This window comes from Callospermophilus lateralis, chromosome 13 (genome assembly GCF_048772815.1).
Source record: "Callospermophilus lateralis isolate mCalLat2 chromosome 13, mCalLat2.hap1, whole genome shotgun sequence".
Lineage (NCBI taxonomy): Eukaryota > Metazoa > Chordata > Mammalia > Rodentia > Sciuridae > Callospermophilus > Callospermophilus lateralis.
Genome location: NC_135317.1, coordinates 47606982 through 47751160, shown reverse-complemented (window position 1 = coordinate 47751160; position 144179 = coordinate 47606982). Strand labels below are relative to the sequence as shown.

Genomic DNA, 144179 nt, shown 5'->3' with positions numbered 1-144179 from the left:
ATTTCTTTTCTTTTTAAACCTCCATCTGGTAAGTTTACTGGATTACTTATTTAAATGTGTTTAATTCTCTACATAGCAAGTTTCATAGAGATGTACCTCTCTCTATATATATGTAATATATATGTGATATGTACATATTACATATATATGATATTCAATGTTCCCTTCATTTTTCTTCAAGTTTTTTTCCTCAAAAACATGGACCAACTAAGTGCATAGTGCAGCAACCCTACAATTTTTTTGTTGTTGTACTTGGGATTGAATACAGGGGAGCTTAACTATTGAGCCACATCCCCAGCTCTTTTTATTTCATTAATTAATTAATTTATACAGGGTTTCGCTAAATTATTCAGGTCCTTGCTAAATTGCCGAAGCTGGCTTTGAACTCACAATCCTCCTGCTTCTGCCTCCCAAGTTGCTTCTATTCAGGGCTGGTGCCACCTGCCTGGCAAAAGACCTATGATTTTTTTTAAAGAAAATATTTTAAAATTATCCTTAAACATAAAGGAAAAAATTATTATATGGTTATACTTAAGACAGTCTAAGAATCAAGATTTAGAGCAAATTAGACTGCTTATATATTTCCATATTTTTTACCCTTTTCTCTACCAGGTTAAAAAAAATATGTATATATGGTCACCAGGCACAGTAGTGCACTCCCGTAATCCCAGTGGCTTGGGAGGCTAAGGCAGGAGGATTGCAAGTTCTTAGTAACTTAGTGAGACCCTGTCTCAAAATTAAAAAAAAAAATTAATAAAAAGGGCTGGGGATGTGTCTCAGTAGTTAAGCAACCCTGGGTACAATCCCGAGTACCAAAAAAAAAAAAAAATTATGACAGTATAATTTGGTTAACATAAGCTAACAAGGGGAGCACTGGTGGGAAAACAAGATAGAGAAGGGAAAGAGGCTTGAAGATGTTAAGTGAGTAAGAGAGAAGAAGGGATGGCTTTGAAGTTCCTTTGTAGTAACAGTTTACATTGCTTTTCCTAGTTCACTACCTCTGAGTTCAACTTTCTGTGTCTATGATAGATTGGGCCCTACAGTGTTCATAGTGATCATTTTGATGTGATTTATTGAGAAGCAGTTCTGTACACAAGTATTTTCTTTTCTAATAAGTCTGGCTTGCTTCCAGGGCCACTTTTTACTGTCACCAGTCACAAATCAAGCTGATGGTTAAGACAGCACACTGTATTTTAATAAGGTAAAGATCAAGAAAACCTGTTCCTAGCTGTTATCTTAGACAAATCATTTAATTCTTGTGCTTCAGTTCTCTCATTATTATAATGAAGAGATTGAACTAGATATCATTCAGTTTAAAATTCTGTCTATATGTACTTAATAGTTACCCTTTCTTGGTAAGGCATGTATTTGTTAGTAGTTATTTCCATCACTTGGAGCTAAGATAACGAAAATAATGCACAACAGTGAGTACATTAAAAAATACTAACCGATAGTAGTGGAAAGAGAAGTAAAATATACTTGTTAGAAATTGATACTTCCATTTTGAAGTAGTCTTATAAGAATACTTAACATTATAGATTCATTTAGACCCAATTCAGAATTAATAAATTTTATTTCAACTCTGCCATTATTTTTGTTATTTATGAGTCATTTATGAAATGAGTATCCACAATAAGCTAACATCTTCAGATCATTTTTTCTGATAGACAATTCCTATAAAATTTATGAAAATTGTTATATAATGTTTATTAATAAATAAGACAGTGTATTTTAACTATGATAAGAGAAATACCAAATAGTAAACACATATATATTATTTTTTCAGAAAGATTTAAAGATAATTTATTTTTATTTAGATCATATTTGTGAATTGGAAATAACAGATCAGATCTCTGTAGGCTTGTGGGTTCAAATTTTGGACAAAGCATACTGGCAAGTTAATCAGAGATCAAGTTGTACCTGAAAACAGCTACAAGAAAAGACAGCAGTGAAGTGGGACCTATCTGCTCTGTGGAGCCTGAGACAAGCTCAAAGTATTGAGTCAACAGATAATGAACCACAGGGGGCTGTGGTTCTGTTTTCATAGTATTTAACAAATGACTCTCAGCAAACATCTGGGACAAATGATCCACTAACATATCCCCCCACATCTAAACACAGCAATTACTCATAGAATAAAAACACGAATCTGCTGTCTAAAGAAAGCAAAAGATTTGCTAGAGTTCTAGGCACCCAAAATAAAGCCTTTCAAATATTTAGTCAGTCCTTACAGATAATGGTGAAGGAAACTCATGAAAACTAGTTTAATCAACCCAATCATACATAAATTTAAATTAACAACCAAAGCTCACACATATTTTGATAAAACTAACAGGACATGTGAGAAGGAGCAAGGTCAACTAACAAAATCCCAGAGGGAAGAGCTAATTCGGCATACTTTTAAATATTCTAAGTATTGTCCTTGAATAGATTTTAGTATATATTAAATCTCAAAACCATGAACAAGATAATAAGAAAACAAACAACATAAAATAAGAGAATTATTAGAAAATAAGAAGGGGGTTGCCAAATTTAAAAAATGAAAAGACTAAAAGTTAAAATCAAGAAAATGTCCTAGGGCTGGGGTTATAGCTCAGTGGTAGAGTGCTTGCTGTGTGTGTGTGTGTGTGTGTGTGTGTGTGTGTGTGTGTGTGATTTGCCCTGGGTTCGATTCTCAGCACTACATAAGATAAAATAAAGGTATTAAAAAAAAATCTTAAAAAGAAAGGAAATTTTCCACACATCTTTTTTTATTTCAAAGATAGAAAAATGACCTATAAATTAAGAGTTATATAGGACTGTGATTCAAGAGAATTAATAAAGTTCCAGGAAGAAAAAAAATAGGGGTAAAAGAAGAGTAGTCATATGTATTACCTTTAAAATATACAATAAATCAGCATAAAAATAATGTTACACTTATTTTAATACAAAAAAAAATCCTTGCCTTGGTCTGTTTTATACTGCATAACAGAATTCCAAAATGGGGTAATTTATAATGAACAGGAAATTATTGGCTCATGATTCCAGAGGCTGCAAGTCTAAGATCAAGGGGCTAGTATCTGACAAGGGCTTTCTGGCTTCATCTCCCCTTAACAGAAGGGCAAGGAAAGGGCAAGAAAAAGTAGGAGAGTAGATTTGCAGCCTCAAGCCCCTTTATAATAGGCATTAATCCATTTGTAACAGTCTCCATCAGACTGTACCTCCAAACATTGTTGCATTAGGGATAAAGTTTCCAACTTAATGGTTCTTTGGGGGACACATTCAATCCACAGCAACCTCCCATTTCATGTAGGTTTTCTAAAGCCCTGTAGCAAAATTTTCTGTTTGAACAACAATAATAGTAGGTATCTACTCTTTAATAATGGTGTTTCACTTTGCTGTACAACAAATCACCCCCAAAATATAGTTGGTTAAAGCAGCAAGCAATCATTTGCTTCTAATTCTGTGAGTCAGCGATTTGGATGGTCTGTATTCTACATGGGGTCAGTTGAGCTCACTCTGTAAGTATGGGCCTCATTTGGAGAGGCTGGATTGACTGGGATGGATCTTTCATCCCCTTGGAAACTAGTAGGAGTGGCTGAGTCCACAGCAGCGTATGCATGCGTGTTTATCAAGCCTCTGTTTACATTGTATTTGCTAAGGTCCCCTTACAGATAGCGTGAATTGATAGCCTTTTTTTTTTTTTTTTTTTTTATCAGCAAGATAGTAGGATAACTGCCAAAATGAAAAAGGAAGAGGGACAAATGAGCAGGAGCAACTCAAGGAGTTCTGGAGTTAGGTGGGGTTCATTCTTTCATTACCAAACTTATTGAGGACCTAGTGACCTGTGGAACTCACAATCTGTTTCTGGGAGTTCTTGGAATCATGTCTTTTATTCTCTTCCATTCTAGATAAATTTCAGTGTCACCATTTAGGATGTATAAACAAGTTTGCTCCAGTCAAAGCCAATCGTTGGGTGCAAATTATGAACAAAGGAGGCAAAAAAAAAAAAAAAGTTACTTAAAGCCATTTAACTTATGTTCCCACACAGAACTGACTTTTAAATGGTTTCCGGTTTTCATTCTAGCTTACTTATTCCACTGCCAGACCAACACCAGAGCCATTTATTTATTTAGTTAGCTTAGATATATACCCTGCCTGCTACTGTGAAGAACTAAAGCAGCTGTGATATTTCTTCTTTCCAGTTCCCTTGAGTATTAATAAAGTACATTCCTTTCCAATTGGGCCCTAAGTCTGACCTTTCAGTCTAAGTAAAGAGTGCATTCTTGACAGCCAAATAAACCCCTACCCACTTTAATTCTGATTTTTATTTTCAAATTTTCCTTAACTCCAGTTCCCTTTTTCTAGAAATTTAGAGCCAGACTTATCTCCCTTACACTGTTCCTGCTTTAAAGCCCTTACACCCATGCAAAAAAGAAAGCATGCTTGCTCTAAAGGTTAAAAAGGACTTTGATTCCTGTTCTCAAGTTTCACCGGCCCATCTCACTATCACAAAGCTAATGTTATGGTTTTCTTAGAAACCATTGTTTTCTGTGTTAAACTTTGCAATCAGCCTACTATACCCAATTACCAGGATATGTTCCCAAATCCATTGCTAACTTTTCAAGTAGAATTTGCAAAGCCTACAGATCTCCTTTTAAAAATCTTGTTATTTCTAATAAATAGCCCAATTTTTTATCAAAAATATCTCCAGGGGCTGGGGATGTGGCTCAAGCGGTAGTGTGCTCTCCTGGCATGCGTGCGGCCCGGGTTCGATCCTCAGCACCACATACAAATAAAGATGTTGTGTCCGCCAATAACTAAAAATTAAATATTAAAATTCTTTCTCTCTCTCTCCCTCTCTCGCTCTCTCTTTTAAAAAAATAAAGTAAAATAAATAAATAAAAATAAAGGCATTGTGTTGTGTCCATCTACACCCCAAAAATAAATAAATATTAAAAAAAAGATCTCCAAATATAGGATTGTTTATTTTGGTGCTGTTCTGTTTTTCAAAGAAACTACCTGCTATAAAATGAAACCTAAATTTTTGACTATTTTTATTCTTCCTTAAGTCTTTGTCCTGATAGTCATTTCCTTTTTTAAAATTTCCATGATTGCTATTTCTGATAGAAAGAAAATATCTTTTTGATTCACAGAATGGAGCAAAACTTGGCCATGGTTTAGACATTGTTTCACAGGGAAAGGGAATTAAAAGGGTGACTGCTAAAAAAAAAAAAAAAAAAAAGGAAAAGAAAAAATATTTTTTTGAGAATACATGAAGTTGGAAGATTTTATCATAATCTGATTTTTTTCTATCTAACTCCTTTTAATTTTTAACTTTATCAAAATCTTGAGTTATATGCAAATATCTAGGAGCATGTTACTCCTAGACTCTGCATATTTGTCTAATACAACTACCATTTTCAAAATAGACTATAATTTCCAGCTGTATGGACTTTTCAGGACTTTAGTAACCAGTGATTATGTTAATATAAGCTGTTGGTCAAGAGTAGTTCTTTTTGCTTAAGCTCATCCAAGAAAAATTTGAAAATGAAATAGCTAAACCTAAGATCCTGTTTCAGCCAAGCAAAAGGAAGAATGTAATAGATGGTCACAAAGTATTTCTCAACAGATGAGCTTTGCTGAACTTCCTGGTGGGCCCTAGGTGGGCCTTTGAGGTGGGGAACTCTGTTTTTTTTACTGGGTTCTGCTATAGGAGTTGCTTCCTTTTCTTTTGGAGATGTTTGGGTTACTAAAGCAAAAAAAAAGGGGCGGGGGGGACAGGTTCTTGGTCACTGTTGCCTGTGTCCACCAAGCTTCTGCCCAAACCCACCCTTGCTACTGCTGCCAGCACCACCTTCTGGAAGTACTGATTTGATTATTAGGGAAGCTGTATGTGGCAGGAATTGGTTCTGGTTTTCTGGGATCTGAATCAACCTTCAATCCCTATAAGGGGCTTGGAATAGTGTTTGCTTCTGGTTGGAGAGAAGAGAAGGGAACTGATCCAAGCAATGGTGAAGAGAAGGATGATCAGAGACATGTTAGCAAAAGCAGTGAGGGAGAAACGGCCAAAGACTTACCATCCATGTTTCTTACCACTTTCTTCTGTTCTTTTCTTCCACATTGTTTGTTCATCTCTGTTTTTTTTCCCTGTGCACCACTTCTTTTTATTACCTACTCACAATTTTTTGTTTCTTATTATGCCACTTTAGTATAATCAATCACATTCTTTGTAAAGACATGCCTCTACTCAATTTTTGTTTCTTTGATAAATATTGAGAATATAAGAGATAAGCGGTATTTCTAAGTTAATATATTAATTGTGTATTTAATTTACAATTTACTTTAGCATATGTAACTGAATAAATAAATTTGATTAAGACATTTGAGTTTTTAATTTCCTAATTATCCACAAAGAGCCTGAATTGCCAGTGAGATGATGGAAGGCCAATTAGAGTGTGAAAAGTTACTGTTGTTTGGCTGTCCTGTTTGGTATCCCAATCTCTTTTTTGGAGAACACTTTATTGTTTGTAATTTGGGGAGGAGTGGCTGCCCTCCCTTAAGGGAACTTGGGGTGTGGGGTGAGGAAGTAGCAAGGTTGGGGAATCGAGCCTGAGATTTAGATTTGGATAGTTAGACACTCTTTTGAATTTTGGATCCGTGAAGTGCTGTTATGAAAACACACCAATAAAAGGTTGTTACTGTCATATGAATTTCGCTGAGAACTTCTCTCCTGACCCTTGAGAACAACTTGTTTCTTGTTCTTTGTCCAGACTCAGTTTCTCCAACTTTCTAGATTTCTCTAAACTCTTGCAATCAATTCTATTTCATTTGATACAACCAGAGCTGATTTTTGTTGTTTGCAACAACAATAATGTGCAAATTCCCACTTCTGATTCCCTTACAAAAAAAATAAATGTAAAAAAAACCAAAACAATATCCTGGTAAAATTGCCAAGAATGCTCTGTGATGATGACTGCACAGTGTTCTCTTAAGTGCCCATAGGATCATTAATTGCTCTTGGTACTTTACGGAAATATTTAATGTTTTGAATCAGATTTACATCTGAGAAAAATTTTGGAAAATTCAGGAAAAAATTAGAAAATAAAAACAAAAATGGTTTCACTGAATAAATGCAACTATTGTGAAAATTATTTACAAAACTATTTCAAAATCAGTATAAGCAAATTTTTTTATTTATCAATTCATTTCTCTATCTGACCATGAATCCGAAGATTCTTCTTGGCTACTTGGTATTTTTCCATTTGTAGCCAGTTCTGTATGCAACAGATTTTTATCTATATTGTGATCTGTTAATTCAACCACAGAAACCTCACATTTCTTTTGGTTAGTTCAGTCTGCAGGAGAAAAAAATCATAAATGTGCTCAGGCTGTATTATTTTTCACATCTCATTATTAGTGAATAATAAACACCTAATCTACCCAGTGTGATTAGGGAGATTTTGAAGCTAAAAAAGTCCTAGATTTACATTGTAGTTCCTCCCTTCTACTAGTTGTGTAACCTGAGGCATTTTATGAGATCCTTAGGCTTCTTAGATTCCCTGTTTGCACAAAGGGGATAAGAATATCTGCCTTTAAAGGCAATGTGAAGATTAAAGATAAGATGTGAAAAAAGAACACTTAGCCCAATGACTAAGCCATCCATTGTATGTGGAACTTCTACTACCCATATGTCATCTATATCAAATAGGCAGTAAATTAGCCAATATTAAATATAAGAGGAAGGATAACACCCACTTTCATAGTCCTCCCCCTTATCTTAAATCAGTAGTTCCTAGCTTTCATTTTTTCTCACTACCCTTTTAGGATAAAGAAAGCTATAGACCTTCTCCCTAGAAAAACAAACATCACAAAGAAGCCCAAATTTTGGAATAAAATTTTATGGGAGCCCCAGATATCTCAAAGCCATCCCATGGACTTCAAATTAAGTACTCCATTTTTTAAATAAAGTGACTTCCATTTAAGTGGCTGGTGTAAGAGGCAGTGTTCACAAATACTCTGTATTACCCTGTAATTGAGATGGACTATTGAAGTAGTTCTGGCCAGAGGACTTGTGAGGGGAAGAACATACGATACCCTAAAGTCCAAAACTGTAGAGGGCAGACGAAAGTTCCTCCATTTTCTCTTTCCAATCTGCAGAGTTGGAAGCCAAGACATTTTTTATTACTTTTTTAAATTTTTATTTATTTTTTAGTTGTAGATGAACACAATGCCTTTCTTTTATTTATTTATTTATTTATTTATTTATTTATTTATTTATTTATTTTCCTTGCAAAAACCCTCAGCTCACCCGAGGGCCAGTGAGATTTATTGTTTTTCTTTTCTTTTCTTTTTTTTTTTTGTCCTTTTCCATCTTTCCCCAAGTGGCTTTTCCTTGCAAAATGCCTGACATAATACCAGAGGGGAACCTCGGAGTAGGCCTCCCCAACCAAGGGGCAGCTCAGGGATTTAAAAACAAGCTGAAGGGGGGGGTGGCAGGGCACAGTTTGGATGGGACAGGCAAGAGACAGCACAAAGGACATGGCTTCTTAGGTAGAGATCAGATTTGTTTTCTGCAGGAAGAAGCTGTGCCAGATGGCAAGGGGGTCAGGATCCTGGGTTTGGAAGGGGTGAACAGAGAGACCCCCAACCCTGGGTTGCACCCATATTTCCCAGAGAAGTAGCAATACAGGATGAGGTTCTGCCCTCTTAGGCTCTGAGGGATGGGAGAATAAGCCTGATGTGCTGCCTCAGGGATAGGGAAGAGGTGCTGGCAGAGTGAGGGTTAAGGCTGGTGCCTGGCCTCTGGCACGGTGGGCCTTCTGCCTCCGCCTGCCACAGGGACAAAGGGGTACGGTGGGCAGGCAGCGCATAGGCCTGCCTCTGGCAGGGCAGCGGGAGGCAGGAGCAGGCTCCCTATGGGCTCAAGACATAGGCCCAGTACATCCGCCCACCTACCTGCCCAAGCCATACTCTATCCCCACTGCAGCTGGACGGCTGGAGCTGTGAGTGTGGGAGGGGTGAAGGGAGGCAGGGAAAGAGTGGGCTGCTGGGCCCCTGCGACCCCCATGCCCATCCTGAGTTCCGGCCCAGGGCTCTGGATCCCAGGTCCTGGATGCCCTGGCCACACTGCTGGCCTCAGGCACTGACTGTAGCCATGGGCAGCAAAGGCCAGGGAAGCCCTCAGCTCTTGGGAAGGTGGGAGAGAAGGAAGAGAAACCCAGTGCAGCATACATGGGGGTGGGGAGACAGAGCCTTTGTTTCAAAGGAAGGTGCATGGTGGGGCATCTTTTCAAGGTACCTAGAGGCAGCAGCAGAGCAGCCCCCCACCCCCACCCAAGTCACAGGTCCTGCATGAACTCCCTTGGGGGCCCTGACAGAACTGGGGCTCGGGGCAGCAGGCAGATGGGCCAGAGGGAGGTGGGGAGCCCAGGACACCCCAAAGCCACAGACTCAAGTGCCCCTGGAGAGGCAGAGGGAGGCACCTCTTGCTTCCCTCCAGGGGCATCATCTGGAGAAGGTGCCCCTTCCTGTTCTACCCCAAGTGCCCCTCCTAGCAACAGCCACCACCAGCTGGCTTCACAGGGGTGCTGTCAATCTTGAGGTTGGGCCGTTCGCCCCCTGAGGCTGCGCCTGGCCCCATCCGCTTTTTGATCTCAGCAGCCATGGTCATGAACGCCTGCTCCACATTGGTGGCATTCTTGGCACTTGTCTCCAGGAAGGGGATGCCCAGGGAGTCTGCAAACTCCTTAGCTGTGGTGTTGTCCACCACCTTTTTGGTGGTGAGGTCACTCTTGTTGCCCACGAGGAGTTTATTGACATTCTCACTGGCATAGCGGTCAATCTCCTGTAGCCACTGCTTCACGTTGGCATAGGATTCCTGGTCAGTGACGTCATACACCACGATGATGCCATGAGCCCCCCCCCCCATAGTAGCTGGAAGTGATGGTCCGGAATCGTTCCTGACCGGCGGTGTCCCAAATCTGAAGTTTGATGGTTTTGCCATCCAGCTCAATGGTTCGGATCTTGAAGTCCACTCCCATGGTGCTGATGTAGCTCTCTGTGTATGTGTCATCAGCAAACCGCAGGAGCAGGCATGACTTGCCCACGCCCGAGTCACCAATCAAAAGTAGCTTAAACAGGTAGTCATATTCGGGGTTCATGGCGGCGGCCCGCTCGGTCGCTCCCAGTCAGCTCTGCTCCGCCTCCCGTTCCAAGATGGTGGCCGCTCCACCTTATTTATTTATTTTTATGCTGAGGATCGAACGTGCTAGGCAAGTGCTCTACCAATGAGCTACAACTCCAGCTCCTCAAAGAACTGCAAGATGACAAAATTGTAAGATGTAAGTATTTCTAGTCCCACAATGGAAGGAGAGCCACCAAGAATGGTCACTTGACACACTGGATTATGTTGAGGTAGAGGAATAAGTCTTTGTTGGGTTAAATCACTGAGAAGTCTGTGTGCTAAAGCAGATAGCATTCATTAACCTCATTAATACATTCCTTATATAGATACATAATCACAAATAACTTGGATTAATCTGGACCATGTCCATATTAAATCAACTCTGTATATTAATAACAGGTTTGTAAATGCTTGTTCAAAGGTCTTTCACATATCTCACTGCAGTTTTACAACTTTGTGAGGTCAGAGGACAAGAATAATAACACATCTTTTATGGCATGAATTAAAGCTAAAAAAGTATATGTACCTTGCTCAAGCATAGTAATGAAGATCAGAGCTTCTTTTACTATGTTATATTTCTTATGGAAGATGTCTTAGAACCTTTCTACAGCATTTTTTTGTTTGGTACCAGGGATTGAACTCAGCAGCACTCAACCACTGAGCCACATCCCCAACACTATTTTGTATTTTATTTAGAGACAGGATCTCACTGAGTTGCTTAGTACCTTGCTTTTGCTGAGGATAGCTTTGAACTTGCGATCCTCCTGCCTCAGCCTCCTGAGTTGCTGGGATTACAGGTGTGTGCCACCATGCCTGGCTTTCTGCAGCTTTTTAAATTGGATCTATCCAACCCTGTATTCTAAACTTATTCTACAAAAGATTTGAGGTAGTTGTATTTCAACTAGATCCTGTATATTAATGGGTTTAACTAAAGTAGATGCTATATGTTGAATGTATAATAATTTGATGGAATTATCTTTCGTTAAATTTACTTGATAAACTGATGTAGTGGTGCACACCTCTAATCTTCCACACTTGGGAGGTTGGGGCAGAGGATCACAAGTTAGAGACCAGCCTGGGAAATTTAGTGAGATAGTGTCTTAAAATAAAAAAATAAAAAAGGACTAGGGATGTGGCTCACTGGTATTATTATTATTATTGTTATCATCATCATCATTATTATTGATACTGGGGATTGAATCCTGGGTGCTTAACTACTGAGCTACACCTCAGCCCCCTTTTTATTATTTCTTCTAATTAGTTATACATGACAGCAGAATGCATTTCAATTCATTGTAAACAAATGGAGTACAACTTTTCATTTCTCTGGTGGTACATGATGCAGAGTCACACCATTCATGCAATCATACATGTGCATAAATAATTTATGTACATACATGTACATAAATTCCATCCATTTAACTGCAAATGCCATAATTTCAATCTTCTTTAAGACCCTCAGCCCCTTTCCCACCCTCAGACCCCCTCCTCTCCCCTCACTCCTCTCTGCCCAATCCACAGTTCCTCCATTCTTCTCTTGCCACTGCCCCCCCCCCACACACACACATTATGGATCAGCATCCACTTATCAGAGAAAACAATTGGCCTTTGGTTTTTTGGGGATTGGCTTATTTTGCTTAGCATGATATTCTCCAATTTCATCCATTTACCTGCAAATGCCATAATTTCATTCTTCTTTAAGACCCTAAGCCCCTTTTTATTTTTTATTTTGAGACAAGAGTCTCACTAAGTTGCTGAGGCTGGTCTCAAACTTGCAATCCTCCTGCCTCAGCCTCCTGAGTATCTGGGATTATAGATGTCTACCACTGTGCCTGACTAATTAATTCATTTAATTTAATAGAAAGGGCTGGGGAGATAGCTCAGTGGCAGAGCTCTTGCCTAGATGCAGGAAGCTGTGGATTCAATCCTGAGTGTTGGAGAAAAAAAAAAAAAAATCCTACTGGATGGCTTCAACAAAAATACCACATATATTTAATAAAATATAAATTTGTATTTTATATTTCTTTTTGTCAAAACCAAAATATTTTCTTCAAAACAAGTGATAGTTGTATTTTAAAAACACAAAATTCACTCCTTTGTTATTCTGAGATGTATAATATAAAAAAGAATATAAACATATGTAAAGTTTAATGAAAAATTACAGAATAAATGAAATTACCATTCAGGTCAACAAATAAAACATTATAACCCTCCAAAAGCAATCTTCCCCAATACAAAATATACTTTTTATTAACTCAACACTCAATCTTTTGGATTCATCAGAACACAAACTACTCACAACACTGATTTTTTTTCCCCACAATTGAATTAGACATAAGAACTGAAAATGAATACTGATTTGTATTAGCAAAACTTCTTTGGCAGGTTTGAATTAGCAAGCTATTTATTTTAAATAACCTATTTCTATTTATCAAGGCATGCTGTTCTTTCAAAGGAAATGAACATCATATTGAAGTTGTCCTCAGCAAAAGAAATTAGAGTTGTTGTTGTTGTTATTATTGTTATTTATTTTTCAATATTTTTGTGGTGCTGGGAATTGAACCCAAGGCCTTGTGCATGCAAGACAAGCACTCTACAGACTGAGCTACATTTCCATCCCCTGTTGTTGTTATTATTATTATTATTTGTTATGGTTTGAATGTGAGGTTTCTCCCAAAATCTCACCAGTGAGAAAACTGGAGAAGGCTCAGAGTAGAAATGTTTGGTTGAAAGAGTCTTAATTCAATCAGTGGATTGATTCCCTCATAGGGATTAACTAAGTGATAACTGAAGCGGTAGGGTATAGCTGGAGGAGTTGGGAATTGGGGCATTACTTTGGGGTATATATTTCTGTTTGGCAAGTGGAGACCTCTCTTGTTGCTTCTTGGTCACCATTGAGTTGCTTCCCTCTGCCACACTCTCCCACCATGATTTTTGCCTGACCTTGAGCCCCAAGGAGTGGAGCCTGGGGCTCAAGGTCTTCCCCCTCCTCCTCTCCTTTTCCTCCTCCTTCTCCTCCTCCTCCCCCTTCTTCTTCTTCTTCTCCTTCTTCTTCCTCTTCTTTGTATTTTTATTTTTTGGTACTATAGATGTATATCTAGCCCTTATAAAATTATTATGTTTTTATTTCGAGACAGGGTCTTGCTAAGTTGCTATGAGTCTCACTAAGTTGCTGAGACTGGCCTCAAACTTGCCATCCTCTTGCCTCAGCCTCCTGAGTAGCTGGGATTAAAAGTGTGTACCACTATGCCCAGCAATATGGTGTATTTTTTAAAGGAGATAAATTTTCAATGTATTTGAGAGCTTAATAATTTGAATTAGGTTCAATGAGTAACAGAAAATCCAAAATTACAGTGATGTAACAAAATAGCCCATTAGTTTATCCCTGACATTAAAAAAAATCTGGAATTAGTCTTTCTAGAGCTGATATTCCATTCCATGGTGCTAAGAAACCAGGTTCCCACTCGTTACTCTATCATTCTTAGCATATAGCTTCTGCTTTGTCGTCCAAGATGGCTCTTCAAGCACTAGTCATCATATTCACATTTTCTGATCACAAAAAAGAAAGTAGAATAGCCTTTTCCCTTTAAGCATATTCCCTGGCAATTCCATGTACTAATTCTGCTTATATCCTCTTGGACAGACATGGATACATCAAGTTACAGGAGAAGTGGAGAAGTACATTTTTTTTTTTCAGCACAGAGGTAGGACCACTAAAAACCAAGTATTCTACTAAGAAGGAAAAGGAGAAAAGACACTAGGAGAAAACCTCTTTGTGAAAGGGCTTTTTTTTTCTATTTGTGGTATTCTACAGGTAAATTCATTCCCTATATAAACAGGTCAAAATTCTTTCAAAGGCAAAAAAAAATTTCATATAGAAAAGCACTAAAACTTCATTTTAGAATTTTGCAAACAAAATTTAACTTTTAAAAGTATTAATTTAAAATGTCCTGGTTTTTACTAATATAGCTGATGAATATTCCTTTCTCCAGAGGTATACTTCACGATGAAATAAAGTATGAAAACCAGACAGAAAACAACATTTCAAAAGGAAAGAATTCAGTACCACCACATACCACCTGGCAGGAAGACAATACTAATATAAATTTGGAGCCCAGCCAATAGAGTCATAAGCCCCTGCTGGGCTGGCTGCAAGGACACATGCAGCTTACATGTGCCCAGCAGACTCCTGGCTTCAAAGCTCTAAATGCAGCTGCCTAAAAGTATATAATATATTCCAAGGTTGGACTTAAAAGAATATTCTCGGATTGAGGTTGTGGCTCAGTGTTAGAGCAGTTGCTTAGCACGTGTGAGGCACTGGGTTTGATCCTCAGCACCACATAAAAATAAATAAATAAAGTTATTATGTCCATCTACTGTTAAAATATTTTTTAATCCTTGCAAAAGTCATGTATTCTAAAATGATAACAGCATTTGATTAATTAGAAATACTGGAGATTTTAATGGAATTATTACATTTCCTCTAACTCTGCATGAAAAACTGGGTACCTGGTAATTCTGTCCTAAGTTGGATTAACTATAGCCTATATAATTCCCTTGGTCTGACTACCAGGAATTCAAAGTATGAACAAAATATCTAAATATGCATGTTTGGAAGGTTTTGCAGTGGATTCTATCTGATGGAGCTTTAAAGTCTATAAAGAGAGAATGTTAACAAAGGTAATGGTTGCTAGCAGCAGGAGCCAGGAAAACCCTACTTTAACAAGACTTAATTGCAGCAAGTATTAGACCTCAAAGATTCTACACCACACTCTATGAACAAATTTTGTTACAGCAAAGATATGTAAAAGTTAGCAGAAGGAAAGGGCCCCAAGAAACCACTTTCAGGCTTTTATTTTGCTTTGGTTTAAACACAGATAATAGCTAAGGAATAATTAAGATGACTTTAATAAGCAATTAGAAGCTGGAGAGTTTCCTGCAGTCCACCTAATAACACTATTCACTGGCAAAACAATAGCAAGAATAAGAAAGTTAGGGCTGGAGATATAGCTCAGTGGCAGAGCACTTGCCTAGAGTGCATAGGGCCCTGGGTTAGATCCCCAACAAGAGGAGGAGGGTAACCTAATGTGAAGGGGCAACAATTCTCACTCATTAATTTGTACCTACCCTGATAATTTGCCCTTCTGCTACTATTTGATGCTGGGAAAGTTGCATGCTGCTCAGAGACTAAATCAAGGATGAAGTCTTCCTCAATGAATGTGGCATTTGGAACAGAAGACAGCATATAGGAAACCAGAGAGGAAAAAGCAAGAGTTATCACACCTAGAAAGGAAAATTAAAGAATGCTTTCATATCTTAACTATTTTTAAAGATAGTATTAAAGAAAAAGTTGCCAGTTTATGTAAGTCCCAATATTATAAAAAAGTCAACAAAGATTGGTTCACAAGAAAGGGTGACTAATTGCAGTATCTTGGTAAAAAGTAGATAAAATTATAAAATTTTTTTTCAATATAAGAATCATCTTTCGTGAGTTAGGGGTGTAGCTCAGTGGTAGAGTATGTGCTTAGCATGCACAAAGCTGTGGTTTCAATCCAAAAAGAAAATTAAAGGGGGAAAAAAGAAAGAAAAAAAGGAAAAAAGGAAAAGAACGCCTTCTATTAACAAAAACAATTTTAAAAGTTGCTTATGTCGACTTAAGGTTTTGTACATCACCAAGTACTCTTTGCAAAAAAAGAAGCTTGCAGAGGAAATTTTGTATTGCACAGCAAAATGATCCAGATAAACCAGAAGTCTGAATAGGTAGGGCCTGAGCAACTGCCAACACCGTAACTCTCTGGTCATGTGCAGTTGCATCATGCATTAGTTGGATAACTGGTATTCTGTTTGGGGACAACTTCCTAGCACAACATGGCCTCAGAGCTTCCTTTTTGGCCCCAGCCTGCTTTCCTGTACTATTAACAGCATTGCAAAAGAAAAGCCTAAATGGGGACCCAGAAAAAATATTTAATCAGTCTAATTCTTAACATGTGCATAGCATGAGTATGATGTGCAAATTACATTAACTATTGTGGTTTCCTGAGTGGCACCGGTTAGTGTTTTAGGTGTTATCTCTGCAATATCTGGTTATACATTTTACAGTGTGACATATAGTCAGATTATATTTTAAGCAATGTGACTAATAATTCCTCACAGTGTTTTCTTAAATTGTGGATATATACATACATATACATATGTATATATATAATATATGTGTGTGTGTGTGTGTGTGTATATCATAAAGTTTACACTAAAACCATTTTAATCGTACAGTTCAGTGGCATTATGTAAGTTACTATTGTTGTGAAAACATCTCTATCATTCATCTCCATAACGTTTCTCGTCATACCAAACTGAAATTTTGTACCCATTAAACAAGAACTCCTAATTCCTTCCCTCCTCTGGCAACCACCATTCTACTCTTGTCTTTATTGACACTGACTACTTAAAGTACAAGTGGAATCATACAATGTTTTTCTTTCTCTGCCTGGATTGTTTTACTTAGAATAATGTTTTCAAAGTTCATCCATACTGTAGTATGTGTCAAAAAAATTTTCTTAATGCTGAATAATATTCTATTATATGTATCTATCACATTTTATTTATTCATTTATCCATCCATAGACATTTGGATTGCTTCCACCTTTTGACTATTGTGAATAATATACTGCTATGAACATGGATATACAGATATCTTTCAAGTTCCTGCTTTCTTTTAGGTATATACCCAGAAGTGGAATTGCTGGATCACATGATAATTCTATTTTAAATTTTTTGAAGAACTGTTTTCCATAGTGGTGGTCCATTTTACAATTCTCACCAGCAGAGCACAAGGGTTCCAGTTTCTTCACAATCTCACCATCATTAATTTTCTGTTTTTTTTAAACTTGTTTTTTAAAAATGTTTTTATTTGTTCTTTTTAGGTATATATGACACTAGAGTGTATTTTGACATACCATACATACATGGAGCATAACTTCCCATTCTTGTGGTGGTACATGATGTGGACTTACACTGGGTGTGTATTCATATATGAACATTGGAAAGTTATGTCTGATTCATTCTACTGACTTTCCTACTCCCATCCCCAATTTTCAGGGTTTTTGTTGTCTTCAAGAGCCACCTTGATGAGTGTGAAGTCATATCTCATTGTGGTTTTGATTGGTATTTCTTTGATGATTAGTGATGCTGATCATCTCATCATGTGTTTATCAGCCCTTTGTTGTTCATCTTTGGAGAAATGTCTACTTGAATCCTTTGCCCATTTTTTAATTGGGTTGCTCTTTTGTTGTTGAGTAATAGAGAGTTCTTTATATATTCCAGCCACCAATCCCTTATCAAATATATGATCACATCATGTTTCCAGGGGGGAAAGAAGTCTGTAATGTTGACTCAGACACTGTAGGAGACACATGGGGATAAACAAAAGTTTTGTGGAAGTGACTGAAACATGGCAAACAAATTTCATTAGGAAAGAAACAAGTAGAAACTAGATAACCTCCACAAATGCCAAAACAAAGGTTTTTGACCTTTCATTCATAGGCAGAGTTGCCCCCTCACTGTTTACCATTGTTAGTTTGGAAGTCAAAGTTCACCTGAAGTTCTCTTCATTTCTCTTCATTTTTTGAGATCCCCCCAACAACTACATCAAAGACCCATCCCAGTCAGATGAATGATTTGCTAAGCGTAGAGCAATGCTTCTTAGGCTTCCCTCACTTAATAATTTTTGCCATATTCAAATATTTAATATGTTTATGATACTTTTATTTAAATAAACTCAATTTTGAAAATTAAATTTATTTTTAGAGGAAACTTTAAAATCCGTATTGTAAATGTAAAACCAGAAACAAGGCACAGTAGATTACAAACATCAGTTACTCCTTTGTCATTTAGGACATCCATCTGTTGGCCCCAGATAAGCAAGCCCTCTCCTCAATGGGAAGAAGCCTCATTACATCTGAGGTACTGTTCAATGGACAATTCATATTTGTGCACAGGTTTGTGCCTAGGGAGTGCAGATGGGCTGATCTCTTATATTCTTCCACACCAAATGTTCATTCCAGCTCAAATGTTTTTCCAGACTACTTTGGGAAACATTGCTCTGGCCTAGAGGACCCTTCTTGAGATTTTATTCTTGTAGGAAAAGCCCTAGATTCCCACAGCGTATGCTCTGTGTATGTGAAAGAAATGGAAAGGGAGATAGAGGTGTAACTGACCCAGCTGTCAGTTCTCTGAAGATAATTGTTTAATTCAGTATTTCACAAACTGTGTGGTCTCAGGACCTTTTACCTTCTTAAAAATTATTGAGGATGACAAGGAGCAGAATAAAAGCATTTATTAAGCATCAGCTATAACCTTTATGCTTTGGATATATCATAGTGATTCCTACCCTTGTGGAGCTTACATTAGTGGACAGGAGATAGACAGTAAACATAGAAAGTAAATTATATAGCATGCTGGCGGGTGGTGAGTCTTATAGGTAAAACAAAAACAGAACAGAGAAAGGGGAACGACTGGTACAGGTGGAAGGGCTGCAGTTTTAAATATGGTGATCAAGGTAGGCACCTGAGCAGGTGAAATTTAAGCAAGGACTTAAAGGAGGTGAGGGAGTTAGTCAAGTGGATATAACAGCTTGTGCAAAAGCCTTAGATTAGTGGCATGCCCAGAATCGCAAGGAGGGAAAATTGGATATGAGGTTGGAAAGGTAAGGGAAACCAGTTTATTAGGGCTTTTGGACCATTGTTATGAATTTAGGCTTCACTGTGTGTGAAATGGGAAGCTATTGAAGAATTCTGAATTAATGAGTAACATGACTTGATGTACATTTTGAAAGTATCACTGTCTGATGATTTGAGTTTAGATTATCGGAAACCACAGTAGAAGCAGAAAGTAGGAAGCAAACTGAGCAGTAGTCCAGGTGGGAGACGATGAGATCAAATTCTGGTTCTATTTTAGAGGTGAAACCAACAGAATTTCTTGATAGAATTGTATGAAAAAGGGATGTCAAGGATGTCTCCAAAATTTTTAGACTTAGCAACAAGAAGAATGAGTTAACACAGTGAAATGAGGATGATGACTTAACAGCTTTAGGGTTAAAGATCAGAAGTTTGTTTTGAATAAAATTTGACACTTTTATTTGACATTCATGTGGAATGTTGAATAGATAGTTATATATAAGAATCAGAATTTCAAGAAAGAAGTCAAGGATATGTATAAATTTGGGAGTTGATAGCAAATAAGTAGATTGAAAGTCATGAAATGATAAGATCCTTAAGATGTACAGATGGAGAAAGACAGACTGAGCCACACCAGTGAGGTTGTTGTAGAGACAGACCAAGCAGGACACCAGATAGGAAAACAGAACACGGGTTTATTTGGTTGCAACCAGGTTCAGAGGGCAAAGCTTTAACGGTAATCAATCAATCCCCCTGAACCCCCAGTTCAGGCAGTTTCAGAACTTTATACCCAGTGTGTAGGGGGAGGGGCTCAGTTCACAATTTTTCACACAAAAGCAGCTCTTTCTTTCATTGTTCTGGGCAAGAGAACCCTTCAAGGACAGCACCTGAGAAGGGGAGAGCTTCTTCTGCCCTTCCTTTCCTCCCACTCTAGGGGTTACCATGGAGCCCAATTAGTAAAATCTTCTCTTCTCTTTGAAATGTAAACATCTCTGTTAAACCCAAGGCCAGAGGCCTTGTTAAAGGGTCTTTGTCTTATCACACTTTGGTTTGCAAACACACTTCCTGCATGAAAACTTTTACAAACTATTATATATATTGTTACTATACTAGATATATTGTTACTATACTTGATAGTCATAAATGTTTGTGAAAAACTAGTAAAGGGGTATTGGAGTGCTGATCTCTTTCAGGCCAAATTTAATTATTGTAAGAGAGCAACAGGAAATAGAAAGTTTAACTACATTGAACTCTTTTGCAGAGATCCTTTTGCTGATAGTCCTAAGGTCAATTATGATGAAGATTTCTGGAGATGCAAAATTAATTTTTTTTTTTTTTTTTTTTTTTTTTTTTTTTTGTGGAGGAGGGGGTGCCACTACAAGGTAGAGAAAACAGTGTGGTGACCTAGAAATTAGGTGAAGAATTTATCAAGGAAGAGGGCGTGATTCATTTTTTCAAATGCTGCTGATAGGTCAAATAATAACAGACTCAAGACCATCCATTAGAACAAGCATATGGAAGCTATTAATGACCTTGACAAGGGCAGTTGTTTTGGTAACAGGAGAGAAAGCCTGGTTGGAGTAGGTTCAAGTAAGAATTAGAAGGAATTCAAAACACCAAGTATAGACTATTATTTGAAGGTGGAGGGAAGCAAAGGGAAAACAAAGAAATGGAACGGTAATTACTAAGAGAAGTGGTGCTGAATTTTTCAGTTTGATTTGAAGATGGGAGAGATAACAATGTTTGAATGAGGGTAAAAATAGTCTAGCATGGAGAAAATGCTGGTTAAAGTTGGAGAAGAGAGAACTTCTGTGTCAGTATTGCGCAGGTGAAAAGAGGTGGGATCTAGTGTAAAGATCAGTAGTTTTTTGTTTTTTTTTTGTTTTTTTCCCTCTAAAAAGCTACATAGTGAATACTTTAGGCTTTGTTAACCACACATGGTCTCTGTTGTTGTATATTTTTTCACCCAACAATTTAAAAATGTAAAGACCATTCTTGGCTCATGGGCCATTCAAAAACAAAGCAGGATTTGGTTCATAGGCTGTAGTTTGCAGACCCCTAATCTAGCAAACAAGCAAAAAGGCTGATTTTAGATGAGAACATGGAAAGCATGTAAAGCTGGTGTATATCAGTAGGCTTGAAAGCATAGAGTTCAGATGTTGATAAGGAGATGAATGTAGGAGCAGGTCTCCTGATCACTTCATTTTTCCTGGGAAATAGAAAAGAGAGTTATCATTAAGGGTAAGATTGGAAGTAAAAACATCTGGGCTATTTGGAGAGGAGAATAAACTAAAATATTCCAAGTAAATGTGAATAGTCTGAATGTTTTTGTCCCCCAAAATACATGTGTTGAAATCTTACTCCCTATGTGATGGTGTAAGAAGGTACAGCCTTTGGGAAGTAAGTAGGTCATGGTGATTAGGTCATGATCCCTTAAGATTGGGATAAGTGTCCTTGTAAAAAAAAGTCTGAAAGAGTTACCTCATCCCTTCTACCATGTGAGGACTCAGTAAGAAGGCACCATCTATAATCTAGAGAGTAGGCCCTCATCAAACACCCAGTCTTCTGGTGCCTTGACCATGAACTTTCTTGCCTTTACAACTATAAGAAATAAATTTCTATTGTTTATAAGCTACCCAGTTTATGTTTTTTTTTTTTTTTTTTTTTTTGTTTTTGTTGTTGTTGTTGTTATAGCAGCCCAAACAGATTAGAACAGGAAGAGTGAATAAACGGGGAGAAAATATAATTTTATTGTTTTGGCAGTATGCTGAGATTTGTGAGGTTTGTGTTTGTGAATTTAGCATGCATTTTTCTTCCAGTCATGTTCAGCTATACAGGAGCAAAAGTGGAAGAGTAAACCCTGGTTAAAATTATGGTTTTGCTGTTTATGATGAATCAGAAGAAGAAAACATGGGGCGAAGATAGAAGGTGGGGTCAGAGAGAGGGATATAGACAATTGAAATAAAGGGCTTCTTAGTTACTAGTAATAAGAAAGTCTCACTATGGAATGACTTCAGGGAGAGTGAAAGAAGTGTCTAAGAAGCTGGAGGTCAGTACTGGAAACATCACAGGTATGCATATTAAAATCACCAAGAAGTGAAGGCAGCCTTGGAGAGACTGACAATGAACCAGCAGTTAAGAACATAGGGATAGATGATGCAATTAGATGGACATCATTACTCTAAGAACATGCATCACTGCACATATGGTGTGATGATACATCATATACAAACAGAGAAATGAAAACTTGTGCTGCAATTGAGTACCATGAATCAAAATGCATTCTGCTGTCATATATACCTAATTAAAATAAAAATTAATTTAAAAAAGAACACAGGGTTAAAAGATAATCAAGAAATAAAGGTAATCTTTGCTGACTTCAGGTTTTATCACACTGAAATCTAGAGTAGCTTTTACCAATTTCTCCTTTTTGAAATTCATTAAGGATTTCTTTGTGGCCAACTTTATGATTAATATTTGAAAACATTCCTTGGGCATAAGAGAAGAATATGAATTCCCTACTTGTGAGATATAAAGTTACATTTAAAGTATTTTTATTAGGTTTTTCATAGTGAATGTGGAGAACTTGGCTTAGAGGTCATTGTATAGACAAAAGATAGGGGCTTGGATAATAGTGAATAATAATATTCCAAGTAAATAGTAGCAACAAAAGGCTGGTAATCAGAACAACAAATAGAGTGAGTTACGTAGGAATCAAATCAATAGGGCCCAAGGAGGAATTGGTGTGTAAAGGAGCAAAGTGACAAGGATGACTTCCAGGTTTCTATAAAAAGGTGGATGATATATAGCAACATCATCAAGAACATAGGCTCTGGGAAGTCAAGATGCTTTAGTTCAAAGTTAGTTTCACTTAACAAGGTGTGTGATTCTCACAAGTTGTTTTACCTTTCAATATACTCACTGCAAAAAGAAGATTAAAAACCTGGAGTTTTGTAAGAATTAAGTGAATAAATGGATGTAGCACTTATTAAGTCCCAACAAATAATAATTCCTCAATGAGTATCTTTAGCCTTTAGTGAATTAGGAGACATTTTAAGATGACCGAGTCTGAAAGGCAAGGTTATGAGCTCAGTTTTGTATGTTTCAGAGATGCATTTGAATCATACATGTGAAGGTGTTAGATAAGTGAGCAGTAGGATATTCAGGCCTGGAACTTAGATAAAAAGATGAGGGTTGTATATATGAACTGCCTCTAGTGAGGAAGACACGCATAGGCAGTAAACTATACACAAAAGCCATGGGAGTGAATGAGTGTATGGAAAGCATACACTCATGTATGAAGTGAAGAGAGTAACTGTATTTTCTTCTTTGAGGTAAAATTCATATAACATGAAATTTACAATTTTAATCATTTTAGTGTACAATTCTGTGATAGCCAGTGTATCTGTGATGTTTGCAACAATAACCACTACCTAAATATAAACATTTTCATCTCTATGAAAAGAAACTCTATACCCATGAAGTAGTAACTCTATCCCTACCTCTCCATGAGCCCTGGCAATCATTAATTATTTTCTGTCTCTATGGATATGATTATTCTAGACATTTCACATAAATAGAATCATTCAATATGTGTCTTAGTATCTGCCATCTTTCACTTATAATGTTTTCAAGGTTGATCCATGTTGCAGAATGTATTAGTACTTTATTCTTATTTATAGCTGAGTAATATTCCATTATATGGATATATCACAATTTGTCCATTCTTCTGTTGATGAACATTCAGGTTTTACTTTTTGGCTCTTGTAAATAATGATACCCTAAACATTATGTACAAGCTTTTGTATAAGTTTTTGTTTGAATGCCTCTTTTCTATTCTTTTGAGTAGATATTAGAAGAACTGGTGGGGGTCATAATTCCACGTTTAAAAGTTTGAGGGACCATCAAACTGTTTTTTTTTTTTTTACATATTTTTGGTTTTTAGTTGTAGTTGGACACAATACCTTTTATTTTTATGTGGTGCTGAGGATGGAACCCAGTGCCCCACACGTGTTAGGCAAGTGTTCTACTGTTGAGCCACAACCCCAGTCCCATCAAACTGTTTTTAATGGCAACCACATCACTTTATATTTCCACTTGCAATTTAAGAAGCGATCAGTGTCTCCACATCCTTGCCAACACTTTGTGATTAATAGCCATCCCAGTGGGTAAGAAGTGGTATCTCATTGTGGTTTTGATTTGCATTTTCCTAGTAACTAAAAATGTTGTACACCTTTTTGATTTTTTTTTGTGTGTATGTATATATATGTATAGATATATATATCATATAATATATTAGATGTAGATGGACACAATACCTTTATTTATTTATTTTTTAAATGTGGTTCTGGGATTGAACCCACTGCCTCACGCATGCTCGGCAAGTGCTCTACCATGGAGCCACAACCCTGGCAACCTTTCTGAGTTCTTGTTGTCCATTTAAATATCATGACCCCAGCACACACCCAGACCCACTGCCAAAAAAAAAAAAAGAAATATCTTCTTTGGAAAAATGTCCATCCAAGTTCTCTCAAGCACTCTACTACTAAGATAAGCTATGTTCTTAGCCCCCTTTGCTCAATTTTAAAGTGGAATGTCCTTTTTTTTTTTTTTCTTTTTGGTGCTGGGAATTGAACCTAGGGCTTTGCACATGCCAAGCACATGCTCTACCACTGAGCTACATCCTCAGCCCTAGTTATTTTTAGACATTTGCAGATATTAATTTTTCTTTGAGAACTGCTTTCTGCATTGTGTAAGTTTTAGTGTGTTGTTTCCTTTTTTCATTCACCTTGAAGTATTTTCTAATTCCTTTCATAATTTCTTCTTTTACCAATTAGTTAAGGGTATGCTAATTCTAGTTTCATTCCAATGTGGTCAGAGAAGATACCTGATATAATTTCAATCTTAAAAAATTATTGAGCTTATTTTGTGGACTAACATGTTTTAGCTAGAAGAATGTTCCATGTAGACTTGAGATATTTTGGAACATCTTTTTTGACTTCCTGTGATTTGAATGTTTGCCCACCAAAATTCAGGTGTTGAAATTTAATGGTAAATGTGATGGTATTAGCAGTGAGGGCTTCAAAAGGTGACTAGGTCATGAGGGCTTCTCCCCTCATGGATGAGATAAGGTGCCTTTATAAAAGGGCTTGATAGAGTCCATCCTTTTTGTTTTTTCTTCCACCATATGATGATACAACATTCTTTCCCTCTGGAGGATGCAGTATAAAATCCATCTTGGAAGCAAAGAGAACCCTCACCAGACATCAAATCTGCCAGTGTCATGATCTTGGACTTCCCAGCCATTAAAACTGTGAGAAAATAAATTTATATTATTTATAAGTTATTTGAGAGCAGTACAAATGGACAAAAACACCACACTTTTGCTTTCAACCCATCAGTATCTTTGGCTCCAAAGTGAGTCTCCTGTAGACAGGAACTAGTCAGAACACTTACAGAAAAAAAAAAAAAAAATTCTGCCAATTTCTCTGCCTGTTAATTGGAGTTTAGTGCATTTACATTTAATATAACCGTGTGTTTTCCATATGTCTTTTTTTTAAATATTGCAGATGGACACAATATATTTATTTTTATGTGGTGCTGAGTTTTGAACTCAGTGCCTCATACATGCTAGGCAGGTGCTATACCACTGAGCCACCATCCCAGCCCATCTTCTTTTTTATCTTTCAATTCCTTCATTATTGCCTTCAGTGTTGCCTTCTTTTATATTAGATATTTTCTATCATACCATTTTGGTTCTCTTCTCCTAATTTTTAGCTATTTTCTTAGCAGTTGCCCTAGGGAATACAATCTTAACTTTTCTAGCTTCTTTTCTCCTACATTTTGTCCTCTCCCTCTAATGTTGCTATCATCACAAATTATATCTTTACATACTGTGTACTCACTGAGGTAGATTTAAAGATTTTTCTTTCTCAATTCACACAGAAAAAGTTTCTAACAAAAAATACACCAATACTGACTATGTAGTTAGTTTTATAAGTGTTCTTTTTTTTTTTTTTTTATTTCTTCAAGTGTCCATTTGAGTTACTGTCTAATGTAAAGAACTTCCTTTAGTATCCCTGCCCTTGTAGGACAGGTTTATTAGTGACACACTCTTTCATTTTTATTTATCTGAGAATGCTTGAATTTCTCCTTTACTTGTGAACAATAGTTTTGCTGGATATAAAATTCTTTCTTTATTATTATTTTTTGCAATGCTTGGGATTGAACCCAGAACCTCACACATGTTAGTTCAGTGCCTACATCCCTTGGCTGTTTCTAGCATATTTATTTATTTTTGGTACTGGGGATTGAACCCAGGGGCACTTTACCACTGAGCTATATACCTAGCCCTTTTTATTTCTTATTTTGAGACACAGCTTCACTAAGTACCTAAGGACCTTGCTAAATTGCAGAGGCTGGCCTTCAACTTCAACCAGGCTCCTGAGTTGCTAGGATTAAAGACATGTGCCACCACACCCAGTTTCTAGCATATTTAAAAAAGCTGATGGAAAGCCTTTCTTTATCTACTATGTCCAGTGTCTATACTTCTTCAGGAAGAGTATCTGTTAATTTCTTTCTTTTCCCTGTGTATGGGCCATACTTTGTTTTCTTTGTTTGCCTTATAATTCCAGAAATTTTTACTATAATATAGTAACTCTTGAAGTCAAATTCTCCTCCCTGGGGTTTGCCATTGCTGCTTATGTGGTAGTTGTTATTTGTTTAGCAAATTTTCTAAACTCTGTAAAATCTGTACTTCTTATTGTGTGTGGCCAGTGAAGTCTGTTCTTTTGGTAAATGGTCAGCTAGTGATTCAACAGAGATTTCCCTAAATTCCTGGAACCAAAAAAAGAAATTTAATACTCCCATCTTTGCCAGTGAGCTTTGTGTATATGTTGGGGCATACCTTTAATATTCAGTTGAACTGTTTTTACAAGTCCACTTTAATTTTCACTTCCCCTTTGAACATAGCCTAAAAGTTAGCCAGAGGTAAAGAGTTTAGGTTTTCTCAGCTCTTTTCTGTACATATGGCCTTTTAGATTTCCAGGTATTTGTGAGTTTTCAGTCTTTATTTCCTAAAGTATCTTATTCTACAGCTTTTCCTCTTAGGCTTTTTGATATATTTATTGTCTGTAATACCTTGTTCCAGATGGCAGCAGTTATTTTGTTTCTAATATTTTTTTAAATATAATTTTTAGTTGTTGATGGCCTTTTATTTCTTTATATGTGGTGCTGAGAATTGAACCCAGTGCCTCACACATGCTAGGCAAGCAGTCTACCACTGAGATCCAGCTCCAGCCCCAGCCCCTGCCTTGTTTTTTTCAGATGTATTCTCATTACAGAGTGGGTGCTTACTAAATAGAAGGATAAATGTAGGTAGATTTGAAGTTTTGGAGACAGGAAGGAATTTCCATTTGATGATTTCAGCTTGGGACTAAGGATTATCTTCTGAGAGTGAAGGAAAAGTAGTAAAGTGAGGGAGATAAGTTTGGAGAGAATGGAAGTGTGGAAAACTTGTTGGAGTGGTTGAGAAGAGTTGAAGAGAGAAATGTAAGATTGCCTGGCTATATGAAGGCAATGTAAGAGAGAAATGTAAGATTGCCTGGCTATTGATTTTGGGGGTCATGTGATTACTGTGTAATCAGTCCGATCTATTATTTTGGTCTTTAGCAGTGTCCCACTGCTCAAATTTACTGAGAAAGTGAATAGTTGGGTTAATCCATATTGAAGTTTTACCAGAGAAAGGCAAAGAATTTAGGATATAGAGCTTACTCTTGGCTAAACTTTAGGACCTGGAAGAACTCTAAAATAAGCAGCCACTTTGGTAAGTCTAGCACTACAGGCAACACATTAGTCAATAAGTATTTTTCATGTGATCTCTTCATTACATTATTTACATTGTTCCTCCCTAGAAGGACATATCATATTCTGATAACATATTGTACTGGAGATTTTTACTCCCCTTCTATAAATAGTAATTTTTGTTACAGTTGTCTTATTTTCCCTCATAATTGAATGAACAACATATACCCACAAAATTGAGAATCTAAAATCTCTCCTTTCAATTATATATTGTAACTGGTTAAAATATAAACTCCATGAAAGCAGAGACCAAGTGATATTGCTTAACACTATGTTCCTGATATACAGAAGCTCAAAAAAACAAAAAACAAAACAAAACTTGAATGAATAATAACCACCAGTAGTAGAACATGTGTGTGACAGGTGCCTTTATTTACTTTATTTCATTTACCTTTCACAAACAGCACTAAACCTTATTAAGGCAAGTTTAGAGGCGAGGAAGCAAAGCCTCTGATAATTTGCTCAAGTCACACTATTAACAAGTTGGTAATGAAGCCAGAGGTCTACATTATGCAATGATTCAACCCCCGCATCCTTGTCCTTGGTTCTGGATATTGAACTCAAGGTCTCATGCATGCTAGGCAAGTGCCCTGCCACTGAGCTATACTCCCAGCCCTGCAATTGCTTCTGTAACCCATACTTTTAATTAGTATACTGTGCTGAACTTGAGAGATGGCAAGGACAAAGGAGAGAAATGAAAGAGCTATGTGAAAATTCAGGAGGTATATCCTTATTTTTTGTGACACTTTTTAGAAATTGCTGCAAAGCTTTTTTAAAGTCCCTTTCACAATCAGAGGCTTGAGGTCTTCACTTTTTGATTCTCCTCCACCAATAGTATCACATTAAAACCATGGTCACTTATAACCTAGGAGCTGATAGCTCTTTCCCTCTACAGGTTAATATATGCTAATCTACTAGTGGAAACGTGGGTCTTTTATTCACTTGCAAACTTGGTATCTCTCATAAGATAGCAATGCAAATCTCTACTTAAAACTTACTATGTATACAAATGTGTGTACACTTTCTAATGTTTTTCAATATTTTGCCTGTATTATGAACAATCCAGCTTTCCCATATCGTAGTTTTGAGAACAGGACTGGATTTATAACTCTTGCTTTTAGAATGTAAGCAGAAATAGAATCAAGTATTTTCTTTTTGAGAATTCTATTTTGCTATTTTCTTTTTGTAGTCAAATATCCATCATTGAACAAGTATTTACCGAATATGGAACTTTCATTCTAGTGGGAAACAACCAACAAACAAAACATAACATAGGGCCTTGGTGGATCATTAGAACTTTTTTCACTAATAAGAAGCCATTAGTCAAAGTTAAGATAGGAATAATATTGACTTTTTAAGGCATCACTTAGCTATGTGAGAGTAGACTATATGGAAACAAGAAAAGTGAGAGATCAGTTAGGAGGAGTTTGGCATGGTCCAGGTGTAAGATGATGGAGATAGTAAATAAAGGTCAGGTTCTGGATATATTTGAAGATAATGCTGGCATGATTTGCTGATGAAGTTGATGTGAAGTGTGAAAGATGATTCCAAAATTTTCAGCCTTACCTAGAGGAATGGGATTGGCATTTAGTGGAATAGGAAGATCTAAGCAGGACTTATTTTGTGGTGTAGAGGGCACAAAATTTGATTTTGGGATACATTAAGTTTATGATGCCTGCTAAACATTCAATGCTTAAGGGACTGGAGATTCAGTGTGGGCTGGAGATTCAGATGTGGATTTCATTCAGCCAGGTTTGTGAATGGTATTGCCTAGGAAGAGAGAACAGAGCAGCACACATTTTAAGATTTAAATCCTAAGGCACTCCAGGACTCAGAGACTGGGAAAATGGGGAGGAACCAGCAAGACTAATCAATAGTCATTTAGGAAGGAACAGATACAAGATAGTATTCTGGCAGGAAGATAGGGAACTTTGGGAATATTGCCACCAGCTGTGTCAAATGCAGACAAGTGAAGTGAGATGAAGACTGAGTAATAAAATCAGATTTAAGAACAGGGAGGATACTGATGATCTTGAGCAGGCTCAGGAGTGTGAGAATAAAGTCCAGTATTGTATGGGTTCAAGAAGGGGTAGTAGAAGTGAAGATAAAGTATTTCTATAAAAAGAGATAAGATTAAAGAGCAATGGATTAATATTTGGAGGGCAATACAGGCCAAAGGTCTTTTTCTCCCCTCAGATGATACCTAGTGCAGGTATGTTTGTAAATTGATAGAAGTGATATAGTTGAAAGGAAAAAAAAATATAAAGGAAGAGGACAATTCTGAGTAAAATGCAACTCAATGCAAAAGTGACAAGTTTGGTCTCTGAGAAGAACTTGTATAGTCTATTTAGTTGCCACAGTGTTGCATCCCAGTCAGAGGCAAAAAGGTTGGCAGGTACAATGAATGCTGAGAATAGTTACTGATTTCTAAAATTTTTTTTTTTTTTTTTTTCAGAGCTAAGAAGATAATGACCTGAGGAAGTATTGGCAGGTTTAAAAGATATGAAACAGCTGGTTAAGAAGCTAGGAGGTGGGTGAGGAACACAAACTAATTTCAAAGTTAGCATGTTTTTGTGGTTTTCCTCCAGCCAAATTCAACTGCTCTGAAGTACTATACTGTAGTTAACTAAGGTTGTAGTTTAGGCAGGTGAGGAGAGGAAAATAATGATTATACTTTTCAAAGGACTTATCTAGACAGTTTTTAAAAATGAGTGTAATATTTGATATGCTCTGTATTAAATACAAATTGTTATTTTTGGTAGTTTAATAAAATCATCAGATAAATACAAGGTTAAGTTTCTGATTATATCTTCATTGTCCAATCAATGTTTGTATTGTGTTTAAAAGATACCTTGTTTAGCTGGGCGTGTTGGCGAATGCCTGTAATCCCAGCAACTTGGAGGCTGAGGCAGGAGGATTGTGAGTTCAAAGCCAGCCTCAGCACCAGTGAGGTGATAGGCTCTCACTGAGTTGCTTATCTCTAAATAAAACACAAAATAGGGGTGGGGATGTGGTTCAGTGGTCGAGTGCCTGACACCAAAAATTAATTTAAAAAATAAAAAGACCTTACTTTAAAATATAGTTGATTCACTAACATGGAACTCAAAGGGCCTAATTGAGACTTAACACATGTGTCTTTTTCCTTAAGGTTTGTTATAGTCTTCTTCACGTGTGCATAAATACCAAACAGCACTCAAGCACTACTTTTGGGCACTACTTTGAGGGTGGAGGGCTTTAAAATAGAGCAAAATCACCAACACAACACACACACACACACACACACACACGAAAAACATGGTCCTAAATATGACAACTGTTTATAGTATGAGAGCTGGAATAAGGCAGTGTTGTCTTAATCTCACTTTGACCACAGGTATCAGGCAAGTTAAATATCACCTCTTTGCTCATGGCAATGAATGCACAAAATATGTACTGATTTTAGTTTTTATTGATTTCTATTTTATTGAATAGGCAATTTGCAAATATGTAACGAGGCTTAATAGGACTTTGTATGGAAAGTACCCCCATAGCTTTGCCCAGTTTGCTGCTTCTGATCAAATGGGATAGGGCTATTTCAACAGATATCTTGTTATTAAATGAAAGTAATATTGTTGCCTGTCTTCAAAGTTTCTGCACAAGACTTACAGATTCCTTTTTGTACTCTTCTAATTTGATGAGGCCTGTGTCTCTCCGCTGGGGATTGGACCTTAGGCCTCTGGAATGCATGTGTTCTACCACTGACCTACATCCCATCACTCCAATCTGATATTTCTGGTCTCAAAAAAAAAAAAAAAAAAAAAAAAAGTTGTTAGAAATTACACATACCCACCCCCCTTCATTTTAGACACTGGCAATTTCTTAGTTATAGCTTAAGTGGGTCTTTAAAGCCAGTAATAATTGTTTGCAGGTGGAGGTGGCAAATAAAGCTATGCTTTCTCAATCACTAGTGATTTCAGGGTCTCCCCCACCCTTCACCAGCATTCCTGCTCTTCATTAATCCTAGCAATAATATAACTTGTTAAATACCAATTTCGGACAATTGTTTTTTGAAGACAAATTTTTTTTTCCTGATTTGTACTATTTTGTCTTTTCTACGTTTTACACTGACTATAATCCTTCATTAAGTCACCGTCCCCTTACAGAGGCCACTCACTGGAATACCGCCACATAAACTGTTTGGTACACTTGACGTTTGGCCTCCCAACCCGTCTACCGCAGGACAAAATGTTAAATTTGTAGCAACTTCACTCAGCACATCCCATGCCTTTATTCACATATTGAATCTCCAAAAGATTGTTCTTTTACCAAAGAACTTCAGTAAAAAAGAGGAACCCTAAGGGAAAAATGAGAACTAACGGGAGGGTGGGGAGGATTCGGCTGGAGATGGAAAATGAAGGTCAGGCATTGGTTTTCAAGTGACCCATCCCCAACGTCTGCGGTCTTTTCCGCCGTTTTGATTCACGGCCAGAGCAGCGCTCCCTCCTTAATTCAGGGCTCTCCAGAGACCTAACAGCCACCCAGGCACTCGGCCTTCTCGCGTTCGGCACAGCACCCTCAAATCCTCCACTTTCGCCATTTCCTGCCTGGAAATCACGCTTTCCTTCAGCTTCCACAGCGCCGCGAGGGGAGCGCACTCCGGCCCAACGCGTGCTAGGCGTCCGGAGAGCTGCAGGCGCCCCCGCCGCGGTTCCGGGTTCCGGGGCCGCGCCTCACCGCGCAGGAGCACGCTTGCCACTTCCCCGAGGGCGATTTCTGCTGCGGCCCACGAGGCCGCTTCCGTGGTAACCGTCCGCCAGTCGCCCAATTAGGGGGTTTTCGACCACCACGTCTGAGCCCGAAGGGGCGGGGGCCGGCGGCCAGAGAGCTCGCCGAAGGGCACACCCCGCCCCCCGCCCCGCGCCGCCGTTGCGCCTCTGGGCGCACGCGCAGCCGCCGCAGCCTCCCTTATTTAGTCCGCGATGGCGTCCCTCGCGCCCCACGGTCCTCCTCCCAAAGGCAGCTCCCACCCTACACAGCCCGGGGCCCCTGGGACCAGCCTCGAGCAGGTCGCCGAGCAGGATTATCCCTAAACTGGAACGGCAGCGACCAGATTTGCGCGTGAGGAAAAGAAGCGGCAACCGGAAAGGCCTGACGGGTCGTGAGGAGGCGAGCCAGGCCTCAGAGGAAGAGGAAGGCCGGAACGAGCCGAGGTTTGTCGAAGGCGGCGTTCCGGAGCCGCGCGGGGTGGGGAGGGAGGCCGAGTGTGGAAGAGGAGGGGCGCGGCGGAAACTGCCGAGGTTTGCCGAAGGCCGCAGCGTCCTAGTTGCCCGGATGTAGTTGGTGGAGCGGCAGCGGCGGCACCGGCGGCGGCGGCGGCGGGAGGAGGAGGAGGAGGAGGAGAAGGACCAGGCAGCAGCGGCGGCGGCGGCGGCGGGGGGAGGAGGGGAGGAGGCGGCGGAGCAGAAGGAGAGGAAGGCGGAGGCAGCAGTCGCTCTCCACAGAGCTGAGCCGGACGCGTCTTCTTACCCCCCTCCCCCCGGTTCGCGCTGCCGCCGTGTAGTTGGCGCCGCTGCCCGGGCTGAGAGTGAGCGTGGTGTCGACCGAGGGAGATGGCCCGGGAGCGCCGGCGCCAGTAACGGGGAGGTGCTGAGAGTCGCCCAGGGCGCGCCTGGCCCTGGTGCCGGGGCTGCCGCCCGCCCGCCGCCGCCTGCGCGCCCGCCCGCCCGCCTTTCGTGGCCGCTCTCCCCCCTCCCCGACACACACTCACAGGCCGGGCATTGATGGTAATGTATGCGAGGAAACAGCAGAGACTCAGTGATGGGTAAATTGTCTTTTCGTTTCGGGCCGGGCCGCAGCGGAGGCGGGGGGCGGCGGTGGCGGGGGGGCTGTTCCTCCTTATCTGGAGCTGGCCGAGCCGCCATTTTTGTTGTTAACCCTGATCCGGATCGGGCTGGGGAGGAGGAGCGGCCGCTCGAGGGGCAGGGAAAGAGTGAGTCGCGGTGAAGGGGACCGAGGGGCCGGGTTCGCAGGGTTTCGCCCTCCCGGGAGTCCCGTGTGAGTACGCGGTGTGCGCGTGTGGGGGCTCCGCGCCGGTACGTTTGGTAGGTCTCCCGCGGGGAGGGGCGGTAAGCGGACCCGTTTTCTTCCTTCGCCTCCCCTCAAACTCTAATGTCGTTGTCTTTCTTTCTGTTTTTCAGCTGTCACGACCGGAGGGGGGACTCGCAGCCTTACCAGGTACCAGCCGAGGCCGGGGTGGAGGGATTGGAAGGGAACGGAGGGGGAAGGGAGGGACTACTCGAGCGCAGGCTTCAGAAGTCGCTACAGGCCCTTCGGTGCAACAAATGCGAAAACTAGCACCGCGGGCCACTTTAGAATTTGGAGTTGAGTTTCATTAGCGCTCACCAACAAGGTATAGTGACTTATTTTGACAGGTGACTGGAGGAAGTTCCGTTTTTAAGGGGAAAAAATCGTTCGCAGCCAGGAAGATCTTACTTGGTTATTTAAGTGAAGAATCCATGCGATGCAGTGATAGGTGACTTCGGAGGCATACTTAATGCGTTGGCATACTTATTTATTGCATTGAAAGTTAATGTAAAGAGATTAAAATTAGATAAAAGGCCAGGGAAAAATAGCTAAGTGATTTACAACTCTCAAAATCAGTTGTAAACTAATTTTCTTTTTTCATTTTAATTGTTTTTGGTGTAAATGATTGCCTTACAAGTGAAAGGTGATGCAGTTGTTTTAGTAAGAATTAAAATCTTTGGGTACTTGGGCAGTTCATTCTATATAGATGGTTCTAGGCATGTAGGTTTCTTTTTTTGTCACTGTCAGTTGTTGAATGTAAAGTTTTACAGTAGACATGGTCCCAGTATGTATGTGTAGGGAAGCTTCATAAATGGTTGATAACTCAAATGACAGTAGAATACTTTGTCTATAATCGTTTTGATAAGAGAACAGGTTCCTAACCTCATAGTTCTGTTATCTGGCATGAGTTAAAGCTCCAGTTTAAAACACTAGGTTCCCCTGCTGTTTAAAAAGATTAAATCCTACTGAATATGTCCCCAAAACACAATTACCCATCATAAAAGACTGGTATATCATGATTGTTTTAGGATACTTAGAATAAAACTGAACCATTATGTTGAGGTATGTTAATAAACATTGTTATGCTTTCTTGAGAATGTTGCTCATATATTAATTAATTTTGAACAATATTTTTATAGCTTCAAATTTTATTTTCCACACCTGGAAGAGTAGGTGAGCAAGGTCTGAGAAAGTGATGCCCTTTAAAAATAAAGGTTTGCAGACTTAGTTGTTTATATGTGTGCCTTTGTAAATCAGTAATAGAGAAGAAATTGGTTATGGTGGTACTGTTTTCCATTTTCTTCTGATTAAACTTTCAAAAAGGGATTTCAGATATTTCAAATTTTTTGAGGAATCAGTGTGCCAAAATACTTGATTTCTTATTTTTAATGTGATAATAGAGGGGATTCCTTTCTTTTTTCTTAAATATGATATCAGGAGTCAAACCAGCTCTTAAGCATTTAGATTTTGATTAGGAAGAATTGAAAATGGACCTTTTAATGTTATTGGTATAAATTCATAAAACAGAATGAAGTAAATACATTTCAATTTGTGATTGAATTAGTTAAGCGAGTTGTTTAAAGTTTCAATTCTTTCTTTTTTTGGGGGGGTGATGTTTTACAGGCACTTAAGTATTCATCGAAGAGTCACCCCAGTAGTGGTGATCACAGACATGAAAAGATGCGAGACGCCGCAGATCCTTCACCACCAAATAAAATGTTGCGGAGATCTGATAGTCCTGAAAACAAATATAGTGACAGCACAGGTCACAATAAGGCCAAAAATGTGCATACTCACAGAGTTAGAGAGAGGGAAGGTGGTGAGTAGCTTTCTTGTTGAAACTTTCACAGATATTTAACAAATCTAAGTGAAACAGTGGACATAGTTACTTCCTCACTTTGGAAATTTTACTATAGGGTTATATGTTCTCATGTTTTGTCTTTTTTTTGTTGTTGTTTAACAAACAAGTTACTATAGAAATAAGATGCTGACAGAGCGTGGTTTCTTGTGTCTGAAAATAGGGAATGCATTTGTGAATAGAGTCTACCAAATGTTAATGATGGTAGAGATACAGGACATTTTTTTCAGGGAAAGAACTTCTAAGTTTTCAAGTGAAGATTTCAGTTCACTTTTAAGAACCTTGTTTGCGCCTTCAGTGTATTTTCTAGGGAGTTCAAAATCTGTTTCCTAATGATAATGATAAATTATAAATTTTAAAAACTTAGATTTAAAATGTTTTGTAATTCAGAAATTTATGTTTGTTTTTTGTTGTAAACATTTAAAATTTATTTTTTGTATTCTCCAGGGTCTTGTTAAATTTCTGTACAGTGTTCATTGAGAGTTAATGCCATTTCTTTGCTCAGTGCTAATACCCTTCAGTTATGACTTCAAGTATTTGTGATGAGTGTTGAGAATAAGTAAATTTTCAGACTGCTCAAAATTTCCTAAAGGAACAGATTTTATTTTTAAAATATATATAAAGGAACAAACTAATTTCATTAAGGTAATTAAAACATCCATGTTTTCTTTCACTGTAAGATCTCATATTGCTGATGGGTTAACTTTAAAATCTTAATTGAAAACTTCCAGGGACACTAAGTGAAGTACTCTGTGGCTTTCTGCCCCTATTAATAAATAGCTTCCTAGTAGGCTTACTTAAAAAATCCTGCATCTTTTTGGTCTTTTTAAATTTTGTCTTTTGGAACAGAACCAGCTTTGCTCAAGTGAGAAACATTGGCCTCCTCTACATAATTTCAGAGTTGAGGAAATTATTAATGGTCAGAAGATTCTTTTGGGATGGAGTAATTTGGATGTTTGGGAGGAAAATAGTTCTCTTGAATATAACTGTAGCTTTGTGCTACTTAGGCAGATAAACCACATTTGTAAGTGAGTAGCAGGTGGGTTTATTAGTGTCAGGTTCTTTGCCAGGATTAAACTTAATGTTTGTAGTTTTGTATGTTTTCCATATCTGTTATGTAGAACTCTTGATAATATTTATCAGCCACTCTTCTATAGTGGATCCTGATAATATTTATCAGCCACTCTTCTATAGTGGATTTTATTTCAAATGGTAGCTCTTGGAAGAAAGGTACTACCTAGTTTTGCTACACTGTGCTGTATTTTGTACAGTTTGGCAGTTGTGACAGAATAGGATTTGGTACATCAACTCCTTGAAAGCATACTCTTAAGTTCTTACATATTCTCAAGTTCTTATTTTAGAGTGACCCAGTTAATCTGTCCATCCCCAGATCCAGCAAGAAGTCAGTTTAGATACCCTAGGAAATGTCTATATAAATGCTTTGCATCAGTTTATAGTGAGCCAAGCCCAATCCTTTCACAGGTGAAATCCAAAACAGTCTATTGCCTATTCATGCAACAAACATTGGGCATCTGGTGTGTGTCAACAATTTTGTGATTCTCTGGGAAGTCAAGATAACATGACCCTGGTCCTTAAACCTGTTCTTAAAGAATGCCTTGACTCTTGAGAGCTAGTGGTTTAGTTGCTTATTTTTTCTCTATTTGTTTCTTCACTTTGATTTTCATTTTCTTACTACATGTGAATTTCAGGTACTTTGTAGCTTTTAATTTTCTTCTTATTTGTGTTTTTGCTGATATTACTTTCACTCCATTTGTAAGAAACTTTCTACTTATTTTTTTAACTAGTCGTTTCCTGAGTTAGACCCTATTTTGTAATTTACTTCTTCACTGCTTATCTTCCTTTTGGAGCCAAATACTAGTTCATTCTTGTCTACCCAATCTTTACTATACCTGGTTGCCATATTCCTTTATATTACCCTAAGGAATAATACCACAAAATACCTGTTCATTCCAGAGGTCAGAGTAAATTTTTTTTTGTTGGTACCAGGGATTAAACTCTGGGAGACTCGACTATTGAACCACATCTCCAGCCCTATTTTGTATTTTATTTAGAGACAGGGTCTCACTGACATTGATGAGGCTGGCTTTGAACTCCTGCTTCAGCCTCCTTATCCTCTGGAATTACAGGCATGCACCACTGTGCCTGACTAGAGTAAATTCTTCATGTTAATTCTGTTTAAGGATATAAAATGGTGATTCTTTCTCATTTAATACTTAGTAATTAAACTTTGGCTTGAGGTAGATATGTATCCCATATTTTTTCTTTTATTGCTAATATATGAAGTGTAATAAACTTTCTGAAGTATGATTTTATTATAGGCATTGTGAATTCCCTTAGATTCTTTAAGTACAAATTTAAATATATGTTAATAAGTGTTCATGTGTGTATACATAGGTGTATATGAATAAATTCAAATCCATTATCAAAAACCAGATGCAAGTAAATGGGATTATTTGTGCTCTTGGGTATGTATAACAACTAAGAACAGTTACTGTTGAACTATTTATTCCAAATTTCTTTTCAGTTTATGAATTTTTAATCAGTTCTTTTCAGTTTATAATTTTTTTAATCAGTGACTTTATTAAAAATATCTAATTTAAAAGCCTATATGCTATGATTTGTAAATTGCATTTAAACAGATAAGGAACTGGTTAAGTGTGTTTTATTAGTTTTCTTTAGGCTTGAGCTTTATTGGCAATAGAATATTTTTTTTTCAGTAATCTTTCTTGATATCTTGGATTTTCTTGAAAATTATCAGTTCAGAAATAAGGCATAAAAGGACTTAAAGATACAATGTGAAAAAGCAGAGACTGAGGATGATTGTTTTTACTACTAAAAATCTTGGTTAAAATAAGACTGCAATTTAGCATTTATAGAGAGATCCTTTTTAGCATTTGTGATCTATTATAATTGCCTTTAATTATGTGAAGATAATTTTCTTGGTGAAACATTTTTTATGTACTTCGTTCTATGTGTAACCAGAAACAAAAATCAATTTGATTTGTTTTTATAGTTTAGATATATTTTTAAAGATGCATCTGTCACCCAGACCTCAAAAAAAAAAAAAAAAAAAAAAAGCACACAGTACAGGTTGCTCTATTTTCATTGGGTTCAAAAAAGAAGGCAGAAGGAAGTCTTGAGAGGTTCCCTAGTTCATTCTTTTGTTTAATTCTTAAAAGTCCAGCTTTAAATATTTTACCAAGTAATTTTAAATTTGGGAATAATTGTACAAACTTCAGCTTCTTAGATACCCCCCATTATCCCTCTCAATCATTGTGAGAAACTTCTTAGAAGGTATATTTGGACCATTTGTTAGAAACATCTTTTGGGAGAGCTGGCTCAATTAGTTAATTGAAGGATATCCTTTTTTTTTTTTTTTTTTAACTTCTTACATGACAATATTGGAGTGCATTACATTCATAATTTTTTTGCATTACAATTATTAATATACCTTTATACCACAGTTTATCAAATCTCTTTGTGTATATGGTATGTTGACACAATTCACATCTTCATACATGAATTCTATATAATGATCGACTCCTTTCATTATCCTTGCTATTCCCCTTCTCCCTCCCTTTCCCTTCCACCCCTAATCCCTATCTATAGAGTTAATTTTCCAACCGTGCTCTCCCTCCCTACCTCACTTTGAGTCACCCCCTTGTATCAGAGAAAACATTTGGCATTTGTTTTATTTGGGATTGGCTAACTTAGCATAATCTTCTCTAATATCCATGATTTCCCTGCAAATGCCATGATCTTATTCTTTTTTAGTGCAGAGTAATATTCCATTGTGTATAAATGCCACATTTCCTTTATGAAGGACATCCTTTACTGATTCCTGAATTTGGCATTTTAGTAAATTTACATGGCTTTTTAAAATTCTGCCTTTTTTTTTTGTAAAAAGGAAAATTGCCTTTAGCCTTGTTTTTGGAAGATTTGGAAGGTTAGAGCTACCTAGTGACATTTTTAAAAAATATTTTTTCTTATTAATTGTCAATGGACCTTTATTTCATTTATTTATATGTGGTGCTGAGGATTGAACTCAGTGTCTCACACGTGCTAGGCCAGCACTCTGCCACTGAGCCACTGCCCCAGTCCCCTAGTGCCATTTTTATCTTGCTTGGCAGCTAGCTTTAATTTGAAAATGTATTTTTTAACAAACTTTATTACAGATTGAACATCCTTAATCTGAAAATCTGAAATCATGTTGAGTGTCATGCAGAAATGCTCAACGTTTCAGATACTGAATTTTCAGATGAGGAATGTCCAACTGGTAGTCTGTATATATTTCAACATGCAGAAAACTTGAGAATTTAAACAGTTTGATTTTAAGCATTTTGGATAACATTTGCATTAATGTTTTCAAGGAATTATTCAGTAAGGACCATTAAGAATAATTTACAGTTTTACGTAGTTTAATGATGTTTGGGTCTTTTCATATTGAAAACAAATTATATGGTTATCTCAAATAAGTACATTTTGAACAAAATGAAATGTGCGTTGTATTAGTAATGTTAGAAAGTATTATAATTTGACAACCTCACATTGACACTGAAGGTAGGTAGGTCAATTTTTACAGATTTATAAATGAGGGAAAATTTGTAAAATTGAACAAAAAGTGACAGTTGAGTTTAGAAATTAGTTCTTTCTGCTCTGGTATATTGTATAAATTGTTAGAGATGAAACAGGTATATTGAAAGTTCACTTGATAGTCTTTACTACAGCACAAATTAAAGGTGCTTTTTTTTGTCCTATTAATACTTTCAACCAACTTTCCTCAGTGGTTGGTTAAATCTTGCCTAATTATAGTACAATATCAGAATCTGCTTGTACACATGGGTACAATGTATGTGTGCATTTTTAGGCCATGTCTTCACAGGGTAGTGTTTCATTTTGGAAAAAGTTTAAATGCATGCCAAAAAATTTGCTAGGAAGAAGTCATCTTTCCTTAAGATAAGTTCTCAGATACTGTTTACAAAGAAACTTGGGAATTTTGCACAGAATTTAGTGCGTGAATTTCAGTTATAACTACTAGTGATAAGCATTTTTCTGTTTAAATAGAAAAATATGGCCTTTATAATTTATTCATGCTTCCTAGTAAGATAGTTAACTAATCAGAAACATTTGAATTGGATTTACATAGGTCAGTTTTAAAAATTATAGGAAACATATTGCATTTCAAGAGAAATAGAATAGGTTAAAAGATTAAAAGTCTTTGTTTCAAATGTTTGGTATTTTAATTTTAGAAAACAGTATATATAATCTAAACATCCAAGCATGTAAATTTGTGATATTTGAATACTTGGTATCAAGTCCTTTGTCTTAGTTTCTTATCACATCATTTCAATATTTTGATATTTTTAGAGTTACTATATATTCTTTATGATTTAATGGTATTTGTTTTATAGTAATAAAAGTATTTTAGAGTGGTTCACTTTGATCCTTTAAGAGGGTCTTATTTGAACCATTTTCTACTTGTGCTTGATGTAAAATTTTTGGTGTAACATACTTAGGATTTTTGGTCCATAATTCACAGAAAGTTATATATTCTAGTTTGTATCTTTGAAGAATCTGTTATGTTTTTCTGTTGAATGGTTTTGGAGTAGTGTGTGATTTTTGCTATGGTACTAGAAAGAATGAATGCTAGGATGGGTTGGTATCTGGCACACTAGATCAAGTCCTGGAGATTATTTAGGGCTTACTATAGCCAATGGTCAGTCTCCTTTTTAAGGCATATATGATGCATTGTAATTTTCAAAGCCCTGGTGTATCGATGAAGTTCTAATTCATGTAAAGTATCCAGTTTACTTTTATTGAAACTGGAAAGCCAATATCTTTACCTAAATTTCTATTTCAAATTGCCTAATTATAGTAGAATATCAAGTGTGTAACTTCTGTGTACATAAAGTACAATCATTTTAGTCCTAGCTACCACCTGCTGCTGGAATTGTGCAGTAGCCCCCCCAAATGGTGGTATTCCTGCTTCTTTTTTTTGCTTCATATGGTTTTCCTACATAGTAGCCATTGATCAATTAAAATGCCAATCAGCTAATGTCAACTCTCAGGCTCATAGCCCTCCAGTGATTCCTTGTTACTTTTCAAGGCTTGTAATACCAGGGTATTACCGTGTAGTTGGGTGTCTAGGTATTTCTTAAGCATCTTCTACCACTCTTTCCCTTGTTTGTACTCTTTTGTTTATCCTTATAGGAAAACTTTGTTCTTGCCTTAGTGGTTCTACACCTTATGCTTCTCCTTTTATGGATAATCTTTTTGTATGTTCTGGTGTGCTCTTTCAATTCAGTAATTTGTTTCCCTTGAATATTACCTGTTCTCAGAGGCCTTCTCTATCTTTTATGATTATTCTGAAATACTCATCCCCATTTTCATTTGTGTTTCCCTTGCTTTGTTTCTTCCTCTTAGTTCACACGATGTTTACTTTTATTTTACTGTAACATTGACATGTATTCCTGAAAGTCACCATGCTATGCAAAATTGCACCACAGGGTTTTTGGGAAATGAGTTTTAGGAGTATTAGTCACTATTACTCAAAAAGTTTTAGTGACAAATTACATTAAAAAAGAGGAACCTCATAAAAATTAAAGCATGATTTTATTTTTATGAACTAATTAAAGATTATTAATACTATAATGAATGACACTTTGATAGAAACCTGAAGTTTTTTTGTGAAAGTATACATCCAGTAGATGTAAAGCTCATGAGTTACTATAAAATAACGGATGGAGGATTATCTGGAAATAAGATGGAAAGTTGTAACACCATGTGAATGGAAAGTCTTATGTTTTATGTGATGAACTGAGCTTTTGGATGTTTGAAGTATGTGTATCTGTGTACTTTGTGAATTCCTGTGCAGCGTGGTTCTGGCTGAATGCAGCTGGTATTTCTCAATAAGGGGGAAATTTATGTTGTTCCCTGATAGATGATTAGTATTTGAACCAATTTTCACTTTTCAAAACATGTTATAACAGAAGTGACTGGACTTAGTTTTTGTTTGCTTGCCTTCTGTGGAATGTAGGCTCTCACCAGAACAGGGAGTAAGTTTATTTTTAAAGTTTTTATCTGCTTTATATTCCTAGAATGGTGCCTAACAACTTGTAACATTTCAATTAATTACTATTATTGAAACTGGAAAGCCAATATCTTTACCTAAAACTAAAAGAATATTCAGATGGTTACCATTTAAGGGAAATGAAATCGCAGTTTCCTGGAAAAGTGCTTCTCAAGTTTGAATGTGTATACCGTTAAAGTGCATATTCTGGTTCAGTTCTGAGGTACAGCCCAAGAGTGCCTTTTTTAATAAGAATCCAGGTGATGTCTGTGCTTCTGGCATTATGTGAGTAACAGGGTTCTAGAGCAGCACTCTCCAGTCCAGTAGAAAGCTTAGTTGCAGATGCAAACCCATATGTGTAGGCTTATTTTAAAAAATAAAGTGAAATCAAGTTTTGGTGTACTTTGTCTAACCTAATATATTAAAAAAAAATTCTCATTGATACTTTATATTCCTTATTTTGTGCAAGGTCTTTGAGGTCTAGTGTGTGTTTTATGTATATAACACATTTCAGCTTGGACTAATAACATTTTGTGTCTGATTGCAACATGTGGTTGGTGGCTGCTGAACTGGACATTGAGGTTCTGGAGAATTGTTATGTTACAATGTGTTACAATGTTTCTATTTCTTATTTTTTTTTTTTTGGTGGTGCTGGGGATCAAACCCAGAAGTTTGTACATGTTAGTAGGCAAGCACTCTACTGCTGAACTACACCTTTAGTCCTAAAGAACTTTTTTATGTGCTTGATTTCTGCCAAGCAAGGTTAGAATTATTAGATCCTTGAGGTATATAGTGCTTCTATTACGAATATTTTTGTTATTACGCATTCATTGGAAAAATAATTAAATGCAGGGGTGTGGGAGTAAAATTGCTTCAAGTTAATCACTATGGCGACATCTTATGCCATAAAATAAGGTTGTATAAATGGTCTTTCCACAATTTTTATAAAGATATTGTTATACTTTTTTTTTTCTGAAGTTTCTCTTTAATATTTGCATAGTGGATTCAGTAGCTACTTAGTGCTGAAACTACCAATCCAAAAGGAGTGATTAGTAATCCTTTTCAGTTCCTGCTCAGGGAGTTTAACCTATTTGTATCCTTAACTAATGAGTGAAGTTTTCAGTCACCTAAACTTTCAGTATTTTAAGGCCAGCTTTTGATACTTGTAGTTATGTGATCTTAAGCATGCTACTTGTTCTCTTTTAAGTTTTTGGGTCCAGTCCTTCAAGATTGTTATAAAGTTAAATTATGTAAAAACACTTAGAGGTTAGTGTGGGCTGTAACAGTAGGCTTACTCTTACTCCTATGAATAATTAAAATTTGTGTCAGATTAGCAGCCCTGTGTCTCAGCTACTTTTTCCGTCTTTAGAATTAGAAAATAAAATATTAGGTAGTTTGGCAGGTGAGAGGCATGTGAGGAAGGCCTTGGGGACATTATTTGGGCACAAATCCCTATCCAGGAGTTGGTAATGTTTTGGGACAGAGGAGTTAAACCAAAAACTGCAAAAGTCCTGAATAAGACTGCTTATTAGGGTTATCTGAGAAGCTTGCTACAGTTCACTTACAGCCCGAATTACCTTGAATTGGAGTAATAGGGGATGGAGCTTAGATAACTATTTGAAAATAAAAATTGGTTTAAATTAGATATTTATAAATTGCATGTCTAGGAAGATTACACACAGCAGGAGAAACTCCGAATTAAATATCATTCAAAACTGGATGTTAGAGGGATTATTTGCCAGTGGTGGTGTGTTTTCTTGAGTTTTACAGAATTTTACCTCGGGCTGGGTATGTGGCTCAAGCGGTAGTGCGGGGTGCTGGGTTTGATCTTAAGCGTCATGTAAAAATAAAATAAAGATGTGTGTCCACCGAAAACTAAAAAATAAATATTAATATTCTCTCAAAAAAAAAAAAGAATTTTACTTACTCTGGAGGCCCTGTTTCAAAACAAAATAAAAGGGTCTGGGAATGTAGCACAGTGGTAGAGTGTCCCTGAGTTCAGTCCCAGTACTGCAAAAAAAAAAAAAAAAAAAAAAAAATTTCTTATCACTTTTTAGAGTCCAGACACTATGATTGATATGTTTTTTAAGTAGCTAACTTAATATCCTGTGTTAGAGATGTTTGATGATCATCAGTGGAGCTGATACCCAGCAGTAGAGGAAGTTTTTAAATTAGTATTAGCAACTGTATATTACTAGAATCTGCAGCCACTACTGTTCTTGAGATAAAATTGTCCTAGGCACTCTAGTCATCATGCTCTCCTGAGACAATTCAGTAGTAGACTTCACTGGTTTTGGGTTTACACAGTAGCCTTTACTCAAACCAGTGTACATATGCTGACTCTTGGTATCAGTGATTAATTTATTTTTTATTATTTTTGAGAGAGAAGAGAATTTTTTAATATTTATTTTTCAGTTTTCGGTGGACACAACATTTTATTTTTATGTGGTGCTGAGGATTGAACCCAGCATCCCGCAAGCGCATTACCGCTTGAGCCATATCCTCAGCCCTGTCACATTTATTTTTAGAAGTATTTACATTTTAAAAGAAACTTTGGATGAATGTGATATAAGTTAGATAGGGTTAGAATTTGTTTAATCTTTGATTACTTCTGAATTTGTATGATTGTCAGAAGATCATGACATAACACCATCTTCTGAAAGATTTTGACCTGTTTTCATTCATAGAACTAGTCTGTTTTGGTATCGCACACACATACAAACCATAAATTTAAAAAAATTACAATGGGATATTTTGATTGTGGTGAAAAGAGAATGCATTTAATAATTGATCCCCAAAACTATTCTTCATCACATAATTTTGCCAAATCTAACTTCGTAGGAGTGTGTGCCTGTTGGTGAATAGATTTTCAGTATAATGGAGAGCTAGAGAAGTTGAAACACGGTGTGCGAGAGGCAACGTTCTATTTATTAAACTTGTGAATTTTCTAAACTTTGCTGCTTTGTACATATTGCATAGGTTTTGATGCAGAATGGTGTTTTTATCTTTTATTTAAGCCTAAAAGTAATTCAGTTCTGTTTGTTCTTTTTTTTTTTTTTTCTTTTAAGCTCATAACTAAATGAATTGGTTTTGTGGATGAGACACAAGTGCTCTGCCACTGGGCTACTCCGCCAGTCCTCTTTATTTTTTGGATATTTGAAAAATTTTTTTGAGGTGGGGGTTTACAAAGGTCTCAGTAGATGAGGCTTTTAATTATGTAGCAAGGTGTTCGTGTTCTCAATTTTTATTGATCTGCCTTTTTCTCACAAGTGAGATAGTTTTGAAATATAGTTGATGTGACTTATTTTTTAATGCACTTTTTGCTTTATGTGTTCTATTTTTTAAGTTCGTACAAAGATTTGTAACTTTTTTGTGGATGATAATGAGACTTTTTGTATGTAAGGAAATGTTGGTTTGTCATACTTGAATCTTTTGGCTAGATTTTAAAAAAAATCCTTGAATTTTTAAATTTTCCTGAAGACACTTCTAAATTGAAGATTACCATTTATTGTTGCAAATGAGAAGTCTGATATCAAACCATATACATGGGGGAATATTCATAAATGGGGATTCTTTATGATGTATATCTCCTATTTACTCACCTGGCAGCTTGAGAACCCTTAGGATATTGTTTTCTTTCTCCTTCCATCTTTACCTCCCATTTTTTCTTTATGTATAACAGGTCTTTTTTCATTATTTCTGCTTTGGGCCTTATTAGTCTGAAACTAGCCCTTCTCTCTTGTTCAGTGTCACTCTATTCCCTGTCCTTCTTTGTTTCTGACTCTTCTCCTATTGGAACTCCTGTTAGATGTGTTTTGGTTCTGTTCTCCTTATTTTTTGCCTGGTAAGTAGTAGGTACTTGGATGGTTTTTGAGCAAAAGAGTTTTACTGTATTCTGAGGAAATTCCTTTTGCATGTGCTTCCAGAACACTTAACTATATTGAAACCTGTATTCATTTCATGTACTTACTGAAAGTATTCTATTTGATGCTTTACTTTTAATTTTTATAGCTTCTTGTAATTTACCAGACTACCTAGGCATTCATTTTAGTTTTTTTTTGTGTGTGTCAGTTATATTTCCCAAGATCTTCTGTTTGGCTTTGATACATCTCTTCTATGTTACTGGATTCCTCAGAAATTTGCTGTTTGTAGTAATCTCTTCATATTTGGGAATGAGATCATAGGGAAAAGCTTACAATGTTTGTGGGCTGAAAATGTTTAATGTCTGAGTTGTTAATTGTGGTAGCTACTAGCTACATCTGCTTTTTGCAGTGTGGCTAGTGCAATTAAGAAACTCATTTTTAAATGTTGTTTAGCCTTTTGCTGGTGGCAAAGAGATTTCTCTTTGTAATTGCTGATAGTATGTATTCTTGGTTACCAAGTCCACTGAAAAGCCTTAAATCCTTTGAAATTATTTTGCTTATTTTTTTTTTAAGAGAGGGAGAGGGGGAGGGAGGGAGGAAGAGAGAGAGAGAGAGAGAGAGAGAGAGAGAGAGAGAGAGAGAGAGAGATTTTTAATATTTTTTAGTTCTCGGCGGACACAACATCTTTGTATGTTGTGCTGAGGATCGAACCCGGGCCGCACGCATGGCAGGCGAGCACGCTACCACTTGAACCACATCCCTAGCCCTATTTTGCTTATTGATGGTTTTTTATTTTTAGTTTTTCATGGTGTTGGTTCTTGTTTGTTTGCTTGCCACTGAGAAGTTAGCATTTCTCCCATTGGAGATCTGTGGTCCATCCTTGCTGCTTCCTTGGGCTCCTGTGTATGTATGTCTGTCTGTCTCTGTCTCTCTCTCTCTCTCTTTCTCTGTACTGAGGATTAATTGAATTTAGAGGCACTTTACCTCTGTGCTATATCCTTAGTCCTTTTTAATTTTTATTTTGATATGGTCTTGATAAATTACTGAGGCTGGCCTTGAATTGGTGGTCCTCCTGAGTCCCAAATTACAGACATGCACACCAAGGCCAGCTGCTACTTCTGAGTTTTCAAACTCTATCTGGGTATAGTCATTATTATCCCAAGATACTACCACTCTGATTTCCGGGTCCACATTCCTTTTTGCTTATTAGGTAACCACCATCTTGATGTTCTGTAGAAAATTTTCCCAAATCTGTGCCTGTGTATTCATGGAAAATTGTCTTAATACCTATTCTTTTTTTCACTGCCATTTTCTTAACTATTGTATCATACTCTTAGAAGATTTGTTTCTTCATTTCCTTGCCTGTTGCAGAGTAAAAATTTTAGATTATAAATTTGAATGCATTGTTCCCTTCATTAACTTTTAGAATCTGAATTTTAGAATTCTTACGTTGTATTGACAGAATTGTCCAACTGATGTGTTTTCCTCTGTACTTCCTGGTGTTCTTATCAGGGAAATCAATGTACATAGAGGACACTTAAAAGAAAAAAACATTGCTGGGTTCATGCCAGAAATGTTAGCATTTCAGACTGGATTTTCTGCGTATGAACTTGGCTTGAAATTTTGAATTTTAAAAAGTCTGATTAACATTGCCAAGAATCCAAACTTCTCACCTCCGCTTCTTTTCCCCAGTCACCCTCTCTTCCTTCTGTAATCTAGTCATGTAAAACGGCCCAGTCTTAGATTATCTTTCTTATGCTTGTCTCTTTGTATGTGCTTTCACAGATAGAACTGTCCCCTTCTACCTCACCTCTCTTTTCTTGGTAAACCTTTTATTCTAAGATTTCATCCTTTCTTGAATCTATTTCGGTTACAGCTCTTTTATAGCGATTTGTAATTATTTATACGTATGGTTCCTGCTACATCATGAATTCGTGAGTAAAATCAACAATTTATTACTCTAGAGTTCTTCTGCCATGTTTAGATTCGAGTTGCTTTTGTATTATTTATTAAAAAAGCAAATAGTTTATTCAGACTTTCAGAAAAAGGCATAAATGATTAGTAAACTTTTAAGAAAATTTTGAATATAATGCTAATTGCAAGCTATTACCAATTACTTATGTAGCTTTCCTTTTTAGACTAGTATTAGATACCTTATCATAATCCTATAGAATATAATTTGAATAATGAAATAACATTTAAAATTATTCAGTTCAAGGGCTGGGGATGTGGCTCAAGTGGTAGTGTGCTTGCCTGGCACGCGTACGGCCCAGGTTCGATCCTCAGCACCACATACAAACAAAGATGTTGTGTCCGCCGAAAACTAAAAAATAAATATTAAAAAAAATTCGCTCTCTCTCTCTTTAAAAAAAAATAAATAAAAATTATTCAGTTCAAGCTTCTTACTAATTTTTTTTACTGTTCCTTTCCTAAATCATCTTTTAAATTCCACTGCAAAAAGTGCAACCGTAGGGGCTGGGATTGTAGTTCGTGTGAGGCACTGTAGCTTGTTTCTCAGCACTACATAATAAAATAAGTAAATAAAATTAAAGGTATTGTGTCCATCTACAACTAAAAAAAAAAAAAAAATTCCACTAGCTAAGGAGCTTAATAGGCCCATTTTTTGTAGTATATTAGAATAATGGAATTTTTAGGGGGATGGTGGATGGTGGTCCGTTTTCCAGATATAACTGTATATTAGAATATTACATATCTTTAAAAATTCATATGTAGTGCTTCATTATTTTTTATTGATGGTTATTGTTCTGATTATTTTGGACTAGTGATTTATTGTGTTGTGATTTTATTTCTAAAGTGACTTAAAGTTAATTGAAAGTCATGATGTATCAGGAAAAAAGAGAGACCACAGCTCTTGAGCTAACTTAGCTCTTGAACTTGTGCATTTTGATAGTAAACTATGACTTTGGAAAGTAAACCCATTGAGATAAAACCTATTCTGATTCTGCGGCAATGGCTCAGTTTTAAAGTCTTGAAGGTTGAATTTGATAATCACATCTTATTTTTATCTGAAACTGTAAATCAGTTGCCTTATTTTCCAGTATTTTCATTGCATGTGGTTTCAATGGTTAAATCTGCCCTCAGTGATTAAAGAATCGCTTATAATGTTTGACTGAAAATGCTATAGGCTCTGAAATGGTTTCTAAGAGTAATAATATTTTGAGGATTGGTATCATTTTAGATTGCTTGTGGTGAATGTTTCCTGGGTACTTTTTTGAAGGTAATATTTTAGTGATGTTCACTTTTCAAAAATAACATTTGACACCTTTCTAATTTTTTTCCTTTTAGTGTTTACTTTGAAGATTGTGTGTGATTTTTTTTTTTTCTTTTTTAAAGCCATCTTCTGGTTTTAAAAAAAAAGTTTTTTTAGGTGCTAGAATGGTAATATCATTTTCCTAATTGATTACATGAGGTGGAAAAACAGGCTTGTTGATTCATAATGAAAATGTTTTTGTTAGACCTCCTTCATGGCATATTAGGTGTGTTGCCCCTCTTTAATCCATTCAATATTATTCATGTTGGTTTTAATGGAGGAAGCCAGAAAATATTTAGAAAGTTTTTGATTTTTGTGCGGTGTTATTTCAGAAGACTTACTGGTTGTCATTTGGGTCTTTAATGTACTTGTCAAAGCATTGTGTTGTGGAACTAGGAAATAAAATATAAAATTTAAAAATGTTGTGTTTGAGTAGCATAAATGAGACTTGTGGAACTAGGAAATAAAATGTAAAACTTAAAAATGTTGCGGTTGAGTAGCATAAATGAGACCCTGGTTCATTTCCCAGCACTACAAAAAGAATAAATAAAAAAAAAATTAATTACATAGCTAGAAGTTTTGTATATTCACTGGATTCTTTGGATTCTAATGCTTATGAGAAAATTCCTTTTGCATTTTGAATGTATGGATTGTATGCTTCTAGAGATTAACTTGATATTTCTCACTTTTAATATCAATTGGAAGAGCATTAGATTAGAGAACATCCAGACCTAAAAACTAGTTTGTTTTGCTAATTATTAGCATTGTGGTTGTGAATAAATCCTGTAACTGCACCGCCCCCCTCATGCCTGCTAAAGATCAAGGCTGAATTTGATAACTTCCAAGGCCCTTTCCAGATAAATGACTTGAGACCAATATATGAATTTTTTTTTTTTTAAATCTGTTACCTTGCTAGCAATCATTCATTGGGAACATTTTCATCAATCAATCAATCCATCAGTCAGTCAGAATGAGATTGTGACTCAGTGATGAAGTGCCTCGGGTCAATCCCTGATGCCAGGAAAGAAAGAAAGTAGAACAGCAAAATAATTCTCTCTGAATTTACTAAGTTTAAAATTGGGAAAAGGGCCGAGTTTTGCAACAGTTCTAAGAGTTTTTGCTGTGTGTTTATATGTGTGTATATATATGTATGTAAACATATACATATATGTGTATCGTACACACAGTAAAAAATATATATATATACTTTCATTTAAACAAGTTTTGTTTGTATAAAAAGTGGTTTAGGTTATAAGTGAATACAGCTTGCAATTTATTACATCATAAGTTGTCTGCCCCAAACTGTTCATTTTCTGCATTGTCAGGAGCTATTCGTTTTGATCCTTGAAATAATTGGATATTAATTGGTCAAATACTTAATTTCTATTTCTGGTGGATTTATTTTAGTACTTTTTTCTTTTTTTTAAATTTCATATTCCAGAAATTCTTGTGAATTATTTGTATTTTAAGTACCTTTTCCCCCCTGGTGCTTATTGAAAAAAATATTAATGGTACCATAGAAAAAGATATATAGTTTTATAGTGCCATTTAAGAATGAAGGAGAAATAACTGCACTTTTTAGGTTTAGTATGTAAGTAGAGTATAACTTTTAATGCCTAAATGTCATTATTTGCTTGTGGGAATTTTTCAAAATACCAATAGCTGGAGTGAGTAAATATTTATAAAGTTGTAGGATTCTGTAGTGGGGAATAGAAGGAGCACTGAGGTTTGATGAAACCTGTTTTGTTTGTGTTTTGATTTTACTTTGCTTAGTTATTGATTTTTAATGTCATTTCCCCCCCCTTATCCTCAGTATTCATTGTGTCTTTTAGATCCTCCTTTTGAAGTAGCTCATGAATCTTGTGTTCCATTTCTAGCTCAGAAGATGATTCTCCTTGGCCTGAATTAAAGAAATGGCGTACTGTTCCCTCCACATTACAACCTGAATCTCCTTTTAAGAAAAGCACATTGGCTTATTCTTTATGTAAAACCTATTTTAGTGCGTCCCTCTTGCCCTGAAGATACAATACAATTCAAGGCGTAGCTGGCTACATATTATTTTTACTTGTCCAGCCTTTGTACCTAACTCAGTTTTTTAAACACATTTTGGGTATCTCATATATGCTATTTCCTTCTCCCAGAATACTGTTTCTCTTTCAGCCCATTTTAACTATTAATTCCTTCCTACTTCCTACTCTTCTGGCTTCAGTGTGGAAGTTACTTTCTCTAACCTCTCAATCACAGCCTAGGCTATTTAGGACATCTGTTTATCACATGTAACACTTTATTATTTTTGGTGATTATATTGTAATGTCTAAAAGTTTTCCTTTCCCAAACTTAGTTTTCTCAGTTTTTCTGCCTTTTGTTAAATAGAAACTACAACCTTCCAGTGGCGAAGGCCAGTAATCTTCCTACTTTTCTACCTTCTGTTTTTTGCCTCTTGACCCTTCAGTGTGTATAGCAGCATTCAGATCAAGTTACTCCTCTTCCCAAAACCTTCTCAGATATCCTTATTATAGTCAACAAGGCCCTGCGCTGTTTGTTACTCCCCTTATTATTTACATCTCTGACCTCTTGTCTTTAGGTTATTCACTTGGTGAGCTTTAACCATCTGATCTTGGCCTGGAGCATTTCTAGAATGTTCCTGCCTCCTAGTCTTTCTTACTGGATATTTCAGATATAGTCTTGTCATTCAGGAATTTTGAAAATATGAAATGTGTGACTAAGAATAATTATCAGAGAGCAATAACAAATTAATTGAAATGGAATAATCAAAGGGTGACATAACCATATTTTTAATTCAGTGCAGGAACAGACTAGTCAAATGTTTGCTTTTTTCTTAATCTTTTCCTTACCAGAGGACTTAGGTATCTTAGAGACTTAAGTACAAATAATTTTGGGGTCTATAGAAGGGTGTGTGTGTGTGTGTTTAATAAAAAAGTGAATACATACTATAAAATGAATTGTCAATGATCCTAAGTTCTGTCAGTTTTTCAGTGCTGTTAGAAACATACTTTCAGTTTACTCATAACAAGAAAATAATTCTGACATTTTTGTGTGATCAGAAACATTATACCGTTTGTTTTTCAAAGTTTAATGTAGGGATTGCTTCCCTTAGAATCACTTGAGGTGTTTAGGAATGCCGCAGGGTCCCACTTAATACCAAATGAATGAGAACCTCCGCACATTTAACAGGCTTGTAAAACTCAGATTGATAATGACATTTCAAACTTTGGTAACCACTTGGTGCTGCTATATGACTGAATTATAATGGAATTTAGGAACTAAGAATTGAATTTTGTGGTATGATTAGTAGTAGGAGGTATGGAGTAGACATATAATTAAGTTAAAAATTTGAAAATATATTTAAATGGGTTTAAAAACTAGTTTGAGGGCTGGGGATGTGGCTCAAGCGGTAGTACGCTCGCCTGGCATGCGTGCAGCCCGAGTTCGATCCTCAGCACCACATACAAACAAAGATGTTGTGTCCGCCGAAAACGAAAAAAAAAAAATAAACATTAAAAAAAAAAAAACAAGAAAACAAACTAGTTTGAGGCCTTGATGGTAAGAAACATGGCCCTTTAAAGTCTGGAGAAGTACAGTCATCTCTGTATTTGGGGGTTGGTTCAAGGACCTTCCCATATATGTGCATCTGCTCATTTCAAGTTCCTTATATAAAATGGCATAAAATTGCATAGTATTTGCATATAACATACATCCTTCCATGTACTTCAGATCATCTCTACATTACTTGTCAGACTTTTCTGCCGTGTTTTCAGTGAAGATGTAGACCACTCTGCCCCAATTTTTTCCATGATTGGTTGGATCCTCAGGTATGGAACTCATGGATCCAGGGGCTGACTGTTGCCTCTTCCTTTTTTTTTTTTCTAAACTGAAATTTTGGATAAGATCCATTTGACATTTCCAGTACCCTTTGATTCAAACAAAGGAAACACATGATTCTGTAAAGATTTCTAGGAACGCCTGCTTTCTAGAGATGTATCTCTTCAAGGCCTTGGTTTCATTAGAATTTTTTACAATGCTTGTGAACTATTTTACATTAGCATTCAGTTTTTAGCATAGATGATTCATGCTATGTTGTGGTATGGAATGCTGTCCCCCCCCCCCCCCAGCAGTCCTTTTACTCAGTAAAAACTTTTCCTCTTTTATCCATTTAATATATTCTAATTTTGAGTGGAGATTGTCTCAGATGTTAGATAATATTAATTTGCATACTAATACGCTTCTGAAAAGGCTAAGCCAGTACTTCTTTTGGGGGGTTTGGGGAGGAGCTGGAAACTTTAGTTTTATTAATTGAATAGTGAGATATTTTTCCCATCTTGTTTAAAAAGCTTAAAGGTTTATAATAACCTGTAGATTTTTTAAATTTTAAAATATTTAATTGAAAAAGATTGCATACATTGAAGGTGTTCACTGTGATGATTTAGTAAGTGTGCACTTTGTTTAGTTTAACAAATTAACAGCATTATTTCCAGAAGGTGGTTTGTCTTATAACTGAAAGTTTGTATGCTTTGACCAACAACTCCTCAACCCAATCCCCAGTCACCATTTTCATTATCTGCTTCAGTAAATTCAATATTAGATTCCATGTATAGGTGAGATCATACAGTATTCATTTTTCTGTGTTATTTGATATAATGACCTACAGGTCATTACTGTAGGTTCAACTTTGTTGAAAATGGCAGGGTATCCTTTGTATGGCTGAATAGTACACCATTATATATACACCAGTTTTTTTTTGTACTGGGGATGGAACCTGGGGGTGCTTTACCACGGAGTTACATCCCCAGACCCTTTTATTTTATCTGTTTACCCATTGATGAATACTACTTGGGTTGTTTCCATATTTTGACTGTTGTGAATAATGCTTCAATGATCATGGGGTGCAGATCTCTTAGAGATGCCAGTTTATTTTCCTTTTGAGATGTATGTATATATACACACTTATATTGAAGTGGGATTATTAGATGGTGTGGTAGTTCCATTTGAATTTTTTGAGGAACTTTCATGCTGTTTTCTATAATGACTGTACCAGCTTATATATTAACTAACAGCGTACAGAGGTTCTTTTTTTTTTTTCTATGCCCTCACCAACATCTGTCTCTTTTTCATCATAGCTATCCATATAGATTATTGTGGCTTTGATTTGCATTTCTCTAGTGTTGAGTGATGCCAGGCATTTTTTCATGTATCTGCTGGCCATTCATAATGTCTTTAGAAAAATGTTTGTTCAGGTTGTTTGCCTGTTTTTTAATTGGAGGGTTTTCTTTTTCTCTTTTTTTTTTTTCTGTTGGTGCATTCCCTATATAATTTGAATATTAACTCTTTATCATATATTGTCTTGGAAGTATTCTTTTCATTGTATAGGTTGCCTTTTCATTTTGTGGTTTCCTTTACTGCATAACTTGTTGGTTTAATATAGTTCCACTTATTTTTGCTATTGTTCCTGCTTTTCTTAATCCACAAAATTAATTGTTTTAAGTAAGAATATGCACTACCTCTTTTTCTTTTTCAGAATGGTTATTTGGCATCTTGTGGTTCAATACACATTTAAAATTGTTTAATGTTGAAATGGCTTTTTAAAAATAAGAACAGGTAATGTAGGTGTTCTGGCTAGGTTTCTTATGTTAGGTCATGCCTGTCTCCCCCCACCCAAAGTCTGTTTGCACTCTTATCACCTGTTTCCCTGAAGTCAGATTGTGCCATGGTTGTGTCGTCATTAAAAGTTCTGCAGAGCTGATTTGAGCATACAACAATTTGACTAGACCACAAACAATTTGGGGACTCCATATTGGAGGTTGTTGAAGGTAAAAGCAGCACAAAGACATTAATTGGCTAAAGGTTGAGTGGTTGCCTTATTTGGACTATCCCTGTGGAAAGTTCAAGACAATATAACTAATACTCAGTTGGCTGCCTGTGATTAGCTGAGCTTAAGTTCAATTTTGCTTGCATAGGAAGCCAGAGTGCTAAAACTGCCTCAATCTAATGGCCTCCAGTTTAATTATTTTGTTATGAGTAGCAATCTGTTTATAAATTTAAAAAAAAAAGTTTTATGCAAGCAAACCAATCTGTGTATTTTCAGAATTATCACATGTCCTGTGTTATTGCACTTTAATATATCAAACTAAAATCATTGTATTAACAAAAAAGCTAATAGAATTGTTTGCTTTATAATCAAAATCTGCACTCAGGAAGTTTCAGGAATAAGGATACTCTGAAAAGATTAGATTATAGTTTGTTTACACTACACTTTTTATTTGATATAATTTGCAAGCGCTGCTTTAGGTACTATTGACAAGTTGGAAGATACCAGAAAATCCTAGAATGACAGATGTGAATATTGTATTTGGTACAAAACAACCCAGCTGAATTTGTTAATAAAAAAAAGTGGAATGTATAAGGTAAAGCTTTAGTGGGATTGTAGTGGTTTCCGAGATACTGATGTAACATAATACAGTACATACAGATGTCTATATTAAGCACCTGTTGTATGCTAGATAACTGTGGGTATTGTAGACAATTCTGCTCTCAAGAAAGTTTATGATTATTTTTTTAAAGAAACAGATGTTCTCTTGGGAAAGACAACAACATGTAATAAAGGAGTTGGAGATAAGTGCTGCTGTATAGGAAAAATTAAGCTGAATAAGGGAAATAAGATGCATGGGAAGTAAGTTGTTATTAAGAAATGAGGAAACTGGGAATTGTGGATGGGGGTGAGGGAAATGTATTCTAAGCGGAGAATGGTAAATGTGTCAAGGTCTTCTGGTCAGAGAATTTTTGAAACAAGATCACCTCCACCAGCATGTTTTAGAGTGAGGAAATGATAAAAGCATTAGGACAAGGACTCCAACCTATCTTGTCTTCCACTTACTAATTCTGAATTAGGGATTGTTAAAATTTTTGGTGTTGTGGTTTTCCTTATTCTCTGTTCCATGTCTTTTGCCCAAGTTGTGGATGTTTCAGTTTTCAAATTCTTAAGATTCGAGAATGTTTTCCTATTGCTGTATATCCATTCAGTGTAGATTCAGAACTTACTTTCAGGGAAGTTTTATTTCATTATATCCTTGAGTGTCCTTCCTGCTTTCTGTTCCTCTTTTTTAAATCGTGTCCCTCCCTTCCAGTTTTGCCTTCGTTGCCTTCATTTTTCAATATCTGGAATCTTTGTGCTTTCATCTTTGTGCTACTGTCCTACATGCTTTATGATATTTCTCTGATCTTTGTTCCTTATGGCTGTTTCAGCAATGTTGATTCTTGTTACTTCTAACATGGTTTTAGTATCTTTGATTTTATCCCTTAAGGTCCGCTTATTTTAGTTTCCCCCTTTATTTTGCACTGTCTTTATGCTTTGTTTCATAGCTTGTTTTTGTTACTCTCTGATTTATGTTGTGCTAATTTGACGGTTGTATAGGTTTTGTGTGGGAGGTTTCTATGTATTTGTCTTGAGTAACGTCATTCTTCTGGGCTTTGTGTGTGTGAATAAATTCTTATTGATTCTGACTATTCACCTGGACACTTAGAATTGTACCCTTAAAGATTGGAGGTTTATAATCTGAGAACTTCATCAGTGAAAGTTGTGTATTTAGAGAAGAATGATAAAGTGAAGTGTTAAGTTTTCTCTTTGAACTTTCACTATATTTGATGAATTCTTTCCAGTGAAATTTCACATCTAGAGGTCCAGGCAAAGGTTTAGACAGGCTTTTCTCTGATTCATGCAGATCTCTACTTCATTAGGCAAAAAGAAAAGCCAATCTGATGGGACAGGTGACCTTTCTTTTCTCTCTTTTGCCTACCACATTTTCAAAATATATAGATTTTAGAGGGATTGGAATTTTAGTACTTCCATGCACTTTGGTATGGATTTTATTGTCTCTTGAAATTATGTGACAGTGTTGGTTGAGTTGTAGCTATTTTCTTCGGTTTTGATTGCATGTCCTTTTAAAAAAATTTTTTTAGTTGTAGCTGGACACAATACCTTTATTTTATTTATTTATTTTGTGTTGCTGAGAATCGAATCCAGGGCCTCCCACATGTTAGGTGAGTGCTCTTTTGCTGAACCACAACCCCAGCCCTGATTGCATGTCCTTTTATGTTTTATTTTGCTTTTTGGAGGGGGGGTGCAGATGAAGTACTAAAAATTGAATCTAGTGGTGCCGAACCACTGAGCTATATCCTCAACCCTTTTTGTGTTTTTGTTTTTTAAGATTGGCAAGTTGCTTAGGGCCTTGGTAAGTTGCTGAGGCTGTTGATTTTAGTTACTTTTAATAGTTACTGTAGGGGCCAAATACAGAAACATGGTGTCAAGCTGTCATCTTAAAGTCTGCTTTTAGTGTATTTTTTAATATAAATTGTGCTGTATGGTTTCCTGTCGATTTTTACTTTAATCATTGAACTAATAATGGCTTTTGAATTTTTTTTTAACTTTTTGCTCTAATTAGTTATATATGACAGCAGAGTGCATTTTAATTCATTGTACACAAATGGAGCACAACTTTTCATTTCTCTGGTTTTACACCATGTAGAGTTGTACCATATGTGCAATCATACAAATACCTAGAGTAATGATGATCATCTCATTCCACCTTTCCTGCCTCTATGCCCCTTCCCTTCGCCCAATCCAGAGTTCCTCCATTCTTCCCATACGCCCAACCCCCTATGGAATAGCACCCACTTAACAGAAAGTTTGGTGTTTGGTTTTTTGGGGTTGACTTAACTTCGCTTAGCATAATGTTCTCCAACTCCATTCATTTACCTGCAAATGCCATAAGTTTGTTCTCTTTTAATGCTGAATAATATACTGTTGTATATATAACAGTTTCTTTATCCATCCATCTGTTGAAGGGCATCTAGGTTGGTACTACAGTTTAGCTATTGTGAATTGAGGTGCTATGAATATTGATGTGGCTGCATTACTATAATATGCTGATCTTTAAGTCCGTTGGGTATAGACTGAGGATTAGGATAGCTGGGTCAAATGGTGGTTCCATCCCAAGTTTTCTAAGGAATCTCCATACTGCTTTACAGATTGGTTGCACCATTTTGCAGTCCCTCCAGCAATGTATGAGTATGCCTTTTTCTCCACATCCTCACCAACACTTGTTATTGCTTGTATTCTTAATAGCTGCCATTCTGACTGGGTGAGATGAAATCTTATTTTTGATTTTCATTTTTCGCATTACTAAAGAAGCTGAATATTTTTTCATATTTGTTGATGGCTTGTATATCTTCTAAGAAGTGTCTGTTCAGTTCCTTAGCCCATTTATTGATTGGATTATTTATTATTTTTTTTGGTGTTAATTTTTTTTTTAGTTCATATATTCTAGAGATTAATGCTCTGATATTCATGTAATAAATATGTTCTCATATTCTGTGGGCTCTGTTTTCATATTATTGTTTGCTGAGAAGCTTTTTAGTTTGAATCTGTCCCCTTTATTGATTCTTGATTTTATTTCTTGTGCTTTAGGAGTGTGGTTAAAGAAGTCAGGACCTAATATGACATGATGAAGATTTGGGCCTACTTTTTCTTCTGTTAGGTGCAGGGTCTCTGGCCTAATTCCTAGGTCCTTGATGCTCTTTTCAGTTGAGCTTGTGTGCATGGTGAGAGATAGTAGTTTAATTTCATTTTGCTGCATATGGATTTCCATGAACTAATGGCTTTTAAAGTCAGTTTGGAAGTTGTCTTTTAAGATAACTTTTTATGATTACTTTGATATTGTTAATTTCTTCTTACCTGAATTTGGAATTCCAGCAGTTAAATAAATGGTGGAACACGTAATTGTCTCTCATATTATATATACATGCACACGTAGAAGACGATAATGTCATTAAAAATGACACAGTTTTTATTGATAAATGAAGATGTCTGGATATTACATAGAAAAAAATCACAAAATATCAGTTTTATCTTTGGGGATAAGTTCTTTATGTAGAAAAAGAGCCTACAGGGATAGAATTGTTTGCTAATGCTTTTTCTGTTCTGATTATTTTGATACCTATTGTGTATTTTTAAAAAATAGTATTGCAATTGAAAAAATTTGTAGAAATAGACTTGAGAATGTTGTTGTTGACAATGTTCTTGCTGTTAAAATACCTGTTGGTAAATTACTATGTAAAAATCATCTCTGTTAGAAGTTGATTATTTTCATGGAAAGGAAATATTTGTCTATTCTTATCACTGTTAAATGCCTTTGTTTAATTCTGTTTGATTTTTCTCACATTCTCTCTGTTGGTACTTACGCACACACTCTTACTTTTTTTTTTTGGCACTGGAGATTGAACTCAAGGGCACTCAGCCACTGAACTCAGGGGAACTCAAACCACTGAGCCACATCTCCAGCCCTTTTTTGTATTTTATTTAGAGACAGGGTCTCACTGAGTTGCTTAGTGCCTGCTGTTGCTTAGGCTAGCTTTGAACTCTTGATCCTCCTGCTTCATCCTCCTGAGCTGCTGGGATTACAGGCATGTGCCACTGTGCCCGACTATTGGTAGCATTTTTTTTTTTTTAAAGATAACATTCAAGAATATGGATAACATCCATATCTTTCCATTGTGTATTTTTCTACTAAGGCATATATAGTAGTGAATTCTCTTAATCCTTATTATATTGCTCTGTTTTCTTTCTTTCCTTCCTTCCTTCCTTCCTTCTTACCTTTCTTTCTTTCCTTTCTCTTTTTCTTTCTCTTCTCTTCTCCTCTCTTCTCTCTTCTCTTCTCCTCTCTTCTCTCTTCTCTTCTCTCTCTTCTCTCCTCTCCTCTCTTCTCTCTCCTCTCTCCTCTTCTCTTCATTTATTTCAGTGCTGCAATAGAACCCACGGCCTTGTGTATGCTAGGCAAGAGCTCTACCTCTGAACTTTGCCCCCAGTCTGATTCTTGTTTTGTCAGAATTTGTAGTTGGTTACTTTAGATTGAATCTATCTATTTCTGGAACAGATCATAGGAATTACTTAATCCTTGAAAATGTGAAACATCTCTTCATTAAACCTTTTCATATGTAATCTGTGCCTGCCTGTAGCTGTTACTGGACTTACCTTATAGTAACTAACATTTACATTTGCCTCTTAATGAGTATCAAGTTGTTTTGAAAAATGTGGTAATGTTTTCTTTCCCCTTTAATATATAAGTATATCACAGTTAGAGAACAACTATAAAAGGTGTCCAGTGTTAAAGTTTTCAGTTAGCTATATCCAAAATGATGACTAAACAGCAAAAGCAGGTGGAGTTTTAAAATAAATGCTTTCTGGTGTGCCCATGTCTCTATTGAGATACACCTAAGCAATATTGAAAATGTAACTTTTCTGTATAATATGTTGCCTTTTTCTCTTTTAATACTTCATATTTTTTTTGGGAAAGCACTGTTCAGTTTGTTACATCTGTAATGGAATAGAGGCTAAAGCAGTTTTTAATCAGTAGCAAGTGATTTATTTTCAGTGGGTATTGCAGGTACTGTTCATCTTAAAACTTTTTTGCCTTGCCATAATAATTATAATTAACTGGTGATGTTGATATGCCTGCATGTAAAACATAGAATTTGTCCCCAATACCCAGAATAAGGGCAGCTCCCTTTTTACTGATGAGTTTGTTTTTAGAATCTACTAACAAATGAAGGCAATATTGTACTCAGTTTATATTCATGAATATATTCAAGGAGTTTTCTTATAGTGGACATGTGAAGTACTTAAACAGGAAAACATAACATTGTAATTTATGCTATAAAGGAAATAGTTGAAATTTTATGGGCATAATATATGCTTTGGTTAAGGAAAGGCTTTTATAGAGGTTAACTAATGTATAAACACCTAAGAATAGCCCACTCAAAAAAGAATTCTGTGGCTTTAGAAAAGTGGGAGAAATTAGGAAGCCATTTCTTTAGGGGAAAAAAAAATTCTCTTTTGTTTCTTGTGTTGTCTTTAAAAATATTCTTTAGCATGCTTTTTCATGATCTCAACATTTTACACAAGCATGAGAAATATACTCAAAAGTGAAGGTGGGTTCTTAAGTAATTTTGAGGGTTCCTTGCTGAGAACATGAGGTTCATTTTTCATTAATTTAGCATTCAGGGCCCCTGAGTAGTCATTGGCTTAACTCGACTTTACACCCTTCACACCCTATTGTCTCTATATAGGAACTTCATATTCTTGTCAAACTACTTTTACTCTTTGTCACCCTCTGTCTTTCTACTTTCATGCTGTTGCTTATCTTATTTCCCTTAATTAATTAAAATTTACTATTTCATTGAATCCAGTTGAAATATCTTCCATTTGATGGTCATAGTTTTTCATACTGTCTTAATGTAATAGCTCAAGTGTGAGATATAAGGAGAGCATAAAATACTTGAAGATTTCTTTATGTTCATTTTCACCCCTTATCATTTTGCTTAATTTAATAGATTCATGAGGTGAAATTACTTGGAGACACCTACAGATATGTCAGGGCTTGCTGTTCTCTTCGTTGTACTGTACTTTAAAAGGCATCACTGATTCCAAATCAATTTTAGAACATTACTAAAAAGAAATCGTTTAGGGCTGGGGTTGTGGCTCAAAGGTAGAGCGCTCACCTACCATGCGTGAGGCACTGGGTTTGATCCTCAACACCACATAAAAATAAATTAAACGTTGTGTCCATCTAGAACTAAAAAATACATATTATTAAAAAAAGGGCATCAGCTTGCAAAAGGCTAATTCTTGGTTTCTCAACTTCATTGCTTGCTCATCTTTTTTAGATTGTAATTTGATAAATTTTCCTAAAACGTTTGACTTTTAAAATACTTTATTCTTTTCTCTCAGCAATACTTTGCTGCTGCTGCTGCTTCATCATCATCAACATCATCATCATCATTTTGTAATGAGGTCTCAACGTGTTCCCTAGGCTGGTCTCCCAACTTGTGCACTAAATGATCTCTGGTGTGGCAGAGAAAAACATTCCTTCTTTAGACTAATCACTTAATTCTTAAAAATAGGAAAACATAAGAATTAATGTAGAATGTAGTCTTCATACATAAAAATAACTGTTCATCAGGGGTGTGTTATGAGGGCTTACTTTAAATTGGGCGGTCAGAAAGGTGTTTTTGAAGATGTGGCATTTTAAGAGACCTAAAGATTAACCAAGAAATGGGCAGAGTAGAAAATAGAGCAGAGGGAATGGACTGTCTGAAAAGTCAGCAGGGATCAAAAGACTTTGTGGTCTTTGTAATCTCGCACATTGTCAAGCAGTATCTTAATTTGACAAGTGTCAATGACCATAGGTTAGATGCCTTCATTTTTATTTAGTTAAATGCAAAATCTGAACTGAAGCCTACATTGCCTGACTTATGTTCACTAAATGAGTGGTTCTCAAATCTGATTAGGCCTGGCTAACCCTTTTAAAAATACTTCACTTTACCATTTCAAAAATTTGAGCTATGACATATTATGAATTTTACCATTTCCTCCAAAAGACCTCCATACCCATTCAGCAGTCCCTCTTCATTTTTTCCTTGAACTCCCAACTTCCCAGTTATTGATCTACTTTGTTTCTGTAGATGTTCCTATAATGGGTATTTTTCATGTAAGTGAATTTGTATGGTCTTTGGTGACTGGCTTCTTTCAAGTGTCTTCTTAAGTTTAGAGTTCGTCTGTTATATCATGTATTAGTAATTAATTTTTTTCCAGCCTCAGGTTAAAGTTTCTTTACTTCAGTAATTCTCAGTCTATAAAGTACACTTAAATTTATCTATGAGAGAATGTTGCATATAGCTGTTCCAGATTTACATAGCCACGTAGCATTTTCTGATCAAATCTGTAGGATTAAGTGTTGAGAAAAGATGAATTAGGTACTGTGTTTAAGTAAGGTAGTCATATAAGGTATCATAGATTGATTTTTAGTAACAGTTTTATTGATGTATAATTCACACAGCATACAAAATAGCCATTTAAAGTGTTCAAGACAGTAGTTTTTAATATACTCAAAGTTACACTGATTCCAAATCAATTTTAGAACATTACTAAAAAGAAATCATATAGCTATCTATCCCTCTCAGTCTCCTATTTGCCCTCAGCTCTAGAAAACTGTATTTTCTGTCTACAGATTTGCCTATTCTGGATGTTTCATATACATGAAATCACACAGTATGTGGCCTTACTGGTTATTTCACTTGTGGATGCTCAAATTCCTTATTGGCATAGTGCTTGCTTTTAATCTATACATGTCTTCCCATATACTTCATATCATCTTCTAGATTACTTTTAATACCTAATACTATGTTAATGCTATATATAAATAGTTATTAACTGTAGGGAATAATGACTTAAAAATAGTCTGTACATGTTCAAATCAGGTACTTTTTTTCCTGAGTGTTTCCCATCAGAAATTTTGTGGTACTGGGGATGGAACCCAGGGGCTCATGCATACTAGGCAAAGTGCTCTGTCACTGAGCTACCCATACCCCCAATCATCCTATCTATAATTGAAGCTATGAATACAGAGGGCCAACTATGTGTTTTCTCATTCTATGGATTATCTTCTCACTTTAAAAAAAAAATTTTTTTTTTGGATTGGACACAATACTTTTATTTGTTTTTATGTAGTGCTGAGGATTGAACTCAGTGCCTCATGTGTGCTAGGCAAGCACTCGACCACTGAGCTATACCCCCAGCCCATCTTCTCACTTTTTGATGGTGTCCTATTAAAGCACAAGTTTTTGACAGTGTTCAGTTATCTGTTTTCTTCCTTTGTTTCTTATATTTTAGGCCTCTGTTTTTCTTAGGAGTTTTATAATTTTAGATTTTACACGTCAGTCTATTTTGAATTCAATTTTGCATAGGTTGTGTAGAAGGGATTCATTCTTTTTCTTGTGGCTCCTCCTCTTTTTAAATATTTTGTAAAATTTCCATTGATAAATGCAAGCTACACATGTAAGTAGGAAAGATGATAGCTCCAAAGAAGATAATGTTTATGAAATTTGCACAAACTGGGTTTGTATCCCTGTGCTAAAAATACTTATGATTCAGGCAGTCTGGCTGGGCACAAAATAACAGAGCTGCCACACAGCCTTGTAGGTTCAAACAGCAACTTTTATTCCCGAACTCTCACCAGCCCCCCCCCCCCCCCCCCCCCCCCCCCGCCCCCACACTTCCTGGGAACACACTGCCTCCACCCGGCTCCTTGGGCCAATTCCCTAGAACTCAAGGGGAACTCCAGAGTAGTCCTTGAGGCAGCAGGATCCGCCCTATTCCCCCAGGAGCTGCCCTAATCCTGGAGCAGGGTCACCTTTCAACCATTCCCTCTAGCAAAATGCCAGGCTTCATTGGACTAAACTGTGGCTCTCAACATCTCCCTGCTTCTGTTTAATTAAACAACACGCATGTGGCTTAGGGACTGTGCCTGTCTTAGGTTGTCCAATACTACATATGGTTCTTACCCGTCATCAGATGAGCTGACCTCAAGGCGTCAGCCTCCTGTCTTAGGTTGGTTCCATTGTAATTGGATCTTACCCGTCTTTGGCTATCAGTCCAGCATACAGCCATACTTGTGGATAGGCCTTTGCACCAGTGGTGGTGGGGGGTGAGGTTCTTTGCTTCACCTCTGTTGGCCCCCAAATTTGGCCTTGGTGCCAGTGGGGGGGTAAGGTTCTTTGCCTCACTTCTGTTGGCCCCCAAATTTTAGACCATCACAAGCAGAAAGGGAGGAGGATGCAGAATGCCATGGCACCAAGCCAAATGACGGTTCTTTTTGGAAAAATCGTACCACTGATGACACCATCAGCAAAGATACCTCAGCAATACCACAATTCGCTGCACCAACAGATAGTTCACAATGCGTGCAAGTGATACATAGTCCAGGCAAGTTCTGCAAACAGTTCAAAGCAGAGGAATCCTTTAATATGTCCATTTCCTCCCTAAGTAAATCGACTCCTTGATTGAGTATCACTTGTTGAGTTATTACTCATTGATGCATCAGTTTATACAGTTTACTGTGATAGCTATCGAAGAAGCTGTAGTTTAGTTTTATCTTTGTCTTCACCGGCACTGGGATGAAGATAGGAATTCTGCCAATGATGGCTAAAAAAAAAATTATGTAACATTCCAGCAGGCACTAAGAAAACAATTTTCTGAAAAATTTACATTATCCTGAACAGAATTATTAAATATAATTAAAAGGAAAGGTGAAAGTAAACAGATCTGTTAACCACCTTTAAAAACAATCCTTAACAGCTGTTTACCTAATTTATTTATTTATTTTAAATTTTTTTTTTAGTTATTGACAGACCTTTATTTTATTCATTTATTTATATGCAGTGCTGAGAATTGAACCCAGTGCCTCACATTTGCAAAGCAAGTGCTCTACCACTGAGCCACAACCCCAACCCCAGTTTACCTAATTTAAATTAAACCATTTAAATCACGTGAATAAATAAAATATATTCTGATCCATTTTTTCATGAGCACTTCTCATATATATGGACATATGCACATACAGACATACAACACATAACATAATAGTAAAGGCCTTGTAGCTTTTCACAGGTGAAATCTCCATTGCAATGTTTAAAAACTCCACAGACAAAAAATAGAACTGATCAGCAAAACATTAGCCTAGGTCTGTATGAGCTCAAAATAAAATAAAACTTCATGTTGTGGGAAAAGGCAATAATAAAAATAGATATTGAAAAAAGCATCCTGGTTACCACCTGGGTTTGACTCTTCTTATGATATCCCATCCTTCTTCCTGTAACTTGCATATGAGTCTGAAGGTATTCCCACAAGTAAGCCCCAAGGTTTCTTACATTTGAAATAGGCCTTAATGGTGTTCATTATTCATTAGCCTCCAGGTGTGGGAGAATCACTGTTGCAGATGTAAGAATAGCCAAACTGGAGTTCTGAATATCAGCTGTTATGGATTTGAGCCAAATCATCTTCTTTTTGGTCTGTAGAAATCGCTTTGGTTAATCTCTCTGGAATCCAAATCGGCTGCTCTTCTCCCTGTGGAAAGTACTATTAAAACATGATTCAGTGTGGCAGTACTATTTTTCAAGCATTATTAATATAATTCATTAAGAGCAATATTTTTGAGTTATCTCTGCCACTTTAATGTTTAGTTCTAACTCCGGTTAACAAAGGAATCTTGGTAACATTTATTTATGATGTATATAGTACAGATGTGTTTTTTGCATTACTGTCAGAGATTTTTTCCAAGTTGTAAACATACTGGTAAAAGTTCCAAACAATTTTAAATGCTATACCTTACAATTTGCATAGCACTTGTGTTTCTAGAAAATTCAGCATACTGTCTTAAGGTAGGAATGGGTTCTAAACTCATCTGATTACAGTTTTTCTGACAGACATAGGATAGTTCTTTGAATGTCCTGTGCACAGTGGACATCCCTATCCGCTTTCTACTTTATGTCAGTGGGTGCCTTCATCTAGAGCATTTGCTGTCCAATGAGCTAGGTACACAATTTAATTTTCTAGTAGGCACTATTTAAAGTCAGTTTTGATTTTGTGTACTATTAATCAAATATATCCAAAGTAATAATGCAGTACGTATGAAAAATGTTACTGAAAGTTTGCATTCTCTTGTATTGAGTCTTTGAATCTGGTGTGTATTTTATACATACAGCAAATCTCAATTCTTAAGCTTTGTTTCAAGTGTTCAGTAGCTATGTGTGACCAGTGGCTACCACTGAATAGAGCACACATCTAAAAGTAACTCCAATAGCTGACTGTCAAATGCAAGTCTATGGTTGACGCATCAAATCTGTTCTCTTCTCTCCCAGAGACATTGTCTTGTTATTGTATTTGTTGCTGCCCAGGCAAGGCACCTAAAGAAAATTCAAGTTTGCTTCTTTATCTTTTCATGACTCTGTGTGTCAAATTGCATTTTCTCCTTTGTCCACTATAACAACAGCTTCAATGCTAAGAGCTTCACTTCCACCTCCATGTCCTCAGCCCCAGCAAGCTGCATTTCTATCCTAATGCTTTTTTGCATTTTTAATATCCCTTGAAGCAGTCTATAACCACATGGAGCTGTTTGCCTGTGCTGCTCAAGTTTTCATTAGTGCTCTGGTTGCATAATGCAGTGGTTTGCTCCTACTCTTTCACAAGACTTACTTTTACTGTGCCATATTGCAGAATTTCAAAGTTTTTCAAAGAAAGCATCATATCAGAAATACCTGTTACAGGTGTGTGGCTTTCTTGGCAAAATCCCCTAAGTAGTCTAGTTAAATTTGTTCTGAAGGATGTAGAATCTGGTCCCTATCTTGGAAACTCCCCTCTCCGAAAATGTATTCTCTTTAACAGTGGATTCAGTTTTCTCTTTAAGTTCTTGGGTTAGTGTTCCTGTTGCTTCTGATGCTGCTGCCGTCGCCCCCGCCGCCCCCCCACCCCCAAAACCCACATATTAGACATTTAGCTAACTGATGTCTTCTGTCAGGCTGATGGAAGACTTTCTATTTTTTCAGAAGAAAAAGCTTACTTATTGGGAACTCATTTGAATTTTCATTGATAATCACTAAGGGAGTAGATTCCTGGATCTTAACCTTGTAAGAGATCATTAAACTTAAAATCTTATGTTCACAGAGCACTTTACCTATTATGTCTGGACACTTAATTTTCCCCCTTTTGTAGATTTAAGCATAGACCATTATGTTAAGACTGTGTGCAAATAAGTATCAGAGAAGCGTATCTAATCTAGGCGGCTTTAATAGATTACTTAGGGGTCATTTTAATCAGTAACATTGACTTTTCTTCCATTCTTGACATTATTTTATGGAAGTTTCCATGAAAATATCAACATGCAGAGTATAAAAGATATTCTAGTAGTCCTTATTATTTCTGAATATTTCTTATTATGGTGCAAAACTAATTTTTAAAAAACTGAGTTATAGCTGAAAAGCACAAAGTTTAGCATAGAGCCAAGATTTTATTGAGAACTTGAGGCAGTAGTTTTTGTTACTAAGCATTGGGGATCCTAAGACCAGTCCCATGTTCAATGATTGTCTGAAGGCTCACAGGACCAAGACAGTAGTCATTGTCATGGCTGTGGCTTAATTATAAAATGAAAAGGGAAAAGGCATATGGGGACAAAGTGGAGGAATATAGATGTAGGCTTCCTAAGTTATCTATCTTCTTGTAGCCTGGGACAAGTGATGCACTTCATTTCTTTCAGCAGCAGATTGTGATGATACTAAATGTTTTCTGTTTTAAAATTCGGATTTGGCTACCTTGTAGGTACCCTCTGCTTAATACACACAAACAGTTTAGACTTCCGTTTATAAAGCAAGTACTTAACAGACTATTTTAGGCACAAACAGCGTAGGTACAAGGAACAATTAAAACTTTACTGAAATCCTGGTCCCCACATGACTGCCAAGGGCCTGTACTATGCAAGCAGGCCTTTTAAAGGGTAGTAGTCTTACATCTGTTCTGTTAATTTTGACTGACAGCTTTGTGTTCATTCATAAAGCGTTTATTGCCTTCTATATTAAAAAGGGGGTTTAGGGTGTTTTACATAAATAGATAACATACAGTAAAACAAGTGGATGAAGAAATCATCAGCCTCTCTCCAGCATCAAGCTTCTTGATAAATTTCCTCCATCCTTACATTTGTCCTTAAGTAACCATTGTATGTATTTAAAGTAATTCTCTTTTTGTCTTTTATGACATCTGTAATTTTGTGGGGTATTTGAATCTGCTTAGAGCTTCCCTTTATGAAGAGTATTCTTATCCAGGATTAAATCATGGCCATTGCCATTTCTCTTGCCATATATTCTTCCACATTTTTATTGTAAGGCAGTTGGTCTTCTTTTGACCTCTAATGGAGAAGACTTGGGAAGCTAAGTATGCCCTTTTTTCCCCCTGAGTTCTAGTTTTATATAGATCTCCTCTTTTATTTTGAGTACCTGAAACCTTACAGTCGTCATCATCTGTCTCAGTTCAGTTTTCCTTTTAGCCATTTATTTTTTTCTAATGAAAGTAATTACTTCTTAACTCCTTTCTACTCTTACCTGCTATGATTCTGACTGCTAATTCATGGCTCACTGGACCATTTAAATACACTCCTCCCACCTTCAGTTGTGTATCATTAACAAGTTTTTTAAAGTTTGGATTTTTATACCCTGGTTTTTTGTAAAATACTAGAGAAACCATCATCCTTGACAGTTGTTGAGATGTGTAGATTATTCATAAGATTCAAGAGTTTGTCTGAAACAATTGTTAAATGGAGTTGGTCCTGTTAGAAGATACTGAGTGTCCCTCTCTTGAGGGACAGCTTGAAAACTTTCATGCTATTTCATTTTAAAAATTGGCAAGACTATTAGTAAGCAAGTTAGAATTATTTATAAGAAATTAAAATATGTAACAACAGTGATAATGGTACCATTTTCAGTCAGTTGAATTTTTATAAATTTCTGTGTATATTGTGTGTTTCTTTTTTTAAAAAATATTTTTTTAGTTGTAGTTGGACAACAACATCTTTATTTTGTTTATTTTTATGTGCTGAAGATCCAACTCAGGGCCTCGCACGTGCTAGGCGAGTGCTCTATTGCTGAGCCACAATCCCAGCCCCTGTGTTTTTCTTCAGTAAATTTTTCTTTTAAAAAAATCTATAAATTGCTAGCAGTGATAGAGATTTTTGTTCATCTAATTGTAAAAAAAAGCATTGTTTCATATATGTAATCAGCTATGTAACATATTTTAAGTGCATATTCATTGTAGGGTTATAAATACTTTATAGCATGAAAAGTGTAAATTATCTCTATTCCTAATGGTCATATGAAGTGTTGATTTAAAGATATAAAATGATCTGTGGTATGATAAAAACCAGATGAAATAAAGTTCTAATTCTCTTTGTTCTTTATTTTTTTTTAAGGGACCAGTTACTCTCCACAAGAAAATTCACACAACCATAGTGCTCTTCATAGTTCAAATTCACATTCTTCTAATCCAAGCAATAATCCAAGCAAAACTTCAGATGCAGTAAGTATTATGTTAATTTCCAAATTAAAAAAAAATGACTGAAATATAAATTCTATGCAGGTCATATTTAGATCTAATGTTTTGTTTTTTAAAAAATGTTTTAATCAAAGTCTATCCCCATCCCCTTTTTTGTACTGAGGATTAAGACTCAAGGGCACTTAACTTTTTGTATTTTATTTAGAGAGAGGGTCTCACTGAGTTTTTTAGGGCCTCACTAAGTTGCTGACACTGCTTCAGACTCCTGAGAAGGTTGACCTTTTCCTAATATATTTACTTGATACTAATTTTATGAGTATTTCTATACAAAATAAAATATTGCCTTATTATCTGAAATATTATCTGAAAACTTCTAGTTAATAATAAAGTGGTTTAACTTAAGATTGCTCTCTTTCCATAATATGTGAATTTATTACAGCATGTGTTTATTACTATCATGTACTATACATACTCTATCAGACTCTTGGGGATAAAAGGTTCCTGTTTTCAGGGGCATAAAACCTGTGAAGAATTTCCATTATTTGCAAAAGTTTAGGAAAATGAAGCAGCTGTTAACTACTTGTGAATTTTTTAGTGTCACAGGTTCAAATGAAATTTCTAATATATTCATTTGATAGAAGATTAGTAAATTTCAATTTACTAGGCTAGATAATATACATAGGACTAAGATAATGTAGCCCATTGTAAAGGAAATTTTTGACCTGTAGTGGAGACAGAGAAGTAAACATTGCAGTGCATGTTTAAGTTGCTTTGGAGAGCACTCAAGACGGGGATTCCTAGCTTCAATTAGGAAGAAACAAGTAATGCTTGCTGACAGGTTAAATATAACTTGACCAGTTGAAGACTCTGGTGTTTTGTCTACAAAGTATAACACTTAGAAAAACACCAATGTGGGGGCATAACAGCATGCTTGGAGATCTGCAAAAGTTTTGTGGAAAAATGACAGGAATTTGGTTATAGAGATGGGGCCAGATCATTAAAAAATGATGTTTCTTACTAAAGAATATGAATTATATACAACAGTGGAGAGCTAGTGAAAGGTAAAGTAACATCTGATTAGCAATTTTAAAAAAATGGCATGTATCAAGGTAGAAAAATACATTATAGGAAAGAAAGAACAGTTAGGAAAAAAGGCTATGGACAACACATTTTGCCTTGGATATTTTGCTGATAACCATACCTTAAGTAGTGTTGAAAGAATTTTGATTCTGCTGTTTTGCCACTTGTTGAAGGGGGTAGTGTAGAACTGAAAACTGGAACCTGTTGGTGCTAGGGTTTCCTCCTGCCTTTCAGTCATCTGTGGTACATCTAACAGGAATTCATCTGTGAAATATAAGTACATTTTGCATTTTTCCATCCTTAACCCTCACAGAGCAGACAATAGAAGGGTGGAATTGTGGCTGAGACAACAGCTTGATATACTTTTGTAGGTACATCAAACTACTTGAGATGAGTCGTGTTTAGTAAGCTGCAAGCTCAAAGATTTTAGAGAATTTCTTGGTTTTCATGAAAAATGGCCTATTAATTTATAAACATTAACATACAGTCCTATTTATCACTGGAAATTTAGATATGGTATTTGTCTTCTGTTATTAGTGGCAGCTCATGTAGATTGTGCTTTTTTTTTTTTTTAATTTTAGGAATAAAACCAAAACCACTTATTCAGGGAAAAACAAATTTTTATTATTTGGGTTATTAACTTGGTGAAATTAGGAAGAATAAATAATGGCATCAGATATGTTTGAAAGATAAACCATTGGGATACTAGAGATTTAACTGTGAGTGGAAACTGAAAGCCATTATCAGAATAGAATGAGCATTTTGTTGTTTTCAGACAGTTCCTCTTTTCTTAGATTTCAACTGTAGGTATGTAAATTACCTTAGAGTTCTTTTAATTTTTGTTTGGTTGTTTGGTTTTTGACATTAATTATCCAGTGGGCATGACAAGAATAATATTTACAAATTGTTTGATTTAATCTTAACTGAGAAATTAGCATTTGAACATTTATGACGATTACTTGTTGACTGATATTTTTGTTCTAAAGATCAAGTTTTTGAGTGACTAGTAAACAAAAATTTTTTACTGAATACTTCAATAACGAACAGCATACGCTGACACAATTATTTTTTTCATATTTCTATGGGTGTGTTGTAACTATACATAATGGTGGGATTTATTGTTACATATTTGTACATGTACCCATTATAACAATATAATTTGGCCAATATTGTTCCTCAATATTTTCCCCTTCTTTTCCTTACCGTATCCCCTGGTCTCTTTTCTTCTACTCTGCTGGTCTCTTTCATAAATTATCCCCTCATACACATGTGTTTTTTTTTTCTTCTCTCTAGCTTCTACATATGAGAGAAAACATGATCCTTGACTTTCTTAACATAATGTTTTTAAGTTCCATCCGTTTTCCTGTAGATGACATAATTTCATTCTTTATGGTTGGGGTAAAATTCCATTGTGTATATACCACAGTTTCTTTAGCCAGCCATACTTTGATGGACACCTAGGCTGATACCATAGTTTGGCTGTTGTGAATTGTGCTGCTATAAACGTGGTTATGCATGTTATCACTATACTATGCTGACCTTAATTCTTTAGGATAAATACTGAGGAATGGTATGGTTGGGTCATATGGTGGTTCCATTTCTAGTTTTTTGAGGCACTGCCATATTGATTTCCATAGTGGTTGTACTAATTTACAGTCTTGCCAACAGTAGTTCCTTTTTCTAAACATCCTCTTCAGCATTTACTATTGTTTGTATGAATAACTGCTATTCTAACTGGTGTGGGATGAAATTTCAGTGTAGTTTTCATTTGTTCTTCCCTGATTGCTAAAGATGTTGAACTTGTTCTCCATAGTTGTCTGTTTAATTTGTTTGACTGTTTATTAATTGGATGGTGTTTTTTTTTTTTTTTTTTGGTGGGGGTGGGGGGTGGGGAGGTGAGTTCTTTTTATGTTCTAGATATAATCTTCTGTCAGAAGAGTATCCAGAAAGCTTTTCATCTATTTTGTAGATTCTGTCTTTACAGTCTTAATTGTTTCCTCTGCTTTGCTATGTAGAACCTATATGATTTCCATTCCTTTTATAATTCTGTGTATTTTTTCCTGAGATTTAGAAATCCTATTGAGAAAGTCAATACCTGTGCCTGTATGTTGGATTTAACACGTTATTTTAATCTGGGTTAAAATATACTATAGCTTAAACAAAATTGGGGTGTTTTTCTCTTTGAGGATTTCAGGCTTTAAATCAATAACAATATTATTAAAAATCATTAATAATATTATTTAGTTACTTACACAGACTTGTTTGTGTGGATGAGTTTTTCTTTTTTTTTGTGAAGTTTAACTGTTGAAAATCGAGGTAAAAATCTTTCTTCCATTATTAGATTAAGATATTATATTCAGGTCCTTCCTCAGTGCTATTGTAAACATTTATGTTTAAGATAAGAGCTTGTCTCATGACAAATCTTGAGGAAAAGCTTGTTGAATGCCTCTTTTCAATTAAAATAATGTCAGGCTTATAGACAGATAATCTGTTTTAGATTCATAATGCTTATTTGATTTCTTTAAGATTTCTGAATTTCTTCACTTAGGAAAAAAAAATTGTTCCTGCTTAAAACCACTCTAATGGAACTTCCCTAAATATCCTCTGCCAGTTTGAAGTTGTGGGAAGTGCTTTAAACTCAATTCTGTGTGACTTTGTATTCATATTCCAGTCCCTCTTTATTAGCAGTTAAGTATTCTGTGTATTTCAGAGTTTTTATGTTTGAGTTTCCTGAGATCTAATCTCTAACTAATCTGACCTAGAAGTATTAAGACATCAGAGAATTCTTAGAATATCATGAAGTTGTTATAGGAAATACCACCATCATTACTACTACTACTACTACTACTACTACTACTATTGTATTACTATTATTATTATTATTTTGGTATTGGGGATTGAACCAACTAAGCCACATTCCCATCGCTTTTCATATTTTATTTAGAGACAGGGTCTCAGTAAGTTGCTAAGAGCCTTGCTGATTTGCTGAGCCTGGCTTTGAACTCACAGTCCTCCTGCCTCAGCCTCCAAAGCTCCTGGGATTACAGGTGTGCATGACCATGCCTGGCTACCTTTAATATTATTTAATGAACTGTTATTAACAATTAATAAGATTAATTTGTGAATTATAAGATTAACATCCATCTTCCCTAGTTTTAGAGCAGTGGTAGTGTGACTGAATTTAGGAGAATAGAAGAGAAAAAGGTGTTCACTTGAGATATTTTGAATTTAGGGAGAGATTTGATATGTGCCTTGTTAACTGTTTCCATTCTCAGTTTTTTTCCCAAGAAACTTACTTATGTTGTTCACTCCTCACCAGTATTTGCCACATTAAAAATCAAAATGTATTAAGAAAACAATTCATTTAAAATATCATAAACACAATGTTAATGTGTATAACATTTTTATGAAAAAATAACTTTTCTTTAAAAAAAAAGACATTGAACCATCTCTTAATGCCTAACAGTAGAAGACAATTAGATTTATTTTGGTAATATTCTGAAAATAGTTTCAGTCTTGCAAAAGATGTCAGGATTCCCAATGTTTCCTGGATGACACTTGGAGAATGCTTATGTTGGCTACCACCTCAAGCCTAATTTAGAAAAGCCTTTTAAGTTTAGTTCTCAATGGTTTGTTTGTTTGGTTGTTTTTTTTTTTTTTTTTTTTTTTTTTGTAAAATAAAGAAGTTAGAAACCTGCCATTGCTCACGAGTATTTTTTAAATTAATTCATTACTTGGAGCATTTTCTTTTTCCTTAACCTATTTGAGTATGGAAATTGGGTAAAGATGAGATAAAGTTACTTGGTCTGTGATTATAATGTAGTACCCTAATACATGTTTTGTTAGGTAAGATATTAGGATTTGACAGTGTAGTTGACCAGAGCTCTTCAGGGTTCTGGTTTGTGAACTTTTTTGATACTGGGGATTGAACTCTGAGGCACTTAACCACTGAGCATCAATCTCTAGCCCTTTTTTGTGTTTTATTTAGAGACTGGGTCTCATTGAGTTCCTTATTGGGGCCTTGGTAAATTGCTGGCTTTGACCCTTCTGCCTCAGCCTCCTGAGCCACCAGAGGACAGTGCCCCTTGATGTGAATTTTTAACTGTCCTTGAGATTGTGCATGAATGTAAATGAACTGTTATTTAGTTTACGCTCCTTATCTCCTTTAGGACAGGTGACAATTTGTAAACTATGGCTTTAAAGAATGCTGGTGTAGAAATACTATTGTATTCTCTTGTTAGTCTTAAATCTGTCTCTGACCAATCCAGTAATTCTATATAAGTCTTCCTGGGCAATATTTATAAAAGGGATCATTTTGTATAACTCAGATGGAGAAAAATTTTTGAGTTTGGCCTTTTGTGATTGGTTTCCTAAAACTTGGTTATAGCTTACTTTTGGAAACTAGGGATCAAGAATTAACTCTTTTGCCTTTCTTTAGAGGTCTGGCAGCACAGGGCTGATGTTAAGGACCTTCCTCATTTGAACTACATACCTGAGAGTATAAATGTATAGCAGAATCACCATTGTCCTCAAAATTAACATAGGTTTTGATATTGATTTAGTGGGAGGAAAAATCAGTTTGGAAATCAGAATTTTTGAGCCTTTCTTGAAACCATCAATCAGTGTTGTGACCTGTGGGTAACTCCTAAATTCTCTAAGCTTGTTTTCTAGTTGGTAAAATTAAAGCTAGATGAAGGCACAACAATAAATGGGTTTTTCCCTCAAACATTAAAATTGTATTGTTCTGTGGGTGGTGAACTGAGGATATGTATAACATTATTTCATTTTAATATCAAGCTGCTCTGAAAAAAAAATTAAGAAATTCAACTAGAAGAGTACTTGAGATTTTGCTAGATTTTTCTGGGATCTTTAGGCACTTAAATGTTATTGGAGTTCCTGGAAACTGGACCTTTTAGATTTTTCTAATTTTATTCTGATTTTACATTGCCTTTAAAACATCTGTAAGAGACTGTATCTGAGAAGTTTTCAAAGACTGGTTTTAGTTATGGGAAAATGAGTGCTAACTGCTGGTCTTATATATTAGACCTGATTTTAGTATATACTTGACCCATCTCATGGATTTTGGGGATTTATAGCTTTTAATTATCTTGTATTTAATATTTCTATGAATTTAGTACCATTTTTCATGAACATAAACACAGGCAGGCTGTTATCTATTGTACTATGTATGATTGCTTCTATTTAGAACTACAGATCTCATGCCATCATCAGTCATTTGAGAAAGGGTTCTTTGCACCCATTATTGGATTTTAGCAGTTAAAATTATGATAAGGGGGAAGTTTTGTATAATGCTTTGATGTTTTGAATTTTTCATTTTTCTTCCTGTGCCTAATAAACTAATATTTATTAATGTTTACTTTTGATCCTTTATAGGGTTTTCTTATATTTAAAGGTTTTCATAGACTAACTCTTTTAAAATACATATGCAGTTAATTAGATTATAGATCAGGGTACAAGTAAATTTTCTCATGTATGCTTTGAAAACCATTGACATTCTTGATATTTTATATCAAGTGATTAATATTAACATTTTCTAATTTTAAAAATGTATTTTTAAGCCTTATGATTCTGCAGATGACTGGTCTGAGCACATTAGCTCGTCTGGGAAAAAATATTACTACAATTGTCGAACAGAAGTTTCACAATGGGAAAAACCAAAAGAATGGCTTGAAAGGTATTTGTTTTAATCTAATTAAGTAATATTATTCTTAATTCTTCAGTTTAATATCTTACCATTAAATATTCTAATTTCAGTTTCCTTACAGTGTCATTCTCCTTAATTTCAGTGATTGGCCCATTGTCATTGTTATTTCCATAATTTCTCTTTCCTTAAAAAAAAAAATTGGGATACATGGGCATATGTTACTGAGGGGAACAGAGGGGCTTGGAAGCAATCGATATACTTAATAAAATACTTATATTATTAATCTGCATGTATGCATCATTCTTATAATTTGTAATAGATTCTTTCATATCCTAATAGGTTTCTTAATCTTATGTAGAATTTGTAGAGTTTTCATTATAGTGTTGATGGTATGAATAATTGGTATAGTTTTGCCATCAGAGAGACATTTGAGTATGCTGTTTGCTCCATCCATTTCACTGTAGGCCATGTTCAATTCTTTTGTTTTCCATTTGTTAACAGTGGCAGCTCATGAGGATTGTGCTTGTTTGTCTTTAAAAGAAAGATCTAATCTTTGAACATTCAGGCCCTCAATGTGATTTTTATGAGTTTATTTTTTATTTTTAGAGAGCAGAGACAAAAAGAAGCAAATAAGGTGGCAGTTAATAGCTTCCCAAAAGATAGGGATTACAGAAGAGAGGTGATGCAAGCAACAGCTACTAGTGGGTTTGCCAGTGGAAGTAAGTATTAATTTTTTTTCTTTGAAACAGGGTAATAATTCATCCCTATTGTTCATTTTATAAGTGTTTATATGTGTTGTCATATACGTGTATAAATTAAGATAAATAGGAACATTTACATGATTTCTTTTTATGTTGACTCTTCTCAACCTCTACTAGTTTGTTTCCTGAATAGGGAACAAAGATAAAGATGCACAGTAGAATAATACATGAATATATTTCCTACTACTGATATTGGCTACAGTGCCGTTGAATTGGTAAACAATAAAATTTTGTTAAAATTAATTTTTAAAAAATTAATTAAAAAAAAAACACATGGTGACCCCTGGCTTTTCGCTGATAAAGAACAACTTTATTATTTTTTGGCTTACAGCTTTACAGGTTTAGTTCATGATTAGCTGAATCCATTGCTTAGAACCTGGGGCAAGGCAGATTGCAAAAGGGCATGGTGGTGTAAACCTCAGTTCATGAAAGCCAGCAAGCAGAAAGGGATTTGAGGCACTAGGGCCAAGATAAAAATTGCTAAGGTATGTCCCCAGGGATCTACCTTCTAGCCATGCCCCACCTACCAACATTATCACCTAGTGCAGTGGTCATTTTAAATTAATCCATCAAAAGGAATGATCCACTGATTAGGTCACAGCCCTCATAATCTAATTATTTCACCAATTAACATTCCTGAGTTGTCTCATGAGCTTTCAGAGGACACCTCATGTCCAGATTATAACAACCCTTGAGAAACTATTTATCTGCACATAGATGTTCCCTAACTTATGCTTCCACACTACTGCAAAGTTAAGAAATCCTATCAATACAAACATTGTTTTTCATTTTCAGTACCAGTGTTCAATAAATTTCATATGCAGTTCAACACATGTTATAAAACAGACTGTGTTAAGTGATTTTTGCCCGACTGTAGGCTAATACAAGTATGCTGAGCATGTACAAGGTAGGCAAGGTTAGTATCTGATTTTTAGTAGGTTTGGTACATCAAGTGTATTTTTGGCATATTTTTAACTTTCAGTTGGTTTATTGGAATGTAACGCCCTTCGTGAGTCTAGAATTATAGACCTGTAGTATAGCTCTGAACTAAGTTTCCACAAAACGATTCCCAGAGTGTTTACTATAGAATACTATTCTAGAACATTTGTTATAAAGTGCTCCTGTCTATAAATCAAATTATGGGCTTACTTTAGTGTTCTTTTGAGGCCAAATTTTGTGCAAGTGGGACAGGTTTTTGATATATTTGTTTTTAATGTATTTTTAAATTGAACATTTTACTAAAGGTTTTATTCTTAATGACTTTCCCTTCCTCAAATAAATGTTGAGATTTTGAGATGAATATTTAAGATGGTGTGTTCTGGGAATCTTAAATTTAAGCGTTTGAATACTATTTCTGTAACTCAAAACTCAAAGTACTGGTGTATTTGGTCTCAGCAAGAGACGTTGAATTTTTGAGGGGAAAATTTAAGATGAACCAGTAATGTGAATTTCTATGGCTGAGTGTTGCAGTCTTTGAAACATCAAAACTTTAAATTTATTAGTGAAATTGTACAGAAAGCAGTGGTACCAAGTACTGAAGATAGGAAGCACATTGTATTTTGAGATGACTTGGGTTCTAGTCACATTTCACTTCTTAAGTAACTGTGACTTTGGGCAAACAATTAAACATGAAACAGAATTGTTGAAGGAAGTAAATAGCACCCAGCTTGTGGGACCCCTGAGCAAATAGAGGATGGGGAAGCAAAGAAGAAGAATGACAGATGAGTATAAAAATAACCTGTTTTAGTTAAAAAAAAAAAAAAAAAAAAGTTTCAGGGATACAGTGTTCTGTTCATGCTAAGTAGTTCCTGGGATTAGGCAGCATTAGATTGGACCAGTTGTCTCTACTTACGCTGATGTTTCCAGTGTTTCCCAAGGAGGAAAAAGAACAAAGCTTTGTATGCCTAGTGTATTCTTTCCAAAATAACCTCTCATTTAAGTCATTCTTCCCTCAGGGTAGAGTAAGAGGAGAAATTAAAGAACCTGGTTTAAGAAAATTAATGGGAGAGGGAATTTTGTGTGTGTATACAGTGTTTTCTTTCAAAGCTTAAAATTTTTTGATCTTCATGATTTCAAAAATTAAGACATGTTTATTAAGAAATTGGGAAGAGAGGTCAAGTTTTTTATCCTATGACCCAGGATCATTTTAAAACTTATACTTTCTTTTTGGGCGCATATATAAATGTAAGTAGAAATTGCATATGTGTGTATTTTACTCTAAAAAAGGGATTATCTGTTACTGGCTTTAATCTGTTTCTTTAATACTATTTTAGGGATTTATTTCCATGTCAACTTGTAATTCTGAATTTGTTTTATTGCCTACACAATATTCCAGCGTTTGGATATACCTTTATAAATAACTCCCATTCATGAATACTTGGGTAGTTTTTAGCCTTTTTCTCCTATAAACAAGATTTTTATATTTGCCCTCTTACCTGAAGCTGAATTCCTACATGTGCAGATTATGGGTAGTGGGACTATGGCTGTGTTGAAATGTAGTTTTGTATCATGTTTTCTTTTTAATAGATCAGCCAAGCTAGAAACATTATGGTAGTAACCAATTGATGTTGTATAACATTGCCTATCCGAAAAATTTTGGCAGTTTTCCTATGGGTTCAGCATATTAGTGTTCATGTAGAGTAATACTTAAAGCTTGTTTCTAATAACTGATAAAAGAAACAAGAAGGGGGTAGGATTGGAAAGATTTTTACATGTTCTTCACAACTTGATATTAAGAATTATATGGATAAAATTTTTAAAATGATTCTATTACTGGATCTTTTTCTAATCCATCTGACGAGGTGATCTCTCTAAGTTTAAAGAAATTTCTGTTGGGATTTGTCATTGCACTATTGATATTTTGGATCAGGTGTTTCATTGTTTTGGATGACTGTCCTTTGTTATAGATTGTTGAGCTTCATACTTATCAGGTGCCATTTGCACATCTCCCCTCCAGTCATGATAATGCACAAATGTCCTAGGGAGTGGGTATGTGCAAATAATCATTTCTTTAACAGTGTTCTCTTTAGAGCTGTAATACAAGGCTTTTGCACCTGTAGTTTCTTAGTTCCTATAATGTTTTTTGTTGTTGTTACTTGAAATATCACTTTTAGTTTTCATTGGTATACATTTACTTGACATATTTTGATGGTAGCTATATAGAACTGAAAGGGAATTTTCTTTGTCAAGAAAATAAAAATTCTAGGCAATCAAGTGGTAGAGGTAGGCCTAGTATTACTCCTTTTCTTTCTATTCTTCAAGAGTTTGTGATAGAATTTCTTCTAGCAAAGAGAATACTAGAATTGTAGTTTTATGTCCATGAAAGTTGATAATTTATTAATGTGCCCATGCACAGATGTTTATTCTGGTGTGATAGTTTAATCTATTTTTTGTTCAATTTTCTAAGGTAACATAGTATATTATAACTTTGGACCCTAAATTTTATACATTAAATCATTGTCAAAAGACCTTGTGTTTTTATATGATTGAAATTATTTTGTTGGGATAGAGCATATAGTAATGTGTGATGATAACTTTAAAATGACTTGTACTTTGAGAGCATTTCTTTGCTGTCTTGGTCTTGAGAATAAGGAGTATGAATTGGAAAAAAAATCAATATTAAAGGGAGAGGCATCCTTCGGTAAAATTGTGATTCCTGTCACATGTTTGAATCTTAGGGTTTTTACTTGGAGGTTAGTTTAATTTTTCCGTTCCATAGATTGGAATATTGTTTAGGTTAGAGACCTTTTCGATTAGTAATAAATGTGGTTAATGTGATTGTTGACATTTTCTTTCCTTCATTCTGTTTTTTGGAAGCATAGTGTAGAATTTAAATTGTTAATAGAGGTTATTTTCAGTACTTCCCTGTGTGTTTATAGTATTTTTGTACTTTTAAATTAAGTATGTTGTTCATGATGCAGATGTAGGACTTCTATTTTCAGGTAGCATGTATCATTTTTATTAACTTACTGTCAGCATTATTAAAAATATTTGTTTACTTATTGCACATTTCATGATGAGCTCAAAAATCTTAAAAAAGTGATGTCATTTAAGCCCTTGCATAAACTACTTCAGAACCCACTACTTTAGTATTCAGAAAAATCAAGCTAATAATAAGCTTAATATTTCTTTGCAGTTGGACCACTGTGGATAACTCAGTCATTTTATTAGCATCTATGATCCATATTTTAAAGGAATGGAACATTTACTTTTTAATTTTTGAAACATTAATTTTTTTTAATAAAATATTTTTAGTAAAATATTATATATCCATGTATTGAATCTTTTTTTCCAAGTGTTTTGTTTGAACTACAGTGTGGTTCTAAGAATCCTAAGAAATTAGTAGCCCACTTGAAACCTGAATATAGATTAATATTTATAGTCAGGTTAAACTCCTCTTCTAGTATTTGAATATTATGTCAGTGGTAAAACTGCACACACTAATTGGGCTTGCAGTTTTATACAGAGATAAATTAGTACAAGTATGTTGCTAAATTAGCTGATGTTAAAGACAGGATTCTAACGTAATCTTTTTTCTTCCCCCTTCTGTCATTCCAACATCTTTTTTCGAACTGTGAACTAAAGTGGAAGACAAGCATTCCAGTGATGCCAGTAGTTTGCTCCCACAGAATATTTTGTCTCAAACAAGCAGACACAATGACAGAGACTACAGACTGCCAAGAGCAGAGACTCACAGTAGTTCTACGCCAGTACAGCACCCCATCAAACCAGTGGTTCATCCAACTGCTACCCCAAGCACTGTTCCTTCTAGTCCATTTTCGCTACAGTCTGATCACCAGCCAAAGAAATCATTTGATGCTAATGGAGCATCTACTTTATCAAAACTGCCTACACCCACATCTTCTGTCCCTGCACAGAAAACAGAAAGAAAAGGTATGCCATTATTACTAGATGCTGCACGTTGAACTCTAGTTTCTGATATTTACATTATTTCCTTTGGCTTAAGTAAGGCTCAAATTCATTTAAGTCTTTCATAATGTTACTGCATAGACTTAGGTCTAGAGTTAGTCATATTTTAGCCTTTAAATTTTTAATATCCAGACTCAACTGTTTTTTGCTTTTGATACCGAGGTCAAATCCTTAATTTGTAATGTTTGGCAATGGTTTAAACAACTTATCGGAGTCAATTGACTGACTGTCCCTTTGTATTTGATATTTTAAAATTTTTATTATAATCTTGTTAGTATAGTTTAGAAATTGTGTCAATTTTTGTGAATAGAAACATTTTGAAACATTTCTCTATAACATGTAATTACTGGTTTCAATTTGTGAATTAGAAAACTTTTGAGTTGTGAGGGCCACAAAATAAGCCCTAATTCAGTTATTAACACTTCCTAAGTTTGAAAAGTATGAGTGAACATTATAACCCAAATTGTATTTATAAGACTAGGTGTTAATAAGCATAGCATGTTCAAAAAAGTCTGAAAAGTTAATGACAGCTGCTTGGGAGATGACACACAAAAGAAATAGCAGTGTGATAAGTATATTTTGCATAGAGCTTTCACAATCCCAAACCTGAACTTTATAGTATATATATGTATTTAAGAATCTAAGAAAATAAAAAGGCAGTGAAGAAACAAATTATGGGTAGTCCCATTAGCAAACTATTTTAAGTGTTGAGAAACTTTTCCATACTTGGTGGGTTTAGGTGAAGATAATTCTTTAAGTCAAATCTATTGCTTGATCCATTGCTTCATATTGATTTGTTGTTGAAGGGTTCAAATAATTGGATTTCTTTTACTTCTAGTTTCCCCTCTTCTTTTTGTGCATATTATTTGAATGTCTCTTGATACTGTGGCATTTGTGTTAGATATTACTAAACCATATGCTTTTATCATACAGTTAAAAAATACATTAAACAGGTTAATGCTTGTTCCAAATACTATAAAACTTCTTAACGATGGTTTGCGCCAAATTTATTGCATACATATCAAATTTACCTGTTGTAGAATAAGTTTGTGAAAAAAACTTGACAAAATATGAATCAATGCATTAATTATTAATTAATTTCTGAAGAATGTTTTGGTTTTTTAGTTACTATAATTTCCTTTATTTGGTCACAGAAAAATTTTGTATAAAAACCCTTGCAGTTTAAAAAAAAAAAGTGACCTAGGCACAGTGGCATCTTCCCATTACGGGGAGGCTGTGAGTGAGAGGATCACTTCAGCCCAGGTATTCACTAGACTACCCTTGGCTAAACATAGCAAGATACTTGTCTCAAAGCAAAATCTCAACCTTGTAAAAGAAGTCTTTATCTCATTTTACCTTTGTATTTAACACTTTTTAGCTCTTCTCTTTTTTGAAATTTTTCTCTTTTATATGATATGGTTTATATGATACTACTCTCCTCCAATTTCCTAATTATTTTCACTTTGCACTTCTTATATTGGTATCATCTACTTTTCTTTTCCCTGTTTTGTACTTTTTTCTTGCTTAAAATGTCTTCTTTTTCCTTGTGACCATCTTGACACCCACATCTTTAATTCTACTTCACAATAATTTTTCTACTTCTTTCTTGGTATTTGTTACATTTTCTCAAATACAGTGTTCAAAATTTTCTCCCTGTTCCATAATTTAGATTGTTAGTACTTGACAGCATTTTCCCCAAAACTTCTCCTTCCTTGTTCTTCAGCATTCTCACTACTTCTACCCATCCTTTCACAAATCTTAAGACTCTTTCTAGATCTCATTTAAGCATATCCTTTCTGCTGTTATTTACCACCAGCATTTTTGAAACTGGGATTGAATGACCTTATTTCGTTCATTTTAGTCTGTCCTTAAAGTGGCATTGTTATAAAATTTAGATTAGATTGAGCCATTTCCTTGCTTAAAAACTTTCTATGTAGTGATTTTATCTTAGCTAAAAGCAATCAGAACTTAGTAAGATTGTAGTAAGTACTGAACAGCCTGGTTGCATTCTCTTACTACCTTGATCTCTAACCATTTCACTCTTGCATCCACTTCATCTGTTGTGAACATGTGTATTTCTTAGAGCATGTTATGTTCTTTCATGTTCTGAGCCTTGTTAAATTGGATTTTTTTTTTTCACTGCATATTGAACTCTGCTGTTTCTTTAGGGTTGAACTCTGATGTCATGATAGTTTTTGTATCACTTCTCCCACTATTTCCCAAATGATTTCTACTTTTTTCTAAAATTGTACTTATAAATTTAGTTTTTTCAATAATATATTCTCTTTCGGGTTAGACAGTCTGTTTTACTGCATTTTTTACTTTGTTCACCTTCTACCCTCTCTTAGCACCATTCCTGATAAACTTAACACAATTAAAATATATAGTAACTTTAAGCTTATAGGAAGAAACACAATTCCCTTTGAAATTACCAAATGTTTTTTTCCTGCATGTTAATTGAAAACAATATTAACTGTCTTAAAGAAATTATAATAGTTTTGATCTTTTCTCGTTATCCTTCAGTTAGTTTAAATTTGTGAAGTGTCTATTAATTTTGAATGCATTTCTAATTGAAAGTCAGTGTTATTTAAATTAAATTTCCTGTTGAATCTTTGTCAACATCATGATTTTCTTCATCAGTTAAATAATTTAGGATTTGGGGGTTTAGCTCCGTGGTAGAGCACTTGCCTAACATGAGTGAAACTTTGGGTTCAATCTCTAGCAGAAAATTTTTTAAAAATTTACATAATTACATAATTTATGTTAAAATATTGATGGTTCAAATAAGGTTGTTGTTGGTCTTAAAGTGATAATGACTAAGTATTTTTATAATCCTTTTAATAATATGTCTAAGGGTGTTACTTGTAGTTTGCTGTATCAAATAACACAAGAGCAGAATCTTATCAGAGCTCTCTTCCTAGTGCTCGACATAGTAATAAGCACTGTGTAAATACTTGCTGCAGATGAGTAAACAACTCTCACACTGTTAATGAATGTGTTGTGGGTTGAAGAGCACCTGTATTGGTCATGGCAATGTAAGAAAAGTTTAGTAATTTAGAATTATAACAGGTAAATTTATAATTAAAGTAGTCACAAAAGCAGACCTAAGTGAAGTCAAGCTCTCAGAATTAGTATATCTACATGATCAGATCATTAATGTACTTGTTTCTCAGTGGGAGAGGGAAGAGAAATCACTCATGTATTAATATGCAGTGACATTCATTTGGAATAGAATTCCCATGTGTGTTTTTATGGTATCTGCAGACTAAGTAAAATTTGAATAGACTCTAAGATTTTAGTAAAGTGTTAAGACAGCAATAGTCTGATAGCTGACACAGAAGGTTATTTACTGTCCAGGTGGACCCACTTCAGCTGTCAATTGCTTTGTTTTTGAAAGTTTTTAGGGTTACTAAATATTGAGGAAAAATAGGTTGGCCATAGTTACTCAAATGTTTTAATAGCTGAATACATAAATTAGAGGAATTTAGTCTTGGTAAATAAGTTTAAATTTAGTCCAATGACTAAAAATGGTATTTCATACAGTAGAGCAGGAGAATCAACTATGACAAAAAGAATATTAGGAAATATTATTGTTAATAATTTGTGAATAAGGGTGACCTTTTAAAATCAAGACCCAGAATGCATTTAGCTTTTAAAAAGTCGATAAATTTAGCTAGGTGTTATGGTGCATGTTTTTAGTAATCCCAGCAACTCAGGAAGCTGAGACAAGAGAATCCCAAGTTTAAGACTAGCCTTAGCAACTTGGTGAGTTCTAAGCAACTTGGCAAGACCCTGTCTCAAAATAAATACAAAGGGCTGGGCATATGGTAAAGCATCCAAGGGTTCAGTCCCCAGTACCAAAAATAAAATGTTGACATATTGACAACTGAGATATTTAAAATTTCAGGGACAAATATAATAATCAAGATTAAAAAAACAAATAATGTTAGAAAATATTTACAACATACACATCAGTGGGATACATTAAGAAACCATGCAAAGAATGTGAACAGGCTATTAGAAAAAAGGAATTTTAAGTTGTCATCAGACTTTATACTTTATACAAAATTAATTTTAAAAATGAACTAAAGATTTCACATTTCAATAGCTAAAATAAGATTTTAAAGGAAAAACGGGCTGGGGATATAGCTCAGTTAGTGGAGTTTTTGCCTTGCATGCACAAGGCCATGGGTTCAATCCCCAACATCGCAAAACAAAACAATAACAAAAAAAAAAAAAAAACAGGAGGAAATCTTCAATGTTGAAGTTGTCAGTGACACCAAAAACTCAGGCAATGAAATAAAAAATAGATATTAGACTTCATTAGTGTTAAAAGATTTTATAAAGAAAACTACAATATTTATAAATTTTATATATTATAAGGAATTGATACTGAGAACATCCAATTTAGCAATAACAAAATCCAACTCAACAATGGACAAAGGGCTTGAATACATTTCTCCAGAGATGATATTTTGATTGTCAATAAGCACATGTAGAGATGCTCAACATCAATTCATTAGTCACGAAGGAAATACAAATCTAAACCACAATTAAATAGCATTTCACACCCATTAGGATGACTTGTGACTTTTAAAAAAATCATACTTTTGAAGTTGTGAAGAAATTGGAATTCTTACACTTGCTGGTAGGATTGTAAAATGGTGTAGCCACTAGGGATTGGTTAAAAGTCTTGCAGAGAATTGCCTGCAGCATCCAACAGTTTGTCTTCTATATATACATCACAAAATATTGAAAGCCAAGGATTTAAGATTTTTCTGTTCCTAGCAGTTAATTATTCATTGTAGACAAACATGAAAAACAGTAAGTGTTCATCAACAGATTAAAGACTAAAATGTGATGCATATTTACATATAGTGCAGTATTATCAACCTACAGAAGGAATGAAAATTCTGGCACGTGCTGTAGAATGAGGATGAAATGAGAACATTAAGACGTAGTAAGACTTCATTTATGGGATGATTCCACGTATGTTCATAAAGACAGAAAATAGAATTGTGGTTCTAGGGGCTGGGGGGAGTATTTGAGGAGTTGTTTAATGAGTAATTTGTAAGATGAAAAAGTTTTAGAGATGAATGATTATGAAAGTTGCAGAGATGTGAATGTCCTTAATGCTGCTGCATCATACACTTAAATGGTAAATTTTATGTATATTTTATCAGACTAAAAATGCAGGTACATATTGAGTATTAAGATGAAGTTGTGAGTTCATTTTTCAATTTTTAGGTTGGTTGATAGCAATTGGATATGGGGAAATGTGGTTGGTGAATGTGTTAGTGCTAGTGTTGGTCAGTTTAACAACATCTGTTAAAAATTGAAAAACATACTTTTGTAGTAGAGTGAAGATTCTCTTAGTTGAATAAAAAAGCAAGTTGCAAAAAATACTTATAAACATACATGAATGTTGATGTTTTCTAACTGCATAGAAGTTTAAGAAGGATATGTGATTAAAAATATAATACATAATTCAAAGCAAATTGATAGTCATAGTAATATTTTTAATAGTTATCATTGCCTTACAACCATGTGGTTTTTTCTGTTATACCTGTATACTGTGTTTTCTTTTATAAACTACTTCATGTTAACTGTACCACCACTATTACAAAGTGGGAAAAGCAGATTGTCTTTGATATAGTAGTTGTTTCAGATACGTGTTTTCATATCCCTCTTCGTATTAACAGCAGTTGTCAAAACACCATAGGAAATTGAATAGAAATGCAGTTATTATCAGTATCTTTAAAAATCCTAAGTGCATATCAAAAAGAGTTATTTGCTATCCTAGAAAAATTTACTTTGGCGTATGCCCTAGGTGACTTGGAAGGTTGAGTTAGAAAAGTTGCCTGATAAAACATTTTTTCTTAATTTTCGTTAAGTTACTCCCCCTTCAGGAAAAGAAGTGTAAATACAAATCAATAACTCATAAGTATAAAGAGAAGGAAGGTTGTTTTATCTTAAGGCAGAGAGACTATTTAAAACGAAATTTTATGAACTTATTTATGGTTCATATTAAATAATTGGTTAAAGCTCTACAAGTTGTAGAAGTGTAGGGAAGTGAATAAAGTTTGAAATAGCTTAGGGTAAAGATCTGCATATCTTTAAGTCAAAGTACTAAGAGTCAAAGAGTCAAAGTACTAAGTGTATACCATTCCTTTGACAGAAGAATGTTTAAGGTAGCATGATTTATTAGCCTCATATCCTAACAAATTATATTCTAGCTTAAAAGATTTTGAAGACTGTTAATTAAAATTACATTTGTGTGAACAGCACAGTAATTGTTAAGGTATTCTTAATATGTTATCTTTGATAATGAAAAAAGTAGTTTAATTTTTCAAGTATTCAAAATAAGCCTAAGAAAGTGAATATAACATGGAATAAACAGTTTATTAACTCCTTTAGCTATTATATTGTTGAAAACATTGACTTTATCCTCCCAGCATCATCATTTTTTTAGGCCAATTCAAAAGATTGTCCTAGAAGTAAAGAGAGAATGTGCATCTTTGCTTATATTGCATCCTGTTCACAAATATATGTTGATGAGGCCTAGTCCCATTTTACTATAAGGCTGTGAGATATATCAAACAAAAATTTCTCTTCTGATCGAGCTCTTATTTGAGTAGAACATTATTGTATAATAGAAGATGCTTGGTACTATGAAGAAAGAGGAGGGGGGACATAAGAGAAACCCCTCAAATGTAAAACTTATACATTTGTAAAATGGAGATTACTCAGAATAGCGTTTGTAGTAATTATTAAACTCAAATTAGTTATTTCCAGTTACACAGGGAGACTGAGGTGCATAATATTCAGATATATGAATACGCTATAATATGGTTTGGAAAGGCATTTGTGTCTTGGAAGGGGGAAGGGCTAGTAAAAGAAGAGTATAAAAATGGGATAGTGAAGGCCTTCCTGGAAAACAGTTTTAGCTTTTCTGTCTTTCTTATTCTCACTCCACTCAAAGTCATAAGGAACCTTCAAGATTCTTCAGTCTGTATTTTTCGTTACCAGCAGGGGTGGGGGGTGCAGAACATTTACAAGTTGTACATACGTGTAAGTCTCCCAGGTTCATTATTTCTAAGTTGGAGCCCAAGTATCTATTTTTTTAAAATATCTTTTTTTAGTTGTCAATGGGCCTTTAATTTGTTTATTTATATGTGGTGCTGAGAATCTGACCCAGTGCCTCTCACATACTAGGCAAGCACTCTACCACTGTATTGTATTAGAAAAGAGGAATTTTAAGTTGTCATCATACTTTATACTACATACAAAATTAATTTTAAATTAATGAGGCACAACCCCAGCTGCAAGTATCTGTATACTTTTAAGCTTTAGAAATGATTATATTCTGTTAAGCAGTGTATTGAGAACTAATACTAAAAGTCAAGGCTTTGTAATAGAGAAATTCTGACCTTTAGAGATGTCACTTGCCTGGGGGGGTCCTAATAGGATTAACTGGTTTTTATACTGCTCATCTCTCACAACTCTGCAAAAAGTCAAAAAAGGGAAATAAACCTATTTAAATTAGAAATCAAGAATGTTTAGTTTTTGTCATTCTTTATGGTGATGTGTATTAGTATTCTGTTTTATAGTGTTTCTTTTGATTGGCTTGAATCTAGGACAACATTGAAGAACTATTAATCTCTTTTATTCCAAGTCTGGGGGCTGGGGATGTGGCTCAAGCAGTAGTGCGTTTGCCTGGGTTCGATCCTCAGCACCACATACAAAGATGTTGTGTCTGCCGAAAACTAAAAAAAAAAAGAAACAAACAAACAAAAAGTGTGTGTGTGTGTGTGTGTGTGTGTGTGTGTGTGTGTGTATATATATATCTCAAAAAAAAAAAGACTTCCAAGTTTGAATGGATTTTGCAGCACCAAACAGAATTGAAAATACCTCATAGTTTCTTTTTCAACTTGATTCTGCCTGTCATTAAGAGCAGAAGGAGGGCTGGGGATGTGGCTCAGTGGTAGAGCACTTATCTCACATGCGTGGAAGTTGTAGTTGCCCCTTAAAATAGAATGACTGATGGATTTTTCCGAAGGGGGGAAGGTCAGTCATTTCAATCAAGTTTCTTTGCTAGTCTGGATTAATAGATAAATATAAAAATGGGAAATGATAGTCTGCCAAACTCAAGTATTTTGCATTATAAAAATAAAAAATCTTAGGCCTTCTGAGTTGGTTGCAGTTTTAATCAACATATCTTTGAAATGGACTTAACCGTAAAGCAGCTATGAGATTCCTACTTAAAAGAGGTTCTACCCCTGGTTCTTTGACAATTATAGTAGTGTAAACAGACTGAAAGATTGCTGGTAATTCCCAGCCTCTCTGGGCCCATGAAGGTTAGTGAATGCTTTGTTCTAGAGTTAAAGATGAAGATTTACAATGATTAGATTATAAAATTGAAATGCAGTTGTCCTAAAATGTGTGACTTCATAACAGCAATTTTTAATTCAGTCGTATGACAAATATATAATCTTGAAAATCTTGAAGTGGATATGCATGGGAAATTAAAGGTGCTTTCCCAAATGCCTATATTTAGTCTTTAGATCAAAATTATAAATGTATGAATGTTGTTAACCTTTGGATTCATGTTTCTAATACTCTTTCCTGCTTTGAAGTCACTATATTAATACAATCTCATGGTATGTAAAAACCACGGCTGTTTATTTTCTTATTGGTGGACGTCATTTAATTCTACTTTTAAGCTAAAATAAAGGCAACACAGTGCTGTTGTTGAGTGTTTCCCTTGATTTGTATATATCACAGTTTCACTGGGGGCAGTTCATCTAAGGGCAATTACTGGGTTATTAAGTGTATTTATCCTCACCTTTCAACCAGAAATGTTAAGTAAATATTTTCATTACTCCTTGCCAACATTTAGTATTGTCAAACTTAAATTTTTGCCACAATGCAGTGTGAGTAAATGGATATTTTGCTTTATTTTACACTTTTCTGATGATCAGTGAATAGAATTAAATATCTTTTCTTGAGTTTTTAGACTTCAGATTTCTTCTGTGAAATCTTTTTATATCTTCCTCCATTTTTCCTTTGGATAGTTTTTTTTTTTTAAATTCATAGAAATTCTTTAAAATATAATGCTTGCTAATATTTTGAATTAGTTATCTTGCTTTGTGTAATTTTAGAAATCTACTTATGTCAATGATACCTTTTTATGTTTTCTTCTAAGAGTTTTAAAGACTTGTAAATATACTTACAAAATTTGGTCTATCTTAAATTATTTATCTGACAGGGCATCTCATGTGTTGCATTTTTCTTCAGGAATCTTCAGAATTTTTATTAGCAATTTATCAAATGCTGTAAAGATACCATTTGGGTCTTGATTACAATTGAATTTATATTAATAATTTGAATAGTAGCTTTGCAATCTTTTTTCATACATCTTTTATTTAAATACTGAGTCTGGGCTTTAGTTTTTAGGATTTGAAAGAGTCCTTTTTATTGGTAATATTTACTATGTTATCCTAAAGAGTCTTTCCTCATTTATCACGTCCTTAGCCCATCTTTGAGGGTGAGCACCATGGTGCCCATCCTGTTATGTATTAAGGCCTTGTCTTAGGTTATTACTATGGTCATGAATATTTTTTTACCTTATTTTATAGGGCCTATAAATTAAGGTGTATAATATTGTTCCTTTTTTCTAATGGAAGCTGTTTGTGTGGTTAATATATAACCATGTTTGAGACGGCATTACTTAGACAGTGTGGTACTTTAAAAAAAAAACAGATATGAATATGGCTTATTAGCTTTTTTAATTTGCCATTTCATTATTCTAGTCAGGCAGATATTTACTGAGCAATCTTGTGAACACTAAATGGGAAGTGCTTTTCTGATTTTTGTTCAGGTTCCAACATTCAGGTAATTTTTTTCAGTTTTATTATCATCTTTTTATTTAGAATCTACATCAGGAGACAAATTGGTATCACATTCTTGCACAACTCCTTCCACTTCTTCTGCCTCTGGACTGAATCCCACATCAGCACCTCCAACATCTGCATCGGCAGTCCCTGTTTCTCCTGTTCCACAGTCACCAATACCTCCATTACTTCAGGACCCAAATCTGCTTAGACAGTTGCTTCCTGCTTTGCAAGCCACGCTGCAGCTCAATAATTCTAATGTGGACATATCCAAAATCAATGAAGGTAAATTTTTGATAGCAATAATTTAAAAAAACATTTGTTTGCATTGTGCAAAATAACATCAATGAAATTCCCAACTGAGGGATGGTCTATTGTTTCCTTTTGAAACTAATGTTTAAATTTCTTCTTTTTGGAGTTTAAAATTTATTCTCTTTCATAGTTTAAAGACATTGTTAGTAAAATTGAGTTAGTAATACTTCTATATAGATTTTTTTTTTATTTTTTTGTGGTGTTGGAAATCAAACCCAGGGCCTCAAGAATGCTAGGCAAACATTCTACCATTGAGCTATAACCTCAACCTATTTCTGTATATTTTTTAAAGCTTCTGTGTGTCTGGTAGTTACTGGAGATGAGCTCTTCTATGTGTTAAATTTAGAAACAAAATAAGAAATATTTGTTAAAATTTGTATAAAAACTCAGCATTTTAAAAATATTTAAATACATTAAGTACTAGAAGATTAAAAATTCATGTTGTTACTTAAAATACTTGTAAAAGATTCTCACAAGGGAGGGAGGTACTGAATAAAATTTTTCCCTTTCCTTCCTCTCCGGTTAAGCACAGTAATTCTAGCTTTTCTTTTCAGTATGCTACTGAAGTGAAGTGTTCAGGCAATCAACTTGAAGAAATCTGAATAAAAGTGGTTGTGGTTTTAATTTGGAAATCATTCAGATTCAGACATTAATTCTAAGAGCATTACGTAATTTTCTGATTAGAATCATCAATTTACATTTATGCATTTATACATAATATATTTAATAATAGTAGTTAATTCTAAAAAGAGCTAGCATGAGTTTTCTATTGCTTTCTTCAACTTTATTTTTGTTGTCTGAAATTTGATTTTGTAGGTAAATGCAAAGTAAAGCTTTGAATAGTTTGAGGAAATAGCATAAATATGTAAATTATGTCTTGCGCAGCAAAAATACATGGTATTCCTAAGTACTGGCTTTTTAATTTTCATTGTTAAAAGTTTATTAGTGGATATTGATGTATAGTGGTCAGCTTTTTTTAAAAAGCAATCAATGAAATAACAACCATTTATTCAGTTAATTCCAAGTAATTAACTGAGCATTCTACTTAAATATGGATAGTCTTCTGACACAGAAGCTCCAGTGAATGTTTTTTGGTGCTTTAAAAAAGTCTAATTGAGGGGTCTTGTTATTGTAAAAGAGACAATTATAATTGTTTACCTTTAGTGTAAATCCATTTTCTTTTTCTCTTAGATCATTTTAGTCTTAGACCTGTTATAGTATTCATTTTCTCCAGGTTGTATTTTGAGAGTTGTAACTTGAAACACTTGCTTTTTTTTCTGAGTTCTCTTTGAGTTATCAATGCCACATATACCTCATTGTTTTTATTTGAATTTAGTGGATGATGTGTTTTTAGTTCTTACAGCAGCTGTGACACAAGCTTCACTGCAGTCTATAATTCATAAGTTTCTTACTGCTGGACCATCTGCTTTCAACATAACATCTCTGATTTCTCAAGCTGCTCAGCTCTCTACTCAAGGTATTCATTTATATTCTTAGATATTTCTAAAATTTGTTTCTTGGTTTTGTTTTGGAATTAAGGGCAATTTTTTTGTGTGGGGGGATGTTTTTAATTTTGCCATAAAATGGTGATTTTATTTTTGGTTTTTGTAACATTGGCATATACCATTTTATTTCGTTTTATTTAAATGAAGCATGCTTTGACATTTATTTTAGGTATTGCCATCAGACCTATAACATAGTTATATTTAATTCAGAATTAAGTTGCTAATAATATATTTTACTCCAAAGCTGAAAGTTAACTTTGGTATATCTTTAGTTTCTGTGAAACATTGCATGTATTTGACAAATTAAAGTTTGGTTGAGATTGATGTTGGCTGATTTTTGTCTAGAGATGCAGAAATGCCCAATTCCTGCTTGAATTTGATACTTCTTCATCATGATGGTATTGAAATAGAGAAAGACAAGAGCAAAAAGGATTGCTTTTTCAGAAAAATGATAAACTGAACAGTAATACCTGAACTGAAATGGAAGTATAGTGATGCAGAGACACCTGAAACACTCTGTCTAGCCTTATGAGGCAGGGAACTGTGAGATGCCTGGGTCTAAATGAAGAATAGTAAAAAAGAAATGAGACCCTGTGAGAATAGGTTCAGGCTTAGCTTCCTGGTCCAGTCTCAGGGAGAGTAGACCCTGCACTGAGTATGATACTGTTTAACAGTGCATTTAGTTAGCATGGCATCCAGTGAAGATGTCACATTTTTACTTTTTCAGAAAAATGTTCTTTGGGGAATGTGAGGTATGGGTTATATTATGGATTATGTAGAGTGATGCTGAGATCTTCATGTATAATACAAAGGTTTTGGCTTATTTGAAGTTATTTCTTCACTCTTTTCCAGCCCAGCCATCTAATCAGTCTCCAATGTCTTTAACGTCTGATGCTTCATCCCCAAGATCCTATGTGTCTCCAAGAATAAGCACACCTCAAACTAACACAGTCCCTATCAAACCTTTGATTAGTACTCCTCCAGTTTCATCACAGCCAAAGGTATGTCACCTTTGAGGGAAACTGCTTGCTTTGGAAAATCAATAATATTTTAGAACCCATATTGTAGAAAAAGGCCAGGAGGTGCAGTGGAATGAATGAGAGGTGACTGATAGTAGATGCAGAAAGGGGTGCTTGAATCTGTGCTAATTATATATACCATCTGATTCTGTTTCCTCTATTAATGTTGGGATTTGTGGCATGGAGAGTGTGATAAAGATGATGTACTAAGTGAATCTAAATATCTGTAGAGTTTCAAAGTATAAAAGATGAGAGAATTTTTTCAGTGTCCTTTTCTCATTTTAAAAATGAATTCATTTCTCTAAGAGCTTCACATATATACATTTAATTTTCACATCATGAGACTCATAGTGTTCATTTCATTTACTAAGTAAAATTATTAGAAAAAGGATAGTTTTGTGGTAGAGTAAGAATTTGAAAACTAGGACTTTGTGAATACAGAACACATTTGGCTAGGCAATATGCCTGTGTGTGTCTAATGCAGAATCTTATATAGATGATGCTTTAGAACTACAGTTAGAAAACTTGCTTTTCTGTTCCTAGCAGAACCATCATAATGTTACCATAAAGTTTTGTACCACAGCATGAGTACTGGCTGCAGTTCAGAAGTAAAAGGCAGTTGTACTCATTCTATACTCTATAAACAGGCCATCAGTAAGATACTGAGTTTTGTATAATTTTTTTTCTAAACTCTATCTGATAAATGTAGGTAGAAATTGAAATTCTTTCTAGTAGTTGAAGATGGTAGTAGCCATCATTCCCTTCCACAGCGAGCGATTGATGTATGTTTTAGGATCTAGTTGAACTTTTAAAATTCCAGGTTATAGTTAGTTTATTATGTAGTTACTAAATGCCTGAATTTTGAGGGGGTAAAAATTATGAATTTCAACAAAATAGAACTTAATATCCTTAGAGCTTTAGTTTTTTAAAAGTGCATTAGTGGCATAAAAGTGTATTAAGAATTCTGATGCCCTCCCCCCCCCAAAAAAAAAGAGCTCATGTATAATGGCATAATTTGGCGTGAACATACTGTATATACAGAGTTACGAAAAATTGTGCAGTGAATGTATAATTATGAGTGTAATGCACTCCACGATTGCCATGCATGTAATAAATAAATAAAGTGCAATAGTGGCTAAAAGTAATAGTATTGAGTTTCTAGTCACTTATAAAATGAGCATTTCAAATTCCATAAGCAAATAGCTGCCTTTTTTTTTTTTTTTTTTTTGGCATTGTCTACCTTTGTGTCTGAATTTGGGGCTTATGTTTTAAACTGCCTTGTTTTTTTCTATGACATCTGAATATAAATAGCATATTTATCCCCATTGGCAATTATGGACTTCTTGATCTGTCTCTAAAAGGTAACATCTCTTTTAAAGACCTCTCAGGTTGAATTATATATATATAACTTATTCTTTGTGTGTACACTCAATATGTGTTGGAGATTTTGGCATCAGTATTTGTGTAATGTAATATAGAGAATTACCTTTATTGATAACAGACATAATAATAAATCAAGAGGGATATTGTAATTTATTGGAACGAAAACTGCTGAAAACCTGGAGAACTAGTTTCTTCTGCTGGTGTTAGTAATACTGTTATGGCCTTAGGCCATTTTAAGAAGAAATGAGATCTGTTTCAAAACTTGACTATCTTGTTGTGTGAATTTGGCAGGCCCTCTGATTCCTCTTTGTGAAAAATCCAGATTTTATAGTGTTTGAGATTATTAACTAGATTTGAAGGGAAAGGTATGATTGGATTTGAGAACCCAATCAGTAATTTATAGTATTAAATATCACTAGTATTAATATTATGGAACAAAAATTAAGACAACCATTTTCTTAATCACTGAAGAATAGAAATAATAGGAAAATTGCATTGATAGTAGAAATTTTGATAGTGAGGTTCTCTACTTTCTGTGCTATATGCCTTTGTGCTCTAAACCTGTCTCACCAGATTTTAACATTTCAGGTTAGTACTCCAGTAGTTAAGCAAGGACCAGTGTCACAATCAGCCACACAGCAGCCTGTACCTGCTGACAAGCAGCCAGGTCATGAACCTGTTTCTCCTCGAAGTCTTCAGCGCTCAAGGTAAATTGATCTTGTGTATTAGACTGAGTTTTTGTTTTCTTTAATATGAGGTGCTACTATATTAATATTTATATGTATAATAAAACAATTTTGTAAGAATCCATGGAGAACCTAGTATAATTTTATGGGTTATAAAATTTGTAAAGATAAAAAGGGTGTAGTGGCACTTACCTGTCATTCCAGTAGGTTGGGGGGTCTGAGGCAGGAAGATCACAAGTTTTAGGCTAGCCTGGCCAATTAATTAGACCCTATCTCAAAATGAAATTAAAAGGGCTGGGAAAGTAAAGTAGCTCAGTGATGGAGCAACCTTGGGTTCAATCCCCATTACTACAAAATATGTAATAAGTAAATAAACAAAATGCAAAGACAAATCTTTTATCTCATGAAGTGAAACTTGGTTATTTTGAAGAAAATGGCTCTTTAAAATTTTACTTAAGTATATGAACTAAAAATATGGAATAATTGTACCAAAAGGGCAGATGCTTTTACAATATTTTATTGATTGCATCACCTCATGATTCAAGTGTTTTGGTGAAGCCAAAAATACAAAACTTGGACCACTGTTTTCCACTGGAATATATCAGAGTTTACTAATAGCTTCAATTCTGACCTTATACACATTGCATTTCATATAATTATGTAGCACTGTGTTGTGTTTTCACTTTCCTTGGATCATAGCAATACAACCTTAAATGAAACTTGTTGAATGAATGGTTTTCATTTGATTGATTTTTTTTTTTTTCCTATTTTTATTTCATGCTACAAGGTGGCAAAATAATTCAACTGTTGTTTTTATTGTTGTTTTCTAAACAAGCATTTCAGAACTTATACATCCAAATGAGAGTTGTTCCCTTCAAAATAATCACCTTTGGATGCTGTCTACTTACTCCAGCAATGTTGCCATTGCTCAGAACATTTTTGGGAAATTCTTCTTTTAAATTGTCTTTAGAGGCTGCAGTGTTATTTTAAATATCCTCAGTGATGAAAACTCTTCATCCTTTGGGAGATTTAGTTTTTGGAAATAACTGAAATTCATTCAGAGCCAAGTCTGGTGAAGCAGGTAGGAAATCAACTTGGGTGATTAAATTTTTGGTTCTCACACCATATCCCCAAACCCTGGCCCAAATCATTCAGCTTTAAAAGAAGATAACTAATTTTAGAGTAATTTTTTTTGTGTTATTTTGCCACTATGTTTATTTCAGTGCTGTCTGATCAAATGCCCTTATTTTGCTTCACATTATTTTATCCTCTGATTCAACTTTGTTCTGATGTTGTACAAAGACCCTTCCCTCTAAAGAGGGATATATGAGACACAATATTCAGATGTGCCTTTTATGTACACCTATAAAATATGACCATTTCTTATTTATATTAGTATTTGTGGTAAACAAAGTCAACAGGTTCTGCTGTTGAATTTGAAAAATACAATTATTTTAAATTTGATTTTGACAATAGTGTTTAAAATTTTTTTCTTTCCCTGAAGTGTATTGAGGAATATATGATATATTTGGATTGCCAAAGTATATTTAGGAATTTGGATATCTTTAATTAATAGACTATATTAACAGGAAGTTTCTATGATACCACTTTTAATTATACATTCTACATTTTTCTTCCAGTAGCCAGAGAAGTCCATCACCTGGTCCAAATCATACTTCTAGTAGTAATGCATCAAATGCAGCAGTTGTACCACAGAATTCATCTGCCCGACCTGCGTGTTCATTAACACCTACACTTGCAGCACACTTCAATGAAAATCTCATAAAACATGTTCAAGGATGGCCTGCAGATCATGCGGAGAAGCAGGTATGTTGCATGATTCACAGTAAATATTTTATTACACTGGCAAAAAACACATTCTGATTGTAGGAAATCCAATCTGGACCACTGAGTTTGAGCTGTATTTATAATAACTTATTTTAAATTATATCATCTATAATTTTTAAAATATTTGATCTGTAGAGAGTAGTTTATGAGCTCTTTGGTTTCACAAAATACTTTAACCAGGTACTCAGTGTTCAATGCTGTGCTAATAAGTGCCTTGTATTTGTTTTCTTCATTGCTTTTATTAGGATTTGCTAGCATGTAGATAAGTGTTTTCCCATTTTTGCCATTGAAGCCCCTATGTTTGTGGCCAAATAAGTTATTCCAAGGTCAATGATGTGGCTCAATTTTATGTCCTTTTTCCACTCAGTGACTCTGATCGTTTAACAATCTGTTACTCTCACTAGACTAACAGAAGTTAATGAAACATTTTTGCTTAAAGATTTAAAACCTTAGGACATTCCAGTCACTGCCATTTTCCTCTCCCTTAACTAACTATAGTGAGGTTCTTCTGCAGGATGACAGTCTCTGGTTGCCTTGGTGTCCTTTATGAAACTCAAATTATGAGTTCTTCCAACTTATTACAATCCAGAGGTTGGAAATGCTATTCTGGTAAGAAACCTGAAGGGGAATTCAAAGTAACTTCCATTAGAGATGGTTTCTTTAAAAGAAAATCATTTCCCCTTAATTGCCAGCATTTTTGTGCATTGAGAGGAAATGGATTAGTCTGTGATCTTGGTCTAAAGTTCTTGAAAATCAGCATGTTTTATTTTGTGTATGTTAATATTATTTATAATATATTTAATGGAATCTTTATTTCTTTAAAGGCATCAAGATTGCGTGAAGAAGCTCATAACATGGGGAGCGTTCACATGTCAGAAATTTGTACTGAATTAAAAAATTTAAGATCTTTAGTCCGAGTATGTGAAATTCAAGCAACTTTGCGAGAGCAAAGGTAAGATTTTCACTGGAATAAATGTTTATTTTTCTTAGAACTATGTACAGCAATAATCCCCTTTTCTCTGGGAGTATATTTCAGGATCTCCAATGAATGCCTTAAATTGTGTATAATACCAAATCCTATATAGTTTATTGCCTTTTTCATCCTAATTTTGTATCATACACCATGTCCATAACTTTTCTAGTTTGAGGTGCAACATCAAAATTAGCATGAGTGTCATTTCCTTCATAGTTTCACAGTTAAAAAATTCACTCTTATTATAGATCTTTGCAGCCTCGGCATAAATTTTTTTCTTTCTCTATTAAAGTTGAGAATTTTTACCTTTTTACTTTACGCCCTTTTCTTTTTTTGATGGACCTTTACTCATTTGTTTAGATGTGGTGCTGAGACGTGAACCCGGTGTCTCACACATGCTAGGCAAGCACTCTACCACTGAGCCACAACCCCACCCCACTTTATGGCTTCTTTTTGACATATTGGAATTGTCAGCACTGTCAATTTTGTCTTTTTGACATATTGGAATTGTCAGCACTATCAAAAAAAACTTCTTTTTGACATATTGGAATTGTCAGCACTTCTTTTTGACATATTGGAATTGTCAGCATAACTACTAAGTGATTAATAGGCAGGTAGCATATGAAGCATGTTGATACTGAATAAAGGGATGATTCACATCTTGGGTAGGATGGAGCTATAACTTTTTATAATTTTATAATATTCCTGATAAATAGCATCTTGGTTTCTCTTAACCCATGATAAATTAGGCTTTTTTTCCTTTTACATTTAAAAAATGAAATGTCAACAGTAGCTATCGTGTCTCTTCTTGATTTGAGGTTAGCGCTTTTTTTAATATTTATTTTTTAATTATAGGTGGACATAATATCTTTATTTTTATGTGATACTGAGAATTGAACCCAGTGTGTCTCGAATGGTACGCGAGCACTCTACCTCTGAGTCACAACCCCAGCCCTGAGGCTAACACTTTTTTTGCTGAGGATATTTGTTTCATTTGAAATTTTTTATTACTATTTACATTATCCTTGCATCACCTATATATCCCTTGGAAATTTCAGAAGGAATTTTGTCTAGCAAGTTTAATAATATAGTATATCTACTATCTTAATTGTTTTTCTACATTAATTCTTATACTCCATTACTCTGGTATTTCACTTAAGTACAGTAAGTCCCATTAAATAATATGTTTGTTTTTAAATGCATTGTCACAAAATCGAGGACAAATTTTTAGTTGCTTTACGTTCTGTCTATATAAGTCACTAGCTCAGAGGGAAGGGTTAAATCTTGTTGTAAAACCATAAATATTTTAAAAATACCAAATTAAAGCTGAGTGTGGTGGTGCACACCTATAATCCTCGAAGCTCAGGAGGCTGAGGCAGGAGGATCGTGAGTTCAAAGCTAGTCTCAGCAATGGTGAAACGTTAAATGACTCAGTGAGACCCTATCTCTAAATAAAATCCAAAATAGAACTGGGGATGTGGCTCAGTGGTCGAGTGCCCCCGAATCCGAATTCAATTCCTGGTACCCTCCCCACAATTTCTACCCCCGCCCCCTACAAAAATCAAATTGAGATTTATAGTAAACTTGGAAGATTTGCATTTTTATCCGTTTCAGTTACTAAAGTATCCGTAGGTACTTTTCTGAATATTAACTGGGGTTCTTTTACTTTAATATTTGCTCTGGAAGTAGTTCTAATGTAAAAACCTCATTTTGGTTTGCTAGCTAGACTGTCTGACTTGTAGAAAATTATACATTTATACATGGCTAGATATGCCAATGTAGGAATGCTTAGTTCACCAGTAGTACACGCAATAAATAACAGAGTTCATGGAAGAAAGATTTCATGAAATCTGTGGGAATCTAATTAACTGGAGGGTTTGTGAAATTTGTTTTATCTTTTATTTTAAATATACAACATATCAGTAGGAGTTTGATTTGGTCCCATTTAAAAAAAAAAAAACATTGAGATGGGGTTTGCTGTGGTGTACCCACTCTACCACTGAACTATGCCTACAGCCCCATTTTTCTTTTTTTCCAGTATACATGTTTAATGGGGCATAGTGTGACATTTTAATTCACAATATACAGTATATAATTATCAGATTAGGGTAATTGACCACAAACTTTTCTTTGTGTAGGAAAAGTTCAAAATCCTCTCTCCTAGCTATTTTAAAACACATAATTCATAATTATTTTGAATATTCATAATTATTTTGGCTCTATTTATATGTATCTACATCAAATATTGCTCCTCAGATTAGCCCCTCAAACCTAGAGGTTTATTTCACATTCAGTATGTACTGCCTTTCTTAATATATAGAACAATAAAATTTAAATCAGTCTTTATTTTCAGAATTATTGAGAAATTGTTAGAAAAATTTAAAAAAACATTCTAACTTTGGCATCCTGATACTCTTATGCATAACATACATCAAATGGTTAATTTGTTTTAACCATACAAACTATACAAATTTGAATTATATAATGTTGATTATAATTTTATAAGTTGCTTCCATAGTTTGGTTTGTCTTCAACACTACATGTACACACAGATTCTAATATTTGTTTTTATTTTTCAGGATACTATTTTTGAGACAACAAATTAAGGAACTCGAAAAGCTAAAAAATCAGAATTCCTTCATGGTGTGAAGATGTGAATAATTGCACATGGTTTTGAGTACAGGAACTGTAAATCTGTTGCCCAATCTTAACATTTTTGAGCTGCATTTAAGTAGACTTTGGACCGTTAAGCTGGGCAAAGGAAATGACAAGGGGACGGGGTCTGTGAGAGTCAATTCAGGGGAAAGATACAAGATTGATTTGTAAAACCCTTGAAATGTAGATTTCTTGTAGATGTATTCTTCACGTTGTAAATATGTTTTGTAGAGTGAAGCCATGGGAAGCCATGTGTAACAGAGCTTAGACATCCAAAACTAATCAATGCTAAGGTGGCTAAATACCTAGCCTTTTACATGTAAACCTGTCTGCAAAATTAGCTTTTTTTAAAAAAAAAAAAATTGGGGGGGTTAATTTATCATTCAGAAATCTTGCATTTTCAAAAATTCAGTGCAAGCGCCAGGCGATCTGTGTCTAAGGATACGATTTTGAACCATATGGGCAGTGTACAAAATATCATGAAACAACTGTTTCCACACTTGCACCTGATCAAGAGCAGTGCTTCTCCATTTGTTTTGCAGAGAAATGTTTTTCATTTCCCATGTGTTCCATTTCCCTCTGAAATCCTTGATCTGATTTTATCCATTTTTTTAAGGCTCCTCTTTTTCTCCTTTCTTAAGGCACTGTTGCTATGGCACTTTTCTATAACCTTTTCATTCCTGTGTACAGTAGCTTAAAATTGCAGTGATTGAGCATAACCCACTTGTTTGTATAAATTATTGAAATCCATTTTGCACCCTGTAAGAATGGACTTAAAAGTACTGCTGGGCATGTGTGCTGAAAGTACATTGATTGCTCAAATATAAGGAAATGGCCCAATGAACATGGTTGTGGGAGGGGAAAGAGGAAACAAAGCTAGTCAGATGTGAATTGTAACTGTTGTAATAAACATGTTGAAACAAACAAAAAATTGTTATTTTTCTTTTCCTTCGGTCAATGCATATTAGAATTTGAACTACCTGGGGATTCTTTATCAGAACTATTCTTGTTGACTATTTATACTTAATTGATATAATTCCTTAAGGGAAGTTTTGTTTAAAACATTAACAAATTGTGTATAAGATATTTAATGAAATATGAAATTCAACAAGAAATGATTAAGTCACTTCCCCAGTGGTTGTCTTTTGTTAAACCCTGGTTTACCTGTCTTGCTATTATGACATTTCATTTTGAAGGATGTTTGTGTTGTAGCTAACTGTTCAAGTCTGGTGCTGACTGCTGTTCTTAGCCATCACAAAACGCTAAATTTGTGTAATTGGAGCTTCCTGCTGTTATCTGGAAATGGTGGGAAAGCTCAGCTTTGTATATTGTTTCCTAAAGTATATTAAAATAAAAAAAGAAACTATTGCTACTATAAAATTACCTTGGCTTTTTTTTCTTTGCTAAAAATATTAGTCACATGGCCTTAGCATGACACTGCCAGATTGTATCAAATGACAAAGAGTTTCTGTATGCAGAAAAATCTTTTGACTTCAATTTTTTAATTACTTTTTTTTTAATGTGGTGCTGAGGATCGAACCCAGTGCCTCACGCTTGCAAGGCAAGCTCTCTACCACTGAGCTACAACCCCAGCCCGATTTCAAAATTTTTAACATCTTTAGAGGGTTTTTGTTGAGACAGATATGTGCTTCCAGAACTGCCAGCACCAAGGGCTTATTTTTGATCTTTTACATCAACATCAATGTTGTTATTTTCTGAGATAAAATTTCAAAATTGCTCTTGTGCTTTAATCATATTTAAACTATAGAAATGAACATTCAAAATTTTCAGTAAATATAAAAAGTAAAATGTAAGCAATAGTATTGTTTTCTGAAATACACAAAAATGTTCCAGTGTTACTGAGAGGAATTAAAATCTTATACTGGAAGCTGACTCTTTTTTCTTGTAACTTAATACTTTTAAATGTAAGAAAAGATAAATGTCATGAATCATATTGTCATGAAATGTGAGATTGTTACCATTTGCTGAACTTCATTAGTGCATGTAAACGAAACCCTGAAGAGCTATGTTAAGCTAGAACTCTTACTGTATCTTTTCTGGGGGGAAAAAATGAGCAATGTGTAATGTTTTAGGAAAATGTTTTCTGATCAGATGGCAACTTGTGGTTTAGGTGAAATTGAGTTTTGTTTGCAAATAGTTTGTCACTCTGTCCCTTTGTTTTAAAAGTTGCTTACATTCTTAAATAGTCAGGACAAAACGCCTAATTTGAAACTTCTTAGTGGTAAACTTTTAAACAAAATTTTTCTTGTGGAAATATTTTTATAATATTTGATCCACTTATGATTCTGTAGTAAATTATTTTAAATATTGCACTTTAATACAGACATGATGTCCAGCTCCTAACCTACTTGAGGTAACTAGGGAATATCCACTAGAATAGGCACAATACTCTGGAATATTTATCTAGTTGGCCTGTTATGAATTTGAACATGTACCTTCGTTCAGATAATGTGAAAATAGGGATACTGAATAGCTCTCGGTAACCTTAGAGGTTCCCCCCATTCTAAAAGACAAGTAGTCTTTATTCAAATCTTAAGAACTGCAATTGTAATAAGTATGATGGTGGGCCTGTTAATCTTTACCCTGAAGAACCAGCTTTCACCTGTTTCCCTTCTCTTTAACCTAACTTGTCTTTAAAACTTGGACTGTGATTTCAAATTTTAAGCACACTGAACTCTATTTGCCACCATTTTTTCAAGACTTCTTTTAATAGCTAGAGTGGCTTTTTGTTCTTAAAAAATATACTTAGATTTTTTTCCCCCATGCTTGTAAAATCTTAGAAGGGAATCAAAATCTTGAAAAGAATCACTCCATTTCAAAAACTTTAATGTTCTGTTTGAACACAACTTAGCTTTAAAGGGACTACTTCAAAGGGGAGAGTGAAGGGCAGCCCGTAATTTCAGTGCATATTAGACTCTTGTAGTTCAGGACTTGAAGCTACTGTATTTAGATGTTGGGTTTGAATATACAGATTTCTTTTCGATACTTGTAAATATGCCTATATTCTTGTATTTGTACGGAGTGTACAAAATGACACTAAAAAGTAATAAATATGTTTTGATTATATTGTGCAGTTATTTCAGAACTGTGTTTGGGAAGTCGATGGAAAATTTGCATTTGTGTAAAAATTTAAACTACTAGATTACACTAAAATGTAATAGTTGTATTTCAGTAGTCCATAACTTGTTAATTGAACTATTTTAATGAAAATTCTGAGGGCTGGGAAGTAGCACTTGCCTAGTGTGTGAGGCCCATTTTTGCTGTATTCCCCTTTTACCTGATCCCTGAACTTTGGGAGTGTTTTAAGGCAGTCTGCCTTGGTGATCTCATTCAGGTTTGCCTGTAAAAATCCCATTCATGTCAGTTACACCTGGATTAACCCTCATCTTCATTCCCAGCAATGGTCATTTTTGATACTCTGCAACAGGCAGGTTCTCTTAAACACTCATGATTGTTGTTAAAACCTGGTTCTCTAGTGTTCCTGTTTCCAGTAGTTGATAACCATCATTCCCTCAGTTGTTCAAGACCCAAGTCAATTTTTTCCAACACCCCACATTTAATCCATTTGCAGGTTGCCTTCAAACAGATCTAATAGTTTCTCACTACAATATTGACCACTGGGATCCAATTCAAGTCATCTTTCAGAAAACCACTGCCACAATCTAATCTTGCTCCCAGGCTGTCCACCCCACCACCTATCCCTGCACATACGCAGCCAATTCTCCATGGCAGCTGCCAAAGTAAAATGTGAACCTCCTTGTCATTCTATTAATAATCCTCAAGGACTTCAGGTTCAGGACAAGACTCAAAGCACCTACCATGGCTTTCATGTTCAAGCTCTGGATACTACCATGTTCCTGGCTTACCCACCATTTATTCCATTGCTCATTGCAGTCCCTCCAGGGACTGTACTTTTTGCCTTGAAAGTTCTGTTTAGAAATCTTCAGTTTGCTACACTGTCGTTGTCATACTAGAGGCTTATCTTCATTGTCTGTCTAAAAGCACTTTCTATCACTTCTTCACTCTGATTTTCTCTAAATCAACAGCTCCTGCTATGTAATAAATATTCCGTAGTTTTGAATAACAAATATCAAAGGGCTTTGGACAGAACCTGAATTAAATTTTTTGGTTTGCTTTGTGGCCTTGTAGGGTTAGGGTTAGGGTGACGCAAATGGCTTTTTTAATAAAAATGATTACACTTGACTATCAGTTGGCGAAATCTAAACCTGTCTTGTTTCCATTATGAAATGTGATGAGATCAAGAGTAATCCATTGAACCAGTTAAAAAAAACTGTTTTGAAATGGGTATGATTACCATTGAACAGTCACATGAAACCCTTACATATATGCCATAAATGGCAACTGTCACAAAGTTTTCAAATATAAAATATGAGAAATGAAATTGTAGAAGATAGCAGAAGAAACAATGTTTTAGGGCTGGAATACTACTACACAATCAAAATGAAGAGCACACAATCTTGTAATCAAAAGTGGTGGCCAGAGAGAAAGGAGGATAGGAAATGTGGGGTATAGTGTTTCCTTTAACTAGTTTAACACATCTAATCATCTCTTGAGTTAGGGTCCAGTCAGGAAATGAAAGTTCCTATAGGTATTTCAAAAGGAGTATGAGGGAGTGAAGCTTGTGATGGATAGAAACAAGACAGGCCTGACTGAAAGAAATGACAAAGGAGAGAGCTGAGACTATGGACAAAGGGGCTTTGTGGAGGAAGCTGGATCTGAGGAAAAGGCAAGGAGCAGGAAGCCAGCAGAAGCCAAGATAGGGAGAATTCCAGGCATTGCCCTTCCTCTTAGTCTTCTGAGAGTGCCTACGTTGGCAGACTACCTGGAAACATTGGGACTTTCTTGCAATGCTGAGAAGGGAGAAGAATGAAAGCAAACAGACAAATAATGAGCACACCATGATTCCACTAGCAGAACAAGAGAAGTGAGAGAGTACACCAGTTTGAGCAACAACTTTTTTTTAAAAAAAAAAATTCTTTTGTAGTGGTAATGGACAGAATACCTTTATTTTTTCTGTTCATTTTTATGTGGTGCTAAGGTTTGAACCCAATGCTGCACACAGGGTAGGCAAGCACTCTGCCACTGAGCCACAACCCCAGCTCAAGCAACAACTCTGGACAAAAGAAAATGAAACAATGTCCTTAAAGTTCTAAGAAATGCCTAATGAAAGGGCCAGAGGCTATTATTGTACCTATGAGACCTTGAAGATTACAATAGCACTGTTGGTAATATTGAAGCATTTTAAATATCCAGACTAGGGGGAGTGTGGTATGAAAGTGTAGTAAAATATGGCAATGTTGAAATAATATTAAAATGGAAGGCAGTGAAAAACAGAGGAAATATGAATGCATTCATTTTTCTTTCCTAGATGGGAGGTTCACTGACCAAGAAATAGAAAGATACTATGTACTAGATAGACCAGGTTCTTGTTCCAGTGGATCTTATATTTAAGCGAAGGTAAAAGAAAAAAGTAACCATAACAAAATTAATTAAGGTTTCAATATGTAATACAATAAATACTGTAGTTAGTGCAGTGAAGAAAATAAAGTAATAATTTAGAGTTTAACAAAAAAATGGGGATGAGGGATGTTAGATCATGAATCTATTAGATCATGTATTTTAGATCAGTGTCCCTGATGACAACCTTTGGGCTGAAACCTGAGGAATGGGGACAAAGTAGCTATGTGAAGCTTAACATTTTTTCATGTTTAATGATGAAACACAAGAAGCTGTTTCATAAAATTTAAGAGCAAGAAAGCACAACTACTATTCCCACTGTTATTTTCAATATACTGGGAAATACTAGCCACTGCAATCAGACAGGAAAATGAAGTGAACCACAAATAAGGAGAAGAAAGAAAATTATGATTCTTTTCAATAATGTCTCTTAGAAAATAATAAATATTAAAGGAATTTAATTAGAGGGCTAATTATAAGTTTAATTTACAAACAAGCAATAGCTTTTTAAAGTAAAAGTAGGGATTTATTATGGCAATAGAATTAGGAGACATGGATAGTATCTATGAAAAAAAGTTTTTCTATAAGATATAGAAAACAAGGTCTGGACATAACAGCTCAGTTGGTAGAGTGTTTGCCTTACGTGCACAAGGCCCTGGGTTCAATCCCCAGCACCACCTGCCCCCCCCCCCCAAAAAAAAAGGGTTGGAAGTATAATTCAGTGATAAAGTACATAAAGTGCATAGCATGTTTGTGGTCCTGGGTTCAATCCCCAATACCCACCGACACACACAAAAAAAGAGATACAGAAAACATGCATTTTTTTTAAAAAAAAGTATTATTTGTACTTTATAATTATATATATAATACTGTTATTTATTGTTACATTTTCATACATGCGTACAATATAACAATATAATTTGACTCCCCGGGTCCTCTCTTTTCCTTTCCCTCCTTGCTCTCCTTGGCCCACTTCCCCTACTGTATTTGTCTTCCATTTATTTTTATGAGAACATGCATATCCTGTTTTTTTTTTTTTAATTTTTGCAGCTGTAGATGGACAACATGCCTTTATTTTATATGTTTATTTTTATGTGGTGCTGAGTATTGAACCCAGTGCCTCATACTTGCTAGACAAGTGCTCTGCCACTGAGCTACAGCCCTAGTCCCTGCAAATTCTTTCTTTTTTTTTAATTTTTTTCCCTGCAAATAAACAATCAAAATCCTCTATAAATTCAATCCTCAAAAAATATCATTAAGATAATTTGGGGGAAATTTTATAGAATTATACCTATGTTCATCTAGAGAAATGTACAGATTATTAGGAACATTCTTTTAAAAACTTAATAAATATATCTTAAAACATGAACCAAAACATTGTAATGTTTTGTGTATATATACACTAATACTACATAAAATGTACAAATTATATAAGTGGCTAATGTAATAGAACATAATAAGCAACACAGAAGTGACTGAAGATGGAAATGTGGATTTAGAAAGGAATAAAGGTAACATTTCAAATGGATGTAGAAGTAGTAAATATTCAAAATGGGAAAACTGAGCATCAATTTTGAAAGATATAAATCTGGATCTCAGTCTTTATAAATTCTAAAAGAATCAAACATTTAAATGTTGAAAATTTAAATGTAAAAATAGTAGAAGAATTCATGGGTGTATTAATTTATAATTTTGGATGGGAAAGATATTCCTAAGTCAGATACAAAACCTGGTTTCCAGAAATAGAGATATATTACTTTCTACTATATAGAAAATAAACATTTCTCTATAGAAAAACAAACTTGAAAAATTCCAAATTCAGCATGCCAAAAATAAATTAGGGGAAAATTGCAATGTGTGTGGAAAGTAGTAGATGCCTTCACAAATAGAACCTACATATCTGAAAAAAGAATAAGAACAACCCAATAGAAAATTGCAGCAAGATATAAATAGTCCCTAGAAGAAGATATATAAATAACTTATTAAAACTGTAAGATTTAATATGAAAGACTGCATGAGTGTCTTGCACACAGTGAGCACTCAAAAAATACTTCTAGCTTGAACAAGTGAATGAAATGCAGATCAAAGTGTTGAGACACCAATTTTCAACTTCTGTAAATTAATTTTGATTGGTAAGTCAAATTTTACAAAAATCAAATCAGAAACTTGCTAAAACCTAATATTGGTAAATATATGTGAAATATATTTGGTTATATCTTCAAATGTGCATACTCCATGATCCAGCAAATTCACTGCTATAAATGTATTCACAAAAGTACTTCAAGATGTACTAAAATGATCATCGTGGCATTATTTATGTTAATGAAAGAGAATGAGAGAAATAAACCAAATGTCCATCAATAGGAGACTAATAATTCACACTGGTACTTCCACAGACGGAATGCTGTTGAAGACATTAGAGAAGTGTAGATCTGTGTGTCCTATCAAAGACCTCTAAGATTTTTGTTAAGGGAAAGATATGCAAGATACAGAACAGAGGGTAGGGTGTGAATGCTGTGCAATTATATAGTAGACACAAGAGATGTACACATACTCACATAGAAGCATGTGCACAAATTATATTTGAATATATACACAAAGAACCATTAATAGTGGCTAACTTTGAGAAGAATGGCTAGCAAGAAGGAAGAGACTTTGATTTTATGTAATTCCACAAGGTTTGTATTTTCTACTGTGGTTTACAATGGTGTGCAAGAGCAAAGCTCAAGAGAGTTGATTGTGCAATTGTGCACATCTATTTTCGACTCTGTGCTTAGTGGCCTCATTTGGCATCTTGAAATTGACCACAGTATTAATATTTGCACCATGGAAATAGACTCACTCTTGATCAGAGCTTCACTCCCCAGAACCATGAATGTTTGATGCTACCTTCAAAGTTGTTGGCTGGAATTCAGTCCCAGATCGTCCCGTTTGCCCAATAGTGTGCAGTCCCTAGAAGTCCTACCTATATGGAAGGGCATGAATGGTCTGCATTTCTGAGTTTCCATATTTGACATTCAGACCACACTATCTTCTCTCTTCACACCTCATTGGTGCTTATGACTGTTGACTTTGAAAAAATATTAAGCACATAAAAATTTGCAAGAACTATACAATAAGTACCTGTATATTACCCATCTGGATTCAATAATTAACATTCTCTTTCTCTCCCACCCCCTCTTAACCTCCTTTTTCTTGTTTCCTCCAAACCTAGAAGGTCAACTGCAAGCACTGTAGCACTACTTTCCTAAGAATAGAGGACACTATCCTATATAACTATGATACTGTTATCAAAATAACAGATATCCTTTGATGGTTTCAGAGTAAGGACAATATTCATATGGCAGTCAAAGCAGGACAAACTTGACTTTCCGCTTGCATAAGTGGACTTTTAGAATCACTCTTTACAACAAGCACACTTAAAAATTTTATAATGAGCTAAACCTATGGGGCACACCTGTAATCCCAGTTACTGCAGGAGGGTGAGGCAACAGTATCATGAGTTTGAGGCTAGCTTGGGCAACCCAGCGAGATCCTGTCTCAAATAAAGTTTTACAATGAGCATGTTGTTTTGCAATCAGAAACAAAATACAATGTTTTTTAAGTTGAGTCTCAAGTCTCAACCCATGCTTGTGGCCAGAAGGCCCTTCATGAATCTGCGCCATCCGGGTCCAGACACCAGGTGGTGCTGTGGGGCTAAACCCAGAAAGCTGATCCAAAAAATAGCAATCTCCAAGATTTTACTAGGGAGGGAACAGGGGAAGGGTGGTTCCACTTTCAAAGTAAATGTCAAAACTTGGAGCAGATCCATGAAAAGATAGGAATGGGTAAATTACAGATAGTTTATTTTGAGCACAATTCTTTTGGGGGGATAGGTAGAACATTTTTTCATGGATTCACTGAATCCAAACCCTGTTTCTTCCCTCTCACAGCTGACTTGCTAGTGACAGTTACCTGGATCCAGAGAAGGCTTGGTTTTGTTTCATCATATGTAGGACTACAGGCAGGGATAAGTAAGGATGCATGGAAAACCCTCAGCTCAAGGCTAGATGTGCGGCAAGTGCGTACAGCATGTTGATTATAGATTTTTTGGGGGCCTGGTACCAGGGATTGAACTCAGGAGCACTTGACCACTGAGCCACATCCCCAGCCCTATTTTGTATTTTATTTAAAGACAGGGTCTCACTGAGTTGTTTAGTGCCTGGATTTTGCTGAGGCTGGCTTTGAACTTGCAATCCTCTTGCCTCAGCCTCCCTCAGCTGCTGGGATTATAGGTGTGCGCCACCACAACTGGTCGACTCTAGTTCTGATTATTCATTTTCCTCCACAACTGAGTCCTATTTGCTGTATCTTAAAGCCTCCTCTGCCTCTGTCCCAGGCAGCCAGATTTGCAGAGTTACTTGTTGGTTGCACAGTGGCTCCTTTGGTAGAGTTAGTTAGGTGTACTGTACCAGGCCACAAAACTCAGAGACTTCTGCATCAACCTGGGCCTCATGGAGCGTGTCCTTGGTATAAATGTATTCATATTGGCACAAAGGCATCCTAGAATAAACTGACTGCAAGCACCTAAGCCTCAGCCTGCTTCAGCCGATTGCCTCCTGGGCATACACACCAGCATTTTGTGTGTCTTCTAAGGGTGTGTGTGTGCAAGGACTCAGGGCTGTTCAAGGTGTCCTGGAGCCTCCCCAACAGCACTCTGCACTGCCTACCTCAGCCCCACCTCTGGCCTCTTGCTGGTGACATGATATGTGTCCTTCCCTGCTTGGCCCTATCTTTCCCCAGGCTTTCTTCTGGGGATGCACACTCTTTCCTTCCTGAATCCACCCAGCATTCTTCAAGAGCAACGCAACTACTGCTGCTGATGCCCCAATCCTCTCTACTATTCTTAGCTCCTTCCTCTGCCTCTGGATTTCTTCACACTAATTCTAGGTCTGGCTTAAATGGCACCCTCGGGGTGTCGTTCATCATCTTATCACTCTGGATATTTTCCTCCTGGCACTTATCATTCTCTAAGCTTACAATCATTTATGCATGAGAGCCAGAAAAGTTCATGCTATTGTATTTTAAATATGTTTGGGGCTTCTCTTCCACTGCTTGAGTAATCAGCTCCACAGGCGCAGGGACTTTATCTTGTTTGTGGACAGCTTTGTCTTGTTTGTTGAAACAAAGTCTATTTCAACAACCTGGAATAGGACCTGGCACATAATAAATGCTCAATGAAAATTATTGACTGCATGGAGTTCCCTATTTCCAATCTGAAAGCAATCATCTTTTCTGGAAAATTCCCTTAGCTCTTTCTCAGAACCTCTCTGATTATTCTACTTAAACTGACAGTTTGGGAACTGTCTTTATCTTTACCCCTGAATGATTAATGAGCAATGTCTACCACCACTCTTGGGTTCAGATCCTTTGGAGCGCCTACCTTGGGGCATAGTACTGCATGGTTGGTTTTGGCTATTTCTTTGGCTTCATGTTTGTCATTTAGCATGGTACGAAATCAGAGCTTAAGAATTGGAAATGCTCCTCAAGGTCACTAATTTGATCACTCTACAGACATGCCACTTAGATGTGCACTTATCAATAAACAGTCTAGAATGGTGCCTGGGACCTAGGGAAGGAGGAGCACATTGTTTTGGCAATAAGGAACCTGCAGGAAGATGTGCTGAGCTGCTGCAGGAAGCTGCCTGACCACCCTATTCTAACCACCCAGAAAAATCCAAAGGCCCGTGACTGGAGGGGCTATTTCCCATTCACTTTAATCCAGCAGGCAGCCTTGGCTGCAGGATGTGTTGATGCCACCATGGCTCAGGCTGGCTTGGAGATTGCTATGGTTTTAATGTGTGCCCCCAAAGTTCATGTGTTGGAAACTTAATGCCAAATTCATTGTAGGTAGCAACTGAAAGTGGGGGCTCTGGAGAATAGTCATGAGGGTAGGGTACCCATGATGACATTAGGATCTTCATCGGAAGAAGAAAAGGGACCCCGCTGACATTTTGGCTCTGTCTCACCACATGATGCCCTCCCCCATGTGACAATACAGCAGGAAGGCCCTCGCCTGGGTCTGAGCAGATACCAGTGCCATCCTTTTGGACTTCCCAGCCTCCAGAACCGTGAGACAAGTAAATTTCTATTTGTTACAAATGACCCAGTCACGAGTACTTGTTATAGCAACAGAAAATGGACTAGGACAATGGCAAAGGAAAATGGGCTATTGGGAAATAAGAAAAACACAGCAGGATCAGCACTGCAGGAGAGCATCAGCCCAAAGTGGGCCGCGATCCATCGCTACAGGAAGATGCCAGTCAGAGGCTGAGAGCCAGGCTGTTCCTCAGGGTGGGAGTTTCTAGGTGAGGCAGGAGGTCTCCAGCTCCCAAGAAGGGTCTGGGTTGGAAGATAGAGAAACTAAGGCAGGCCACCAATGTGGCAGGACTGGGGACAAGCTGAAACACCTGGGCTTTCCTATACATTATGAAGGTATGATTCAGAGCAAGATGGGCTTAATCTCCTCTGTGAAGGCTGTGTGGCCACCAGGACCATCAATGAAAAACAAATGCAGATGAACCCCAATTCAAATCTCAGGCTACTGATTTCTAACCATGAGACTGTCTCCAAACCTCCTCTGGATGTACATTTTTCCTCATCTGTAATGTGGGGGTTGAGTGACCCTCCGTGGATACTAGTTGCAAAAATTAAATGAGACGATGTATATAAAGCCCTAGCCTAATGAATGACACATCAAAGGTACTCAAGTAATGTTATCTATTATAATTTGGTGAAAAGCAGACATTAATACAAGAACAGAGCCCCGATTTCTAGGAAGTTGGCAAGAAATTAAAAGGGAGAAAGACCCTGAAGAAGGCTGATGATGGTGCAATGGGTCTGCTAAACCCTGATCTTTGCTATTTTACTTGGGTCACAGAGAGGATGAGAGGAAATAGAATTCAACTGGGAAATATCAAATTAGTAATCGATACTATAATTAGCAGCAGTATCAGTGTCTGTTCTATAAACAAAACAGGGTGCTTTCTTCTTTTTTTTTTTTTTATTCTTAGGAGAAAGTTGAAAAATCTCCCTGAAAAGAAAAAGAATATGAATGAGATTCAGCAGTTCACACTTGTAACCAGGATGTGGTGTGTATATGTGTTGCATGTGTGTGTGCACACGCATGTGAACTGGGCTCTCTATTGTAGCTTCATTTATGTCCTTCCTACAATTAGAAAGCAACAAGAGAATCAGCATAAGGAACTAGATGGTATTTTCGTATCAGTGACTTTTTCATGTGTTGCGTTTTTCCTTTGAGCTTTCTTTTCCAGAGCAGTTAGTTTATTCAGAACCTGGTCTACCAGACATTGGAAGGGATGGTCACCATGTGAGCTGGTGGAGTCAGCCAATAATACTGAGTCTTGGAAATGTGGAACCATATTGTAACGGCAAATATGACTATGATTCTTGGGCTAAAAGGGCAGATAATAAAGTTCAATTATTTATCAAATATCTACCAGATACTAGGTAATTGCACAAAATAGTTTGTACAATCAATGTGTCAATCGTGAGGAGTCAAAGATGACCCCAAGGTTTCCAGAAGGCTCAAGTTGCAGAAAAGTGGGGTGGGAGGTTCTGCCAGTTGTATGGAAGGTACAGTGCGACTTTGTTGGGTTGAAGGCTGTGAATGACAGTGTCACTTTGGGCACCTTGCCACACCAGGAATGGTGGGAGGCTGCATCCGGGAAGGGGCCTGTTGGTCAAATGGAAGGATCTCATATCTGCCACCTACCCCATAGCTCTCAGGTGGTTGGAAGGAGCAACTTTTAGTGCAGTTTCACCAGAAAATGGGCAGATAAGCTTTCAGGGAAGGAGATCTTGTCTTAGATAGGTGAGGGCTGATGCCAATGAAATCCCTGCAGTGACCACCAGAACCTGCCTCATCTGTACCTACAGCCTGTGAGAACTGAGGGACAACCATGAGACAAGTTGTCTATGGAGCAGGGGCACTCTTCCAGGTGTGCTATGTACCTGCCAAGCAAGACGTGGTTTGTTTAAGAAGGTAAAATAGAAACCCACCTTTGTTTTTGTGAGCTGTTTATCAGTCCTCACTTAATCAGGCTAAAACCAACCAATAATCTGGTTAGAATGAGGGCTCATTTGGGAATTCCTGAGTAGGCAGGGGCAGTGGGGGGCACTGTGCTTCTTTCTGTGCCAACCGCATTCCTCCATTTCAGCTTAAAGGCAGGCAACGACCACGGTTGCCCGGGGGTGCCCGTGCATCCCAGTTTGCCCCACACAGCTTCTTTTTACGTTTGTTGTCTTCGCTCCTAAGTAACCCTGACTTTCACTCTCAGAAGAGTTCTAGTTTGAGCTGGGTGTGGTGGCTACTGCCTGTAATTTCAGCTACTTGGGAGGCTGAGTTGGGAGAATCACAAGTCTGAGGCTGGCCTGGCAACTTAGCAAGACTCCGTCTCAATATCAAAAATAAAAAGGGCTGGGGATGTAGCTCAGTGCTAGAGCACCCCTGGATTCAATTCCCAGGACTGGGAAGGAAAACAAAACAAAACAAGAGTGTTCCAGCTTGGATGGTACATTACACAGCCACTGTTAGATGACTGAGCCCCGTGTGCCACTGGCCCAGTATCCAGGGTCCTGACCCCAACTCCTGTTTCCCAAGTCCTTAGGGCGCTGGCCTGGGTCAATGTTGTGTGTGTGTGTGTGTGTGTGTGTGTGTGTGTGTGTGGGCAGTACTGGAGGTTGAACCTGTAGATTCTCTACCACTGATTTACTTCCCTGTTCAATAGTTCCCCTTCTGATTTTTCTCTTCTTCTTTTTTTTGTACTGGAAATTTCATCCAGGGCACTTAACCCCTGAGTCACATCTCCAGTCCTTTTAATTCTTCATTTTGAGACAGGGTCTTGATAAGTTGCTTAGGGCCTCACTAAGCTACTGGGGCTGGTCTCAAAATTGCAATCTTCCTGCCTCAGCCTCCTGAGCTGCTGGGATTATATGCAGCATGCACCACCGCACTCAACATGGCACCCTGGTCAAAGATTCTTTAACCATATATAGGCAGGTTTATTTCTGGGTTCTCTGTTCTGTTCCATGGTCTGTACATCTGTGTTTTTAGGGGCAAATCTATGTCATTACTTCAAATAATGAATAGTTGCTTGTACGTGCAGTCCAACTATTATAACTATGCATGTTAGAGGAAAATTTTAATTATATTTTCTATCCCTGCTATGGGAAATACTACAAAATAATTTCCCTAAAAATAAATGATCAAAAATATGCAGCCAAAAAGTGTTGGAGAAAATATTGTTAATAGGAAATGAATTTATTAAAAATATATTTTGGGGATTTGTGATGCTGTGGTATTTGTTAGTTTTTTCAAATTTTTATAGCTTTATCTTACCTCATTTTAAAAATTAAGTCTTTGGGTCTGGGGGTATAGCTCAGTGGTACAGTGCATTCTTAGCACATGTGAGGGCCTGTGTTTGATCCCCAGTACCAATAATGATTTTGTACATAATTTTGTACTTATATTATTATCTAATTTATATTATTATATAATGAGGGTACCAGGGATTGAATTCAGGGGCACTTGACCACTGAGCCATATCCCCAGCCCTATTTTGTATTTTATTTAGAGACAGGGTCTCACTGGGTTGCTTAGGGCCTTGTTTTTGCTGAAGCTGGCTTTGGACTCACGATCCTCTTGCCTTAGCCTCCTGACCCAATGGGATTACAGACATGCATCACTGCACCTAACTTGTTATATTATTTTTGTTAGAAACCTCCACAAAACCTGGATATGCCTCTGGGTGTGGTACATTGATATAAGTGGCAGAGTAAAATTTGGTAGCTTGTAAAACTTAATAAAGATGAAAGTACAGTGAAAACATTGATATGAATTTTTGTCTGTTATAGTTTGGATCTGGAATGTCTCCCAAATACTCATGTGTCGAGAACTGGGTCCTCAGCTGGTGGCACTGTTTTTTTTTTTTTAAATTTTAATTTGTTCATTGTAGTTATACATGACCATAGAAACTATTTTGATATATTTACAAACATGGAATGTATCTTGTTCTAGAATCCCAGTGTTGTGGATGTACAAGATATTAAGATTCACTGTGGTACATGGTGGCACTATGGGAAGGTGGTGGACACGTCAGGAAGTGGGGTCTAGTTAGAGGAAATAGGTCACTGAAAGTGTTGCTTTGAAGGCTTTATTCTGTCCCCATCCTTACCCACCCCTCCCTCTCTCCTTCCTACCACCACGAGGTGAACAGTTCCACCACACAACGCAGTCCCATAGTGATGGGGGCAAATAAGTATAGTGTGAAATGGAGCCAAAACTCATCTTTCTTCCTTGAAGTTGTTTTTCTCGGGTATTTTGTCACAGGAATGAAAAGCTTACTAACACAAGGTACAAAAAAAGAGGAAGGGAAGTTGTGGGATGACTAAACAACTAGAGGATGAGGAGAGGTGTAGACCCTACTGATAACACCTCTCTCCCCACTTCCACTACTCTGCCATGTGCAACTGCTGCTCTTTTTCCTTTTCCCATTAACTTGCTTCTATGGATTGGTGAGACAATGATTCACGCAATTAGCACTGAACTGTGAAAAACTGACAGCTATGTCCATAACCCAAATTACATTATTTATAATTCTATAAGTATATTATTATAGAGTGCTCTAGGGAACTATTTTGAACTCAGGGCTTTGTGCCCCTGTTAGCTGCTAGGCAGGTACTTTCAGAGGTAACTACCTATGGGGAGTGGGGGCGGGAACTGCTGCTCCTTTAAATGACTGTTAGCATTCCATTGAAGTTGTTTTGTTTCAAGGTCCTCCAGAGAGGCCAAGACCCAGCCAAAATCTCTGAGTCAGTTTGACTCACTCTTCTGAGGTAAACTTTGCTGGTTAGAATACTAAATTCTCTGCCCAGGAGGTTTCCTGGTCTACCATTAAAATTTTTATTATCATAATTATTAACCCATTAATCATACAAATTAATGGAATTCACTATGATATTTCCACACATAGGGGACATAGTGCATGGATTGTGCCTATTCACACTTCTACCTTTCCCCCACCCCTGACACACTTCCCAGTCCCTAGTAACCCCTCTTCTTCTTACAGGTTATCTTTTTACTTTCCCCAGTTTTCACATATGAAAGAGAACATGTGATAATTGTCTTTCTGTGTCTGGCTTATTTTACTTAATTAGTGTCCTTCAGTTCCAGCCATTTTGCTGCAAATGTCAGGGTTTCATTCTTTTTTTATGAATGAACAATACTCCATTGTATATATATATCATATTTTCTTTATACATTCATCTATTGACAGGCACCTAGGCTGCTTTCATATTTTAGCTATTGAAAATAGTGCTGCAGTAAACATGGTATGCAGGTATCTCTTTTGTGTGCCGACTTAATTTCCTTTGGATACATACTCAGGAGTGGGATAGCTGGATCCTAGGGTGGTTCTATTTTTAGTTTTTTTGAGGAACCTTCTTACTGCTTTCCATAGTGGCTGTACGAATTTACTTTCCCACCAAGAGTGTGTAAGAGAACCTTTTACCTGCATTTTGCCAGCATTTGTTGTTATTTATATTTGTATTTATTTATTTGATACTGGGGATTGAATCCAGGGATGCTTTACTACTTAGCTACATCCCCAGTCCTATTTTTGAGACAGGCTTTCCCTAAATTGCTGAGGCTGACCTTGAACTTGTGATTCTCCTGCCTCATTCTCCCTAGTTTCTGGGATTACAAATGTGTACCACCAAGCACAACTATTTTTTATTCTTGATGATCTCTATTCTGACTGGACTGCAATGGTATCTCATTGCAATTCTAATTTGCATTTCCCTAATAGCTGAAGATATTGAACATTAAGAAAAGTATTGGCCATTTGTATTTCTTCTTTTGAGAAGTGTCTATTCATATCATTTGCCCATTTTTAAATTGCATCACTTGGTTTTAGAGTATCTGAGTTATTTATATATTCCAGATATTGTCTCTTTGTCAGATGAATAACTGGCAAAAAATCTCTCCCATTCTGTAGCATGTCTTTTCACTCCATTAATTGTTTTTCTGCTATGCAGAAGCTTTTAATTTTGTATAATTCATTTATCAATTCTTGCTTTTATTTCTTGAGCTATTAAGAGTCCTATTCAGGAAATTATTGCCTGTAACAATGTGTTAAAGTGTCACCCTATGTTTTCTTCTAGTAGTTTCAAAGTTTCAGGTTTTACATTAAGGTTTTGATCCATTTTAAGTTGATTTTTATACATGGTTAGAGATAGGAATTGTTATGATTTGAATATCAGGTGTTCCCCAAAAGCTCATGTGGGAGACAATGCAAGCATATTCAGAGGTAAAATGATTGGGCTGTGAGGCCTTAACCCAATTAATCCTCTAGTGGGATTAACTGAGCAGTAAACATGGCCAGGTGGGTTTGGCTGGAGGAGGCGGGTCACTGGGGTGTGTCTTTGGGGTATATATGTTGTATCTGGCGAGTGGAGTCTCTCTGCTTTTTGATTTTCATGTGGAGCTGCTTCTCTTCAGCACACTCTTCCACCATGATGTTCTGCCTCACCTTGAGCCCCAAGGAATGGAGCTGGCTCTCTGTGGACTGAGACTCTGAAACTGTGATCCCCAAATAAACTTTTCCTCCTTAAAATTGTTCTTGTCAGGTCTTTTAGTCACAGCAGCAAAAAAGCTGACTAAAACAGGGGTTCAGCCTTCTACATGTGGATATCTAGGTTTCCTAGCATCATTAAAAAAGGCTATCTGTTCTCTGATGTGTGTTTTTGGCACTTTCCCAAGAATCATTTGACTCTAGATGCATGGATTTATTTCTGGTTTATATATTCTGTTCCGATGATCTATAATGTTGATCTATAATGCTCTTTTTGTTACTATGGCTCTGTAGTATGTCTTGAAATCAAGTATTTGTTATCTTTTTGCTCACGACTGCTTGGGTTTTCGGGGTCTTTTGTGCTTCCATATAAATTTTATGATTTTTTTAGTTCTGTGAAGAATTTCATGGGTATTCTGGTGGGGATTACATTGACTGTACAGCTTGTTTTGGGCAGAATAGACAGTTTAACAATATTAATTCTTCCAATCCATGAACATGGGAGGTCTTTCCACCTTTTCATGTCTTCTTCAATTTCTTTCTTCAGAATCTTGTAATTTTCATTGTAGAGGTCTTTCATTTCCTTAGTTAAGTGCATTCCTCATTCATGTGTACTCATCATTCTGTCTGTGTATATGTGTGGCTATTGTGAATGGGATTGTTTCTGTGATTTCTTTCTCTCTCTTCTAGAAACAATTTTAAGGTTTGCAGGGTTGTGTGTGGATCAGTTTGATTAAAGAAGTTTAAACCTTTAGGTCTTGAAAGAAATTACTTTGAATTATCATAGCTGATACTGACTGTGCCTAATGACATGGCATAAGCAATATAGACACACTATTAATGTCTTTGTTTCTAGACAATCATATACTCAATTGTTGAGATCTGAGGTAAAGACTGAGTGTGAAAGTTTTCCAGAAAATTGGATTCATCTTGGAATTCTTTGGGGAAGTAAATTTTGAGAGGTGGAATTTGCGGAAAGTTGTCTTGTAATTTCCTAAAGTCAAATTTGACCATGGCTTGTTGAGAATTACTCATAATTAAGTACTCATGGATTTCAGATAGTTGAAGATTAAGCATTCCTCTAGTGGCTTGGAAGATGGTGTTTGTTTAGAAGTAATTCATGTTCAAGTTTCCCCAGTTAATGGATTGTCCAGCAAGACCACACTTTCTGTGCTAGTAGCAGAAGATGTCCAGGGAAGAGTTAGCAGCAGCAGCAGCAGCAGCCGGCATCCTATTTATAATGGAGGCAGAGACAGAATAGAACACAAAATAATCAGGCTGCTGCCCCATCATAAAGTAAAGATTTAATGCTTCAGCCACCTTGGGGTTTAACACTTTCTCAAATCAAGGGATGCTGAGGGCTCCAAGGGGCCCATGATCCAAGACTGCAGTACTATGAAATACATTTCAATTTCACCCTCTGGAAAGACACTTCCAATTGAATTGATTGCCTTTTTCACCTTGGAACTAAAACTGATATTACACTGTGGACTGATAATTCTGCAGAATGAAGGTGTTCGGATTTTCCAGCAACCACATTTCTTTTGAATGCTCAGAATTTGGATTATACTGTGAAAAAATTACAGCAGAACCACCTCCTCTCACCTCAACAAACTTCATGGTTTCAAATCCAAGGCCAGAAAACGTTCCTGACCCGAGGCACATCCATTTGCCTTGAAGAATTCCCTCCATGCTCTATGACATAGACATTAGTGAATGTTGACATTCTGGAACATGGACTTCCACAGAAAGAGGAAGGGCCCAATGTGTGCACTATGAAGTAGGATTGGCCAGCTCAGTTTCTTGAAAGACAGCAAGACAAATTTAACTTTTTTCAAACCCACTGATATTGCCCCCAACAGACAGATCTATTGGATGCCATCAGGAAGGATTTCTGTAAAACCTGGGTAACATTTAGAATGTGGTCCTGAAAATGACCCCTATGCAATAATTGCTGTAAAAAATCAGGTTGGTGTTGACCTCATATATCACCTTGGAGGTGGGGAAAAGCAGAGAAGTTTTCTTCAAAGAGTTCTTCTAAAAAAGTGGCAGTCACAAAAGTGATGGCAGCATTCTACTTTTTGCCACAGATGGCAGAGAGAAAAAAGTTGGGCTGCCCAGCTCTCTTCCTTAGCAGCCAAGGTCAGCACCTCACTTAGAGCTATCCTGGCAATAGAGAGATGGCAGCAAGTGTGGAGAGGTGATTGGCATTTGGTAATCTGGGTGAGAGTTTTCCAGGCTATCATAAAGTATGATGCACAAGGTACATTTCTAAATACTGAAAGCATTTTGCTGTGAATGTACATTGTGCCACCAATTAAAGCCTTTGGTGATGCCACAGCAGGATGCCAAGCAGCAGTGTGATCACTGACTTTAATGGACCTACTGATGAGTGGTACGGTACCACCAAAGTCCAGAGCCAGTAATTTATGTTTACCCTGTGTCACTAGCTCAATACAAAGTATTTTCAAAGTTGCAGCTGGAGGTGTTAACAGGAGAATAATCTTCTGAGTGGGTGAGTATTTTATCAGTCTCAACTTATACAGATTGGTCATTGAGTAGTGTAAGTCTGTGTCTTTCTAACTGGGCTGCCACCTCTGTTACAGTGTAGATTTCTGAGGTATACAAGAATAAATTGTTGCCATAAATCCTTTCAAAGAAAATACACTTAATTTCAGGAATGTTGTGTCCTGATTAATACAGAGCTCTGTGTAATCCTTCCTTCACATTTTAAATTTTTGTTAGTTGTTAATGGACCTTTATTTTATTTATTTACTTACATGTGGTGCTGAGAAATGAACCCAGTGCCTCACACATGCTAGGCAAACACTGAGCCACAACCCTAGCCCTTCCCTTCACATTTAATAATAGTTTCCACTAAGTTGTGATATTGCATAAGCCTGTATCACTAATCACAATCATCTTAAATGTGACGTGTGCCTTTTCCATCAAAAGGGAACAAATCTTGTGTTGACATATGCACATTTCTTATGGTTCTACAAGTGATTACTATTCCAGAGTAATCAGAATTTTGGTCTTTTAAGGCCAAAATCAGGTTACAGAATCCCTCACAGCATTTTGTTAGGTATTGAAAAAGTGTTTCTGTGCCAGGTTTTCTGTTCCCTCGACTAAAAGGCTCAGGGGTCACTCCAGGTAAACTGGGCTGAACTGGGCTGCGCAAAATAACCACACAAGAGACACAAATACCTTTTTCTTTGGGGTTGCTGTGACAGCTTCTCTGACCTTAAGGGTCCACAGAAAGAGAGAGAGCGCGAGAGCATGCACTGACCCCTTTTATTGAGGAGAAGCTATTCAAATGAGGCAAGGGGTCAGGTTTCAGGGGGCTGAGTCTATCTTCATGATGTCCACTGTCAGCAGGTTGACTGACACCTGGGTAGGCCACACCCAAGGGTACGGTAAGAGAAGGGGACACACACAAGGCACTTCCATGGAAAATTCTATCCTAAACAGGGCAAGGGGTTATATTACAAAGGAACAGGTGAGCATAGCTTCACCCATGGGCTGTAGCAAGACACACCCATGCACAAGACATCGACACTCAGACCCAAGAAGGGTGGGGAAAGCTCTGCCACATTTCTGTGACTGAGCTGCTCAGTACCTAGCCAGGGAGTGTGACTCAGTCACGTGTAAGGTTGGTCTCCCACATTTCTGGGATCTCTTCATTCACTTCTTGAATTTCCCACATGAATAAAATGTGATGGAAGTCCCTGATTTCAGTCTCCATCCTACTTTCATCTTAGAATCTCATTACCCATTCCTGAAGTCCATTATACTTGGCAAGTCCAATAAACTCATAAGACAAATATGCTTCAAGCTGTTGAGCTATTCCAATGTGTCATGTAGAAGCAGTGGTACCTGATGAACTTTATCAGCATTCCCAAGCATCCGAATCTGTGACATTTGCTTCCATGCATTTTCTAGAAGGAAAGTAGATTGTCTACTATGCAAGAACCCAATCTCTTCTAGCCTTGATAAAAATGAAACTATAGTATATAACTGAGGAATAAGCTGCATAGTGTCACTAAGTCTGTAACTTTCATGAATACAAAGAACAATGCTTGCATAGTCTTTAATCTTATTTTTGAGACATATATAAAAAAGATTGCCAGTGTAAATCTTTAGATCTGCTTCTCCATCAGAAAGTAACGCTCCACCCAATCCCAGCTGTTAACTTCACAATATGTATATGTGAGTCTTTATTTTTCTAATCTCCCATAGCCCCTTACTGGAACCCGCTAGTTTGGCCACACTGGTGGCAGCAGTAACTCATAGGGCTCACTCTGCAGGCTGCTGTGTAAGCCAGATTTTGTAGTAATACCTGGACACATTGGTCCAGCTGATGAACTGTGTCTTCCATTGTGAGCTGAGGTGATTACCTCAGGCTCCACATAGTGACTATATTTCAAATGGCCTCGGAAGAGGAAGATTCTGGGATTGCTGTTTCAACTGTCTAATGACAACATGAATCAAAGTTCCTCCAAGGCCAAATCTACTAACCCCAGCTTCTCTGCCAAATTCTTGAGATGCTTCCTAGTTCTCCAGGCTTGTTGGAATAGACAAATTCAATCTCTTAGCGTCTATACTGCTTGCACTCTATGAAGATTACAAATGTGGAATGATCCTTTCATGGTGAATCTCCACCAGAAGAACTTTGATAAGGCCTGATCTTCTAGCTGCAGACTCAGTGTGGCTGATTGTTTTAGCTTTTTTGCTGCTCTAACTTAAAGACCTGACCAGAACAATTTATTTGGGAGCTCATGGTTTTAGAGGTCTCAGTCCATATACAGCAGACTCCATTCCTCGGGGCTCAAGGTGAGGCTGAACATCATGGCAGAAGGATGTGGCATAGGGAAGCAGCTCACATGATGATCAGAGGCAGAGACAGACTCCACTAGCCAGATATAAAATATATACCCAAAGCCACATCCCCAATGCCCCACCTCCTCCAGCCACATCCTACCTGCCTTTAGTTACCACTCAATCCCATCAGGAGATTAATTCACTGATTGGGTTAAGGAGCTTATAATCCAATCATTCCTTCTCTGAACCTTCTTGCATTTTTTTTACACATGAGATTTTGGGGAATACCTCACATTCAAACCATAACTTGATGTTGCTTTTAACTGGCCCAATCTTCAGAGCAGAGGTGCTCTGTTGCTTGTTTCTCTCAACAATGTTCCCCAAGACCTCAGCTTCAGTGAGGTCTCCAGCAAATATTCCTGTGCCATAATCCTTGATGTACTGCACACTTAACGGTCAACGTGATCCAAACAGGTAATCTGCAGGAATCTCTCCTGCTGCTTCCCAAACGGTCTGCTGATGGGATTAGCAGATCGTCCTGGATTGACAGCAATGGCATCAATGACTCTCCAGACTTTGTTATGGTCTTCTAGGGCCTGAGAATAAAATAATTTAAAAAATTCCAGTTTTACCTTTGTTTTTTAGTTTTACTCCTAAATGCTTTGCAAGAGTAATGTTTATTATAAGATAAACAATGTAAGTCTTTACTGGCTGTTAATATAGAGGACTGTGGTAGTTCAAGTTTAACGAAACATGTTTCTTTATCTTTTACTCCTTACTATCTAATGATTCCCACAATGATTCCCAAATTTTGGAGTGTATTAAAAATCCAGGAACTTTGCTAGATCTCCGTGTTCCTGATCCTTCTTGGAAAAATTCTGACATAGCACAACTACAAGGGAGAGGTTGAGTGGGACCATCAACATGCAAAGATTCTGATGGGAGCGTTCCTCAGACACTTCTCTGAGGGGCATGAATGTAGAGAAGTGGACATTAGATAGACACAAAATGACAATATAAAAAATAATTATTTATTTCCTGAAGGCCATGTGAATCCTGGCTGGCCAGAGGGCTTGCCTCAGGCAGACAGTGGCAGAAGAGAGGTACCTGACTTAGAGAAAAGCTTTATAAATTCCGTCTCCCAACACAGGTAGAATATCCACTGGTGGAGACAGGACTCTGACGTTGTGGAACAAACTAGCAGGCTAATTGGGCTCTAACCAATGAAGAGAGAAACCCAGAGGAATTATTCACTTAATAAAGCTCCCATTTTATGCAACAGTAATAGCCACATCACTTGAATGTGATTTTGTGGTTCCTCCTGACAAATATTTGTAGAAATACAGAGGAAGCTTTGATTCTCTCCTCCCAAAGTAATAGTAGTATAAAATTTAGTCAAGATTTTATCAGGGTATATATAGCTTGTGAAAGATAAAGGATGACCACGAATCCTATTTATCAAATGGTAGTATTTCTTTCCTCTTCCATTCAATCTGGGTTAGACCATGATGGCTCAAACCAATAGAACATGGCAAAAGTGACACTGTGCCAATTCTGGGAACCTGGCTTTTAAGATAACTGGCAGTATTCACCTTGTTTTTTGGTGCTCTGAGCCACCATATAAAAAGTCAGCCTGTCCTGCTGAGAGACCACACAGAGAGGTTCTGAGAAAGAGGAAGCCCCAGCTTGTATCTTCCAGGTGTTCTGCAAACAAGTGTACTAGGTGCCTAAGTGAAGCATCTTGGCCAACCTAGACTAGCTTCACTGTCAGCTGCATGCCACCCAGTGAGTTAGTCCATAGTACTCTGAAACAGAAGAATCCCCCAATCAGGTCCTGGTCAATTTTGTGAATTGCTACATCTTGACATATAATGAAAGAGTTATTGTTTCAAGCTACTAAATTTGATTTTTTTTTTTACAAAGTTTTGAGAACTAGAATACACTTTACTTCTTTTTTTATTTTTAATTTTTTTTAGTTGTAAATGGACACAGTATCTTTATTTTTATGTGGTGCTGAGGATTGAACCTAGGGCCTCACACATGCAAGGCAAGCACTCTACTACCTAGCTACAACCCCAGCCCCTTTACTTACCTTTTAATAATACTCTTTTGAAGAAGATACTTTTTTTTCTTTCTATAATATGAACACTACTCATAGAGGCCTAGAAATTCAGAAACACTATAATTCACCTATTAAGTTAAATAACAAAGGTGATGTCTTTTGTTGATTTGAAATCTCAAATATCTAGAGATAAGATTTTCTTGAAGAATGGAGAATTTTGTGAATATAAGGCTTGTGAGATTCTGCACTGAAAGGAATTCTGAAGTTACTCTTCCTGTAGATGAAAGAAAGAAAGAGAGAGGGGAGTGGGGGAGGGAGGGAGGGAAGAAGGAAGGAAGGAAGAAAAAGTAAAAGCTAATTTCTATGACTGATCCTCTATGCTAGGACTTTATTATAACATTCCTAAGAAAACATGATTTTCAATTAAAAATAAATATGACATTTAAAATTCTGTTCCCGAATTCAAATCCAGGGCAATTTACCCCCAAATCAGCACAGCTTTAGTGGAGCCAGAGCCCTGTGAGTGTGGGTACATGTGGAGCAGGCTCCTGGACTTGAATCTCAGCTACTCATTACAAGGGGCCATCCTGGGTAAGTTACTGAACAGCTCTTTTTACCTTCATCATTCATAAAATGAGGATTATTGAAGTACATATGTCAGTGTAGAGTAATTTAAATTATCATCATTTATAAAGAGAACTATTAAAGTATGCATCTCAGGGTGTATAGAGATTAAATTAGCTATTCTATGCAAAATGCTATGAACAGAACCTGGCATGTGGAAGAAAACATTGTTATCACTAGATTCCAAATAAAACACAGCCTTTGTCCATCTAGGCTGGTGAGAAATTGCTTCTGTGTATTATGGTGACAATAATAGCTATCACAGGAGTTTAGAGGAAGGAAAAGTTATTTTGGGGTTGGGGAAATTGGAAAGATGGACATCCTTGAAGAGTTTTGATAACTAACTTGGATTAGTTAACAGAATATTTGGGCACATGTGATAAGGAAGATAGATAGGCTGTCCAGGAAAAGGTTCAGTCAAAAGTTCACACCCTGGAATGAAAAGTTGTATTGGGGGCAACAACACACAAAATTAGTTTGGTTGAAGCAGAATTTACATAGGCCAGATGTGGGAGAAGAAGTTAGGGAGGAGTTTAAAGTGTATGTTACATGCACTTAGTCTTGAACAATAACAACAACAACAACTGACACTCATATTGTGCTTACTACATCCTAGGTGACTTTCAAAGTGCCTTTTAGTATTAATTTACTTAATTCTCTGTACAAACCTACTAGCTGTGTACCACTATTGCCATCTCTATTTAAATGAACCCAAAAACAGAGACATAAAGAGATTGTCATTTGCCCAAAGTCATTTAGTCAGGAGGTGACAGAGTCTACAAGAATTATTACAAGAACTAATTTCCAGAAACTTCTTTAAGCCCACAGCCACTCCTCCTCCTGTTTCACATCATCCTGTCTCAGGCCTCCTGCCTGTTTTTGAGATTGTTTTTCCATTTACCTAATAAACCCTTATTTCCTTAACAGTCACCCATCACTCTCTTCTGCAAATTTGACTTCACCTTGAAAACTCATTTTCTCCAAAGTGATTTGAGTAACCTTCCATGTGTAATATAAATCTGTCACACTGTAGGGTAAGCAAGAATTTCCTTGAATGTCCCTCCCTACCAGATTATAAATTTCGATCTGCATAGGAATTTCCTTGCTACAATGTAGTGTGTTTGGAGTGGTACCCAGGATTCTACATTCTAACAAGCACATGGAAAAATGCTGATGATGCCATCATGTTGCTGGAGAGCACTTTGAGCACCAAAGTCCTAGAGAGCAGGGGCAGTACCTTGTCAAGTTAGCACATGGCTCCACACTCAGTAATTGCTTAGTGTACCACTCTGTGAATGGTTTTAAATGGAAAAATCTTCCTTAAAGTTTCAGAGGCTAGGGGCACACATCTTACCTTCCTCCATATCCATATCTGTCTGCATTTATTTATTTCTTCATTGAGACAGGGTTTCATTAAATTTCTAAGGCTGGCTGTGATTACAGGCATGCACCACCGCACCTGGCTTCTGTCAGTCCCTTTAGAGAACGGTTTGCTCATGCCACCTGGAGATGACATTCCTGTTGGAATCACTCAACCTGGCATTAGAGGGTGGGGGTGAGATGCAGCTCACACGGCTACAGAGAGCTCTTTCGCAGTCTCCTGCAACCGAGCAACAAGTAGCAAGCCCAGTTAGAAGAAATAGCATTTGATTTACCCACAAGTGGCTTCTCACCTCATCAGAGTGAGGGTAAAGCTGGCTTTTGGAAGATTAGTAGCCTGCCAATAAGTCGATTCCTGAATTCTCCTGATGAGTGTTCTCATTAGTCTGAGCAAGCTTTCCCGTGAGTTGTCTGAGCTTGTAAGACTTGCCATGACCTGGTGGACATTTGGAGCCTCACAGTATGATGTGAGCTGTGCATTCAGTCTCTTTTCTTTCCTGTGGGGACACAGTGACCGTGGGAGGTTATGACTGAGGCTATTGTGCTTCTCTCTTTACTTCTGAGTACTTTATTTATGTTAATTGCCTCATTAGTTAAGAGCCAAGACAATTTTCTTTCTTTCTTTCTTTTTTCTTTTTTTTTGTGCTATTGGGGAATGAGACCAGAGGTACTCCACCTCTGGGTTACAGCCCCAGGTTTTTTTAATTTTAATTTTTTGAGACAGGGTCTCACTAAGTTGCTGAGGCTGGCCTTAAACTCACAATCCTCCTGCCTCAGACTCTCAAGTCACTGAGATTACAGATGTGATAGTTTTCTTTTGCATATCCTTTGGTTGTCAAAGTTATGCTCTTTGTTAAAACTGAATTGGTCACATTAGATTGGGTAGAGAGAAGTGATGGGAGGGGAGGGGAGGGGAAGGGGGGATAGGAAGGGCAGCAGAATAAAATAGACATGATTGCTCTATGTATATAGGTGACTATATGACCAATGTGATTCTGCAACCTGCACAATCAGAAAAATGAGAAATGATTCCCCATTTGATTCAAATGTATGAATTGTCAAGATCATTGTACTGTCATGTGTAACTAATTTAAAAAAAAAAAAACTGAATTTGGAAGCTTTTCCTTCTGGAGAAGTAATCAGTTTGTCTCCTATAAAAATTATTGCTCTTCTGAAGAGTTGACTGGATCTTCTGTGAAATTAGATGATGCCATGACAAGGTTCTTCATTTTTTTCTCATCAATACACTTCTTGTCTTTTCTGTCATCAATTTTGGTTATATTTTTCTATAAATCATCTATTTCATTTAGTTTTAAAATGTTTATTTATTTGTGATTGTTAAGCCTTTTTACTTGCGTTTTTGGGTCTCCCTCCTGTTTTTCTTTTTTTTTTCCTTTAATTAAGTTGATTAAAGGTTTGTCTTTTAAATAGGAGTTCTTAGGAACCCTTGTTTTATTTTGATCTAACTTGTTAGGTTTTGCTTCCATTTTTATTATTCAATTCTGTAGTTCTCTTCCTAAATTTTCAATTTTGAATTTTTTATACTTTAAATATTTAAACTTTTGTATTTTAAATGTTGAAAAATTTTTTAAATATATAATTTTTGTGTGGAATACTTAGTTCTTTTTGACTTATTTTTTCTTACTTGACTAATGGCTTAATGTGCTAATTTTCCTTTGAGTACCACTATACAAATTGTTATTTCATTGTTAGAATTTTCAATATATTCTTTAATTTCAGTTTTGATTTCCTCTGATACAAAAATTATTAAAAGTAAAAATGTAAACATTTCTGCTTTTCATTAGTTTTGTTTTGATTTGTACTTATTTGTAAATTTATAATCATAATTAAAGAATATAGGTTGTGTTTTATTAAAAATTTTTATTAAGGTTTTGTCTTAATGTGTGTGCATGTTTTTAAATGGTAACGACTTGAAGGTGTATTCTCAGCTAAGTATATAGAACATGATAAACAATTATACTTGCCTTCTTAACTATATTATTTTTGTCTTTTTTAAAAACATTTTTTTTAGTTGTAGATAGACACACAATGTCTTTATTTATTTTTATGTGGTGCTGAGGATCGAACCCAGTGCCTCACACAGGTGGGGCAAATGCTTTCCACTGAGCTCCAGTCCAGCCCCTGAGTTTGTCTCCTATAAAAATTCTTGTCTTTATATCAACATATTCTTTAGATTGCTCAGCTGACATGGGCAGAGAGCTGACTTAAAGTCTCCTGCTTCAATTGTTTTGTATTTTTCTTTGATTTCTTATAGGTCTTACTTTATAAAATTTTATTATATTTCATTTGATTCACAATAACTCCAGATAGTTATATATTCATGGAAACAGTATTCTATAACCACAAAATGCTCCCACTTTATCTTGAATATTCTTTGTATCACAGCACTAAGCCAACACCTCCCTTCTTTGTTGTTTTTAGTTGTCTGGCATATTGTTGCCCATTCTTGTTTGAACCTTTCTGGATCATTTTATTTTCAACATTCCTCTTGTATATAACATATAGTTTTTTGTTGTTATTGATATTTATTCCAAATATTTAGGAAAAAAGATAAACTTAACTCATTGTGATCAAAGTAAAAATAAGGGCTTAGTTGTCCCATTGCACTTTATGCTTTTTCTCCCTAAACTTTCTTTTCTTATAAAACTTCCCCACTGAAAGGTCTATGTTTGGATTTTTTATTTTCATTGTGAATGTATTTTGCTTCTGTAATTTTGTTAGGATTATAGACTTTAAAAAATTCTGCTGAAGTTTCTTTGACATTTCATACAATATAATTACACTTCTATTTGTAAAAGATTTTGTGCAGTGCATGCATCTGCTATTCTTAAAAAAAAATTGATCTATCCTAATTATAAGCCAGTGTAAATTTTTAGTCGTGGATGGAGATATTCTTCTGTATCAGTAAATGCTACTCAGGTGAAAAAATTGAACAGTGCTTGAATTACTACCTTAACCCACAGTATGATGTTTTTGGCAAGTGCTATTTTGGGAGAAATTCCTGTAGAGTATTTTCTGGGGCACTTGCAGGGCAGCCTCATTGTCCTGGTCTAGAGGGCAGCGTTCACTTGCCTAGAGGTCTATGTAAAAGGTACAATTCCCACTGGACTCCCATGGGAGAGCAGTCTAAATGTGCCCTTCTCAAGGAACACATTGTGAATGGTATCCCTGTGGTTGTATAATGTAGGGACACAGGACCAGAAACTAAAATGGTCTGGAAATTAAGAAAATTGGGCTCTGCTTAAGAACCATGGGCTCTGCTGAAAATCATGTAAATTAAAGCTCAGAAAAATTCAAGAAATTAGTTCAAGATCATTTGATTATATAAAGGGATGTGTCAGGATTCTAGTTCAATGTTTTGGATTCAGGACTCTGAGTTGAATTCACTTTCTTTAAAAGTCGTGCTGTCGTATCTTTTCATACTATGATCTTTTTCTTCTTCTTTCCTGCTTTCCTGACTCTCCCTGGGAAGTCTCTTCATTCCTTTGGCTTCAATTACCCCAGTATTGATGACATTCAGTCTTCTCTCTAGCCCAATATCTTCCCATGTTCTCAAAACCTGTTTCTAAGTCATACTCAACTTCTCTTCTTGGATAGTCTACAGGCATCTAAAACTCAAGTAACCTACTCAGGTTAATCTGCAAGAATCTCAGACTCAACATACCCCAAACTGAGCTCAACTTCTCTCTCTCCTGTCAAGCCCAGCCTTGTGTGTTCTGCCTGTAAGTGCGAATGACTTGGCCAAGCTATCAACCTTGGAGGAGTGCTTGACTCCTCTGTATTCATAATATCCTATGTGGAATTATCCACTATATTCTGCCCATTATGCCTTTATTTCTTGCAAATCTACAAACTCTTCTACCTTAGTTCAGGCTATCCTCCTCTCATCCCTGAATTGCTACCTCAGTCTCCAACCTGGTGCTTCTGCCTCTAGTCTTGCCAGCTGCCCGCTACTTTTCCATCTGTGATCAGATTAACCTTTGAAACTGGAAATTCATCATGACCTCTGGGTCAGCTTTTCTCCTACTTTCATACATTTCAAGGTCTCTCCATTATTTTTAAGGTTTTAAAAAATGGTTTTTTACCTGTTTGTTTGCAGTGGTGATTGAACCCATAACCTTGTGCATTACTCTAAGTACTCTACCACTGAGCTATACCCTCAGCCCTCCCATTGTCCTCAAGAAAAGTCCAACTCCTTAGCAGATCTCCAAGTCATCTGCCACTAACCTCTCTACTTGAGATCACCCCTTGTACTCTAGGACTGAACTCAAAGTGGGCTCTTTATTTTCTCACCTCTGACATACTGTCCCTACATGTCCCTGGATGCTCTTCCTTCCATTCTTTCTCCACTTAATGGGTAACTCCTGTGCTTATTTAGGTTTCAGTGAACATAAGGGCTTTCTTAGGCTGCTTTCCCTGACTTACCAACATTGAGGTGGGGCCCTCTCCCTACTGATACACAGTCCCCATAACTCTGTGAGCACAGTCCTTACTATTCAATATAAAAATTGTCTCCCTCCATCTAACTTTTTGGTGATTCCCCCACATGTATATTCCCAGTAGACACTGACGGACCAGCCCAAGTCACAGAGTGTTCATATAAAATCATGGCTTAATTACAAGAAGAAAAATTTCAACTTTAATTACCAGTGGCAAGAATAGTGCAGGGGAAGCACATTCCAAGGAGATGAAGAATCAACTAGGGAAACATGGAGGCTGAGTTTGATGAGTTTCTTGGTAAAGAAAGGAAAAATGCTTAGAATGGTCTTGAATTGATAAGCTTGGTAAACTTGAGCTAAAGGCAGTCCACACTAGGTTGCTTTTTTTTTTTTTAATAGAACAAATATTACTCTAATACCTTTTAATTTTGCTGACAAAAATGAAACTAAGCCAGTGTGTTATTTGGACCTGGGAATAAAGTTTGAGAACAAGCGAGGTCTGAATCCTAAGGTACAGCTATCTAGAGGGTGCCTGTCTACATTTGGAATTAATTTCAAGATCCAGATCAAGAGAGGTCTGGGAGTGGGAAATATCAGGTTCCTGCTGATTTCCAGAAACTTCTTGGGCATCCAGACCCTGTTTAGACCCTAAAATTCAGAACCTCAAAGTTGGCCTGATATATACTCTTGAGTCTTTTTGATTTACACCAACGCATCAGGGATGATAAAGTCCCGAATCTCTGCAATCTATCAGGAGGTCTGTCAGGTGGTTCCTATGTCCCTGGAGCCTGGCAATGTCCATGACCCTCATTCCTGGCCATGACAGGAAATGTCTCTATCCTCCCACCACTTGTCACTGTGGAGAGAGACTGCTAGTCCAAGTTGTCACCTGGGGGAATACCGAGAGAACGATGGGTGACAGCCCAGCCTTTTAAAATGAGAACTATATTTGTGGCAGGATTGGAAGAGGCAACTACTTGGTGGTCATAGTTGAAATCACATTTCTGCTTTGCTAAACTGGGTAGAGCTGAGTGGATGTTGTTCTGTGGTTATTTATTTATTTTGGTGCTTGTCTCCAACGTCTCACACATGCTAAGCATGTGCTCTACCACTGAGTTATACCCTGCGCCCTGTTTTTATTTTTGCTACATTACTTTCTTACCCATGAAGACACCCATCTTGGAGCCAGCCACCCGCTCAGTAAGACCCCAGCATACTTCAGAGCTCTATAGGCACGCACCAGCAGCTATTTCTGTTGAGGAGCCAAGAAGCTTGGCTTACGAATCACTAATTCCAAACAAACTGCAGTCAAGCTCATTCAATTTATAAAGAACAAAATGACATCAAAAGGCTCCTAAAGAAGTATGAAAATCGGGCTGGGGATGTGGCTCAAGCGGTAGCGCACTCGCCTGGCATGCATGCGGCCCGGGTTCGATCCTCAGCACCACATACAAACAAAGATGTTGTGTCCACCAAAAACTAAATATTAAATAAATATTAAAAAAAAGAAGTATGAAAATCAACATCTATGTTTTTCTCTATATGATGCGGTTGGCAGCCAGGTGTGGTGGTGCACATCTATAATCCCAGTGACTAGGAGGCTGAGGCAAAAGGATTGTAAGTTCAAGGTGAGCCTCAGCAATTTAGTGAGGTCTTAAGCAACTTAGTGAGACTCTGCCTCAAAAAACAAATGTGGTTGCCAGAATTTGATTATGCCGGTTCATACCATGTAATCATAGATTCTATTGCTTTTTATTTTATTTACACTAATTTAAAAATGTATCATAAACCAAGTGTTTTGGGCTTGCTTCTACTCTCTTCTGCCTCAGTAACAACACTGGATATAGTTAAAGTGATATGACTGAGCCAAATATTAGCTTTAAAGCAGCTTCCAACAAATAAAATAAAAAGAGAGAATAAAAATGAACAAACACAAAAAACATAAAAATAAATTTAAAAAAAAAGAAGCTTCCATATTTACTCACCTGTTTCAGTTGGTTTCCACTGAGTACAGAGCCAATGCCTTGGCTTTCTAAGAAAGATAATGAGGACTAAGAAAACAGGAGCTGCAGATTGATATGAAAAGAAGCAAGGGGAAATGATTACTCAGGCTTCAATGTGGATGACCAGGAGAAAGGCAGGACAAGTGAGGACAAGAAAATCTTCATAGAGTGGAAATTATAGGACCACCAGGATTAGATGTAGAAGGGAATGGACTTGGGTGCATAAAGTAAAGGAACAGACAGAATGCGAAGAGGGAATTAAAAAGCTAGCGGGTCCTACTAAGAAGTCCTTGAAGAATTTGATTAACAGGATTTAAGAGAAATAATTAAATTATATATCTTTGAAATGGCAGCAGCAATCAGTCCTTCAGTGAGAGCGTCTCTTCTTGCCTAGCTTGTGTTCATCTGCATCACACCATTCCTTGATATCAAACCTTTCTGGTAAAATCTCTGTTGTAAAGTTCCTGCCTTCCATGAACACTCACCAGAAATTGCTATTACATTTGTTATTACAAAACTGCAGTTGAAAAAATTATTCATTGTGCTCATGAAACAAATACATAGAAATCAAAACTTTTCCTACATTAAACCAAAAATAAATTAGAAATTATAATTGAAATATAATTTTATATATGTGTATATATATATATATACACACACATATATATATATATATTCTATAATTGAACCTAGGAATAAATTCATTGAGAAATATGCATGATTTCTGCACAGAGAAAAATACCAAAGATAAAGGGGGACATAAAACAAACCTTGAAGAAATGAGAAATATTACCACTTCCTTGCTACATGCTTATTTAATATGACAATTACAATCTATCATTCATTGATTTCTTCATAACTTGACAAAGTGATTCTTATTAATACAGAGAGAAGAGCACCAAGAAAATATTTAGTGAAAAAGAATAAAAATGGGATCTTCTAAATATTAAATATAGATATTAAAATATATACTACAGACAAAGAGGTTAAAACAGATTATACTGAAGTAAATAGAAGCAGATGATTGAATGGAACAGAATAGAAAACCCCAAATCTTGGGGAAAAATCCTACATATGTATTAAATGGTTACTTGGAAAAAGATGATCCAGGACAAGTGTAAAATCATTTTGGGAAAATAAAGTTCTTAAATGTTATACCATGCACCCAAAGAAATGCTAGATTTAAGTTTATTTAAGTTGGGAAATTAAGACTATGTAGTATAAATTATAATTTATATTATCTTGGGGATAGGAAAGACCTTTGGAAGCAGGAAAAAACAGAAACCATATTATTGCTACATCTGATTACAAAAATTTTTGTTGCTGGAGGATGCAGTGGCACACACCTGTAATCTCAGTTACTTGAGAGACAGAAACAGGAAGATCACAAGTTCAAGGGCAGCCTGGGTAACTAAGCAAGATCCTGTTTCAAAATAAAAGAAAAAGGACTGGGGTGTAGTTCAGTGGTGGAGTACTTGACTAGCATGTGTAAGGCCCTGGTTCAATCCACAGTACTGGAAACAAAATTACTCTTCAATGCATATACAACAAATTTAAAGATAAAAAAAATAAAACAAGTTGATGGGAGAAAATATAACCCTAATGAATGTCCTGTATATGAAAGAGAAGTGTAGAATTCTTAAATGAAATCACCCTAACAGGAAAGCAACACAAGTAATTCAGACAGACACATACACAAAGAAGAAATATACGTGAAATATAACCGGCACCATAAAGAATATATCTATATGTAAAACCTCATTTGTAAATGAAGTGCAAGTTGACATGCAAATTGAAACAATGATGGCATGTCTTTTTTTATATTGGGATTACAAAGATTTAAATAATTACACGTGTCTTTGAAGAATGGGGAAACAGGAATTTTACTTAATTTTTGGTAGGTATGTGTAAGATCGGGGTGGGGGGTGTTGGCTATCAAGAGCCTTAAAAGATGTCTATCTTTTGACTTAGGATCTGTTATGGTTTGGATCTTACAGGCCCCCTAAGGTCCATGTGCTAAAGGCTTGGTTGCTAGCCTGTGGAGCAGCCTGTGGGAGGTGAGGGAACCTCAGGAGGTGGGCCTAGTGGTGGGAAGCTGGGTTACTGGCAGTACGCCCTTGAAGGGGATATTGGCACCCCAGCCTCCTTCTTCCTCTCCTTCTCTCTCTTTGCTTCCCAGCTACCAACAAATCCACCATCATGTGTTTCTGCCATGATGTACTGGGTCACAACAGGGTCACACAACCATGGACTGAAACCTCTGAAATTGTGAACCAATTAAATAGCTTTTAACTTCCTTATAAGTTATTTATCTCAGGTATTGTCACAGTGATGGAAAGCTGACTAATACAGCACCATTATTTAGCTTTTTTTTTTCTTACAGAATTAATGTTGAAAATTATCATGGTAAGGTTTATCACATTGATATAATCCAATATCATATAACAATGAAAGCTATCGAGGAGTGTTGTAGTCAGCATTTTTTGCCACTGTGACTAAAGGACCCGACAAGAACAATTATAGAGGAGGAAAAGTTTATTTAGGGGCTCACAGGTTCAGAGGTCTCAACCATAGACAGCCAGCGGGGCTCGAGGTGAGGCAGGAGATCATGATGGAAGAATGTGGCCGAGGGAGGCAGCTCACATGGTAATCAAGAAAGCAGAGAAAGGTCTCCCCTCTGCCAGATACAAATATACACACCAAAGTCACGCCCCAATTCCCACCTCCTCCAGCCACACCCTACCACTTCAGTTACCACTCAGTTAATGCCTATTAGGGGACTAATTCACTGATTGGGTTGACTATTACTCAATCATTTCTCTTCTGAACCTTCTTGTATTGTCTTACATGTGAGATTTTGGGAGACACCACATCTAAATCATAACAAGGAGCAAATTATTTTATGTAGAAAGATGTCAATTATAGTGCGACTAAAAAAACAAAGAAATCACATAATATGTATTATGTAATCCATTCTTGGCATATTGGTATTTATGTACAAAAATCTAAAATAATATAAACCTGAATGTTCAAAAATAGTATCCCTGTGTGTAGTATCCATGATTAAATAGTTGAATCATTTTCTTTTTGCTTAACTGAATTTTTCCAATTTTTCAAAATAAATCCCTTTCATAAGTAGATTTGGGGCAGGAAATTGTTGGAAAGTTAGGGTTACAACAACTGATAAGCCAGTTGATTTTCTCTAAGATAAATTTTTATTAATGAAATCAAGCTGCTTTTTAGTAACCTCTTGTTCACTACTTTAGATTCACTACTTGTCATGATGGGCAAAGGTGCAACTCATGCAGTCGAGGGGGACAAATTGAGAATGTCCACGCACTTCTGTCCTTTTCTTTTCTTTTCTTTTTTTATTGGTTGTTCAAAACATTACAAAGCTCTTGACATATTTCATACATTAGATTCAAGTGGGTTATGAACTCCCATTTTTACCTCAAATACAGATTGCAGAATCACATCAGTTACACATCCACAATTTTACATAATGTTCTATTAGTAACTGTTGTATTCTGCTACCTTTTCTATCCTCTACTATCCCCTCTCCCCTCCCCTCCTATCTTCTCTCTCTACCCCATCTACTGTAATTGATTTATCTCCTTGTTTATTTTCCCATTTCCCTCACAACCTCTTATATGTAATTTTGTATAGCAATGAGGGTCTCCCTCCATTTCCATGCAATTTCCCTTTTCTCTCCCTTTCCCTCCCACCTCATGTCACTGTTTAATGTTAATCTTTTCTTCCTGCTCTTCCTCCCTGCTCTGTTCTTAGTTGCTCTTATTATATCAAAGAAGACATTTGGTATTTGTTTTTTAGGGATTAGCTAGCTTCACTAAGCATAATCTGCTCTAGTGCCATCCATGTCCCTACAAATTCCATGATTTTGTCATTTTTTGGTGCTGCATAATACTCCATGGTGTATAAATGCCACATTTTTTTTTATCCATTCATCTATTGAAGGGCATCTGGGTTGGTTCCACAGTCTAGCTATTGTGAATTGTGCTGCTATGAACATCGATGTGGCAGTATCCCTAAAATAGTACGCTCTTTTAAGGTCTTCAGGGAATAGTCCGAGAAGGGCGATAGCTGGGTCAAATGGCGGTTCCATTCCCAGCTTTCCCAGGTTCTCCATACTGCTTTCCAAGTTGGCCGCACCAATTTGCAGTCCCACCAGCAATGTACAAGAGTACCCTTTTCCCCACATGCTCTCCAGCACTTGTTGTTGTTTGACTTCCTAATGGCTGCCAATCTTACTGGAGTGAGATGGTATCTTAGGGTGGTTTTGATTTGCATTTCTCTGACTGCTAGAGATGGTGAGCATTTTTTCATGAACTTGTTGATTGATTGTATGTCCTCCTCTGAGAAGTGTCTGTTCAGGTTCTTGGCCCATTTGTTGATTGGGTTATTTGTTATATTATTGTCTAATTTTTTGAGTTCTTTGTATACTCTGGATATTAGGGCTCTGTATGAAGTGTGAGGACTAAAAATTTGTTCCCATGATGTAGGCTCCCTATTTACCTCTCTTATTGTTTCTCTTGCTGAGAAAAAACTTTTTAGTTTGAGTAAGTCCCATTTGTTGATTCTTGTTATTAACTCTTGTGCTATGGGTGTCCTATTAAGGAATTTGGAGCCCGAACCCACAATATGTAGATCGGAGCCAACTTTTTGTTCTATCAGATGCAGAGTCTCTGATTTGATATCAAGCTCCTTGATCCATTTTGAGTTAACTTTTGTGCATGGTGAGAGGAGGGGATTCAGTTTCATTTTGTTGCATATGGATTTCCAGTTTTCCCAACACCATTTGTTGAAGATGCTATCCTTCCTCCATTGCATGCTTTTAGCCCCTTTATCAAATATAAGATAGTTGTAACTTTGTAGATTAGTCTCTGTGTCCTCTATTCTGTACCATTGGTCCACCCACCTGTTTTGGTACCAGTACCATGCTGTTTTTGTTACAATTGCTCTGTAATATAGTTTGAAATCTGGTATCGCTATACCGCCTGATTCACACTTCCTGCTTAGAATTGCTTTTGCTATTCTGGGTCTTTTATTTTTCCATATGAATTTCATGATTGCTTTATCTATTTCTACAAGAAATGCCGTTGGGATTTTGATTGGCATTGCATTAAACCTATAGAGAACTTTTGTTAATATTGCCATTTTGATGATGTTAGTTCTGCCTATCCATGAACAGGGTATATTTTTCCATCTTCTAAGATCTTCTTCTACTTCTCTCTTTAGGGTTCTGTAGTTTTCATTGTATAAATCTTTCACGTCTTTTGTTAGGTTGATTCCCAAGTATTTTTTTTTTTTTTGAGGATATTGTGAATGGAGTGTTTTTCCTCATTTCCGTTTCAGAAGTTTTGTCGCTGATATACAGAAATGCCTTTGATTTATGCGTGTTGATTTTATATCCTGCCACTTTGCTGAATTCATTTATTAGTTCTAGTAGTTTTTCTGTAGACCCTTTTGGGTCTTCTAGGTATAGAATCATGTCGTCCGCAAATAGTGATAATTTAAGTTCTTCTTTTCCTATTTTTATGCCTTTAATTTCTTTCATCTGTCTAATTGCTCTGGCCAGTGTTTCGAGAACTATATTGAATAGAAGTGGTGATAGAGGGCATCCCTGTCTTGTTCCAGATTTTAGAGGGAATGCCTTCAATTTTTCTCCATTCAGAATGATGCTAGCCTGAGGCTTAGCATAGATTGCTTTTACAATGTTGAGGTAAGTTCCTGTTATCCCTAGTTTTTCTAATGTTTTTGAACATAAAGTGATGCTGTACTTTGTCAAATGCTTTTTCTGCGTCTGTTGAGATGATCATATGGTTCTTATCTTTAAGTCTATTGATGTGGTGAATAGCATTTATTGATTTCCGTATATTGAACCATCCTTGCATCCCAGGGATGAATCCCACTTGATCATGGTGCACAATTTTTTTGATGTGCCTTTGTATCCGATTCGCCAGAATTTTATTGAGGATTTTTGCATCTATGTTCATCAGAGATATTGGTCTGTAGTTTTCTTTCTTTGAGGTGTCTTTGTCTGGTTTCAGAATCAGGGTGATGTTGGCCTCATAGAATGAATTTGGAAGAGCTCCCTCTTTTTCTATTTCCTGAAATAACTTGAAAAGTATTGGTATTAATTCTTCTTTAAAGGTTTTGTAAAACTCCGCTGTATACCCATCCGGTCCTGGGCTTTTCTTGGTTGGTAGTCTTTTGATTCCTTCTTCAATCTCATCCATTGATATTGGTCTGTTCAAATTGTGTGTATCCTCCTGACTCAGTCTGGGCAAATCATATGACTTAAGAAATTTATCGATGTCTTCACTATCTTCTATTTTATTGGAATATAGGTTTTCAAAATAATTTCTAATTGTCTTCTGTATTTCTATAGCATCTGTTGTGATATTGCCTTTTTCATCCCGTATGTTAGTAATCTGAGTTCTCTCTCTTCTTCTCTTCGTTAGCATGGCTAAGGGTCTGTCGATCTTATTTATTTTTTCGAAGAACCAACTTTTAGTTTTGTTGATTTTTTCAATAGTTTCTTTTGTTTCAATTTCGTTGATTTCTGCTCTGATTTTAATTATTTCTTGACTTCTGCTTCATTTGCTGTTGTTTTGCTCTTCCTTTTCTAGGGCTTTGAGATGAAGTGTGAGCTCATTTATTTGTTGGTTTTTCCTTTTTTTGAGGAATGACCTCCAGGAGATGAATTTCCCTCTTAAAACTGCTTTCATTGTGTCCCATAGATTCCGATATGTTGTATCTGTATTTTCATTTATCTCTAAGAATTTTTTGATTTCCTCCTTTATGTCTTCTGTAACCCATTGATTATTCAGTAACATATTGTTCAATTTCCATGTGATGTAGGATTTTTCCTTTCTTCTTTTATCATTGATTTCCAGTTTCATTCCATTATGATCAGATAAAATGCATGGTATTATCTCCACCCCTTTATGTTTACTGAGGGTTGCCCTATGGCATAATATATGGTCTATTTTTGAGAAGGATCCATGTGCTGCTGAGAAAAAAGTATATCCACTTGATGATGGTTGATATATTCTATATATGTCAGTTAAGTCTAGGTTATTGATTGTGATATTGAGTTCTATAGTTTCTTTATTCAACTTTTGTTTGGAGGATCTGTCCAATGGTGAGAGAGGTGAGTTGAAGTCACCCATAATTATTGTGT

General features: G+C 36.1%; 1 protein-coding gene and 1 pseudogene across 6 annotated transcripts; one reads left to right on the top strand and one right to left on the bottom strand.

The window, feature by feature from the left end:
• Positions 1-8955: 8955 nt before the first annotated feature.
• On the bottom strand, positions 8956-10171 carry LOC143379111 (ras-related protein Rab-1B pseudogene; annotated as a pseudogene).
• Positions 10172-32425: 22254 nt separating this feature from the next.
• Positions 32426-106581, top strand: Wac (WW domain containing adaptor with coiled-coil). 6 transcript variants are annotated; one of them, XM_076832153.1, is made up of 14 exons: positions 32426-32888; positions 33876-33912; positions 35386-35581; positions 70703-70809; positions 77445-77560; positions 78137-78249; positions 82876-83184; positions 93153-93398; positions 94780-94902; positions 95783-95931; positions 97921-98039; positions 99659-99845; positions 100691-100818; positions 103419-106581. In XM_076832153.1, the coding sequence occupies exons 3-14, from the start codon at positions 35443-35445 to the stop codon at positions 103486-103488; spliced, it is 1806 nt and encodes a 601-aa protein (XP_076688268.1). In that variant the 5' UTR covers positions 32426-32888; positions 33876-33912; positions 35386-35442; the 3' UTR covers positions 103489-106581. The 6 variants fall into 6 exon arrangements, with proteins under 6 accessions (XP_076688268.1, XP_076688266.1, XP_076688265.1 ...); XM_076832151.1 differs by lacking the exon at positions 32426-32888 and adding an exon at positions 33009-33499 and having other exon boundaries at positions 33876-33913; positions 35369-35581; positions 99662-99845; XM_076832150.1 differs by lacking the exon at positions 32426-32888 and adding an exon at positions 33009-33499 and having other exon boundaries at positions 33876-33913; positions 35369-35581.
• The last annotated feature ends 37598 nt before the right edge of the window (positions 106582-144179 follow it).

Bases quoted from the DNA above. Each gene is read 5' to 3' on its own strand.
- Wac (XM_076832150.1), top strand. From the start codon at position 33,459: ATGGTAATGTATGCGAGGAAACAGCAGAGACTCAGTGATGG. The intron at 70,810-77,444 runs GTAAGTATTATG...TGTATTTTTAAG, and splicing joins CAAGCAAAACTTCAGATGCA to CCTTATGATTCTGCAGATGA. The intron at 77,561-78,136 runs GTATTTGTTTTA...TTTTATTTTTAG, and splicing joins CCAAAAGAATGGCTTGAAAG to AGAGCAGAGACAAAAAGAAG.